Source organism: Indicator indicator, chromosome 1, assembly GCF_027791375.1.
Source record: "Indicator indicator isolate 239-I01 chromosome 1, UM_Iind_1.1, whole genome shotgun sequence".
NCBI lineage: Eukaryota > Metazoa > Chordata > Aves > Piciformes > Indicatoridae > Indicator > Indicator indicator.
In genome coordinates, this window is record NC_072010.1 from 81,978,415 (window position 1) to 82,122,593 (window position 144,179).

The window sequence follows — 144,179 nt, forward strand, 5'->3', positions numbered from 1 at the left end:
TGTCATATACATATAGGAGGGACACCTGGCCTGCAGAGGTGCACACTGCCCAACACAGGTGCTACTGAACTGTCAGGGAAATGCACCACTGAGAGCCAGACAGAAATAAAGCACTTCAGAGCACTCCATCAAAATATGGGGCAAACAACACACATTTGGTTGCCTTTCTTTTCAAACATTTAGAACAAACACCAAAGTGCTTAAATACACTGACAAAGGGTATGCTGTTTGGTACGTGCAAGTCAGTCTGAATTATACAATTTTAACTTTTTTTGGTAAAGCTTAATTTATGATAGAGAAAGGATCAGTGAGATCAGAGATACTCCAGATGGTTTTACACACAGAAGATACAAAAAAACCCAAAGAAACAAAAAAACACACCAAAAACCACCCCAATGCTACAATCCAAAACAGACTGGCAGACTTGAAACTTTTGGCCCTACTAAAGCATGCAGAGGAACATGATAGCTCGACTGTTACAGCTGTGCCATCAGCTTTTGGAAGATGGGCTGTGCTTGGCTCTTTGGAATGAAAGGGACTTTCTTCTATTTTTTTTTTTCCAAGAGAGCAGAAAGTCTCATTTCTGATGGCTTCTACTACCAAGTGCATTACCTCTGAAGGTCTGCTCTGATGGGAAGTTACTAAAATGCATATACTGCTTCTATGCCAGTGCCTCTCAGTGGCAAGATTTCAGACCTGCTTAGGCATGTGAAGAAAAGTGAGATTTGCTTCAAGGCTAGTGCTTTTCATTTTCTAATCTCCCTCGGCGTGGTTCGGTTATTTGATTGGCATGGTAAATTCCAAGATTGCTGCCACATGTATGAAGACAGGGTAAGTCTCCATGCTGTTCTCTTTGTAGCCGCCTCAACTGCAGCACACTGCAGTATCAACAATTAAGCACCAGGTGGCAGCACCGAGCAAGGACGGGCTGCACACACAGCCGCAGGGCTGCTGTACCAACAGTTAAACACCAGGTGGCAGCACTGAGCACAAACGGGGGGGCGGGCTTGATTCTGATTCCTGACAATGCTTGATTATGCCTCAGCGGGCTCTGATATAACGAAACAGTTTCTAACAGACAAAATCATCCTGGAAATTACAGGCAATTGAGTAGTCTTCAAATATCCAGACATGACACATAACTGCCGTTGACAGAGCATATAATATGAAATGAAGCAGCTGACCACCTTAGCATACCAGCTTCCCTGACTGTTAATAGAGCTATTTTGCCTTGCTTAGACAGACAGAACAGCTTTGTTATTTCTGTCCTCATCAATTTAAATTAAAATAAAAAGGCAAAGAGAGCACATCTTTTGGGCACATCATCCATTTATCAGTCTGTGGCATTTTAAGGACAGACAAGCCCTGCTATTCCATCAGCTAATGGTCTCAAACTACTCACTTCTTATTTGGGCCACTAGCTAATTTGACTCTCAATTCTATCTTATATGAAACTGGACAGCTATGTGTGGAAGGGAGAAAGACAAGTAATATTGGTAGAGCATACATCAATCATACTACTAGATTAAATACAGAATCATAGAATGGTTTCGGCTGGAAGGGAGTTCCAAAGGTCATCCAATCCAACCACCTCTGCAGGAATCAGAGGCATCCTCAACTAGATCAGGTTGCCCAGACCCCTGTTGAGCCTCATCTTGACTTGTTAAGAGAATCACAGTGCTAGGATACCTGGTGCATTTCAACAGGCTGTTATTATCATTATATAAAAAAATATGTTACAAAAGATAGTTTCTGCAATAATGAGGTTGACCCATATGAGCTAGCACTGAAGCCAATGGTAACTTTCCCTACAGAAGTCAAGTCATGCCAGCACTTCAGCCAAGCAAAAGCAGCGTCTGTAGCTTTTCAGGTGGTCAGATGTGCTGGTGTGCATACTGCCACCTCTCAGGGTGCGCAGTTGTGTGTGCCTGGATGGGTCAGGCCTAGGCAGAGTTTGAAAAGCCAAAACAAAGCACTTACTGCATTTACTTCCTCCCTGCAAATCACGCTTCACTTGGCCACTGGTCCTTAACTGGTGCCCTGCTGAAAGTGAACAAAGATGAAATTTCTAAGCTCCTTAAGTCTTCAGCCTTATAAGCAGCGCTGTCAAAAAGCATTAGTCCATGAGGCTGAGCCCCAGAAGCTGCTATGATTAATGGATACCCCATCCTCTATCATCAAACTCTGTGTGCCACATGGAAGGCAAAGAGGAAAAATTCTCTCTTACCACACTTTCATAATGGATGCCTAGTTGAGTCAAGGCTAAGTGCAAGTAAACCCAAAATATCTCACTTATGTACACAGGACTGCAGTGCCTCCCCAAGAAAACCCTGTGCCTGTGGCATCCACAAACTTCATGCCAGCCTAACCCTAGTCTTTAACACAAATAAATTTCCCTATAAAATGCTAATGTAATCTACTTGTCCTTTCCACAGCTGTTTTTTTTTCCTTGCAATTAAACACAGAGTATCTTTAATACCCTGGAAGAAAACCAGCACTGGAAGTTTAACTCCTCATCTTCCCTCTTGTCTTTCAAAAACCTGCCCATGCCTTTCCCATTCAGTCTTGACCTTTCATCTCATTTCTATTTCTCTGATAATTTCCTAAGTAGGAGGATGGAACAAAAATCCTAAAAAAAATCCAAAAAACCAAACCAACCCCCCAAACCTGGAGCTTTTTCTGCCTTCATTACTTCCACCTAAAATACTTCAGCAGGGCAATCAGGCCACTTTTGCCACTTGTATCCATGCTCTATCAGGTCACAGAGTCCTGTGATGCTTTCATCCAGACAGTGACAGACTACAGCAAGCACATTAAGTTGTTAAGGAGAAAATGAGGGTTTTTTAATTAAGTAACTTGAACTAACCTACTATTAAACAGATTAATTGCACTTCCAAGTGTTAAATAAACTGTTTCAGTCAGTGTGGTGAATTCAAGATTTCAGATTCTTCGTTCAGGAGTTATGAGGCATCTCCACATTCCACCACCAGAAGTGACTGACACTGCTGTTGCCATCTCTCACCCATCATTTTTTTTTTATGAGTACCTAAAAGACCTACAAAAGTCAGTTTAAGGACTGAAAAAATATACTTGATACGGAGGGACACCAGGAAGTTAGCTCAGTTAATCCAACAATGAAAAGTTTGAACAAAAGTATTTTTAGTGTTTGAATTACATAATTCTGATATTGGCAGGCTCTTCACCAAGAGAAAGAAAATTGTAAGTGCTACAGAGGCAGGGCAGATCAGGTATATAACTTGTGAAGACATTTTGGTATTCAGAATCAAAGCCATGCACAATCACAGGCAAATGAGTTACACTGAACCACTAGTTAGGGTATATACAACTAAGAATTGCACTGACTCTTGTTTACCTAATTGTGTGATCCTCTGCTCAAACTTCTTTCTAGAGATGTTCTTGATGTTCATACCAGGTCATCACAGTTCTCTCTGACCTTGACATTTCTGAGTGTTTCCAGACAACTGCTCTATCTCAGCTGCAGAACACTAATCTTCATTAGAGATTGGTCACCAGACTGAATATCTGCTTGTGTCCTTGGGCTGAGTGCAGTGAAACAGGCAAACGTTAAGAGGATCTGGACTGATGGAAACAATTGTGAACTTCATAAACTACATTTATTTCTCCTCCCTGCTTCTAGTGTCTGCATTACAGAGATTGCTGTCTGCATGTTGATTAGAGCAGCAGGACTTCAAAGGGCTGGGTGTGGTAATGATCTGCATGTGGCAATGTCCTTATGCAGTAACTACCACGTTATGAATTTGCAAGCATTGAAGAGCTATTAACAGGAGGGAGTTACAGCCCTATCCTCTCCATTTACAATGGCACCACAAAGACCTGACTGAAAAAAATAACAAAATGGTTACTGCAGTTGGAACTACAGCTGAGGGGGTTTTGATTTATTTTTACCTTTTGCATCTGCTGTGGAAATTCATCAGAAGGAATCACCCTTTCTAGTCCTTGGGTCTCCATACAGCCTCAACTCAAAGAGCTTGTGAACCATCTTCCAGCACCACCATGTTACCCATCTCCATCAGCTGACATCTCACACTGTTGGCACACTTGAGCCAGCTCTGTGGACAAAAGCTTTCCAGGAATTTAAATACTGTTTTTGTTGTTTGTTTATTTATTTTTTTCCCCACAAGCAGACCCTACTCCATATTCTTTCAGGCAGATTCAACTCTCCAAATGCTAGTGGCAATCACCTGATTAAAAAAAAAATCAAATGAAGATTAGTGGGGCAATGGAGCTGGCAAAGTGTTCTGAGAATAGCTCTTATGAGGAGTGGTTGAGGGAGCTGGGGTAGTTGGGTAGTTGTTTAGCCTGAAGAAAAGGAAACTGAGGAAGGACCATGTCTCTCTCTCTACAACTATCTGAAGGTAGGTTGTAGAGAGGTGAGTGTTGGTTTCCTCTCACAAGTCACAACTGATAGGAAATGGCATTAAGTTACATCAAGGGAGGTTTAGATTGGACATTCAGAAAAACTATACTGAAAGTGCTTTGACCTTCTGATACTTGGAGCTCCCTGCATCCACTTCCACATTGGCTGGTCATCTTTGTACCTTTTTCCTATCCAGACTTGTAGTGGATTTACTTTACCAGGTGAGATGGACTTCTTGTGATCTTTTACAAAGTCACAAGGCAGGGAGAGTTAATTTAGGATTATTTGATATGCTGGCAAAGCCACCCTCCTAATATTTTTACTGCCATGGCCACATAACAATATAAGCAAGAGAAGAATGCATACACTTTTACATGGGCAGCCTGGACATCTCCTCACATAGCTTAAGATCTTGTGCTGCCTTACGGTGTCTTGACTTTCAACCTGGCAAATGATATTCAGTGCTGTCTATATTTCCCTACCAGAACCATTACTGGGAGTCAGCTGTAAGGGCCCTGCTACCCTTACATGCTTATGCTTAACTCATTGATTTGACTCAACCTCATAATTTCTCAAAGTTTTCTCCTGAAACATTTCCATCTCTATTTTTAAGAACAGATTTAGGCTCCAGTTTCCCTGTGTCTCTTTGTGGGGTGTGGGAGAAGAGAACTGTAGGTACAAACATGATTCTTGTACTTTAAATTGGTTCTGGAAATTGTATTTTTCTGGCGATTTTATTTTTGTCTTCATAATACATTGCATTTTCAGTGCAGCCTTCCTCCTGAGGATTTTAAATGACTCCCAGACACCATGATAAGTCTCAGAAGTGCTTTGCATTTATAATGAATCCCAAGGGAGCAAATGTGATTAATTCTGTAAAACACCAAGCAAATGGCACTTGCCACAGCCTTTATCTTAAAGGACAAAGTGTAGTTACAGGTGCCCAGCTCATAAATAATGTTCTATAAAGAACTGTTTTTGGAGATAATTTTCATCACTCCAATGAGCACAACACTTTTAAAGTAAAAAGAAAACAAGGTCATGTTCTTTTGGTGATCTTGGTTTCCTTTGGATGGATAGGCACTCATCCATCTCAGAATAACAAGTCCTCAGTGGGAGCACCGTCTGTTGTTTCTTCAGATCGGTAACTCCCACCAGCCATGGGCAAATCTCATCCCAAGTGCAGCAGCTTTGCCCATGCAGAGGTGAGGTTTTGGGAAGAGCATGTATGTTTTGCTGTGCATTCAGTCTTATTTTTAGACATCCCAGGAAACAAGCAAATGCCACTTCTCTTGAAGCAAAGTACATTACTGGTCTCTGCTAGGATCAGCTTCCCACTAATGCAAAAAAGATGGCAAGGACTTTCACCTTTGCTTGTCATACATACATTTAAATTAGAAATATGAATGTTGAGCAAAGGGACAAACAAAATTCAAGACCCTTGGTGACCTGAGATGACAGAAGCAGTGGTATTGATGATATTGTCTGGTTTGTGTTTCCATTTGTAGAAGTCATTCATCTTCTCCTCTCAAATGAGAGGGATCCTCCTTTTTCTAATAGAGCAGCTGGTACTCACTTCTGTGATTCCTTACCTCTCTAGTTTTTTTTTTTTTTTTTTCCTGTAAATACCTTTTATTCTATCCATTCTTCCCTTTATTTCATGGGTTCTTTCAAGCTGTTCATCTTGTTATTATTGTAATTAGTTAATTTTCTAATGTGCATTTTTTCCTGAAGACCCACTACATGTATAAAACAGGCAAGTCAGTAGCAAGTAGGAAATGTTTGCTTTATTTTTTCTTTTCTGTCAAGATGTATTCATCCCTCCTTCCTCTTTTCAGTTTTAACGAGTCCAGGAATCAAAATACATCTTTGTTTTCTCTGTCCTTTACAGAGCATGCAGCATCCTCCACCTAATGCCTGTCATGACTGCTGTAGTTCAGTCCCTTGTAGATTTTGATGACCACAGGGTGCCCTTTTGGAGGCTCTCAACTCACCTCTGTGACACTGCAAGCAAACAAAGAAATACAGTTGCATCCAGCTTCTAAAATTATCACTGCAAGGAAAGGTATTGAAGTTTAAAGCACCCTAATGGTTCTCAGCTGGCCTTAATCATACATGTTATACCTACAGTACAAATTAAACTAACAGTATCATTTAAAGAAGATTATCCTAAACACAAAGCTAAATCACTCCCTTTTTTTCAAAATTACTATGAAGAGGGCAGCATTTTCTGAAATTCATTGTCTTGAAAGCTAAAGATTCATTCTAGATGAATACTGAGGTTTATGATTTATCCCATTATAGGCAGTACACACGTTCTTAAAAAAAATAAAGGCAGCAATGTTCAGATCTGAAGCCTCCTTCCTTCATACCTCCCACTTTTGTAAGAGACAGCATTTATACTTAGCTGAAGGGCATGAGCATCACTGCTTCTTTGGTTAAGTGCTCCCTGGCCCATTTATCTCCAGTTAATAATCCAATTTGCCTGGTTGTACTTGACTCCAGTGGGAGTGCAATTCACAGAGCAACTGCAGAAGGAAGTTCTTAAGGGACTCATCGTATTACATGGAGAAAGACATTTTAAATACAAAAGAGATTCTGCCAAAGTGAGGTTCACTCATGCAGCCTGCTTCAGTGACAAGGCAGTATTACCACTTGCTTTTACCTCCCAGCTCCCACTTAAAAATCAAATAGCACAAAAACTGTTTAATCATTCATGGATTCATTTTACACAGTACAGAGTCTGGGAAATGTGACTGTAAACAGTAATTTTGCTTTTGATCTTCATCCTGCACAAAGTATATAAAATGGAGAAAAACACAGAGGAGTAATAGAGAAAAAAAAAAAGAAAAATAGACGATTACTACAAATGCATTATTCCCCCCTTTTTTTTCCCTGCTTACTTTGACTCAGTTGATTACAAGAATTTCACATCCAGAAAACATGCTAAAGTAACACAACATTCACCTTCACATAATACTTCTCTTTGTATTCTTTCTTGAAAGGTTTTACTTATTAGCACACACACACGCATGAAAAAAACATCTCTGTCCCAGCCATTGTATTTGGCACCTAATAAACCAGCTCAAATTACAGTAAGTCTTCTGGGGGGAAGGATTCACATAATTAAATATTTCACAGCAGGAAAAGAAAGTAACTTCTGTTTTTAAGCAAGACCTCCAGGGATAAGTAAATCTTTTATAAAAACACACACTATGATTTCAGTGGCTAATTAAAAAGCAGAAATATTTTTTAATTAGCCTAAGAAATCCTAATGAGTAAACCTCTGATACAAATGATACAAACCTGATTGCACAGGAGTCTAAAAAAATCATTCCCAGGACTTACGAACTGCAGGTCTGTTTCTTTAAACTCACTACATTGACCTTCATGGTGGCAGCCAACACATCTTAGCTGTGAGCTTTTCCCAAACGGCCCAGCTGTCCTCTGCCCCCAGCAGCAAGGACCATGGACGGTTAGCAAACAGATGCCTTCATGCAGCCACACTCCTACACAGTCCACCTTCAGCTGTGGCCATGCTACGCCTGGTTAACAACAGCTCCATAAACATCCAACAATAAAATGTACTTGATAACAAACAGCCAAGAAGAATTAATAGCTGCTTTGCTACAGTCCCAGCAGCTCCAGACAGCACCGAGCCATTTTAGGGACACTGCCTCAGAGCAAAATTTCCCACAAGAGGAAAGCAAAGCACACTTCAGCTTATGCACATGTTTTATTTACCTTACCTTATCTTTCCTCAGGCAAGGCCTGAACCTTTCACTGCAATTCCTTCATGCAATTTACCAGCTAAATCCACCGGGCTGCAACTCTAATTCCTGCTTTTCAGCAGCAAAACCTTCTCCAGCTGCTACTTGTGTGGGGGCCTAGCTGTAGTCTGTCTTCACAGAATCATTAAGGTTGGAAAAGACTCTTAAGATTGAGTCCAACCATTAACCATATTCTGAAATACCCTCCTGTGGTAGGATGAATCCAAGAAATACTGCTTTGATCTACCACCACCACAACTGTGGAACAGTGGTTGATTCGTGTGAGGTGTTGTGACAGACAGGAGAAAAAGGCTTCTTTGCAAGATGTCAGGAGATGATGATCACCCCTGGCACATGCAGTTTCTCTTGATGTCCCACTTGACCCTTCCAAACTGCTACCAGAAGTATTTACTTTTCCTCCTTGCATCAAAATCTTTTTCTATTCATTTGGAAAACCAACACTGCCGTGGTATCCAAGCTCGTTAAAGCCAGACCTGCATTTTTTCCTGAGAAATGGGGGAAGCAAGTTTGAGCTCCTCTTACCAAGAGCCAAATCCCCAAAGACCAGGTTAGGCATTTGGTAGCTCTGGGGGTGATAATGCACACCCGTGGTGGGAGGCACTCCAGCATCTTTAGTAACTTGGTCAGAACAACATCTTTTAGGCTGTGTGTTGGTAGGAGCTGGAAGCTTGCAGAACTATACATCCATCTACATTATGTGTGGGAGCTAATATAAAAACACTTAGAACGAAGCGTTGACTCATAATGACACAAACCTGCTCTTGAAAACATTCCCTGCTCATTTTTTGCCCTTCTCTTTTTTTTATGCCTTAGCATGAAATGAGCAGTTAGCTGAATTTTGTGCAAACACAGAAGCTTTCATCCACCTCACATCTTAACTGACAAGATGATGATTCATATCCTTTCTTAAAATCCAGTTTGGAAATACCCAGCAGTCACTGGTCTGTCTCAGACATGTTGTGCTTCTTTGAGCTCCAGCAAGCCACGTGCCTGGGGGTGCTTGCTCCTTCCCTAAAGTGCTGCCTTTCCCTTTGCCAGGTGAACCTGGCCCTGCAGATCCTCAGAGCCTGCTCCTGTGTTTCTGGACATCACTTCTGAACCTAGACTTAAGCATTAAACCTGCTATGTGGCCTGCAGAGCGCTGACTCACCAGGGCAGCAGATTTACTCCTGACCAATAATGGATAACATTTCTACAGAGTGAGCCATTTAACAGAAATTTCATTAGAGTAAAAGGTCAGCTCTCTAATTTCCCCTATAAATCCAACAGGACTACAGACAAATGTATTTCTGCATCTGAGAAATGGCGTTATAACTTTATTTGAATATTAAAGCATTTGTGCACTGTGCTGTCACATGAAGACTACAGGATGAGAGCTGAAAAATTTCCTTCCATCCAAAGCTGTGATTTTCTCCCTGTACTAATAGTTAATATCGATTTTTCCCATTCCCCCTCTCCTATTTTCCCTCATGGTTTTCTATTGTTTGAGCTCAGTCACAGAATTTTGGAGATTCAGGTAGGAAGAACAACCTTAGTAAAGTTTAAATCTATTTGTCAGAGCAGGGACAGGTGTGCACATTTTCCTGGCTGTCGCTTGTGCTGTCTTCATGCCCATGTCACTTGTCTTTTGTGCAGGACAGTGAATGCCACAGAGAGGGAAAACACGTTTCCAGGCAAGAGCATACTGTGCACAAAATGTGCTGACAAAATTGCCTGTTCCCCCGTTTCTTTGGGGATTGCCTTAAACTTAGGCTGTTGCAGATTGTTTGCCTTAGTAGCTTATCTGTGCATTAAAACAGTCACATTTTTGTATTTCTTTTGAAGCTTATAGAAGGCAAAATATCAGGAAGGGAGTCTGAGTGCATGCATTCATCTGCAGCCTTGGTGCCTCCTTACTCCCTGGCTCAGGAACTACCCTGGCAGTGACAGATGGAGCACAGAGTCAGTGGCTGATCTTTTTTTCATCTAAAGGTGCTTGCTTGACTTCTCAAGGTATCTAAAGCTTACTTTTAGTTAGGAGACATGACTATATAACTGATCCTTAATGCCAAAGCTATCCAAACTAGCACTATTAAGTATTAGCCCTGCTCTTGTCCAAGAGAAACAGTAAAGCCAAACATTGCAGCCAGAGCCAACTGCAATTGATTGCAGACACAGAAATTAATCTGACATCCTGTGTCCTCGCCCTTTCTCCCTGGTGGCTCTGATTTGGCCTAAGCAGTCAGCAAAACAAGTCAGCTTGGTCTGAGGGCACTGTGGCTGGCATGCGAACAGCCTTATGCAGGCAGGAGGGAAAGGTTGGCTGGTGCCTGTTGCTGCAGGGTCTCACAGCCCTGCTGAGTGTAGGGGATGCTGCTCGGTGCAGGCATGGTGCAAAATGACACTAGAGACAAATTTACTGAGCCCTCTTTATGCCAATCCCCCTCATTAGTTTTTATTCCAAACGCATCATGGTGTGTTAACCTAAGAGTTCTCAAGTGACAGTGGCCTGTTCATTGTATTTTCTTTCTGCTCTCCTTAAAACTGGAAATAAACTTTGATTCCATGCTCCTGCATGTGGCTCTTCCTTGTCCCCACACCTTTACAGAATCCTTTCAGAAGGCAAAATTATATGCCACTTAATATTGAAAAGGAATTACTAAGCAATTGTTCATAATGAGGTTGTGGTCATAAAACCTTAATGAAGGCAGATAAACGTCATTCACATTTCTACAAGGATGGCAAACTGAAGCACCAGGGCAGCAAAGCTTAAGGAATTTCTGGTCCCAGCTGCTATGATGGGGCTTTCTCTGATACAGCTGTTGAGTTGGGGAAAGCAATATTTAAAGCATTTTCTCACAAAAGTATTTTATTTTGGTTTTATGCTGGGATAATTGACCAAGTTACAGACTTCAAGAAGAGTTTTAGGCACCACTCAAAGGGTCTTACCTTAGCTCATACTTGATGTCAAACTGAGACCACAGCCTTGATTATTGCTCTTCATCTGAGGAGGGAAGCCTCCCTTAAGCATTAGGGAGCGCAGAAATTAGAAGAGGAAACACATGTACAGCCCTCTTCTCAAGCACTCACACCATACACTTCAGTATGTGTTTAAAGCTCCTGTATGTCTCCATTTTAACATATATCAAGGCTTTTAGTAGTAACAATGCAGAAAAGTTGTCACAGAAATTTAACTTCTAGGATATCTGTATGGAGACTTGATGGAGTAGAAGCAAACTTACAATGGTTTATCATTAGCATAAAAAACTAATAATATTTCCTGCTAATTCGGTTACTAAACTAGCCTTGTCCTGTATTAATTTACTTCTTATCCTAAGATATGTGTAAACTTAGTAGTAAGGATGTGTTAGTAGGAGAACATCAAAAGGTCAGTGTGTGTTAATATTTAAATAATAACATTATTATTTCTCTGTCATATGGGAATATGGAGGGATGTGGCTAACTCACAGAATAAAGGGTACTCTGGGGAGAGCACATAAAAAGCTCCTGAGGAATCAGCCTTTTTTGCTGGAGTGTCCACATTAGCCAGGTCCTGTGTCTGCAGACAAGGGGTGTAGATGTTTTTTCCTGGAGCACTTAGCTGCTGTTGCTAATATAGTTTGGTAAAATCACCACGGATTTTGTTTGCTGTGCAAGTGCACAATGTTTTCTGTAACTTCAATGAGGCTGTTAGAATGCCAAACCTAATGAAAGCTCGTACCATTAGGGAATGCAGCTTTGATGGAAGAATATTTGAGCATAGTCTTTTTTCTGCCAGGATGTACTCTATTGTGATATAGTATGTTTTCAGGCCTTCCTGGAAGTCTCTCAGGAACTAAAAATAAAAAGCCCATCGAGTTCACTTATCGTGTTTTCCTTCCCAATGTCTTGTGAGAAAGAAGTGATTTGGCTTTGTGAGTGAAGCTGGCAGAGACAGCTAACAGCAAGCCAATCCTTCAGAGAAAACAGTGTGCACCCCCTAAGTGCATGTAACACAAGGCCACGAAGCAACCTGTGATGACTAGCAGGTCAGCTTGCTCTAGAAACTTCTGAGGTTGAATGACTGTATCAGCAAGTTCTAAGGACTTCATAGCAAACTTTTCCAAAATGAGCTAGCATGGGCATTTACAGCCCAGAGATGAACATAACAGATTATTTGAATTTAAGCTGATTTTTTCAGGTCAGAAGCAGTCCAGCACTTCTATTGCTTCCTTCACATTTAAAACACACCTTGCCATGTGTTTTGTTTGATATACTATCAACTATCACAAGGTAAAGCCTGTTCTCACTTCTGTCTGGCAGATTGTCCCTTCATGGTGAAGAACTCCCTGAATTTGGAAACTCCCCTGCTGCTGGGTTTACTGACTGTAGCTGGGATGGAGTTAATGCACTCCCCAGCAGCCTGTAGGGTGCTGTTCTTTGGATCTATGACTAAAGCAGTTGATAATACACCAATGTGGTGGCTGTTGCTAAACAGTGCCTTCACAGTGTCTTCACAGTACCATGGTCTCCTTTTCTCATTCTGCTCCCAGAGCAGAGGGGTGAGCAAGAGGATGGGAGGAGACACAGTTGGGACAGCTGACCCTGACTGACCAAAGGAATACCCCAAGCGTATGGTGTTGTGGTCAGCAACAAAAGCTCAGAGGAAAGGAGGAGGGAGGGGGTATGTCTGTCATAAGAAGTAACTACCATGCATACTGAGGTCCTGCCTTCCAGGAAGCGTCTATATGTCTGCCTGCCAATGGGAAGTAGTGAATTAATTCCTTTGTTTCCACAGTCAGCTTTTGCTTTCCCTATTAAACTGATTTTACCTCAATCCACAAGTTTGCCAGCTGCAGTCAACCCAGTACAGTAGGTCATGGGAAATCTGAGCTAAAGTGGGTGGGACTACGTCAATCAGACTGAAGGGCTAATACTTTTTTTCTTCTTTTTATAGAAGTACATAGAGTGTGCTTTTTAGAAAAATACTAAACTGAACATGCAACACTGACTGTAAACATTACAACAAGAAGTCACTCAGAGAAGGCTCTGGCTTAGAGTTGAGAAAAATCAACCATTTAACTCCTCAGCACCGTCTCAGGAGGTCATTGGTTTTAATTGCTTTACTTTCTTTAAATAACAAGTCTAAGAGGTATCTTTAATTTGTCTTTATTCTCAGGTCAAATAATATCATCACCGAATTGAAGAACGAGATTACTGGTTGAAATACAAGTACAGTGTGGACAAATATGGAAGATAACACTTTGCAAATAAATTAATACAGAATAATTGTCTTTGCATAGTTCAGAAGTGAAAAGTAGGAGGCAGCAGTGTGCACGTGCTGTGAACTGACACATACCACCATGAAAACCCAAGTTCCTAGGTGAACTCTTGCAGCTGCAAATAAAACAAACCCAACTAAAAGTACTCCAAACCTTAGAGAGAGCTATGCTATTAAAAACCAGGCAGAAAGGTAACTAATGAGCATTTTTTTTTTTTAACAGACCATGCTGCAGGAGGAGTGTTTTCTGTACAGACAGAGATGCTTTCAGATAATCTGCCTTGGCATCCCATAGCCTGTCATACCCGACTGTGATGCTCCCTTGTTGCTGCCCATCTGCAGGCCTATTACGTTCTGTCCCTGACGAAGCTGCTCTTCTGAAAATCCTCGTCGATTCTGCTGTGCTTTCCTGTCCAAGATGCACACAAAAAAAGCAACATAACACACAAACCATCATTCTGAGTATGCACAGAGGATCGTGAACAGCAATCTGAAATTGGCTCACGTTGACAGGTGTGTCCCCGGGGCTGGACGATACTCTGTGGCCTAATTGCTTTCCTGCAGTGAGAAGCAGTGCTGCAGTTAAGCCTACAACGCTTCAGACTTTCCCTGTACCACTTATTCCAGGACCCCAAGGGATTCTCCCAGCAGCTCTGACAGATAAAATATTTATGTAGTGCTGTATATAACACATGAGTGGGTTTATTTGTGTTAAGCTCTCTAGCTCTTACCAGCTATAGTCCATGGGATCTTATCACCATGAGACACTTACCTGTGCTGTGATACAAGCTGATACAGTACAAATCAATATAATTTAACTCCATGGAGTAAATAAGAGCTGAATGTAACCAGAGAAACAATGAGACAGAGAAGTGGCTTGCTCCGTTTAGAAGAGCAGATGATGCTTAGCTATGGGACAGAACAATTGCTCTTTTGCCATTTCCATACATCTTTCCTCTAAGCAATAGGCTTTGCCCTTTGCACCTCTGTCTTAACTGTATGGCAGTCCTTTCTCTTCTGTCAAGTCCCATTGACCACTTTTGTCCTGTGTCTCTGGTCTCAAAAGCCCTTTGGATCAATAAACATTTGTTGGAGTTTAGAAGGAGCCTCTTTTCCCTGAAAATAGCACTGAGGGGCAAAGTGGTGGTTAAAAAACACAAAAGCTTGTACTCTGCTGCCTTGAGAGAAACTGCTCATTTTGAATAAACCTTTCATTATACAAGGTAGAAAAAACAATTTACAAGGGACAAGGATCAGCCTATTGCTAGCAAATAAGCCTTATGAATCCGCAGAGCACCAGACAGAGGGAGGCTTTCAATCAATCAGATTATTCCCACCCAGGTACAATCTTTCTCCCTGCTGTCCTGAGATCAGGTTACTCAGCAGTATGGCTTCGAGTTTCAGCTCCCCTGTTCTCCCCACCCCACCACTAGATGAGAATGCTCGATTAACTTCCTGCTGTGACTGAAAACCATCAACGTGATCCTCTCTGTGAGGGTCTGGTCCTGTACCGTGCTGAGCACTCTGGCTAAAGTCCAAAAAAGCACTTAAACTCTGCTAGGCTCTGGGTGTTCAGAACATGACAGGAGAAACTCATGTCAGCATGAAAGCCCTGCAAAGCAGAAAGGTGAGAAAAATCCACAGGAAACCAGTACTGACCTGTCATTGTTCAGAATGGGGCTCCAGTGTTAATGTAGAGCCTAGTAAGAGGGCTTGGGGAAGCCCATGAGAGGCTTTCAGATGCCAAACTCTTGCCAGAAGGCATGTCGTTTGGCAAGGAGGCATGCGGAACTGCCGGCACCTCGGAAAGCAACGCCCTCTCACTGCCGCTTAATTTATTTTCCAGCATGCTTACAGAAGCACAGAACTACTGCCAGCATCTCCACAAGAGGATGTTTTTAGAACTACTGCTATTACCTAAGTGAATCTCAGGTTCACTCTGTCTGCCTTCATTTTAATTAAAATCCCAGGAATGGACACTACTACTTTTCTGTGTTCCTCCTAGGATCTTCAGCTGTGTTTGCAGAGTAATTCCACCGCAAGCTGAAAAGAAACCCTGAACAGGAAAAAAAACCTGAGGACTGCAAAGAGGAAATGGTACAAGATACTAAAACGAAGCCTGGATATGCTAATAAATGTTGATTTTGTATACATTCAGGATCATGGAGTGCTATTTTTACCAGCATAAGCACCAACATTGAATATTTGATGACCTTACAGATAATGACGTGTACTTAATGGTTTGCCTTAGGTTAGTGGAAACTGCCTTCACGGAGTCAATAGAACAAAGAGGTGAAGGCAGGCCCATTCCACTCAGTGCCTCACACTACATCAAGTTCTGTTTGGCCTGTCTGTCATCAGCTTATTGCAAACTGAGCCCACCAGACCTTTGTGCCAGCTTTCACTAGTGCTTGTGGTTGCCAAACCACCAGATAACAAACAGTCGTGGATCCATGAATCTTGCTAGGGTATGCAAGGAAAGGGAAATCAGATCTGGTGAGGCTGGATGTGTGAGACACTGGCAATGGAAAGTTAAATGGCTTAGCTCAAGAGTGGTAGTGTCTTAGTGACTGCAGAGCCCTGCATGGATACTCTAATTCCATTTACTCTTGACTTCTTTCAATTTAATTTAAGGTGATTAAGAATCAGCCTGAAAGCCCTGGCTCATGACTAACATTGGGCAGCAATGAGAGGGGTCTTGATCTGCCTGAAGGGGTGGGTAAGTCACTTATTTCTTACTAGGAACCAGGTTTGCTTAAGGCAGTAACTCTAAAATCATAGAATCATAGAATCACAGAATGGTCTGGGTTGGAAGGGACCTCCAAAGGTCATCTAAGTCCAGCCCTGCCCTGCAGTCAGCAAGGGCATCCTCAACTAGACCAGGTATTTGAGGGGCTGCCATAGATATGCATTGGCTATCCCGGCAGCATGGGCAGGATAGACAGCTAGGGGAGAATGATCACATCTTCATTTATGCCAGTGAAAAATGTTCCCACCCACAATTAAAAGAGTCCAGATGAAAATTAATTTTTGCTTGTAGGGCTTTGTTTTAGTTACGTAAAACAAATAAGCCTGTCTGGGTCATAGTGACTTCATGTCTGGTTTGTATTAAAGCATGTAACTAGATCTGAACCCAGTTTTAAACCTAATTATATTCCATAAATACAAATCTGTTTGTGCACTGTATTAAGTTAAACAAATTTAATATCAAGAACGTATAGGAGTTTGCACTTACTCACCTGAAATTCAACTCTCCTCAGTTAAACTAGCTCAAGGTTTAATACAAAGCAAGTGAAGCCTGGTTTACTTTTGCTAAGCCTCATCTAGACATCAGAAAATTCAAGGAAACCAAAGACAAGCAACCAGCACTCTTTTTGCTAACATCCCTCAGACATTTCAGTATAAGAAATATCCTTGGATGGCAGAATGTCCTGTCAATAATACACCTGTGGGTCAGGACAGCTAACTGTGAGAGGATTTCCATTTCTTCCTGTCCCTGCTTCTCAGCCTCCGTAGCAAAAAAAAAAAGTTTTTTAGCAAATAAACATCTTTGCCAAGACAGAGAATTATTCACAGCTAAGTGATACTCCCCAAGGGGATAAAAAAAATAAAAATACTTGGAAATGAAATAATTTTTGGTTTGATGAGAAATTTGATAAAAAAATGCCTTCTTGGTAAAGGGATCACTATATAAGGGTCTGCAGCCATCCATGACAGCCTTGGCTTTCTGTCTGTTATCAGATGTGAGGTAGAAGTACACTTTTCATGACAGCTGCTCTTAGGACACATATCTGCATGGCTGATGCCATTTTCATTCCCTTTTCTTCATAAATATAGGATTAGCTGAAACTGCTAAATAGAAAAATGACATCAAAACTGGTGGCTGAACTTCCCATGTATTGTTGCTTTCCTTCTAGGGAATAAGAGTCAGACATAAAGTCAGTGGACAAGAAAACTATGTCTCTTTCTCATGCAACAAGATGGATATGCTATTAAGGTACCTGGAGCAGGATTCTGCACTCTTCCCTGCCAAATTCCAGCTACTCAGCAGAGTTCCCACACACATGCACATGCATGTTCACACCAACACAACCTACAACACCCTTGTTCAAAAGGAGCATCTTCAGGAGGAAATCAGAGCTGGAGCCACAGGCAATGCACTCCTTGGTCTTGGTTACAACAGTGCTGTCCCAGCCCTGGTGCAGGAGGGACATACAAAATGGTGTGATGGGGCTACATGAGAAAAGGCTACATTACACAGCTCCCACAAGACTCCTTCCCAGCAGCCCTGGTGTAACTAGGTTGACAAGATATGGGAAAATGCTGGTAAAGCTGGGAACCAGTGAAGGGTAGAAGGTTGCCTGGTTGGATCTTTGCTTCCCTCCTCCCAACTCAAGAGAGAAGATCTCTCCATTATAAGGAAACTTTGGAAAGACACGTCCATTGTTTTCCCAATAAATTTCCATAAAGCCTAAAGGCAGATGATATTACCAACTTCCTAGGGAAGACAGCTCTGAGCAGCTGTGCTTTGGACTTTACCTGTGAAACCAGGATGGATCCCCTTTGTAGCAGCCATCATCCTTGGTGACTGCCAAACTGCCTAGAGCCATTAAGGTTCTCTGCACTGCTGCCATGTCCTTCCCTAGAAAGCCAGACAGTTAAATTAATATAAGAAATCCTTGCTTGGCACAACAAATAGCTTGGCACACTGATAAACAGTCTTATCCAATGTATTAACTATCTCCCTCAGCTCCCCTGAAGAAATGCATTAATTGCATTAAAAATGCTATTTTACAGTTGCTGAAATGGACATACTGACATGCAAGAGTCTATTAAAAGCTGTCAAAGGGACAGTGTTAATGCAAAACTTAACAATTCAGACATTTCCATATTTCTAGGCCTCTGGGGTATTTTAGTGCTTTCTCCCATATCATTTTAAGTCCTTCTAGATAATCTCTTTGGCAAATTTTTTTCCTAAGAGATCGCTTTGGAGTACAAAGACAATAATATACTCAGTAAAACAGGGGTGAGGGAGAACAGTGTGTTAGTTGACAGGGCAGAACCTCAATTTCTTCAACTGTAAACGAGTAAGATTGATCCTCCATTTAACCCTGGCAATTCCAGATAGTTCCTGTGCTAACAGAGCTGACAGCAGTCCTGGAGAACTTTGGCATGTAACTTGTAGCAGTCCTTCCCAATTTAATCATTGAATCCCATCCCAGATCCCTCCAACCGTTTTCCTTTCTCAGGCTGCCAAAAATCAATGCTCTGCAGTTTCATACCTTCAGTCCCTGCCATCTGGATCATTGTTCCACATGCCCTCTATGTTACCTGTATTCATTCCTCATTTCAAGTGGTCAGGGCTTGTATCTCATATTTAGCCAATTAAAAGTTACGTACCTGGTCATCACTTGGTCTTTAGGTTCCCTCCATAAAACAACAGGAGAGAAAAGCTTCTCAAGGGATAATTTATCCCATCTCTCTAGGAAAGGGTGAAATTGCCTATCATTTGCTTAGGAGCACACCTTCTACCTAACTGAAAATGCACCAGTTTCCAGCAGAGCACCTTGCACCATTGAAACATAAGGGTCATTTTCAAACAGGATTGCATTTAAAAAAATAGTATCCCCTCCTCCTGTATCTCCTTCCAAAACAAGGATAATAAATAAATTTTCCTTTTTGTTCAACATCATTTGCTTTATTCCTCCAGTGAGTTAATAAACAAATCAAAGGAGACATGTAGCATAAATACATTAGAGTCAGACAGACTTTTAACTCACTACCCAATACAGACATGTTAACTTTTGGACAACTTTCTAGCAATAGAGATTTGTAGCATATATCTCTAATTGTGTGAGGTGGTAAGCTGTTAGAAATCTGCCTTTTGCCTCTCTCATCTTCTGAAACCCTTCTGTGAGTCTATGACTCCCCCTCCCTTTCTGTTCCAGTTCTTCCTCTTTCCTAAAACATTTTATCTAGTTAACAGATCTGATTTTGATTCTAAGTTCTTCACATGGGAAAAGAAGTAATTAATTTAAAAAATGAGGCCCTGGAGACACGATGAAAAGAAGAGATTTCAGAAATAGCTCCAGTGGACCAATATTAATGAAAATCGCTGCAGACTAGCTGGAGTGTGGAGGGCAGAGAGTGCTGCATGTTCTGTTTATGCTATGCATTACCCTGATTGTAGGCAGATGCATTTCAGGGCTTTGGTTCATACAAGCCTAAATGCGTAACACAGTGGCTGAGGTGAGAAAGATACCCTAAAGCTGAAACCATCTAGCAGCTTCCAGCTGTGGCTGTCATACAGTCTGTAAAGTTTATAGCCATTCTATCTGCAGGGGACCATTTGCTCAGAAAATAAATTGTCAGCCGGCCAGAATCCTCGCTTTACTGTATTTGTTAATGAAAACTCTATCAGATGGGGTCCCAGCTCAAGAGGGCAGCTGAAGAGCTGACATCCCACATGCACCCAAGCGTGCAGGGAGAAGGGCAAGGCAGGCACTCAGAGCCCCCCAGAGCAGCAGATGTACCATATGCTGTGACAGATGCCACACACAACGTCCTTGGGATGCCTCCTGCACTAGCTGATTGGGATGTGAAGAAGGATTTAAAAGAGAATGAGCTGAATAATGACAGCAAGTCCAGGAAAACGAAACAAAAGAAGGGTAGCAAAATATGATGATGGGCCTGGCAGAGCCATCTGGCAGCCCCCCTACGCTCTCACCCGGCTCTGCTTGATTTGTCAGTGGTGAGTGGGAGACCTGCAGGGGAAAAACAGAGGAGTGGGGTGATGTGGGAGCCAAGTGTCGCATGACAAAACTGCTACGGCCATGGCCCTACTTTGCAGAGTCTTCTTGCTGCATGGGAGGGGTGTTGCAGATGAGGGGAGGCCCCAGATTTGGGTGGTCTTGTGATATCTGTTCTCTTCTAGTAAAGGATACAAGGGGCTGGGTGGTCAGCTTAAAAAGGGCTGTGAAAGTCACCTAACACTGAAGCCACCATACAGAAGGGATCATAGATATTTTCTGATGCCAGGCTTGATTCTGGCATGGCAGAAAAATGCAGTCAGAGCCTTCCCTCAGCTCCAGTACTTGTTCGATGGACAACCACGTAGACTGCCTACCCAGCCCCCAGCCTTGGCCTCCACGAGTCATGCTGAAGAGACCAACACTGACACATTTCTTCTGCAGCTTTGGTGTCCTCTGCAGCACGCTTCAAATAGCACAGCCTGGAAGAGGATCTTGGCACTGCCTGTACAAGGAAGAAGGGGCTTCTGCTCGCTTCTTATACTAAGCCTTTCTCTTTGGGGGAACCTGGCTGGAAGGCTGCCTTTTTCAGAGTCAGAATGGGGAAGGTTCAAATCTAAAGATGGAGAGCTGCTCTGCTTGGTGCTCCTCAAATGCTTTTTTGTAAAACTTAACAACTACTCAGAGGGACGGCTGCCTCCTGTGTAGTACGTGTCTTGGGTATGGATTATGGAAAGCTGCTCTGCACAGTAGTTAAAAATAAGAAAGGACCAAAAGAAAGGAGATACCTTTCCTGGAGCAAGAAGTCACAGAGAGGAAGAAAAACATACCAGATGGACTGAGTGAGTTTGAAACAGCCAACAGCAGATTGCATCCTAAAACATTTCCAGTAATTGTTACTAAGGATTTCAAAGCAAAAGCTCTTGGAAAACAATTAGTGCCAGAGAAAAGCTGTTTTTCAGTCACACATACTTTTCTTTCCCTGTAAACATACAGTGACATCTCCTCTCTTTCTAAAGGGGTTATGGCCTGAAGTGTAAGAGCACTATAATAATGAAACAGTGAAAGAGTTTGTCCTTTCTCTCCAGCTAATGCATCCAGGTTCAGACAATTCAGCCCTGAAGCAGCACAGATGCTAGAGGTCAAAGCTATGGTTAGACACAAAAAGCTTGCAGTGACTCATTGCTGGGGAGACATACTGTTTCATCTCAGCACTGAAATGAGCAGTAGGAGGAATGAAAAGGGAGTGCAAAGTGAAGAGACACAGATGAGTTTTGGGAAGTCTTAAAATAACAGTAAAATTCTTGCATGTCTCCCTCCTAGGTTGTGAGTTGTGTTTTGATTTCCTGTACTCTGGAAGTTACAAGGTTTTTTCCTTACATCTGCTGAAGAAAGATGAGGAGTGAAAGGAAGAGAAATGAGGAGAGTCACCCTCATTAGGAGCTTTCTGTCTTCAGAACAAGTCCTTTTCATTGTAAGGATCAATGTACCATACTTTCATTTGCATAGTGTGAAGTCATTATGCAAAAGACAGCAAAAAACAGCATCTGAAATGAGCCATTACCTACCCTTACAGTATAGATGGAGCTTCTCTTTCAGCAGCCTGCTAGGCTGAGAGTGGGGAGCTCTTTATACTGGGGAAGTGAAAATCTCTTCATTTAAAACATTAAACTAAAGACTGAACTGGAAAAAACAATCCTGCCCTTGTGCCCAAAGATAGGATATGTCAAGCAAATTTGGTACCCTGAGAACATTACAGATCCTGGTAACGCCAGTTGTCACTATCTTTCTAACCTACCCAAAAACAGCACCCTAGCATTTCATTCCTCGAGCTGTCCTTCAGAGGAGCAGTCTATTCCACATATCCTGACAGGCTGTGAAAGCAGACCACGTCTTTGCTGCACCTCGTGTATTCCTACAGAAACTATGCTGACCAGCTTTCTCAATGGGTTGTTTTCCTCTTTCCACCATTTCTTTCTCAAGACAGATTTTTGACCCTTTAATGCCTGCCTTTCACTATCCTGCAGTTGTCCTTGGCTCTAAGCCCTCTTAACAAAGTGTTCTCCATCACCCCGTCCAGAATGATATAGGATATACAATACATTTGGTTAGAGCACCAGGAAGAGATTCATCACCACAGAAGTGGGCAAAGCCAACCATACAAACTCACAAGTGACTCAGCTCTTCAGGAACTAGCAGATGCAGTTGCCATGTCAAGCACAGGATGGATACAGCCCTCACCTGGGTTACTGCAAGACCACAGGGGCACTCTGATTTTTTTTTTTTGCTGTTGCCACAGTGACCTCACTTAAAAGACTGTATCCTTAGAGAGGGATGCTCAGCTAACATGATATTAAGCAGTGAGTTTTGCTTCTTGCTAGTCACAACCGAGTCCTCATAAGCTTGGCAGAGGCATAAATGCTCCTGGGTATGCATTTTATAGCTCTAACTTAAGATTTGCTCATAGTTTGAAAATTGCAATAAATGTAGAAGGGATTTCCATATTTGTTATTAAAAGCTATTTACTTGGAAACAATTTGCAGAGAGAGCACTTGTTTTATTTGGTCTGTGGGTTTCTATCAGAATGATGGGGCTTTTGGATAACACATGAGCTTGGAAAAGTTCTGTTGTGCCCTCAGGGTAATGTAAATCCCTCAGAGGAGATAACGTGCTACCGGAAGGAGATGGTAATGAGGTAAGGCAAAGAGAAACAAAAGATAATTGCATTATAGAATATGCCTTAGACAAAATGCACCATTACAACACATCAAAGCAAAGTAAAATGAAGACTGCAAGCTTACTTCCAGTTTATTATTATTACCTTCCCATAAATCCACTGTCTGGAAAATATCTGTTGTTCTTACTCCGTAGATTTCAGCAGCTTTTAAGAACTGAGAAATTTGTTCCATCTGCTTGAAAGCCATTTTTGATTCAGAGATCTTTGCAATGGGCTCATTTCCCTTTGGATGTAAACTGTTTATTAACTTGCATAACAGCTGAGAATTAAATAGAGAAACAAAATTAGAAAGCAATCACCAAACTAGAAGGCAATTTCTGCAGATGAAATGATGCTGCACAATTCTTTGCACTTGGGAAGTTTCTGTCAGGGATATAATTTCTTCAATCAGAAAGAAAGTAGTGAATTGATCATGGTCAAAGTAGTAGTTAGAAATGCATTAAAGCTCTCATTCACTGATGGCAATAGCCTGATCATATAAATCCTAATCTGCTAGAAACAACAAAGCAATCACTGGTAAAGGTTATATAACAACTGACAGAGAAGAAACCACATGGGCAAGCCAAAAAAATAAGCAATGTCAATTGAAATATTGTTGAAGTCACTTTGGCAGAGATTCAATGATTAGCATAGTCTTACAGCCCACTGCAAACAGCAGCATCTGCTTGTTGTTCAATAAGCCAACAGAATGTGATGTTTTAGCTACAGAATTATTTCCAAGAAAACACTTATGATATAACCCAAATCCTTCAAATTTTGTACATCTCTTCACCTTTCACTATCAAGAGTGATTATTCCTTAAAAAGAAAAGCATACACCTGGTTTAAAACAGATCTTATTTAACTGTATGAGAAAAGGTGCTGAAGGAATGAGTCATTCTCATACATAACATGCATGAGTCATAAGAATCATAAGTGCTGCACTAATCCCGGTGCACTAGTAGAATAATTATCTTCTGAGATCAAGAGTCCTAGTCAAAAGGAAACAAATCGGATACTAAGGTACACATTTCTGCATTGGCCATGAGCTGTGACCACTCTAGCTAGATGAAGACAGAAAATAAAGACACTGTGCATATAAACACAATCAAGTATATAAACAGACAAAACACTCACCGTTCCATCCATCAGCCAGGTCTGAAAATGTTGCCTTCCAGGAGGAGGGTGCTCTATCTGTTCTCCACACTGCACAATAATCCAGTTCACCAGCCTAGACTCTAATTCTGGGTCGTATTTCTGTTCAATCTTTTCCTGAACTTCTCGGCTTAAGCCATAGCTTGGTCCTCTGTTAGCCATCTCTGGAACTAAAGCAGAGCTTAGTGGGCAGAGTCCTGATCTGCAGCTTTGAAGTACGCACCAGAAAATTAAAGCATAAAGAGTGAGCAGCCTGCCCTATATCTTAGACAGTTGAACAGATGTTCATCAACACCCAAAGTAACTGTATGGCACCGGTTATAACTGTTCTGCAGAACAGGGGAGGGATCAGTGAGGGAATATCCTTTTCCAAAAGCACAAATCAGCTACAGTATTATTTAAAAAAAAAAAAGGAAAGAAGAAAAAGAATAAAAATCAGTCTCCCCTGCCCAACCACAAAAACAGTAGAAGAAAAGCAAGATTTAAAATAGAGTAGGTTTTAAAGAGAGGCTTCTGCTGTTTACAGAGAATACAATAGAGTTCTCAGATCAACGTTAAAGCTGCCAAAAGCACTTTAAAATTGCCTACCTAATCCTTGCTAATATGAAGAAGGTTGTACATGGGAGCTTGATCAACCCGATTAAAGATGCAGTCAGGGTCTTCCTCAGCAGAGAAGCAGGGATGGCTGTCCAGAGATCGCTGAAAAAGCACTGGTGAATTTAAGAGACGAAGGCTGCCACAAAGCCCTGCTGCTGCTGCTGCTGCTGCTGCATCCTGGTTTGACAAACAGTGTATTGATTTGATTTTCCTCACATATGAGGAGGGTCAGAACAGGGGCGTTGCTAAGAGCCATTAAAGAGGCCTGCCTACTCAGTCACAGCCTGGGGATCCTGTTTATCTTGCCCATCTGCAGGCTGATTTCATGCATGTTTCCTCAGCCTTCTGCTGCTCACCCTGCAGCCTCAGTTTTACTCCACCTACTCTGCATCAACCCAAACTGCAGCAAGCATCCCAGCATCAAAGAGTTAGAAATATAAAGAGGGGGACTTGATCTGACTTTATTCTGGTAAAAGAAGGTAACAGAAATTACTACATACCATATATTTTTCATCACAAAACAGAAGCAGACCCTTTTTCTCTTTGTTCTGCATCACCATGCTGTATAGCATGAAAAATAATTTCTCCTCTTCCCTGTTCAAGTGCTAATAAAAACTTTCAACAAGGGGACAATCAGATGAAAGGTCAAGGAAGAGAAGGCAGGTAGTAGAATATTCTAATCATCTTATCCTTAGTAGATATTATATTATCAAATAGGGTAACAGTGTCCTGAGAGAACAACTTGAATCACTAAAACCAAAGGAAATCACCCAAGCCTAGCAAACCTACCAAAAAGCACAAGGACCATATTTTCTGCTGCTATGCGTCAGAATACCTCTGGTAATAACAAGGCAGCTATTCCCAAGTAGAGCAGTGTGAATTTTGATTATACCACTGCAATGGTGGGAGGAGAGAGAAGGAAAGTTAAGATAAGAGCCTCTTCTTCTGCTCTGCTTTGTATAAATTTAACCCCTATTAAATAGAATCATTTTGCTTCTCTCTGAGTTGCACCAGACTTTGTCAAATGTCTTTTATCCACGTTGTAGCATCCACCTTTCAAAAAATTGTTCCCTTTTGGCAAATGATTCACGTTCAGCTTGGCATGAAAGGAGGCTGATAAACCTGGGGTGGATTTGAAATCTGCTTGCCAAAAAAAGTCCTTCCTCTGAATTTAAAAAGAAAAGGGGGAAAGGAATATAGCTCCTAGTATGTCTATCTCATAATGGTCCCTTCATCCATTACTTTCTTATTTTAAGACCATGAATTCTCAGATTTATACTGTCTTGGATGCTGCTGGGCTTGAGCAGACTCAGGAGATGAAAAATTTAATAGATGACCTAATTCATTGTTGTCTTCCACAGGCATTTAATTTAGTGCTCTCTCCTCCCTGCACTTGTATTTTTAAAGCCCTTTGAAACATCTGATTACATAACACAAAAGCATGCTACGTGACAGGGCCACCACTTGAGGACTTTCCATCCCAGCGAGCACACTGCTGAAGGCACCATGTCTGCAAACCATGCCAGTGAACTGCAGCTGAAAAAGCCAGGACATGAATTTGACATCCTTTCCTATTTAAGTGATTGCTATTACACTCCTTGGCCAGTTCCACAGAGAAGCAGCAGCTTTATTTTGCACTTTCAGATATTTTTGCATTCTTTGTTTAGAAGGGAACTACCTAGGTTGCTTGGCTCTGCTCACACCGAGGTGCTCAGTGGCAGCGAGATTTGGTGAAAGTCATCTCCCTTTGTATCAACCTCCCATCCTAACCTAGGGGCAGGGATGGGTAATTTAGCTTTCCTGAGCTGCAGGCTCCCCCTTCACAGATGCTGACTATGCAACCTATTCTCAAGGGATCATTCTGTACTGTGGAAGCTGAAAAGCAAGCTTGTCCATCAATATCAATTTTTAATAAGGCTATGAAAAACAGGAATGCTGCAGTGGATTGGAGAAATCCCCCTCCCCCAATATGTCCAAAGTACAAGTTATCAAATCATAAGCCTGCTTCTGTGTCAACAGTCCTAGGGAAAACAATGGAATGATTTTTTTCTTTTTTTTTTATAAAGTGGTAGTGTTGATGCGATTTACTAAAAGCTCTGTTACACATTAGAGATAGCTACTGAACAACAGGTTGATAAGGGAACTGATTCTGAAACATAACGTGAAAGAGACTAGAGCTGGCTAACTAGTAGGTCCTACTCTATGACTGTAACTGAAAAATTGTTAATGATTCTATATGTTTTTACTAAGTTTGCACAAGAATATGCCCTCAGGTCTGAACTATTTAATATGTTATTAGAATCACAGAATCATTCAGGCTGGAAAAGACCCCTGGGATCATCAAGTCCAACCAACTGATCCTGCTCTTCAAAGTTCACTCCTTGTGGTGGGTTGAAAATTCCCCCCACCATTAAATTTGCCAGACCAGCTCAGTTGGAAGAAAATGGAAGCTGTATTTACAAGCAAAATTACAATCTACAGTGGAATGCAATGAATATGTACAAAATATATTTATAGGTATTTACAATTAATGAACAACACAAGAACCCCCTGGCCAAAGACCAGGGGAAGCTAATAGCTTCTCCCTCCCTGCCCCCCCCTTACCCACTTGTACACAAGAGGGACAAGAGAAAGGAGCAGAGATATATTTTGTTAGACTTAGCCAAAACAATGCAGCCAAGGTCAAGCAGAAGCCAGTTAGTATCTCCCAGCCAGCAGAAAGTAAGAAGAGAGAAATTATTTACCAAACTAATTCTTATGGTAGATAACCCTCCAGTGGGATTGTTTAGAACTATCATTATTTTTCTTTTTACACCCAGTAGTGATTTATTTACTTTTTACCACTTTATGTTCAAGATCTATGTAAATATTTTTAAAGGCATAGCCTAAAACCACCACACCCCTAAGCCCTTAGAAGTCACAAAAAAAGTCCAGACTCCAAGAAGATCCCAGCTCATGCAAGCTGTGATGATTAAACAACAAAGATTAAAAAACCCCACAACTGCTTGAACTGACTAGTCTACCTGGAAGCAAACAAAATGTGTCTCATTGCAGCCAGAGTCTGACCATTGACAGAAAAGTGCTTTTCAGGATACAGCAAACTGGTCTAGGAAGAAGCAGATGTTCAAACGAAACACAGAGGATAGAATTACAGAATTGTTTTGCTTGAAATAGACCTCTAAGATCATCAAGTCCAACCTTAAGTGAGTGAAAAGATGTATGAATAACATCCCTGCACCTCATGATGTTCCTCCCTGCAGCAAATCCTTCACTGCAGAGCAACACATTGGGATTTGCCATAGTTGTGCCCACAAACAGATTCCTCCCTGGAAGATAAGCAGGTGGGCACAGATGCTGGGAAAGACACTGTGACTGAAGGGCTTGGCTGAACAAAACATGGGAGATGCAACAGCAATGGGGATATCATATGCCAGTTCTGACAATCATTTTCCAGAAAAAGTGATGAAAGAACGAAGCAAATTTAGTTACTTCAGTAACCAGAATATTGGAAATTAATTTGAGCCTTTACAGTAATCATGTCAGAAGGATTATCTGCTTAGAAGTTAAGAAACAGCAAACACATGTGGCTACAAAGCAAAATGGGACTCAGGGATTTCCAGTCTTTTCTGTTGGATACAGGCATGTTCAAGTCTGATAGCTAGAATGGGAAGAAAGAGGCAGGTTTTCAGTAGCAAAGGTTCTACCATTAGAATGCTTCATCTACTGCTTCCAATGGATTTCATCCTCTTTTTTTGCTTGGTAACAGAAGATTGGCACCCATGACTAAAAACAGAGATGAATCTTGAATAGCTGAAGTAGAATTTCATGCCTGTACACACTATGGCTCATCTTATGCTTTCAGATAATCAGAGGTATTACCTTATACTCTTGCTCTGGTGAGACCTCACCTGGAGTACTGTGTCCAGGTTTGGAGCCCTCAATATAGAAAGGACATAGAGCTGATGGAGCAGGTCCAGAGGAGTGCCACCTCTGCTACGAAGACAGGCTGAGGGAGCTGGGGTTGTTCAGCCTGGAAAAGAGGAGGCTCCAGGAAGACCTAATAGCAGCCTTCCAGTACCTGAAGGGGGCCTACAAGAAGGATGCGGAGAGACTGTTTACAAAGGCTGCAGTGATAGAACAAGGGGCAATGGCTTCAACTAGAGAAGAGTAGATTTAGATTGGACATTAGGAACAGGTTCTTTACCATGAGGGTAGCAGAACACTGGAACAGGTTGCCCAGGGAGGTGGTTGGGGCCCCATCCCTGGAGATATTCAAGGTAAGGCTCAACAGGGCTCTGGGCAGCCTGATCTACTTGAGGATGTCCCTGCTTACTGCAGAGGGGGTTGGTCCCTTCCAACCCAGACCATTCTATGATTCTATACATTTAAAATCTTTGTAAATCTAAAGAAATGTTTCCATCAAGAACTGGCATTAATTAGCTCACAGCCCACATTTAGATCCAGGCATTTTGATTACTTCCAATGTCTTCCAACTGCAACATAAAGCTCATCCTGCTACAAAGTAACCACTTTACATTTGTTAGAATCACTGTTTGACAACTCACTCCTTAGAATGAGCCTGGTATTTCAGCTGTGCCAAAGCACTCTCTTGCAAAGTATGTTGGGTCAATTTTCATCTGACAAAGCTAGCCAGGAATTAGAGTAACTGGAAAGACCAGACTCTTTCTCTGGCCTAACACTGTGCAATAATGGACCTCTCACAACTAGATTTTAAAAACAAAATTTAAAAATCTGGAAATTTTCCAAAGCTGTGCAAGCATTTACGTCGCCTCTGTTCACAAGGAAAACTTCTGAAGGGCTGCTGAAAGATGACACCTATGCCACCATGTCAAGTTTTCTAGAGTTGGAGAGAGGATGCTGAGTTTCAATACAAGCTCAGAGCCCTTTCCCAGGAGCTGCAAAGCCAGGCAAGTGTGATGCAGACCCTTGGGTTTTTTCATGGCCTTACTTTGACATAAGATACCTGAAGATGTTCTACACAAGAGAACTAGTCGGACTGGGTGAAAAAAAAGCTATTGGAATCGCTCCACATTTTTAACTGCGCAAACCAGGCAGCAGAGATATCAGAACCAGAGGATAACATTAATTTTGGAAATTTAAACTTCCCCATTCACTTGAAATCTAAAATCTAGAGAGCCTCAAAGGTAAGAAGTGCTATCTTAAGCAAGTATCTTCCCATTCACCTGCAAAAAGGTATCTTTGCCAGTTGTAAAGATATTAAGCCCTAAGCAAGTGCATAGTTTGAACACCTCAAATCTGGGGTTAAAAACAAAAGTAATTCACTAAGGAAGGACCTTCCTATTTGTGGGACAAAGCAGAATTCAATGACGCTCCAGTCTGCAGAACAAGGCAATGTGTAAAACTGCCACAACCAGAAGTGTTTAGGAGGTCACTGACCACCATCCAAGCAGCTTGCCTGAAGAAACAGTTATCATCTACCCCCAGCAACCATCCAGATAAAACTGTCAGCAGTCCCAATATTGAAGATGACCTCAGAACTAAATTGTGCCCTTTAATTCTCAGCATCTTTTAAGTCTTGTGCTGGACTGACAGAGCCCTTGAAAGAAAACCAATACATTTCATCACACAAGTATTTTTCTGTCCCAAACAAAAAACATTACCTTCTAAGGACTGCCTTGGTTTGAAAACTACACATTGCAATAAACATTTAGCAGAAGGACAGAAAAGAAGCAACATCTTTATTTCAGTGAAACATGGATCGAAACAGACAGCAAGACCTACAAACAAACAAGATCAAATCCCCTGTCTCTTCTTATGATCAAGGATTTCTCTTTGCTGTCAGGGAATTCTACTGTCCCAAGGACTAGCACACCCTGGCACAGCTTCTGCCAGCAAACCACGTTCAGCACAGAAGCAACGGAGAGGATTCTGAGAAGAAGGCCCAAACCCGATCCCAGGCAGCATGCATCCTTCAGGTTCTGCCTTTCTAGGACCACAGTCTGGGCAGACCATTGGCATCACTCTTGAAGGGTGCTATTGTTCAGCATCCCTTTGTCACAGACAGGAGCACCTGCTCCCACCCTGGCAGGCAGCAGTGACCTTCTCATGTTGCCACGTGGGAGGCGAGTGAATAACATGGTGCAGGTCAGAAGGCCCAGAAAGAACACAGCCTTTCACGTGCTGGCCTAAAAACATTTTACATTTGTATTTTAGTCTCAGAATCAAGTGACTGCAAATTTTAGCAGCTATCATTTGCTTTTCTTTCCAAATATAAATGCACAGCTATCTGAAGCTCCTTGCCAAACAGAAGACTCCACACTGCAGCAGGCTGAGAATGTGTCTATTCCTCACCCATGAGGAGATCACAAGCTACAATTACTGCATCAGACGGAGGATGACAATTCATCTTTAATGAAGTGGAAGCACTGGACCATGTAACATACATATGCAGGACTTGAAAAGGAAATGCAAGGTCAAACCTACAACTTTTCTGTAATTCAGATTTATGCATAACATGGTCTAGGCTGTAACTAACATTCTTCTGTTCTAGACAAATACATATTGAAGAGAAATGAGGTCCTGCAGTTGAAATGTAAATCTGAGCTATATGAACTGATCTTTGAGCAGTAAATCCATGACCAGGGTATTTTTGTCCTTTGTCTCCGTGTCTTCTTCCTAACCATTACAGTCATCTCTTTCCCTAGGTAACACCTGCCAGGAAGAAAGCAGGCACAGTGGCATTAAAGCCGTGTACCTAGCAAGCTGCCTGCTGTTAAACAGAATAGCTGAGCTCCCAGTGCCTGTCCTGTTCCAGAGTAAGAGTGGAAGGACAAGAGTTGTTTGGTATTCCTGTACATGGTCCTTACACAGTTATTAAATTCACCAAGTTTTAGTGAAATTCTGCATTCTCATACATCTGACTGAATTTGTACATCAGTCCAAATCAGAAAATGCTGATTGTAAGAGACATGTGAAACAACTCTCTTCTATTTCCAGGGAAGCCTTGAACATATTTTTTTAGCACTTAAATGTGAAAGGGTAAGGTAGTCCTCTCTGTAACAGCACAACCAACTTAAAAATCAAGGAAGTTCAAATCTCACTATTCCCCAGGACAATTTTCCCTTCCACTTCCTTCCCTCTCCCCCTCATCCCCACACAGAGGGGACAGGGACCAAGGTGAAATTACAAGCACAGACCTCATGCAGCAACTCTGACCAAGGCACTGCTTCAGAAAATATTGTAACTCCTTATTGCAGTAGACTAGAGCATTGAAAACATCTGAGCAGCTGCAGACACATAGCTGGTTGAAAGTGTCTCTCTAGTCATGTTTTGATATGAAAAGTATGGCACCATAAATCTCTTAGCCCCATTGAATAGCATCATGTCCATGTGAGCACATCAAAATTAATATACAAACGAAAGAGCAGGAGGCAGTTCTCGTAAGGCCTGTCCAGCTAGGGGGCTTTGTGAATAGTGCTTTGTTTGTAGTTAGTGTTGATGCAAGAGAAAGCAAGTTATCTAAACCAAAACTACATGAAACAATACAATTCAACTCAACAAAAAAAAACCCAACCAACCAAACCCCAAAAAACCCAAACAAAAAAATCCCACAACAAAACACTGAGGTGTGTCACAGAAAGCCAAACAACAGAAATGACAGAACAGGTAGAATCCTTGACAAGATAAAAAACACATGCATACAAAACTCCATTAGTACAACTCAATACAGGCAGAAAAAGAGCATCTGTTCATTAGGAAGCAAGCTGAATAATCTTCAGAGACTCTTCAAGATATGCTGCTCTGCTCCAGAGTTTGACCCCAAGCACAAGAAAGCATGCCTCATCATTTTCTTCCTTTTGAGAATGCATAATTGTCTGTTTCATGAGTTAAGTCTCAAGCAGCTTCATTTGCACCAGTACCAAAATGAAAGTATTGGTAAGGACTAGGACAGTTGAGGTCAAGTGGTAATGCTTTCAGTTTCTTTTTAATGAAAACTGTTACCTGCTGCCTGGGCATTATACATGAATCAAGCTGCCTGCCTAGCTATAAAAGCTTTGTTATTTACTCATGAAACTTGAATGACTACAACTCCCCAGCAGCAGTTAACGTTGTGTAGTTTAGGCATTAAATATAAGAGAAATGCCTCGAGGTGCTTACTCAACCACTATGGTTTGATCAAGATCAACACCACGAGCAGATGTGTTGCTTGGTTAGCATTCAGAGCTTCCTTGCACCATGACAGCAGCGTCAGCCCTAAGGTGTCCATACTGCACTCGGTGACAGATGAGCCCAGAAGTAATTTACTGTCCTGCCAAAACTGAGAGACAATGAGAACTCTAACAATCAACTGAAAGGTAGATTAAGGTGTTCTGAGAAAACCATCCCCTCAGGCAGCACAGGACAGAGTTGGTAAATGTGAAAGAGTAAATCAGTGATTATTTCATGTGAGTCAAGATTATTGGTGAGGAAATGTTGCATATTTACAAAACACACTTTGTATCTGGCAGCAAATTAGAAGCCTGCATAAAAAGAAAACAAAAAAAATCCAGAAGATAAGAATTCATTACAAAGGGTTCAGAACTATACCATTCAGAGCTTTGCAAATATGTAACACCCCAATTTAATACAGTATTTCTACAGAGGAAATACATACTTGTTCATAAACATGACTAACACTGAAAATAATTCACTATGTAACCATCTATTAGCAAAGACACGCTACAGGCATTAACTCAGGGGACGAAATATAGTACCAAAGAAAATTGGACTGACACCATAATATGTGACTACTACATTACTCAGGATTGCCAAAACTTCCTAATAGGCCAAGAGCTAGTCACAGGCAGGAAGCAAATCTCCCTGGTTACCATCTATCCCTTCTTTCAGGCACTTGAACATGCCAAGTTGACAGTAATCGAAATGATGGCAATTTCCAGCATCAACACAAGGAAAATGTGTGCTTGCAAAGAGAAATACCAATGGAACTACTCTGGCAAAGACAGAGGGCAAAGTCTGTCTGAATAAAGTCCGCCTCAAAGCCACCTCTTCATATTTAGGGACTACAGACTGGCTTTAGGAAATGGGAAGCATGCACAGAGAGAAAAGCACGAGCATTCACTGCATCTCAAAACACTCTCTGGAATACTGTGCCTGTGGAGAAAGCATCATCTCTCATTTTGCACTTACATCAGAGCAAATCTGGGGTACACCTGTAATGTAATGCTCCTACTAATCTCCCTTTAGCAAGCAGGAAGAACTACAAAGAAAAGTGTCATGTGAAAAAAAAAAAAAACAAACAACCCTCCCCAGGACTATTTCAGTAAGGCTGTGGTTTGAATAAGTGAAGCTGTTTTGTATCCTCAAGCCTGTAATGCTGCCTTCTTCCACCTATCTTTACTGCAGTAGAATAATGGGGAAAACCCCAAACTAACAACATAAAAACCCACCACCAAACAAGAAAAAAACCACAGCAACTCCAAATCTGAAAGCTGCTTACACAACTGCTCCCCTTCACAGCTCTACACATTGTAACAAAAAGACAACACCCATAAAATATCAGTGATTTAATAAAGGCTAAGGAAAAGATTTGAATGAATACAATGCAAGAAAAAAAAATTAATTACAACTTCTTATTTTTTGCAATATTGAAGTCTAAATAAAACTGGACTTCATAGGAATTAATCTGAAATTGGGGGGGTGTGTGTGTGTTATGTTTTTAATAGATTGATTGTGCTTCTATTGGCATTGTCAACACCAAAAATGACAGGCTCTCTAGGAATACCTCACCACCAGGACATTAAATCTTTTAGGGCAGCAATATTAATGCTATCTACTATTTAAAGTAATAAAGACAGAAGCCGCAATATACTTCTGACTGATGTTTCATATTCAGACCAGCCTGATTTAATTTCATCTCTCACCCAAGTTCCTCTCTTTCTTTCAAGTCTATGAACAGCACCATGTATTTGGACAAATCCCAAGCATTAGTCACACCTCCAATTAAATCCATTTACTATTAAATTCTATGAATTTATATTGCAAAAACTATCCAGCTATGAAGTTTCATTTCCAAGTTTACAAATTCCTAACTCTGAAGACATTGTTGCTAGTAATCTACAGTTTTTCAAGTCACAGAAAGGAGGCAATGATGCTCTATGGTACTTTGCTCCCAACTTTACAGAAATTACTATAGAACTGATTCAGTTTCACTTTATACCAAGATTACAACTGGTTGCCTTAACAGCAGACCCTTGGTTAGCTTTTACAAAGACCACCTGGAAAAGAGGAAGTAAACCCTACTGGTAAGCACTGATAAAAAAGCTCTATCTGCACTTTTGAGGTCCTTCTTTTAGAACTTCTTCTCAACCATCAGGGTGTTCCTTCCACATCTAACAGTACTTAAGAAGAACTGAATAATTTTTCTGAAATGTTTATTACATTTCACATTATTCACTACTCCTAATAACAACAACTTTAGTAAATCCTTGAGTTGTATTTTGCTTTGCACAGATTGTTACAGAGGTAAGATACAAGAATGTTAAAGCAAGAGGATAATACTGAAAAGGTATCAAAGACATGGGAAATTAAAAGTTTTACTGTACAGGCCAATAGTAACAAAAATGAATCAACATTTCGATACAAAAGTGTAGGAAGCTTGCAGTAAAAGGCTTAAGTGGTGAAGGAAAGGTTCTGAACACTATAGCAGCACTCCTTCACATTTTGGACTGTCTGTGAAAATGCAGCATTAACAAACAATACCTGTATTTATGAAAGAGAGGTAAGGAAACAGCAGATAAAGCTCAGTATCTGCTGTGGGAGTCATAGGCCAGACATCATCTTGCTAAGAAGAGGGTTGAGGGTTTCTGCTACTGATGGAAAAAGAGTCAGGTGCAGAGTTGCTTCACGTAAGCTACTCTGCAGCTCACGCCAGAGTTGCCAGCTTGTCAATCAAATCATCAACAGTATTCACGAGCAGTTTCGTGTCCTCTTTCTCGCTCATCCGGTGCTGGCCGGTTTTGCGGAGGATGACATCCACATCTTGGCTCAGAACACGTTCAGCAACCTGCATGGAGACCTGCCAGGGGACCTCGCTGTCCCTCATGCCATGAATGAGTCGTATGGGGCACGTTACAGGAATGGGGCTGTTTAGCACACAGTGATTTTCCGCTTCTCTGACAAAGTCGTACGTCAAGGAGTAATATCCGTCCTTGTTATACTTTGTGGGATACTTCCACTCACCTTTTTCTTCTATTTCTTTTTGTGCCTATAAAAGAAAAGAAGAAGAAGAATAGCCATTAGAAGTTCTTTGCAGCGCCTCAACTTACTTCTGTTCCATATGCAATAAACCTCCCCAGGTGTAAAATTTCACTTTATTGGCAGGGAAAGTATGCTCCTGTTCACCATCCAGCATCTGAGAAGACAAAGCCCCTACCACATCACAGAAGCTCTGCACATCTCTTCTGCAAATTAATATAGTTAGGATTCATCAATGAAATGAAGTCTCTCAGCCAGAAACAAAGAGATGTATAACCACAATCAACATGAAGTCTCTCTGGCTGCAGTCAGTATACTGAATCTTAACAAAGAATCCTTGGAAAAAGGAATTTTCCAGTAATCAGTCTTCTCAGTCTTTGCCACAATAGCTATCTAAATGCTGTATTTCTAGAATCTTACCTTAGTCTTAAGAAAGAATATTGCCTTAGGAAAAATAATTAAAAAAAAAAATCAGTAACCCATGAAAATAATTTCATTATTCTAAAGTGCGAGTTATTTATCACCAAATTTATTTGACACATTACAAATTGTGATTTACTTTCCTGAAGAATGGACACTATCAACATCAGGGAAGCAACTCCGAAAGAGATCTCTCACCACCTATATCCTCCACACACTAATCTGAAAAATTCCCTTCCTACACACACAAACTGTGACAGACTCACCTCATCCAATGTTACCTCACTTAGCAGCTACTTGTCCATCCTTGAAAGCACAAGGATTCCATCTGAAGGCAAATACAACTTTCAACCATCAACATTTACCTCAATGGGAAGCTTCTTAAAAGTTGTTACAAGATGGTCTGCTGCTACAGCTACTCCAACCAGAGCAGCTACCTTATCTGGGCGTGCTATTGCAGCATGAAGCATCAACCACCCACCCAAACTGGAGCCCACCAGAATCTGAAAACGAGAGGAAAGAAGTTATTATTTGACAGGAACTGGAAAATGAGATTTTTCTTCTCTTACAAAGTATCAGCTTTCACTTGGTTTCACTACTTAAACTTTTGGCATAATCCTGCTGTCCTTACCCAGGCAGAAGCGCTGTCACCACCAGTGGAAATTTTGCCTGAGTAAGCACCACCAGGTGTTTTATTATTCTTTTTGTTTGGCATGGCTGGTTATTGCTGCCTGAGACTGAAACACTGTAAACAAAATGAGAGTTGAAACAACTCAGTATCACATGGTTACTTTATGTTTCCTTCTTAAAATAGACGCACATGGTAAAGGGCCAGTGCAGTTAAAGAGGTCAACAAAAGCAATCCATTATACAAAATTGTTTTAACCACAATACTAGGGATTTTCAGGTTGCAGGGGATTTCGCCTTTCTCACACCCATTTCTAAAGTAATTGAAGAAGTCATACGCTGCTTCTGCTGATCTTTATTTTAAGCTGTTTTATCATATACAGTACATAAACTTGTAACGTTCCCATGAGTCCTTTAACTAACACATCAGCATGGGATACTGACATACTTTTTCATTAAAAGGGCTGCACTACACTGGAACAGTTCCTTATCTCCTGTCAGGTAGAACCTCCACCAAGAAGCTTTCTCATGCTAACAGACAGGAAGCTCTAATAAACAACCTCCAGGAGGTCCTTCTAACCCATGTTTCATGATTTTGTAACTGATCTGCTTGCCAAAGAGGCCTTAATCTCAAATGATTCATCTTGAAAGTGAGCAGGTGTCAGTTGCTACACAGCAGACACTGCTGACCAGAGCTATGATGACACATTTTTGATTAATGTTCTACCTTGAGGACAAAGACCATTCTAAATTTAAAAGTAAGACAAAACCTGTGGTCCATCTGTAAGTTCATCCAGTATAGACAGAACATCTTTTTTCCACTTCCCAATTGTACACTCCTCAAGTTTGCCATCTGAACTTCCACATCCTGTATAATCAAATCTGAAAAAGTAACCATCAAAGTGAGTCAAATTACTGTCTACAGAGAAGCTGACTAAACAGCACAATTTAATCAAATTAAACAGAGGACAAGATACTGCACTGAATTTTTCACTTGGTCCTGACTATCACTAGCACCACAAATCACACAAAAAGAGATTTAAACACAACATATGCAACTAGGTGATGTGGTGTTTTCTTATCATTTGATATAACAATATCCAAATTTAATAATGAATTTTCTTTGCAGACCACAACGCCCAAATACTTTCTAAAGGTATTTTTAAAGGTATTTTTATAATGTACAAACTCTTTCAAATGCAATACCCAAATATGAAGGCTTATAGAACTTAGCACACAGCCTTGTCTATCAAAGGAGAGTATCACCAAGCATGTGAACGTGCTAAACCAACAGAAGACAGTGGGTAACCTAATCATGTTTGGCATTTAAGGATGCCTAAAAGCAGTAACTTAAAAAATTAGAACTCCAGGTCCTTTCTTTTTCATTGTTGTGCCTATAGCTTTAATGTAACACTGGCTAGACTATTTTATTTCAGAATTTTCTGGATTATTTTCAGAATACATTCTTCTGCCTTATCTCAGTCTTGCTACAGACAAGAAATCTCATGTCTGAAATGGAAGCACAGTATGCATTCCAATCTGCATGCCAAACTCAAATATTTTGGTTAAAAGCCCTTCCTCCAACCCATGACATAAGTTTCACTCTCTCAAGATGAATGCTCTGAATGTACCTGATGAAGGCATGACCTAAAGAGTTGCAGAAATCTTCAAGGGCAATTGCTTTCTGACCAGTCATATTTGAATTAAAGCCTGGAAGGAAAATAACTCCTGGATTTCTGCCTTTTAGTTTATGATAAGCAAGATTTGGTCGATCTGGTCGAGTGAGAAAGCTGACCGCTGACTTTGACCTGCAAACTAATAAGAAGAGCTATTTAGTGCAATCGTCATGACAACCTGAACAGAAATTCTAGTACTGTATAAAACAAGGATTTAGGAAACATGGGGATATTATGCAAAAATAATATACCTTGGCTCAAGACAAAAGGGAAACGTATCTCCCAGGGTGGTTGGACCAGATCTCCAGAGATCTCCAGATTTTCCAACCCCTACCATTCTATGATTCAATATTCTTTAAAGGCTAATCAACCCCAAGGGGAAAGCAAATTGTCATTAATTTTCAAATCACTAAATGTCAACCATGTAAAGAGTTCACTCATCAAAATGGTTGACTGAAGCCAAATGCTAAGATTTCCTTTACTTCATGTCTTCATCTTTTATACCACCTTGAATAAATTTACTCGGGTCACATGAAATGGTAAGATTTGGGGGATTAAAGTACTCTGTGCAATGTTATGTTTACAAGTACAGGAGGTGAAAATTTTGGATGAAAATTAAAACCAAAGGACAAAACTGCATTTGCATCAAAGTCCCAGTCCACAAGATCTTTGGAGGAGAGGTACAGTGGGGAAGTTAAAAAGTAAGAATTGGAAAAGGATCTTCTGACTAACTTTTTCAACATTACAAACATAAAACAACATTAGCATTGTTTAAAACCAAATAAAATAATTAATATCTAGCCTTTTTCATCATATCATTAATGCCTATTTCTGCTTACGTTAAAGAAAGATGATTGCCAGGAACCCTGGAAAAAGGCCCTTTTTAACACTATGTCATCTCAACATCAGTCCTTTTCTCAGATATGAAAGCACAAAAGGTAAAAAAAACAAAATAAAGCTACATTTTCTGTAAATACAGAGCAATATTTTAAACACATCCCATAAGAAGAAACGAGAGTTGAAGCTATGATTTTTTTGTGCTTCTCCAAAAAAGGCCCAGATATCCCATTACATGGTTTGGTGTATTCTTGGTGGAAAGGTGGCATTACTCCACTATTTAGATTACTCTATCCATCCAGAATAAAACAGCACTTTGCAAACTTAAATATTCTGAAAATACTTAAAAAAAATGAAAGATAATTTAGTGTAATTTCTGTCAAGTATGACATCAGGGCTTCCTGGTGGTACAACAACTGGATAAATAAAAACCAGGCAGTGACAGCATCACACCACTTAACTGCTCTGCATCTCTGAGGTTTGGTTTTTTTCATTATCAGACAGATAACATTCAAGACATTTGGGAGCTTTCATTTGTTTGTTTTCAAACTTGCATGTCCATGAGTAAATGTGCATGCGTGGTAGATGCAGGATACAGCTCATATTCATCTTTCCTGCAGTCTAACAGAAATGACACCATTTGAACAACAGATTAAAACCAATAAATCTGTCCTGAAACAACGGGACAGTCCTTTATCCTACTATTATAAAAGGGAATAAATGCCACACCAAAGATGAATTTACTCAGGTGCATCCATGCCATGGCTTTTGGTTTGCCTGTGCCTCTGTCAGTAAGAGAGTGACTTCTTCACCTTCCACTTAACAGAGGAGATATACAGGAAATGCTAAACTTGATAGAAAAAAATAATCAGAGGCATTTTTTTTTGCCCTTAAGCCCTGATCACCATCTGTGACTTCACTGTTTTTTCATCCTGCAGCACAGTGGGCAGACATTAAACTCAGCCACAAGACAGAGCTGCTATCTAAGCTATTCCACACACTAGCATTCCACGTTTAACAAGTTACTCTGATTGCACCAGCAGCAACCTTAACCTGAATAATGCAAAACTCTTGGAGTCACGCTCTCAAGTTCCCCTTTAGACAGACAAAAATACCAATAACTGGGCAGTAATTTCTCTTCCTGATTTCAGTGAAAGACCTTGGTAAGGGCAGGGAAGCACTTCTTAAGAGTGAAAGGTGATGCTTAGTATTGATAAAAGAAAACTACAGACTGACGGAGCTAGCTTCAGAAAGACTATAGGACCCTTGCCCGATGCTACTGGAATTCTTTTCATATCAGAATCACTGTGCAATTTTGTGTTATGAACAACAGAAACTGTGATTGAAACTAGTGCTACATGTCAAAACCCAAAGAACCTTGGGAACAATCCAGCATTGTGATTTTCCCACTGCCAAGAGCAACTGCAGATTAACACTGATGGGTTACGGAGTCAAAGCTCATTTCGCGACATCACCTGTGCTACAGGAGTTAAGAGGCCACCAGTTCCACCAGCAGGAGCTACTGCTTAGCCCCGTCCCACAGCACCTACCAGCACGGTCAGTAACCAGCTACTCCGATCACACTAGCACTCTAAACACACAATATAAAATCATCAAAACCTCACTGTATCCATATTTTTACACTGATACAAAAAGTTTTTACATTCACATCGAGCAACCTCTGGCCAGGCTCGTTACCTCACGAAAGTCGGCTCTGTCAAATTTAAAGCAATGAATAAATTCAGCAAGTCTGAACACCAAGTCCAGAGTAGCAAAAAAGGGGCCTATGTATTTGAGCAGAGACTCCTCTCCACGGTGGACGCCATGCCAGCAGAACCTTTCAGGGGCCCGGGAGGGCCCAGGGCTGCCTCACACGTGGGCAAGTTTCAGACCTGCAACTACTCTGCAGGCGCGGACCAAGCCACCTTCCGCGGACTCGGCAGGACAGGAGAAGCCCGTCAACAACGCCGTCCCTCGGAGCGGGGCTCAACATCCTCATCCCAGCCACGGGGCACGCGTCCCGGCCGCCCCCGCTGAAGGGGAGGAAGCGGTGTCACCTCCCGAGAGCAAGCACACCTCCTCGCCGCCACTATACGCGGTGTGTACACCTGCCACAGACACGTTTCCGCTCCCCTCTGATACCCCCTTAACCTCCTGGCTCACGGCCGGCGGCGAAGTAGCGCAGAGACGTCCCGGGGCCCTTCCCTTACCCGGAAGCCCCAAGGCCGCCCTCAGCGGCGATAATAACAGCACCGCGGCCGAGGCACGACGGCGACCACCGCCCCACACCAAGCCCCGCAGCGCGCCCGCCGCCGCCATCGCCGCCGCGGGAGTCGCCCGCGCCACGTGCCTCGCTTCCGCCCCCGAGCCGGAAGTTTGTCCCCCAAATCGGAAGGGGAGGGACGGAGCGCGCGGCAGGTGTCCTGTCCGGCTCCCGTCAGCGGGGTAGGTCCTGTGGGGCTGTCTCTGGGACGGAAAACCAAGTTGTGTCACTAAAATCACTTAATGAGCTTTTCATAGAACGGTAGTGGTTGGAACGGATTTACGAAGACCATCGAGTCGAACCCCCACCGCGGTTCACCAAAACAGCTTGCACAGGACTGTGTCCAGGCGGGTTTTGAGTATCTCCAGCAAAGGAGACTTCACAGCCTCTCTGGTCAGCCAGCTCCAGTGCTCTGTCATCCTCAGAATAAAGTAGTTTTCCATTATGGTCAGATGGAACTTTCTGTGTTCCTGTTTGTGCCTGTTGCAACTTGTCCTGTCTTTGGACACCACTGAAAAGAGCCTGGTTCCATCCTCTTGCCCTGTAGATGCTGCTCATCGCCGAGAAGATACCCTCTCAATCTGCTCTTCTCCAGGCTAAACAGACCCAGGTGTCTCAGCCTTTATTCATAAGAGAGATGATCTGATCCCCTAATCATCTTTGTAGCCCTTCCTTGGTGGCTCCAGTAGTTTGCAGTCTCACTTGAACTGGGTAGCTGAGAATTGGATCCAAGACTCCAACTGTGGTCTCCTTAAGACCAGAGTAGAGGGGCAGGAGAGCCCCCTTTGACTTGTTTGCCACACTCTTTCCCTAGGTATGTATTCTGAAGAGGGTACCCTCCCTGAAGGCCTGGTTGTACCAGGCAAGATAGAGTTTGGAAAGTGCATACTCCAAGTTGGCTGTATATATGGATGTGTATGTAATGCACATAATTCCTGGCCCTTAGAGATGGCCAGAAAGGATCTTCCAAAACCTATTGTCCCTTCCTCAGTTGCTTCTCCAGCAGTGTCAGGGCTTGGCCAGTTCTTGGCCTGCACTCAGAATCAGATCATCGAGTCCAACCATTAGCCTAGCACTGCCAAGTCCATCACTAAACCATGTCACTCAGCACCACACCCACACGTCTTTTAAATACCTCTACATGGATGGTGACTCAAACACTTACCTGGCACCAGGTCAGCCCCTGTCAGCAGCTGCAGGTCCAAGGACACAGCAGCTGCAGTTTTAAAGACACCTCTGTGGTTTGCAATTACCCAAGATTCTTCAGTGTGTAGAGGTACTTGAATCCCATGGGGTTAAGCTTGGAGAGCTTGCAGACTGATCATAAAAGACAGTGCCTGCTGCCATGCTTTGTTTACATTGTCTTGATGTCTGCCATTACAAAACTCACCAGACTTTGTGATTATGACAGTAAATAGTGAAAAAAACAAGCAAACCCAACACCTCATACAACTGCAGGGGCTTGTACGGTGAAATAATACTTGCTGCAATTCAAGTCATGCCTGAGTCAAATACTGGGAAAATGGAGAAACCCCTAAATTTCTGGTTTCCAGGTTAACAACAAAAAAGTCTATACCCAAGGCTAGAGATACATTTTTCAAACAGGGTCATAAAAAAATAAGGTATTATATGATGTACACACAGTAAACAGACTACACTCCCAATTTCACTGCCATCTCTAAGATTACTTTCCATAGATCTTTTATGAGGACACACATAGTAAAGAATAATCTGACCATTCTAAGAAATACAAAATTGCTTGCACAACTTGATAGGACTTTCAAAAGACAAGCAGTAATGGCTCAAGATGAAGCAGCAAGTGAATATTTCAAGTGTATTTTTAAAAATGTTTATTGAAATGCCTTCATTGTGTCATGCAGGATACAAAAATCATTATTAGAAAACCTTTATAACCATATTTAGGAGTAAGATCAAGATACATCAGGAAAAATAATAATTATATAAACCAAAGCAATTTATCTCTGATAGTGTTTTAAATCATTAGATTACAAGCTGTGATCAGCACAGATGATAACAATTATCTTGCAACAACAGTCCCTTCTTTCATGATTCAGGTCGAATCTGATGTTTGCTGTGCTAGAACAACTGTATCACCTGTATACACCACAAAAAAATTCAACTTGTTCAGTACAGATAAAGAGCTTAAAAAGCGTGACAAAAACATTCTGCCAGCACACTTCTGTTCTGCTTTCAGTTTTTGTCCATCAAAAGCCATTAACTTTTCATCAAGAAAAAGTCTAATGTGCTTTCATCTGTTACACATAGGACTTAGCACGTTAAAGTTTTGATTATTGAAATAGAACCACTTGAAAGCCGTATTATGAAAGGCTTTCTTGGAGTTCAGTTCAATTAAATAATTTATGTTTCTGCAATAGTACTCAAAGACTTGCAAGTGATTTTAAAATAGGTTATCACTGCACCTTCAGAATTTTTATAGTTTCAGGAATCTCACCCTCTCTGCTACTTAAAATTTTGTTTGTTTTTGGTTTTTTTTCATACCTCTTCGCATAAATTCTTAGAACTTGCCTTTCTCTTTTTAATCTAATTATTAGCATTATTCTGTGCAGATATGCATTTGGAAAAAAAAAAATCTCTGGGGCTGAAAACCTGGCTCCAAAGAATTTAAATAGGTAGAGATTTTGATACTGACTTCAAGAGGATCAATATTTGAGAGGTTTCAGTAGAGCGTTCACATGGCACAGAGTAAGGTTAGAACTATGCACAAATGAAGATTGCTGTAGGGTCTAGAATCAGCCAATTCTATTCAACAGGGAAGATTTTACCTCCCCTCTCCCCCCCATAAGGGAGTTAATACATGTGTTTCCATTTCATAGCCTTGTGGAAAAATGCATCTTTATAAAGCTATCCTTTTTTTTTTTTGCATTCCATAGATGCAGACAGTTGGTGCCACTAAGTGTTTGACCACCCGGAATATCATAACAAATTAATTACATTTAAAAGTCATGAAGAGTTTTGGCACTGTCCCCTCACAGAAAGTTAGGTACAACTACCTACATGAAGACGTCATGGTAAGGGGACTGGATAACTCTTTGGCTCTGTTGTAATAATTAACTGCTAAGGCAAGAGCTGTGTGCGCCTTAGGGTCACTTTTTTGTTTATGTTTTTATAAAATACTTGACTAAAAGTTTTAAAAAGTCACCTAATCATCTATAAATGATGCTGCATATTAAAATATATGCTTGCTATACCTTTTTGCTCCATTACTAGGATTCTTGCTTACTGATGAGAACACACATTTCCAGATTGTTTAGTAGGAGTTTACCAAGACATTCTCTGTACAAGACAATTGCCATTGAGTCAAGATGCTGTAATTGACATTGCCTGATGATCCATTTTGGAGCACTAGGATTCTCTCAACAGCTTTTGCTCTTTCATTGCTATAAACATCAACTAAAACAAGTAACGCCCCCCACCCCCCTTTTCAATGCATTTGTAAACCCCTCTCATCCTGAGGTTATGGGTGCACATCATGAGGAGGATACTTGAGAGTATTCACTGGCTTTTTGGATTTCACTACTACGTATGGCTAACTTTGTATGTGACATTATTGCAGGATGCCCTGTCACCCCTGTCTGTTATAACATGAAGTGGGTGTAGCCCTCTGCACCGGTGACAATCACATCCATCCATATTCTCATGGCTTCTGGTGAAGGAGCGACCATGTAGTATATCCGGTCATGGGTCTTCACACTGAAAGTGAGCAATGGGTTGGGACTCTGAAACAGGTCAGAAAGACAGGTGTCAGCAGAATGAAATCACAGGTTCACAGATTGTGTCGGGTTGGTAGGGACCCTCAAAGGTCATCTTGGTGATTTTGTCCAGCCCTGCTGCAGTCAGCAGGGACACCTCCAACTACATCAGGCTGCACAGGGCCCCATCAAGCCTGATCCTGAATGTCTTCAGGGACAGGACCTCAACTACATCCCTGGGCAACCTGTTCCAGTATTTCACCACCCTCATTTTGAAGAGCTTCCTCCTTAAATCCAACCTTAATCTACCCTGCTCCAGTTGCAAACCCTTCGTCCTATCACTACACAAGCCCTTCTAAGCAGTCCCTCCCCAGCCATTTATTGATACCAGAAGTCAAATTACAGGGAGAGTTACAATAGGGCTAAAGAGATTTGAATAAAAATGCAAGACACATTTAAAGTGTTTCTGTCCACCATAAATGCTTTTTAAAACATATTTGCACTAGACTTGTAAAGTAATACAGGGCTCTAAACTGTTATTTTTGTGCTCAAATAACTAACCCCCGACTCTGTCTAATGGTCCAACCCACCTTGGCTTTCACAAATCCATGTGCCAAGAACACATTTGCCTTGTTCACAGCTCATTGAAATGACAGATGAGGGGCAGGGGATGCCATGCGCTGTTGGTTAACTCTCTCTCCATGACAGACACATTTGGCCACCATGGGTGTGCCATACCCACTGGTATCGGTGGTCTTGCCACTGGACTAAGGAATTCTCCACAGCAGGCAGACACTCTTATTTCTGGTTTCATAACATCTCCACTTCCCTCAGTGCTAATCACTGATCTGGGTTCATCTTCTTTTTCCTCCACTTTTTTGTTTGTTTGGGGTTTGGGTTGGTTTTGGTCATGTCAGCTCTCCCCTTGGTTTTACAGCAGCTACTACACTTCAGGCACTGCTATATGATACTCAGTTAAAACAACAAAGTTTACCTTATATGCATTCTTTAGATGATCATAATAGACTTCTTCAATAGCTTGAAAATATATTATGCCTTTTAATTTAGTTTCATGTTTGTCTAAAATGGGAAAGAGAAAATGACTTGAGAACTGAAACGAACAGTACTTCAAGATGGAACAGCTCAGTTTCCATTTTCATAGATGTTCAGCTAAGAAGTACCTGGATTAACACTTCTGCTTGTGAAATCCTTCAGAAATCTTTCACCTTTCTTAGTAGTTGGTCAGTTTTACTAAGAAATGGTATTTGAATATGTTTTCCTTTTCACCTTGTTTCCAAGTAAATAAAGCTTTGCAATTTCCTCATATATTTGCAAGTCACTTCCTTCATTGAAGTGTCTAAACACTATAAGCCAACAGAAGGACAGATCTCTCCAAGATACATCCCATTTTACAGTTCCATGAAAGCCAGCCGGACTTCACACAGCCCACAGGCTAAGCTCTACAGTTTGCTTTCAAAGTCAAACTGTTATGATAAGCAAAGCTTTACGTTAGATCCTCATTTGTGCTTTCTACTTTCTCCCTCAGTCTCAAACTATTATTTATTATTTAAAGGTGAGGTTAGCAGATTGTAGGCAAGTTTCTATGAGCTCTGACACGTGCAAAAGTTTACAGGAGATATAAAATTTCATCATAACTGGATGTTTGCATTCTCCTACTTGGACATCCAAAGTAAAAGCCAAACTAGGTAGTGTGCTCTGCTGCCAAAGGGAAGTCCCCATTTGCCTCAGAATGCTTAAGGCAACAGAGAGTTACTGCAGGGAGTCTGCTTACAAGGAGTAGATTGTTACCTAGTGGTACAAATGTCCCACTGCAGCAAAGCCAGAATACACAGTGGAAGTCTTCTCACTTAAATTTTGATACCTACAATAGAGTTACAGCTGACTTAATCTCTCTTTAAAGGCAATGGAAAGAAGCAGACACTTGCAGAAGGTCAATTCTAAACTATTTTAGACATCTTCTGGTATTGCCTTCTGTCCCAGCATTAGCTTGTGAATCATTAGGGCAAGAATACAGACTAAACATAACATTGAAACCACCACAACTATAATGTTTCACAAGAAACAAGGTAGGATCTAGGGTACTCTCCATTTTCCTGCAATGTAAGGTACATTGTTAAATATCTTAAAGGGGGTTAAGTAGCATCACAACTGCCTGTGACACCAAAGGCCAAACTTCTTTCCACTCCCAGCACTTTTGTACTAGGGACATGATACCCTCTGATCCCAAGTTAGCGTCACTTTAACACCAAACAGTCACGCAGAACATCTTTATCAGTCCTGTGAGAGTTTCTGCTGTCATTTTGAACCCTCACCAAATTCAACTTACATCAGTAGCTGCAGGCAGTTTCAAAAGCTTCATAGGATGGCAAAAAGAAATCCCAGAGACTGGACAATAGTGTTGGGAATGTCCCTGCCACCCTCAGGGGACCAGTAGAATCACAGATTGCTTTAGGTTAGAAGGGACCTTTAAAGATCATCTAGTTCACCCCCCACCCCCTGCAAAGTACTGAAGTATAAGATCATGAAACTGTAGCTCACATTATAATGAGCTAAATGCAATACCATACAAAATATGCTGTCTATGCAGCACAAGCAAACACTGATCCACTCTCCTTTCAAACCCCACCTGGGTTCTTGGTTACAGGAGCATTTCATGAACTCCATCACAACAGTCTTCATAGAGTTCCCTGTATGCTTCAGGTCATAAAGTGCAGATGCTTCACGCTTCAGAGTAAGCTCTTCATTCAGTACACTTGCAAAACTAAATCAATATACCAGTATATTCACTTAGAATAAAATTACTCTGAGTTTACAGAGTCAATATTTATTTTGGAAGTCTACTATGGATTTAAAGATCTATATGGATCCTCACTCATACTAGCTGTATTTGTTGGCTGGAGTCCTTGAGACATCATGAAAAGCTTTCTTTGGTAACTGAAATTGCATGATGGCAACTATAACTGTGCTCAAAACCAAAACTGTTAACTAGTAAATGAAAACCAACCACAACAAAGAATCAGTACCAGATGGGAACACTACTGTGTTATAGCAGTGCCTTGCTAACTAGTGAGCCAGATGTTAAGAACAAAATGAAAAAATGTTTGTCACATTCTTCATGGTATTACTGCAAACTAGTAAGAATGTGTGGGTTTTGTACTTGATGTTTTCTTCTGCTTCTTCGCAATGCCCATCCTAGATGTGCCCCAGTCTGGCCTCTCCTAACAGTAAATATTCAGAACACAAAGTCATTTTTCTGGCTTTCTCCAAAATTTCAAAGTCAAACTGTATGTAGATTCGCACAGCAACTGGTGAGACATGTATGTGTTTTAATTTAAAATTTCTGGGTTTACTCAAGATTACTCCAAAATTAATATAATGCTTATAAGGACTCCAGATATCATATAACACAACTTAAGTATACAGAAACCTCTTTTAGGCTATTTCACATTTTTCATTTGAAATTCCTCAGACTCTCATAATATGGCAAACTCAAGAGTTCTATTCCTGTGTATTTAATTTCCTGAAAGACTTTTCAGTACATCAAATGGAATTGCAGAAGCATTCAGCTTGATTTTCATGGTAAGTGCAATGAATTATATTCTTGTATGAAGAGTACAAGAAATCATTCTGTCATTGGAGGAAGTATATAATACATAAATTATATGGAGCCATTATTCTGTGTACTGGGAATCTGACAATCTAGTTTTTCCCTCTTGTCTATCCACATTTCTGTCACATCTCTCCCTTTGGCATGTTCATTTCTGCTTTACCTGGCATTAGGATTGAAAAGGGACTGTATGAGCTCTAAGTGTACATGTAAAACAATTAAAGAAACGAAAATGAAAGGATTATTCAGAACTTCCTACACGTTCATAACTCAGCTGAGGTTGATAGGAAAAAGGAGGGACAGATGTATCCAAGTAGTGACTGTGCAACCTACCTGCATAGTAAGTAAATGTTCTCTTGTTTCTGTCAAAAACAAACCATCGCTTTTTCCATGTTTTAATTTTCCCTCCCATTTTAATCAGGAAGCCTCGGCAGGTCTTCTCTGTGAGGGAGACATGGTAGCAGGTCTCTATGTTGTGGCCAGCTGTCTCGATGTGACTTCGGAGGTCAAAGTCTTCCTTTCTAACGGGCAAATACCGAGTCAAGGGACGGGCCTACAGTAAAGAAAAGAAAGTAATAGTACTAACAGAAGTCTTAACTTCTCCTTCACTCTTCCTGCTGCAAGGACGTAACTGCAAACTGCCCATAGATTCCAAGGATGAACCTAAGGAAAACAAAGCTGCAATCCTGATTTTTCTTTAAAACTTGTAACTTTACAAAGTGTTGGAGAAAACAAACACCCCCCCAACAAAATAAAATAATAATGACAATAACAACAACAACAACAACAACAATAATAATAATAATAAAGTGTTTATAAAAGCCAGATTAGAGCACAGAAGTTTCTTGAAATTGTCAGATAAGGTGGTAAAATCAGGACCACAGCACAGAAAGATTGCTCTAGGGTCTAGGCACAAGCCCTCCCCTTATTTTAAGCACAGAAGAGTCTCTCCAGGCTCTGCAGCAATCAGAGCAGACAGAGGCTACATCACAGGGCACTTCAGCCAGAAGATGAGCTTAAGGGGTTGGAATGACCCAAGAAAGAAACATTTCCCTCTCTCTCTCTCTCTGCTCTGACAGCAGAGAAGTCAGTGACCTGGAGAATATAATGTGACCCTGCTCCATGACTGAAGTTAGTCTGTTAAATCCCACTGCAAGTCACAAGTTGAAGGGACTTTCCCTCACTGCATTCTCAAGAACCTCTTGGCACAAGGAGAGCTGTGTTGCCTACAATAACTCTCAGTATGCTGCTGAAATTATGCAGTCATGTTATGATAGAAGCCGGCATTGGCTTCAGCAAATGTGAAAGTGAAGGTCCTTCCCCTGGGTTATATTTCTAATTTCAGGAAGTGCTGAAAAAAAATTAAAAATTTGGTCTCACTGTACAAAGAAAAAAGTAATAAATATAAATATTTTTGACACACGTTCTGTCTCCTGCCAATTCAGTCTTCAGACATTCTACCAAGTGTGCCAATTAGCAAGCGAATGATAGGGCATTCTATTAGAACACGGGCACACTCCAGTTTGTGATAAAGATACAAGCATTGCATCATTGTTTACACCATATTTGAGTTGTTAAAATCTCTTAGATTAAAAAAAAGAAGGCATTCAAGTGCACATAAAATTGAACATTTGGTAATTATTTATATAAAAACAAAGGAATCAATCTATTTAATCATAAATAGCTTAAAGTTTGTCCTAGTGTTATGACTTAGTGCTAGAAGGGCAAAGTATGTAGGAATGTTCGTAAAACCATGTAATAGTAACTCACGAAGCAAAGATTTAGCACAGGTAAAAGCAAAAAGATATTAAAATATGATATGGAATCTTCTGCACTCAGATGCATATATTAAGATGGAGACATTGTCTTGCTGTACTTTATCATACCAATGATAAAGTGCCTAGTCTACTTGCTGTGTCGTGGGGATCTTGCTAGTTGTGGTGAGAAAACCAAATAGGTGAAACCTCTAAGTCTAAAGAGCTTAAGAGACAGAATCACAGAATGTATCTAGTTGGAAGACGCTTCAAAGATCGTCCAGTCCAACCTAAACCATGTCCCTAAGTGCCAGGTCCATTCACTGCTTAAACACCTCCAGGGATGGTGACTCCACCACAGCCCTGAGGCAGACCATTCCAATGTTTGACAACTGTTTCAGTGAAGGAGTATTTCCTAATATCCAGCCTAGACTTCCCCTGGCACAGCTTGAAACCATTTCCTCTAGTCCTGTCTTTTGCCATCAAGGAGAAGAAGCTGTCCCTCTCCTCACTCCGACCTTCCTTCAGGTAGTTGTAGAGAGCAACAAAGTCTCCTCTTCTCCAGACTGAACAACCCCAGCTCGCTCAGATGCTCCTCGGAGGCCACGTGTTCCACACCCTTCATGAGCCTCATTGCCCTTCTCTGGACATGCTCCAGCACCTCAATATCCTTCATGTAGTGAGGGGCCCAGGACTGAACATGATACTCAAGGTGTGGCCTCACCAGTGCTGAGTACGGAGACCTCCAATTCTTAAGAAGTATATGATGTTGTAGGTTACAGTGTTTTAATTAAATAATGTTTCTTATTTCATATGGTCCCAGTAACATTAGAAAAAAAAAAAAAATCACTTCCTCTCTACAGTAGATGTGGAGCTGGAAAAACTGTTGTTTTGTTTGGTTTGGTTGATTTTTTTCAGTTAAATATTTGGAAGTGACAATTCACATTCCAAGGTATTTTATATGTCTAAAGACAGGTAAAAAACTCCAGTAACTCCACCAATGGTTTATCAAAATAACACACACAAAAACTTCTGTTGTTCAGGACAAAAAAATTCCATTCTGCCAACACTCAGCAACAAACCTTTTAGGATTAATGTTTGTTCTTTAGATAAAAAACGCTAAGCAGATATTCATGCCATTATTTAACTTTAATACTTGGACATCTAAGGCTCCAAGAGCCCAAACATACTCCTGGCTGCACAGTTATACCTCAGAAATACCAAATCCATTTATTTGATGGAAATAGTCCCTTCTGTATATCAAGGGGAAGTCCCTCCCTTAAAAACCATTGCATGTCAATGTTATCTCACCTGTGCTCTTTGTTTCTCACGTATTTTGACTTCCTTTTCAATTAATTTTTGCCTCTGGCTAGTTTCTTCTTCCAGTCTTTTTTCTAGTTGCTCTCTGCGGCGCTTTTCTTCTTCCAGAGCTCGTTTCTTAGCTTCCATCTCCCGTTCCTAAACACCACAAGCACACACAGAGCTTTAATTATATGTGAAACTATAGTTGGTAATGTAATGTCTAAGATGGGACTAAATCCTTTTTTTGCCTCTTAACTAGGCAGAAACACATATCTCCAGTAAAGTGCACTGAGAATTGGAATCAGAATTGCAAATATTACAACTCTAGAAATAAAGGTTCTTAAGCATCTCTCTCTTATTGTAGGAGCAACGTTGACCTAGCTTCTGATGAGATTTTGCCAGAGACAGCAGCTATTGTAGATGGGCTTAGGGATGTAGTATGAGGGTGAAACCAGACCAGTGTAAGGGGAAGAGGTAACTTTTAAAGTGTCTATTAGGGGTAAACCATTTATGGTCCAATGTTGCACTTAGGAGGCTATTATCTAATTAAGATGCCCACTCTTGGGTTTACTCATACAAGGATGCTTACCCTGGTCTCCAGCAGCCTGGTCTTTTCAGCGTGTGCTTGTTTCAGAAGTCTCTCCATCTCTTCTATTCTTGCAACGTTTGAAGTGCTAGCACTGCACAAAAATCCAGAGTTATTTTAAATAACACTTGGCATTTAAAGCTTTATCTTACTGTCCAACACTGGCCAGTTTAAGAATGGAGCTGATCCTGTTCTGGTACCATTCAGTGCAGTAGGCACTAAAAAAGAGGTGATGTATAAAGTACATGGTATGCTGTCAACATATACATTTGCCATGCAGAGCTGTGAAAAAATGCAGACTCAAGTACGTCTGCTCATCCCCCTGGGATTTGTCATCTTCTCCCAGATAACAGAATGGATGGAAGTGGCTACCATGTCCTAACAGAACACACTAGTGATCCTCAGAGCTCGAATTAGCAGCCATCTGAATATTCCAGTCCTCCTGGCTGTAAACTGTGTTTTGCGTCTCAAAAAACGCTCAATAAAATGAAGCAGGATTAGGTGGTATTCACAAAGGCCATTCAAGTGACAGAGCAGTGTCAGGAAGGATCTCTTAGTTAAAGAAACCAGGAAAGCCAAAGAAACAAGGGCAATCACAACGAGTGCTAGATCCTGGCCCAGCAAGACATAGCTACCACTGCTGCCTATCCTTTTTTTCTATCGTTTCTTTTCTCCAGTACAATCCTTTTGTTTCATCTCAATTTAACAGCGACTTCAACTGTACTATTTCCACGGCATGCTAATTTATTTTTCATCTTATGCTGCTCAAGAAAAAGAGTTCAAGTTAAATACTATTGCGTTACCATTAATAATGCCATTAGACTAAAGCATAATGAGAGGAAATAAAATGGATTCAAATGTTTAGGGCAAAGAGAAACTTGACTTGGGATTATGTTGAAGATGTTCTCTGACCACTCAAGGGGAAACGGGTGTCAGGTGGCAGGTTTGTTCATGGTACTTAACAGCATACTGAACAACTCTGAAGGGACACGGGTAGAATGGAAATAGTCCATTAGTCCAATAGTCCAAATGGAAAAGCAAAACGTAAACCCAGTATCCTTCTCTTTTCTGAAGTGATGCTAGTGTTTGTTAGACTAGGACGTTTGTCAGAAGGGTGACAGTCTTCAGAAGATATTTCTCTGGCTGATACTGGGAATACATTCCATGAGAGGATACAATACAATACAAAAATAATAGATTTCATTTAACTTAAGCTTGCAGAAAAGATATAATCATCTGAAATCTATCGGAATGCTAAAAGCTTATTGTCTCTGGACAAAAAAAAAAAACAAAACCAAACACAAAAAACCCCACTGGCTTATTAAATGTCTAACCTTGGTTTTGCCCAAAATATGTTTAGCTGATGGGAAAGAGAACATGGGTCAAATAACTTTAGTAAAAGCAATGAAGCCATAAATTAGAAGTCATCTGAGAAAAATGGAAGATTAATTGCAGTAGGTTTTCCCATATTAAACTGGTTAACATTTCAGCTTAGTTAAACTCTTTCATCCTTGCTTATCCTGCTCACAGACATTAATGCAAAGCTGATAATCACAATCTCTGAAACTTCAGCCACAGAAGATAAGTTGCTCATGAACCCTGCAGCAACTACTATTGGCAAGTTGATGAATGACAACAGCAGTTTTGTTTCTTCTGTACTTTGAGCACAGACAGATTTTATGCATTTACAGGAAAAAAAGTGTCTCACCTTATACAAGGTAAAATATAACATATTTTTATGTTGGAACAAAACCATCATAAATTGTTCTCCTCTAAAGCCAGATATGGCTAGAGAAGATTTTCAAATAGTATCTAAACCAATCCAATTTAATTTTGCTTACGGGAAGTTTTGTCAAGGAAAATTAACTACCTATCTTCCAAGTTTTATCAACAAAATTAGCCCACATTTTTTCTTCTCTCACCAAAGTCTGCCTTGTAAGAATCTGAAAGATGTTAGAATCTTAGATGTTTTTTCCTGGTTTTTGGCTTTGTTTGGGTGGCAGTTTTGTTTGTTTTGAGGTCTTTGTTTTGTTTTGGTGGTGGTGGTGTTTGTTTTTTCTTGCATTGGCTGGAAGCTGCAAAAAATACAGAGGGAAGCAGAAGGGCAAACAGCACCAGTGAAATTCAACTGGGGCTCCTCCATCCTGGGTTGGAGATTCCACTTGCTGGTCAGAGCAGCAAGGTAAAGAGAGAGAGGTTTCATACCACTGCAACGTTAGATCACTGCAGAAACAGTGAATTCCCAGCTTGTCTCCAGCTACCAGAAACTTGCTGTGTACCTGTTTAAAACAGAATTCTTAAAACCCAAGTCCTAATGATTTTACTTAAAAAAAAAAAAAAAAAAATCAAAGCCAAGCAAAAAAACCTCACAACCCCCAAAACCAGCCAGAAGAATGACTGCCACTGATGTTTTCTGAAACCCTTAACACTGTACTGATAAGCACTACAGAAGGAAATCAGTAGGATGATACCCTGCTAAAGGAAACAGATGCTGTATAAAACACAACATGCTATTCAAACAAGCTGTCCTTGTGTTCAACAAAGGATTCTTAATCCTGTGACAACCCAATACTTAATTAATCATCCTCCACTTACGCTGATGAGACAGCCAGGCCAGGGGTATTAGTAGAAACGAAAGCACTATCATTGAAACCAGACTGTCAGAAGAAAATGGCACACAATTTTGAAGCTCAGGCAGATTTTAACACAGATTACTGATGTTCCTTTTACCTGAGGAGTAGTGTTTAAGTTGACAGTGTCTGAGGATGAGAAAAGCAGCTGAAGGCTCTAACCCTTTAAGTGCCGTCTTTTCATTTTTACTGACCCAGAAGAGGGAGAGGGCTAAGAAGAATGCCAGGTGAGCCCCAAGTGCTTCAGCATAAGGGCCAGTGAGGGAACACACTGAACTTGAAGGATGAATGTGCTTCACTGCCAGCAGATGTCTTTGAGAAATGTCCTATCACAGGAAATTCCTTCCCTGTAGTGAACAGGGAAGGAAGCTCCAGCTATTACCCACTGGCACTGTCATCATTTCAGTTTGGAACTGACACTGAGTTCTCTGTGGTCTTCAACATTACCACTTAGCCTCTCCATATTTTTATTTTCCATCTCTAAATAAACAGCGCGATAATAGTTAAACCTGATTATTAAGTGCTATACAAATACCAAATGGTATTCCTGCCTAACAATCTTGTTTCTGAACCAGTTAGCAGCAGTACCATAGCATCATCATGTACACATACTCTTTTTCATTATAATCCTGTGAGCATTAAAACATCAGAAAGAAAAATGATTTACCTGGAAATGTTATCAGGTGAGCAAGCTGATATGCTTGTCTCCATGCTGTCAGAACTATCCAAGCTTAACGTATCAAAGGCATGGTCCTTGTAGCTGCGATCTGGGTAATGGAAGCTGTTCAAATACACGTTTGACTCAGATGCTGTTCTGCTGTAGAACTCAGGAGACTTCTGCCTTTGGTTTTCACAGACACGCTGATGGTTGTACCCTAAAGAGTCAGAGGAAACACTGACCTTACACAATGTGTTAGCAGCACAAGCATTCTGAACGTCACCTCAGACGTAACTGCGCTGTGAGCCAGGTACTACAAAATTAGGGTTAATTTCACAAGTTAATCATAACTGAAATAAAAGCTGTAAATATCTGGTTTAACTATGATAGACACAAATACATGCAGATTAGTATGGCTGACTATACAATATACATTCATAGATGTGTATTATCAACATCTAATTTGAATGAACATAATGTTAATTTTCAGATTAAATTAGACCTAATCTGGAAAGTAATGCAGTTAAAGTCAGGGATCTAGAAAGTTCTGACCATTGTCTTGAATACTTGTTTGGTTGATTTAACTGAATGTTGATTGTTTTTTGTCTGTTTGGGGAACTTTACCTTCTGGTAACTGCAAACTGCGCTTTTAGATTGAGCTGAAACAATACAGTCTGCTTGTCATCACAGTAAGTAGTGCAGAGGTACTTTCCTGGAGTTTTGAAACTACAGTTCACCCTACACGATTAAAACAGATCCCTATAGCTCAGTGACTGCAAAGAAAAACAAGGTTTATGCAACATTTATGTTCTTTGTGCTGTTATTTTTCCACAAAATCATCCTTTCTTAAAAGCCATCCTTTTTTAACACAGGAAACTTTGTTTGGCTACATCTCCCTTAAAACAAATATTTCTTCAGAATTATTTCCATCTCATGTCTCTGTTCCTCTTTGTAAACAATGCAGAAGTTTTTAAACAGACTTGCAGAGTGTTTGTTGAGCTTGCCTGATGAAGAGGAGAACATAAGGACAGCTGTTGTTTCATGTGCTGGAGTTATTTTACCATGCCCTTCCATCTATGGGGTTTACAAATGCAGCTTTTCCTTTAATCAGTGCAAGAATTCTTGATCACAGTTTTATCACAGGAGGCTTGGTCACAGTTCTGACACTCAGTCAAGTTTATAATACTCTCTGCATGCTCCTGACACAAAATTTGTGCTGGAGATCAGGAAAGACTGTTGGACTTTATGAAAATCTCCCAGGTACAGGAAGGTAGTCACTGACATTCCACATATTTAAGATAAATAGACACAGAAAGAAAGCAGACAAATGTACAAATGCTGCAAGGTCCAGATAAAGATTTTTACTAGACACCATGAAGACACTGATGTTAGGAAAACATGCTAAGAGCTGGAATATTTTCCTGCCTTGTTCTCATTCCCTATCTGCACATACAAGGTTATTCTCTGGTATTTGTTACCATCCCAGAGTGAGGAGAGTTCCAGTTCAGGGAGCCAACAGCTCCAGCTCTACCTTGGAAAGGCTGTAATATTCTCCAAAAGGTATTTGAGAAGCATGACTAAAGCTGAATAATTAAAGCATATTATTAAGAAAATAACGGCCTACAAGCATTTCCAAGGCAGATAGTTTCCTCTTTCCTCTTTCCCTGTCACTTCCCTCTGTACCATACAAAAGTTTTTCACAGACAATTAGTTTCTAAGAAACTAATAGGACTTTACTTGACATTTGAAGGAACAGTAAATTTCAATAAAAGTTCAATTGCACCAGTTACTAAAAGAGACAAAAGGGACACAAGTACACCTCAGCAGTCATAGATAATAGCATCACACGACACGTGCAGTTTGGTTTTTTCCCCCATTATTACTGTGGCAAATGCTGCTGTTATTGCAGATAAGCAATTACCTTTGGAATGACTAATTGCTCCTGTGAAACGGTTAAAAATGATTCATTATGGAAAGAAAGAAAGGGAAAAAAATTACTGAAATACCTTTATTCAAATGCATGTTTTTCTATTGAGACGTTTGCAAAAGCCTGCCAGCTCAGAAATCGTAATTTCATGCCCTATATCTCACTGAAAAGTAAACCCTTCTCAAAGGCCTAGTAAAACAGAGCAGCTTTACAAATGCTTTCCTAAAGGAAAGCCAACTTTCCATGAAGATACAGAATCTGTTTTTAAGTAAAATATTTATCAAAGTTATGTAATCATGCAAACATAACTAAACACTGCAAGAAATACACCCTTGTTAGGTTGCAAAACGAGACACATTTACAGAGGCACAACATAAGCTGATGTTCTCATGTTCTTCTCATGTCATCAGCCACACAGAGAGCAAAGCTCCAGATCAGAGAAGCCTCACAACCAACCCACCTCCATTAAAGCCCCACTTGCACATCAGGCAGGCACAATCTGCTGCTTAAGGAATTTTTAACTGCTCAAGCACCTATCCACAGAATGTGCATTATAAAACATTAGACTCCTTGTAAGATCCAGCACTTCATTAAGCTTCCCACTAGCCAAACTCATCCAACTCTAAGCTTTAGCTCTGGTACAAGAGATAAAATGTTTTATGTTTCTTGGATTCTCTGTAGCAAAACAGTAAACTTAACACTACTTAAGGCTTTTAACAGCCATACTGCTAAGCACAATACTGCAAACACCCATAAAGCCATAGCATTTCAATTTTCGTGTATATATATATGTGTATATATATTCCAAAGTTATCATAGAATCACAAAAACCCCCACAACATTATGGTAAGGTCAGAACCATAGGCGAGAGCTGTTATTGAAAGTGGCACTGTCAAGTATGTTAGTATTTCCTAAAAAAGATCACAGTACCTCTTCCTTTATTCCTGTTCTTTTTTCTTTTGTAAGATTGATATTAACATGTCAAGATACATTTTTTGTATCGAAACATGCCAAAGGAGGAAGCCCAAGTCTGCCTACATTGTCACCCACAGATCTGCAAAGACTTCAAGATTTTCTGCTCTACTTGTGTGGCTATGAACAAAGAAGCAAAAAATTAAGCCTGCAGAAAGCTGTAGCTCTGCAGATGTTATCATTAATCAGAAGTTTTGTTGTGGCAGGTTCTTTGACAGCAGGGAAAAAAAGGAATTTTGGAATTGCTGTCATTACTTAACTACTATAGAAAAGTTTTTCAGGATTTTGAGAACTACTTGACAGTGCTGAAGCAATCAGTACTTTTGCCAAAACACAACGATAGATACAGCCACGTAAAGGGATGTTTTCATACCTTTTTTTGCTTTTCCTGTGTTCAATAAGAGAGAAGAAAAAAAAAAAGAAAATCTTGTAATTTGTACATATACACAAGCAGCATACTGCTCTCCTGTTGAGCTAAGAAAGAATACAGGTAATCATCTTGCTGGTACCTAATTCTCTGTCCAGTTTTCTTCCCTGTGCTGTCTGGTCTTCCATCTTAACTCCCAGCTAACCATTTTCTCTTCCATTCTGAAGTCCATCCTACAGTCAGTGGGACTGAATTGGCCCACCCTTCCTCCTTGCTACTGCCTGTCCTGTCCACCCACCACCCCATGGGAGCTTCCTGGGACCATGTTTCGACCTGGGCAGAGCGAAGTCTCTAGATTACACCAAACTGCAGCTTCTTTATTCTTTGCAAATGTAGTTTGCTCACAAAGGCACATAGACAGAAGGTGAATTTACAAACACAATCCTTCAAGAATAATTAATGAATGGCTGCTAAGAAACAGCTTTCTCCACTAAGGATTTGCATCAAAGATGTGTCCTCTTCAATATTTTATAAGTGGCTCTTAACTTGGGCTGTTTCTTTCAAGAGTAATTCATGAACTAATATGACTGACTAAGCATAGTTTGGGTAATCATGGAATAAAGCCTATTTAGTAATTAAAAATCTATGGAAATACCTCCTACTGAATCTAGACTAAGATTTATTCAGTAACATTGGTGTTTCTGCACAAAGAAAATGAGATTGAAACTAATTTTCAAACTCAAGTGACTGTTCTTCATTTCCTGACTTAATTTTTAGCTGAATTTTTCATCTCAGACTTTTATGCTTACCTTTGTGAACTAAAATAAGAAAAAGAAGAGAACGCTTACTAGAGAAAAAATTATTTTAGACCATGAGTGAATTACTGAAACGCATCAAGATATTAGACACAACATGGTAGGTTTGTGAAACTCCTGCTGCATACCTAAAGCTCAGACTCAACAAAATCACAAATGGATCAGCTCTGTCAAGTGAATGCCACAAGTCATGATCCTTTTTCAGCAAGCTTGGTCTGTCCCTGTATTGAATCATATGGCTGACCTCTGTCATCCTCTTTGACCCTAAACAGCTGCTAGCTCTGACAAGTGGATGGATCCTATCTCAGCTTCGGTTTAATACAATTCTACAAAAAGACCTCTTGCACTTCTATTGATAACAGTGATGCAGGTGCCAGAAAGAAAAGAAAGTGACAGATGGTACTGAGGAACAACTCCGTTTGAAGATGGGGCACTCAGGAATAATGCATGTCATTAAAGCAGAAATTAAGCGTATTAAGCCACTAAACAACAGACACAGAATCTCATAGCCTACAAGATTGTGTTTGAAAGACGTAACTTTCTTCTGGATCCAGAATTGCCATGTGTCTGTTAAAAAAATGCAGCTATCTATCCACAGCAGAACAACTCCTTTCTTGCTTTGTAGGTGAAATATTTAAGACCACTTATAACACTGCAAATTCTCAAAGGTACCTCTGTCTGGGGAATTTGTCCAGGCAAAAATATATATCTGTGAAAAACAATTTTTAAGATCACAACACAAAAAGAATTATTAAAAAAAAAAGCAACATGTGATATAGTCTCAAACTCACTCACAAAAATTACCCAGTTAACCCTATGAGTGCTTTTCAATTTACTTCTCAATTTGCCAACCACATGCTTCGAAACTACATGTGCCACACATGTCATATTCTTAACATCTTACTTTGCTGATACCTGAGAATTACATTTAGAGCTTGCTTTTTTTTTCACCAAGAAGTAAACTTTTTTGCAGTCCTGTTGATTATAGTAACACCACTTTCAGACTCATTTCCTGAAAAACTGAACGCTGACTTTAAGTATCGCAGTACATTAGAAGTTGGAAGGTACCTCCAGAGATCATCAGGTCTGACCCCCCTGCCAAAACAGGATCACTTAGGGTAGTCCACACAGGAATGCATCCAGATGAGTTTTGAATGTGTCCAGAGAAGGAGACCCCAGAACCTGCCTAGGCAGCCTGTTCCAGTGCTCCATCACCCTCACTGTAAAGAAGTTTCTCCTCATGTTAAGGTGAAATCTTCTATGTTCAAGCTTGTACCTGTTCTTTCTTGTCTTATTAGTGCACACCACCGAAAAGAGATTGGCCCCTCCCACTTGACACCCATTCCTCAGATATTTCATTCATTTCTATAAGTAAAAGTGAATGAAATAAAAATGTCTTACCTTTGTGCATCCTTCTGGACTCTGACTCTTTGGCCATGGTTGCCAGGCAGTGAGGAAGCACACTGCCACAGCTGTTGCTCTGTCCTAATGGTAAATGTCCCTGCAGGAAATTGTGCAAATATGAGATGAAAACTACCCTTCAAGAGTTTTGTGTATCAGCAACTAATGGTAAAATAACTTGCTATCAATGTCATGTCATATTAATCAGCCATGGGTATTTCAGTCATGTACAGTCTCTATTAGGCAAAAATATTTTCAGAGTAGTATATCCACCTTCCTGCTGTTGTTATTTACCACATCACAAATAAAGAGTATTTTCACTTCATATATAACCTTATCTTTACCATTAGAGGCCTTAGGTAGGGAGGAAAACAGCCTGCTGTGAGTCTAGAATCATTTTACACCAGCTTGAAAATACAATTCTTGAGATAGCAATCATGCATTAAGGTACCACAGCAGGGCATTTCCAGAGGTCAGGATAAAAGGCTGGAAGCATGGAAGGCTCCATATATTCCTGTATGTTAATCAACTTGAAATTCTTTCAAAGGCAATTTCAGATGAGAATTTGGGGGGTTTATATAATACTGACAGTGCTCCCAACTTGACCTCTAATAGAGACACTGGAAAGCTGCTAACAGCATGCAGCCACCTACTTTAGATGCAACACTGCGTCCCAGCGTAGCGCTGTTGAAGTGCGGTGACACGGACGGCGTTGTCTTCTTGCGAGGTAAAGTGTCACTCATGTACATGCACTCCCTTTGCTGCTTCTTCCGCTCTTCCAGGTTTCTGAAATGCTTCAAATGTCGTTTGTTACAGCTTTGACAAAAGGAAATGACCTACTTGCTCAGTCATGCTCTATATGGAATATACTGAGGGTGATAGTCTGGGAACTTCACTGGAAAGAAAGACATGTATACCACAGAGCACCTCCTGCTTCACAGCAATTCTACACATGTATGATTAAAATCATGCTGACTAAGAAAATGCATTAACTTCCTGTGTACATTTTGTGCATGTGCCTGTACCTATTTTTTCCCATTACCCCTCAAGTCTGAGGGGTGGAATCCAGTTACAAGTGGAATCCAATTACAAAGAAAACCTTTACACGTTATCCTAATGAACTGGTGGCTCAAAACCAATACAGCTTTTGTGAGGAATTGTGCAACTGTATATGGAAAATTAATCTAGGATTTCAAGCATACCCAACATGTACTTCATTGTTGCATGTCTTCTGAAAGTTACAATGGTTCCTAAATATTAGTATTTGTCTCTGAGTTGTTTATATAAAGGAGAAATTTTGTTCAGTAACAATTCTATAATGCACTACGCTGATTTTTAAATGAGCAGTGCTTTTTAAAAGCAAAACCATGCATGTGTTATCAACCTATGATCTATCATATTACTATGAAAACTTTACAGGTAAATCAACTTCATGGCCACCATAACAAAACCAAACAAAATAATCCCAAGTTATCAGCTTTGAATCTGTTACCTGTTGTTGCCTGCGGTGTTTCTTAGCTGGCAGAGGTGGAGGTGTATCAGATAAAGGAATAGGATCTACATGAGTTGCCATGACCTCAGGCCAATGGACTGATGGAAGTTGAGCAATAGAGCGAGGAGAAAGAGAGTGAGGAAACACAAATCCAGAACAGAGAGGTGATCTTAGCTTTATAGAAAAAAGAGAAATTACACACAGGGTTTTCTTTTTGGAATTGCTCAAAGATATGGCACATACAAGCTGCAGTTTTAGCACTGTGTTTGTGGTAGTGTTTAGCAGGAAAGGAGATGTGTTGTATCTCTCCAGGCATACTAAGCCACCAGAAGCAGCACAGAAATACCAAATTCTAAACCTCTTGCTGCCTTATTGCAGCACCAAGGTTGTTGGCTTTACATTTTTAAGGTTATTCCCTTCCTTTAAAAAGGAGCTTACTAAAAATTTGCTTCTGGTCATTACAAAAGCAGAAACATCACAAGGAATGAAGAAAGGAGAGAATAAGCTAGAAGACAGAGACTGGACAGACTCTGTGGAATAGCTAAAATAAAGAGAAGCTATACATCTCCCACAAATATTCAAAACATGCTTCTACCACCTCACAGGGAAAAAACTCTAAAACCCAAATAACAACAAAACCCCCAAACAAACAAAACGAAAAAAATCACATACCGAATGAACTCCTAAGCACCACTGTTTGAGTAATCATTAAGCTAATCACTAAGCTTGTCCACAGACCATTTACCAAAGGTGCATTACATTACAGTGTTTGACAAACTGTCACTTACTGCTGTTTGAGTCATAAGCATCCAGGGTTTTTTTGACTTCAAAGTCCTATCTACATCATCAAAGACACTTTAGAACTGGAGCAGTCCTTCAGCTTTACTATGAAAGTATTACCTGACTTGGTAACTGCCAGATGGCAGTTTGCCTTAGGGTCAATTTGTTACAACTTGCATGACCAAAAAAAAAAAAAAAAAAAAAAAAAAAAAAAGGGAAAAGAAAAAAAAGGAAAATAGAAAGGCAGCTATGAAAGAACAATGCAAACAAAGGGAAATGTCTCTGCAACAAACCTCTTTATTTTGTGGCTGGCTCGTCAGCACAGCCGTGGAAGGCTCAGTGGCAACTGCTTCAGCATCTGTGGGGGGCTGAGTGGAAGGGGATATACTCGTGGAATTGCCATACAGCTCACTAATTTCACTTACACTGACATAGCCCTAAAAGGAGGAATTGAGAAGTTAAAAGAAGCAAAAGCCAAAAGGCGTGCAAGAGTATTAATGTCTCCAGCATGATGAAAGTTAGTTTAGAGCGATACAGCCAAATATTTATCATTGAAATACTTCATAAATAAAATTATCGAGCTTTTCCAATTTTGAATACTTGGATTCTGAAAATTGTTCTTCATTTAATGCCAAAAAACACCCATTTGTGTAATCAAAAAGCAAATGTACATTAAGTGACCAAAAGACTTTACTGAAACGTAAAAACCCTTTAGAAATTACGTAGCTCTTTCTTGTGAAAGCAGACTGGGAGGGAAAAGAAGAGCAAATCTTATTCATCCATCTTTTAATTCCCTTTTTTTTTTAATAAATAAACCTTTGTTTAAATAATTTAAAAAACCCAACAACTTTACCCTAATTTATTTTTTGCCTAGCTATTTTGAGTAAACCAAATCATTTACAGAACTGGGAAGAATTCACATAAGGACAAAGCCATTGCTACTCTATAAATTATGCTGACACAACACCTTCCATCTACATCGTCTGGAAGTTGCCTCTAACTTTTAGATGTTACTAGGAGACTCACATAGGACGCTGTTAGTGTGAGCCCCATAGCCATTCCTATTACTTTTTTTTTTTTTTTTAAATTCCAAATAAACAAACCTGAGGTAGCAGGCTGAGGAAAGACACAGACATCAGTGTACTTTTGCCTGCAGAGAAGTCCCATACAGGTAGCTTTGAGATATAACATCAGAATACAGAATACAATTACTGCATGTGTTTTGGTATTAACTGAGCAAATGTTATTTAAAAAATAACACGTGGATTCTAATCCGTGCTGTGTAGGATGCCAGGCTACAAAGACAAATGCCCTTACTTCTTTATCCATAGAAAACAAGGCTGTACAGAAGGAAGAATAAATCACTGTTGAAGCAATGTTATAAAAATGACTTAGAAGTATTCTTATTTTTTAATATCAAGATGATAATCTGTTTGCAAAGTGAGAAGGTGTTCAAGGGGCTGTATTTCAATTACTCTATCAGCGCACTGACATGCCGGTTTGTATACTTCAGCTATTCAGTAAGAGAAGCCACAGACTTCTTTTTAAAAATGCATAAATTTAGCAGTGATCACAGAAGGCAAGTTGAAAAAACCCACTAACTTCCTATCTGTTAGCATATTTTTCACTGTAGTTATTACAGTTATTTCAAGCGGATGCACAATTCTTGAAAATTAAGATTTATGCTGTATAACCACAGCACTCTAGAAAAAAGAGGTAAATCTTAACTCTGGTATTATCTGATTAACTATTAAATGAGAAGGAGATTAGATTATATACTGAAGTTGCCCTTTCAAAACTTGTGGCCATATTAGTGTAACATATAGTTGAGCGTGAATAAACATGATATGTAACCATCTTGCAGTAGCAGTATACTGGTAACCAAAACTTGGCAAGTCTATGAATGCAATATTATATTCATATTTTTGTAGAGGATAAGAGCACTTTCACCATTCTATGAATCATTCAGAATCAAAACTCCAATGAAGATTCACTATGCGCTTAAGAAAAAATAAACAACAAATGCCTGTGCTGTGCATTAGCTCAGACCCCTGTTACATTAGATTAAAAAAAATGAGTTGAAGTCAGATCAGGCATCCAACTTATTTTCCTTTGGTCAAGGCTGGACTTTCAAACAGCATTGATTTTCCTCACTTATTTAGGTGCTTGGATAAGCATCCTGCATCTTTACAGGAGGGCATGTTACTCACTATTGCTGTGCATGCAGGGCATAAGCTGCAGGATGGATGGCAGAGAGTTACAAGTGTGTGCTTTGCTGAGGAGGGGCTGGGAAAGTTTGGACCGTGTGGTGAAATTAATTTCTGCGTGCAGGCAACTTGCTTAAGCCTGTGTGCCATTTGGTGCCTGATTTTTAAAGGCATCGAAACAGAGAAAAATTAAACTGGACAAATATAACATCTGGAAAGGAATACCATTTCTTTTACAGGACAGAGCCTATGGGGACACTGAGTATGAAATGGAAACCCCATACTGTTTCCTCTCTCATTTGCCTTGGAGTAAGTTCTAGTTGACTTCACTGAAGTGAACAGAACAGCACTGCCGGATAATCCATTTCAATAAAAAGAGGTCAGGCACACTTAATGTTCTTGCATTGTGGTTAGACAAACTATTATGTGGATTGGAAGGTAAAAATCAGAGATAGAACCCACTGTCTGGTTAAAGAATAAACAGACATCTCCAAATTAAAAAAACGAAGCTTACACTTGCCAGATGTCCTTGTGGGAGGTCAGATGTCCAGGTCAGAACGCAACCTAGGACACTGAAAGTCTAAGCATCTGCAACATGGCTTGCACTGAGGAGAAATGCTCAACCCCCAGTGGCATGTGCTGGAGTCCACCAGGTTCTTGAAGGCCAAATAAGTAAGATCACATCTCCCAGGTACTGAAAGGACACGTGGTTGATTTAGACTTCAAGAGCCCAACTTCCCACAGTGACACCTGCATCATTAGATGTGGCAGACCTTGATACAAGTAGATCTGACAATTCCAGTCAGACCTCTTAAGCAGAAGTTAATGAAGCAGCCATAGATCCCTGTCAGCGTGTTCTAAGTGCTAGAATTTCCACTTCTCCATTTATAACTTTGTGTTTATCTGCAATTTGCAGATTTATTGAGTCAAATCAAGAAAACAAATCTTTGTTAATGCTAATATCATATGTGCTGAATGAATGTTTGCAAGGGGCTGTGGCTTACGTGACACTGACCTTGCTCATAGACCTTGCGGCTTAAAGCGCTACTCTCAAAGCTATGAAGTCTTGGCAGTTGCACGTAAACTCTGGGTCTATTTGTGCGTTACCCAAATTCACCCAGCTTTTGTCAGCACAGAAATATTTGATGTCTTTACTCTAACTATTCAAAGCAGTTAGATAAATAGATGAATAGGCATCTTACAACCACAACAGTGCTTTTTAAAAAGATCAAAATGTGCACTTGTCATGCTTTACTGAAGAGCCTTGGCACAGAGGCAGAGGAGGCAATGGTGAAATCCACAGTGCAAAAATATGACTGAACTCTCTTTGTAGTTGAATAGAGTTATTCTTGGACCTTATTCTTTTTCCCTTCAATGAGGTTTAATTGTCTGTTTTGAGAAAAGTAGACACACACACACACACACATAAGCCCCACCATTTTTCCAGAGCAAGAGATTAAGGCGATACCAGTCACACCATGGAAAATGTCAAGAGAAGCTATTTTTGCTCATCCATGCATTTGGACAAGTCCATGGAATAGCTTTGCAAAGTAATTTCACCACAACTCAAAAAAAAAAAAAATAATAGAACTTCACTAAACACTGAAGTGCTTTTGTATGAAGAGTTATTAAAAATTACTTAAAGTCAAAAGCCATGAATCTCTTTACCTCTTTCAGACTGTTGGGACTGACAGGAAATCCCTTTCCTCCAGAAAGCATGGAATATTTCTTTTCCAGATTACAAAGATTCTCTTTTTCCTGTTAAAACCAGATATTTTATGTGAAATACCAACTATGTAGTGAAAACAAAGGCTAGCCATTTTCTTAACCATATAAAAAACCACACTGGGATAAGGAGGCTAGAAACTGCACAGCAGAGCTTCAACTTCATCCATTTACTGCCAAACTGAACAAAAAATATGAGGTACTGAATGAAAAGACAGTGAAAGACTTTATTTAATAATCACAGTCAAACCAAAGAGGTCTTGTTTCAGCATTTTGAAAATACTGATTCTGCTTAATAACCTACTCATGATTTCTCTTAATATTAAAAGTAGAGCCTAAAATGGACATAAGGGTTTCATGCCAGCTTCCTATTAACCAGGTATTAACTGATGTTCAGTAGCTTATCTGGCAGCCTGGTATGGGCTATTACAAGCCCAAAACTTGAGCTCTGCTCACAGTTCCAGCATCAACACAAGACTGCACAGGCTTCTAGCTTTGGCACCTGGGTAGGTGCCTGTGGTTGAGTCCTCTGAAGGGGGGCACCTCTAAAACCCTCTCCATTATCATATGACTCTCAAGAAATCTGCTGATTAATTTAAAAAAAAAATAAAGGTTAATGGATACAACTAATGTTTGACACATTATCACCTATTTGCCACCTTCTGCAGAAAGGATGTTTTTCTTGTCCTCTAAGTTCTTTTATTCTATGAATGCTGTTCTGTGACAAGATAAAAATATTTGAAAGGCAATAGATACTTACTCTTTGCAGCATCATTATTAAGTTGTTTTTCTCTTTCACAAAATGATCTTGTTCTCTTTGTGCTTGTTGGACAATATGATTGGCTTGCTTTTTGAGAGCAGAAATCTTTTCCTAGTATAAGAAGAAAATAATCACTGTTTACATCTATTATTTTTCAAAGCACAGCCTGCAGCAAAGATCCTGTTCATGAGAGTTCACTCGTTTATATGAGTGAAGCAGTGGGAAAAGAAGTTTTTATAAGACAGCTCTACTGAAAGAGATAATTAAGTAAGATTTGGACAGTAAAGAGACAATTTATTCAAGAGATGAAACAAAAGAACAATTGCATATTCTTTGAGAATATGGTGACTAGCATCCACATACTGGACAGAACTGGTTTACAGATGCAACTCCCAATCTCTAAAAAAGTGGCAGGTAATTGGCTTGAAATAGGACATAAGCAACTGATTTTAAAAATTATTATATTTTCTTAGTTTGTTGTTCTGTTACTATTTTAATAAAATAATTTAACATCAGCATTAATCATGAGCAGAAAAATAACTGTAGTTTTGTCCAAAGTGTACAAATCTGTTTTCTTAAAGGAGAAAAGACAATGTTTTGGTACTTTTCGTAGCAAATAAAAGGGGTTAATTTCATACACAAGTATACAAACAGAGCATAGAACTTTATTGATTCAGTTCCTTTGGAGACGTGTCTGATTTGATCTGTGTGGAGTATTACTAGGCCATCGTCTTTGCTCTGCTTCAAAAGCTTTTTCAAGGAGGAAAGCTTTGCAGGTTTGTACTGGGTTTGGGCTGAGCTGGAGTTAATTCTCTTTGGAGCATCTTTCTAGTGCTGTGTTTTGCAGTGCTGTAGCTGGGTGTTGATAACACATCAGTGTTTTGGCTACTGCTGAACAGAGCACCCAGGCTGTGCTTTTCCAGCATTTCCTCGCCCCAAGAGTACACTGAGGGGTGGGCAAGGTCTTGGGAGGGGACACAGCCGGGCCAGCTGACCCAAACTGGCCAAAGAGGTATTCCATGCCATATGATGTCAGCTCAGATATATGAACTAAGTGAAAGAAGGAAGTGTGGGGATATTCGTCCGTGATGTCTGTCCTCCAGAGAAACTGCTACACATAGAGCCCTGCTTCCCGGGTGTGACCGAACACCGCCTGATGATGGGAAGTAGAGAACAACATCTCTCTTTGCCTTTGCTTCCACACGTGGTCTTTTGCTTGTGCTTATCATTATTATTAAATTGCTTCTATCTTATAACTGGGTTTTATTATGTTTTCCCCCACTCTCCTGTCCATCTAAGACGGGGAGTGGTAGAGCACCTTTGGTGGGCATGTGGCCCCCACCCAGGGCCAAACCACTGCAAGGCTGGGGATCCATTTCATCTCCTTTTTGCTCAGCAATGAAGAACATATGAATGGATCATGAGTGCTTTTACCTTTCTACTGACAATGCTACGCTGGTACTCAGCTACTTCACGCAGGAGCTGCTGTGTCAGATTTTCTTTCTCTTCGTCTAATCTGCTTTCATGTTCAAGTTGCTGAAATTCCAAATCTTCAAAGTGTTTGCTTTCTATATCCAAAATATCAGCATCCTAAGAAAAAAAAAAAGGTAATCATACTGTCACTGAGACCATAGTACACATACTTCCAAACACACACAAAAATCAGTCTAAAATGGTATTTATGTTTCTCATACAACAAGAGCTCAACACTTTTAATGACTTACTGACACATTAAGAGTAAATAGGACTAATCATGATTTTGATGCTGATTTCTCCATCACTCCTACTGTGCACCCCCTGTGCTGAGAAAGGTGGAGCACCCACATGGAGAAAGAGCTGTTTTGCAGCACTTTGAGCAAACTGAAGCCTCCTAAGCAGTGAGCACACCCTGGCTAGGCAGATAACTCTGCTGTAACCAAGCCGTGACACCACCAAAGCCTGAGCCCATTTGGTGAGGTTGTCACACGCCAAACTAGGAGAGCATCTGCTTACCAACTGCTGTGACCCAAGCTTTGAGGAAGGGCTTGCAGGAGGTTCTTTAGAGATAGCTAAGGAGTTAGGTGAGACAAACTGACACCAAAATGGCTGAAAAATCAGACTGATTAATAACACAGTCGTGCCAATCACTTCGATTATACAGTGGCTCTTAAGGCAGGTGAGGCCAGAGAGAGAGGGGAAGAGAGAGCGCGGTGAGATAAGGCCAGAGGTAAGAGGAGGAAAAAAAGTGTCAGCACTCTGCTGGAACTTGGAGTTAGTGCTCCCAAGTATTCCCAGTGACTGCTGCTCCACCTTTGTTTGTGCAAGCTCAGCTGGAAAAGGTGTGGGCACTCATTGATGTCTGAGCCACAGCATCCTGCCCCAGCAGCAGGCTGTCACAACTGCTTGAATGCAAAGAAAGGGGAGCAGAGAAATAGTCTGAGACAAACTTGCATGGCAATGCAGCTTCCACACCAACCAGAAAGGACAGAAACTACCATCCCGGTCACACTGGAGAGCTGCACACTGAATTAACTAATATGGCAATACACACTCAAATGAAGGAGTCTGAATTGCCATTAGAATTTCTTCAGGTCTAGCCCAAGTATCAGCACTGTTTTTATTAACAGCCATACAGTAAGATAAGACAAAAGATAATGTGGAGCTGTGTGCCATCAGCACACTGCCATCCACTCAGCAGTGGTGGCCAACATCAGATGCACACTACTCAGCCAGAGGCTGATCGCAGACCACTGAACTGGAGCTGGCATTGCTTCCTGTGCAAAGACACAACTAAGGACCTAGTCTTCCACCCCAGCCAGTAAGTGCATTACTGCAGAAAAAGTATCAGTCTACTTTTCCGGATTGCCCTGGGCCAAGGCCAGGCCAGGTTTTGTCAGGAAAAAGTGTCAGAATGAATGCTGCAGGAAAGACCTAAGAAATGAAAACACACCTGCCTTCTGCTGAGGGATGATGAGATAAAACTTAGGGTGCTTTTCTGCATAAGAACTGAACACTCATCTTTCTCCTGGTGCTTTTAATATTAAATACTAGAGCTCACTAAAATAGGCACCTTGTACATAACTCGTAACACAAGAAAAATCTATATCCTGTAAGCAATTTCTCATTTCACAGTAACAGAATCTTACTCCTTTTTCTTTTTTCACCCCAAGGCAAAGGTTAGTGACCAAGGTAAGCAGAGGGATCTCTATAAAGGCACTCAAACCCAGCCTTCCATGTACCAGGGAAAGACACAGGATTTAGAAACTGAAGAATCCAAGTTACTATATGAAGTAGCAACATCTTTCCATTATTCTCCAAAGACGTGCTTTTCACTTGTAGGAATTAGTGAAGAGATCAAAAGCAAAGGCTTGGGCTAAAAATTACAAGTGGTTACCTACAACACAGAAATGCTTCAATCAAACCAGCCACATTCATCATTCAATACAAAGACAAGGGCTTCATTTGGGCCATGAAAGTCAACAAATTCAGGCTATTTTGTACCAAATCAATTGCTAACGAGGCAGAAGAACAGACTTCAGAGAAGGCAATTTATAGCCAGAAAGGCAACTGGTAGCCAGCTGAGCTCACAAAACACTATATTCTTTGTGAGATGCATTACGGAACCCTCATAACTTTCACAAGGACCCTACTCATCAGTGTAGCATTTGTAGGCAGGTAATTGTCCATGCTGTAGGTGATGGCTTCCTGAACCTAGTACTCCTTCCTTTTTACTAAAAGAAAGTGTACTTTATTACACCAAGTATACTCCCTCCCTTTTACTAAAAACTATAATCTGTTAATAAACAACAGACACAGTCTTCCCATGGGGCTGTCTCATCTGTAAAAAACATGGAGAATTTTATTTGAAGAGAATGGTAAATTCCTAGCACGGAACAGGTCTTTTCAGATCTCTGCAGGAATCCAGGCACCTATTCATTTACTCTTACCTCTATAAACCCAGGCACATGAGACCAAACAAGCTTTGGTGCTTTCATACTAACACTGAAGGATGGAGTGTGCTCATTAACTTTAAATAAGCCATCAGCAAGACCAATACTTTCTCTCAGTGCCTTCTGCAAGCCCTCAGGTTCCAGCAGTCTCCAGTGAAATGTCCCGCTTGCCCAAAGGGAGAGAGTATTTTCTCTGCAGACACAGGAAGCATTGTGTCAGCTGTTCACTGCCATGTCCAACCCAAACCCCAGAGCCACCCTGCAGCAGCTGGTGGTGAAACTGGCTGCCTGCGCCCCTGGGCACAAATTAAGAAGTTACTGAAGTACTGGAGATGAAGCATAAGGGAATTCATCAGCTTCAAACCATCTGTGTTGTCAGTAGAGTAGCACCACATCACCTGCTGCAGACGCAGGTATTTAATCCTGTACCAGGCTTATTTTGGGGGAAGAAGATATTTCCTCTGTTTTGGGTAGGACGCTTACAGTAGTTTCATAGGTGCTGCTATACTCCATAACCATGTGAGATCTACTGCACATTGACTCAGTGACAGCTTCTGCTGTGTGGACCACAGCAGCTGCAGCTCACAGCCAATGCAGCTGGCCTGGAATAATATGCAATGGGACTAACCTGACACTTCACTGCACCTCCACTTTTCAAGTTTGGTGCTACTTTGACATCCAAAAATCACTGTTCAGACAATTCAGAAGAAATGAAAAGAATTTAAAAACCAGAACCAAACAGATTTCTAGGAGCCTCTTAGTGGTCAACAGTGAAAAGGGATTTAATAGCATCCCACAGTAACAGGACTGCAACTTCTCATGAGTTAATACCTTAAAGTTTGTGACTGCAGAGAAAAGGCTCCCCTTCCTTTTAATATGTATTATATATTAAAAAAAAAGTAACTTACAAAAAATACTTAAGTGTCTCAAAACCAGCAAACTTCTTAGCACAGAAGAAGCTAATGTTATCATTTATGAAGTCAGACTTCTTTTTCTCTTTGAAAAAAACAAAATTCTGCAAATAACTCAAAATCAAAAGTACATTTCCTATAAAGCAGAAAAGCCTTTTTTTTTTTGGCATTGCTATTAGAGCCCTTATGCCTGATATAAGCACTCAAGCCAGGAAAAAAAAAAAATCAAGTTTGACTTTCAGATGGCTTCTGTGATACTGATGCTTTGAAAAATTATTTCCCCCCCACCTTAAGTCAAACATATAAGCTGTAAAAACCACTGTCATGGGTTAAGTTAAATATTTGCTGCTGTTATTCATACCATGCTGCCCTCATGCCAGCTTCAAAATGAAAAGTGCTGGCTGGAGCAAAGTATCACAGGGCTTGAAGTTCAGATTGTAGTATGGAAGGATGCCTGTTCCGGTTGCTGCTTTTGGGTTCTGGGTTTTGGCTGTTGGCTCTCTTCCATGGATATGACAGCAGGACAGGGAGGGATGGGGGAGTAGCTCCCTGGCTTGGGTTTTTAGCTCGCTGCTTTCCACTTGCTCTTGCTTTTTGCTGTGCTTTTTCTGCAATAGGCTAAAGTAATTGTGTGTTGTATTTTTATTATCTGATTTGCTCAGTTAACTCTTATCTCAAATCTTTATCTCGACCTGGAGTTTTTGTGTGTGTTACTTTTCCCTCGTTTCTGTTTTGGGGGGAAGACAGGTGAGTTAACCCATTTACCATGTGTTAACCTGTTACACTCTCTTAACCTTAATGAATACTAAAATCTTTCCAGAGAAAATTACTGTACCTACATGACAATATTGTAGCATTTTTGGTTACAGGAAATACAAAATAAAATCAAGTTGCACTTAGACTGTAGGCAAAGGTTATTATAGCAATGTGCAATTGCTGAAAACATAAAAATACAAGAAAATAAAGCTATTTTAATAAGTAGCATAATCTTCAAAATTAATTTTTAGAAGCACAGTTCAGGCTAACAGCTCAGTTACGTACTGAAGAAGAAGTCATCCACATTTCACTGAGACAGCCACTTACAAAGGAGAAGTGCACAGCAGGATGGAACACCAGTGGCTGTGAAGTGCTGCTGAAACGGCTGATCCCCTGACCAAAGCTCAATCCCTATCCCTACTGTTGCTCACACAGCTAACAAGCTATGCTCCATCATCCAGCTAAATATCACAACAGCTTCCACACTACCCAGCAGGCCTAAGATGCTAACTTCAGGCAGATGGCCCAAAGCTTTGAAAACATTCAACACAAAATGATTTCTAATCTGCCCATTTGCCACTGTGCACATTATCTGTTACAAGCATTCCACAGAAATACCATAACCCTTGTGACTATTCACAATTACAAGTTGCAAATATGGATACTTGAAACAGAGTATGTTAAAAATAAATAAAAAGAAGAAAATCAACAGGAAAAAAAAAAAGTGAGTGCAATCTCAAAACTTGCTACTGACCCTCTTCAGCTGCTGCTGTAATTGTTCCCTCATGGACTCAGGGCAATTATCAAGCTGCGTCTTCTGCTCGGAGTAAAGCTCCTGAAGCCTCTCTAGTTTTTCCCTCTCAGCATCAAGTTTTAATTTTTCCTGAAGCATGAACCAGAAAATAAACACAATTACCTTCAAACCCAAGCAGTTGTTAGTGATTATGATAGTCTGTGGCAAAGCTTTAACAAACAGTTGGAGCATGTACGTCAGAGACAGAAATCTGTTAGTTGAAATGCAGTGGTGGGATGTGAAATGATTAAACCAAAACATTCATCATTTTAGTGCAGTGATTCATTCTCTCCCTCCTCACTGTTCTGCACCCATGCCTGGATGATGCTGTTAAAGCCCACTGCCCAAACACTCATCGCACTTACAGACACACATACAGAACCGTTAGGGGTTGGAAGGGACCTTGAAAGAGCATCTAGTCCAACCCCCTGCCAGGGCAGGATCACCTAGAGCAGGTCACACAGGAATGCATCCAGGCGGGTTTTGAATGTCTCCAGTAAAGGAGACTCCACCTAGTGAAAAAAAGTAAATAAATGAAATGGAGGAAATTGTAGCCATGCTAGTGAAGTGATTGATGAAGGAGAGAAAAGAGAAAATGCAAAATGGATGGAAAATTACTGTAGTCTGTCAGTGAGGGGAAAATGGATCTTCCCAGGAGAATAAGTCACACACCTTTATGCCCTTGTACAGACAAGTACTTTTTGCAAGCAGCGAAAAAAATAAAGAACAAAACAGAGATTTATAAAGAACGAACTCTGGGCCAGGAATTCCTGTTGCAGCAGAAACACCAAGCGATTTAGCAAATTTGCTGCATTTCCTGTGTGACCTACTCTATATGATCCTGCTCTGGCATGGGGGTTGGACTAGATGAACTTTCGAGGTCCCTTCCAACCCCTAACATACTGTGATTCTGTGAACAGCAACCTCTTCTCATTGACCTAAGGGGACTGCTCAACCTCCCTGGTCTTCTCCAACTAGTTCAGCTTTCCTGTGGCTTCAAACTGCTTCTAGGCTAGGATTAGGGGTAGTCACATTAGGGTCATTAGTGTGAGGGGCTAGGGGTTAGGCTTAGCCTTAGGCTCAGGCTTAGGTTTAGAGTGCAGCCATGAGGGCTAGGGGTCTAACTACCTCTAACTCAGTAGTTTACTTTCCCCCCTCAAAAACTTTTAAATCTTTGTAATAAAATACTACATGATTTACTGTACTGTGATACTGGCTGCAGATCACTTAGATCTACCTTCTAGACTATTAATTTTTCTATGAAACAATATTTGAGAACCAATAGATCAGAGTGCAAAGAATTTTTCCAATGCCTTTTACTTTCATCTACATTGGCCAACATAACAGATGCATTTTCTTCAGCTGAGCAATTAATAACTGGAAAAAACAAAATGCTTGAGATGCCAGGCATAAATAACTAGCAATGTCCCTGAAGCCCAGCTCTCTGCTACCTTCTAGAGTCATATTAGTATAGTTTTCTTCTCCTGCTTCTTGTTCTGCAGTTACTCACCTCCTCTCAGATGGTCTCTAACTCTCCTTAATACTAACCAAATTAATACTATCAGCCCCAAAATTTCAGCTTATTCTTTTGGATGCTCCAAGAACAGTTGAATTCTGTCACAGCATCCACTTTTTATCCTCTTTCTGATCCCAGCTATTAATTAATACTAAAAACAAACACGTGGCTCAACAGGTGCTGTGTGATCAGGCACTTTGTAGCACACATGGCACATGCCATAGAGAAGGAACTTCTTTTAGCATTCAGTCCTTGGCATTTCAAACTGTGGGACAGTCCTTCCCTAAAACCTTCTGTGTGTTGATCTTGACAAGGTTCTCAAACCTTCATACACAGTGGAGGCACATTTATCAGTTGCCTGCTTCCTCTGTGGTTTCACCTCCAAATCTAGTAAGATAAGGGGCTGGAATTTCTTTTTTCCCAGTATTTAAAAACAACAGCAGGAAGTATTCTCATTCAAGCCCAATGACAACCAAATTCCCAGCTCTGTTACTTTCACTGACACATGCAGCTTTCCAGCTCATACAATCAGATGTTGAAAATGGTGAACGCAAAAGCTTTTATTTTTTTAAAAGCTTGTAAAAATGAGTAATTGAGCCAGCGTTACCTGAACTTCCTGTACTAGCTTCTGTCTGACAATAACAGCAATAGGGCTCGGAAATATGGAGGAGGTAGCGTGTGCAAGCTGCACAATGAGGGAGTAGCATGCAGCTCTTGAGAGGTCACCTCTAGACCTTTGTCCCTAAGGAATCCCATTTGCTGAATCATCCTTTCTTCCAACACAAAAGGTAATCTATGAATAGACTGGGAGTAACCCTCCTTGTAAACCTTACTGTCTATTTAACATCCAACCTATGGTCTGCCACCTTGCTTTTCACTTTCCTTTTCTGCTAATCTAGCAATCTAAAGCAGCAAGGACTTCTCTGACCGTAGCTGCAGTATCATGCCTTTGAAGCTATTAATAGCTCTCTAAATGTCTATGTGCTGCAACAGCCATGCTTGTTCATTAATGAGCAAGTCAAACCTCCAGTGTGAGGAGCATAAAGCTCCCTGAGAATCCTGCCAGAGATATTGTTACTTCCCTCAAGAAATTAGAAATCTGTTCCTCTGAGACTGAAAGTGATACTCATCTGGTCTATTTATAGCACAGGAAGAGCTAACATCCCCCCAGACTGGCTCCCTTCAAGACATGCACTCTTCACAGGAAATATCCCTTTCAGCAATGAGAAGCATTATGTGTTTTGCAGCTGTGGAGGTTGAGTTCTGACATCTCTGGCTGTGCAGTGGTAAAGTCCATTTAATTCACAGTAATTTGACAAATAAATGGATGCTCAGATACTTTTCATACAGTCTCTTCTACAAATGGATCAAGGCAAGTTCTTTTAGGAGGGAAAAGGCTAATAACTCTTCCAGCAAAGTACAAGATGCAGCTGAGGTAGGCCTACAACTGACTGCAGGCTGTTTGCTTAGGAGCAGGCAGTGGCAGAAATGTCACAGAACCTGTGTGCTCCAGCTGTTCATCCTCATTTAACCACATCATCTTGTACTTGCTAACTTGTCCTCTGCAGACACCTGCTTCCCAGCCCCAGTGCTGACTCTGAAGTTGCATTAACTGCAGTCTGCCTGAAATCTCAACAACCTGTTTCCAGATAAAAGAAGTAGAGCTCAGTAACGTGTAACATCTGGCCTTAGCCTACCGCCCAACTTGCCCTGTGGTCTGCCTCTATACATATGTTAAATGAATTTGTGGTCAGCAGAATACAGAGCAGGACTGCCTTGGTGTTTGGTGTTGCTGGGACACAGCCTGGATCAGTTTTGAGGGAATATGTGAGTATTGTGAAGGATGGCAGTAGAAAGAATTGGCTTGTGACACTGTCCACAAGGAGCTCAGACACAGGCTATCAGCAGAGCACCCATGGTATGAACACAAACCATAAGTGATCCACATGGGGCACAAAAGGAAATCTAATTTTAGATCTGGTAAAACTGATTTGAAGGTGAAGAGAATAAGAAAAAAAAGAACATATATATCCAACACATCTCATAGAGGATGAGGACACAGAGGAGACAAAAGGACAGTTTTAAAGACAATTGTAGTTCCTAGAAGAATGGGAATGACAGAAAGAAATGAGACCAATCACTTCAGTGTTGTCTCCTGTGGTTAAGGATACCTTATGCAAGATTGATACTACTGCTTAAAACCCTAGCAAGTCCCTATGCTCCTTCTGCAGGAGTTCTGCTTTTCAGTTTGTCATTCATCACAGTCTGCTACTGCAGGCAGGCTAAAACTGTGGAGCAGCATGTGTCTGCATGTAAATGTGCATCATAAACTGTCAGAACTCTGCAGAAGTAAGTGTAAGTAAATGTGGATGAAACTGAAAAAAGCTTCTCAAAAATCCAGTCAAAAATGCAGGGGGAAAGACAGGGGACATACGACACCAAAACCCACAAAAGCAAGAAACTTACTATTTTTACCAGGTCACTGTGAAATGGGTTGTACGGATAGGTGAATTGGGCTCACTCTACAACATTCCAAACCACCCCCCTAACCCCACCAAAACACAGCCAACCAAAATATCCCCACCAACCCAAAGTACACATTATTTTCAAAAACTGCAAAGAAATCCACAAGCCATAAATGAAGAAAACCTCTCAAAACCAGTAAATGCCTTGTCTTCTAGCAGCCTCCTCTACCTCAAATGTTCCACTCTGAAGTACTCAAGAACCTTCTCAATCCAACTCCCCTGCAAATTATGTTTAAAGTAGCCACACCTCATTACCCACATGTGATGGTTTTAAGACTATGTTTTTAATTTTTCTTCACAAAGTTCAAGCAGAAAGGTGAAAGAATGTAAATAAATCACAATTGGGTGTAAGAAAGCAAAATAATGAATATTCTAAACATTTCCATTGGAGAGAGAGAAATATTTAAGAGTCAGTACTCAAAACAAGGTACGGGCAGTCTCAGTCTGTCTGTTCTGCATTTCTCTTCTGGCTGGAGGTAAGACACACACCCACATACTGACCTTGACAAGCTGAGTTTAACAAACCTCTCTGCTTCTTGGCTTTCTTCCCCTTTGCATGCTTGCTCTGGGAAGGAGGGGGGAAGAAGCATGGCCCCTCTGGGAGAAGGGGGCTTTGTTGTGCTTTTCTGTTGATTGTACCTATTTGTAAATGTTATGAATAGTGTATATTTGTACATAGCCATTGCATTTCATTATAGATTGCAGTTTTGCCTGTAAATACAGCTTCATTTGCTTCCAAACTGAGTTAGCCTGGTCATTGTTAATGTGGGAGGGGGATTCCAGCCCACCACACTGTAACACCACACCAAGCTTCAGGCTTGCACACCCTTGTTTCTCAGTATGGAATCAGCCAGTTTCACAGCTCACACAGGACTCTGAGAAATAAGAAGTACATGCAGTTCTTTGTTCTGTTCAACATCTGATCTTCATGATTTCACCTCTAGCCAAACTTTTTTCTTTTACACTCCAAAAGAAAATCCCCCTTCCTCTCCAAAGTAGCCTGCTGCCAAAGCCAGAAGTGGAGGAGAAAGAGCAGACTACAAAAATGATTGCTTTCTACTTGGAAACAGTGTGATGCTACAGAATTTGCCACTCCATAAAACATTTTGGAGAGTAAGTGGAAGAGCAAGAAAAATTACTTGAACAACTTGCTGACAAAATTGGGCTAACGCTCACCATGGATTTGTTAGAAAATAGTCTGCCCCCTAACAGAAAGCAGGCTAGGAAGAGTTATCAGCTCTTCAGTGGTTACTGGCTGAAAGGGGCAAATAGTATCAAAGTGTCAGACCTCAGGCCTATCAACTCTCCCAGCACTCCCACAAACAAGCATTTCCAGTGCCATGGCCAATACAAACCAGACTGCATACAACTCTAACCAAAAAAGCACTGTTGAGATGAAACAGATCCTCCTGTGCATAAACTATGTATGCTTTTCATATACAGATTATTCTTCCCTGCATTCCTTGACCACTTGCAGGGCAGAAGCATAAAACTTGTCATAATTTAGTGGTCTGTCACTAAGTCCCTGTGGGTTTCATGAAAGAAGCCATTAAGAGGAAAAAACCCAAATAGAATGAGAGAAGTTCTTTTCACTATATGAGTGGTAACTAATTTATTATGATTCTATGATAATAGACTCCATACAGTGAAGGCATCTGTATAAGAGATCTCAATGGTTTTGTTTCACATGCATGCATAAAGCTAATGTCAAAAAGCACTTAAAGTCAGAGTAAGCAATTCCACTGCTGTAATTAAAAAAAAAAATAAATCACAATAGGAACAAGTGAATGTGTGCACCTAAGACAACTAAAAATTTTTTTAACGTTCTAAGCTCATTCCTCAAACACTGCCATGTATTGTCTTAGTGAACAGAGGGGAGGCAAAAGATTCTAGAGCACTGATACTTCATGAATATAGAAGAGGAAATAATAATCCAATGCAAAATAGTTCAAGTGATAAAATTAAAGTCCTGCACAGCTTTCAACATCCAGATGACAGGGTTTCTCTTAGCAGTACAGCCCATTCTGCTATTTCCCTCATAACTATTTCAAAAGAAAGCTTGTGAATTCAGATTTTCTTCCTTCAGTCTTCATAATGATCTTTTTCCTCATTTATGCTCTCTCTATAATATATTTGTATAGGGATATATCCAGTGGATGCATATATTCCTCAGAATATTTCATCTTGTGAATTTTGTCTCAAGGAAATTACTGGTGTTATAGACAAAACTCCTCCATTTAAAACACTTGCTTGCACCTTGCTAAACTGGAATCTAACCAGGAAGGATTTAAAAGGCTATCAGGCATAAAAAAAAATTCCTGAATTCGTATTTTGAATCCAGAAGAGAAAGAATTGGAGAGCAGTAGTATATTTAGCTTTCATTGCTAGTGTTCCCCTTCATGTGGCTCATCAGACAGCTCCTCTTTCCTTGACTCAATTCTTGCAAGTCTTTTCTGTACTAATTCAGCAAAGAGGTCAAGCTTCAAATATTTTAGCATGTCTGAGATATTCTGTTAATGACTGAAAAATATTTCCACAAAAGCTTGCAGACAAAATAAACGTATTAAAAACCAGCAACAATAAAAAAGAGTTATTTGCTGCCAGCTGCTCCTGATTTCTGCTCTTGAAGAGGGACAGGAAACCTGGGTTAATAAAAGAGTCCTAGAGTACACACTTCCCCCACAACACAAGGCAAAAGTCCTCTAGAAGAAAAGGAATAACTTCTCTGTCTTACAATGCAGTCTAAACTTTTGCATAAAAAATTGTCATAATAATTTGAATAATAAATAGTCATAAATAATTTGCATAAATAACTGCCAAATCTGCCATTTAGCTATGATTATCTCCCACAGCACTTCTGTCACTCATCACTCATTTTCAGGTGGTCCTGTTTGTTCATGCTCTCTGATCTGATCTTTCACTCACTGTGGTGTTACTTTCAGTCTCACGCTTTAACTTGGAAACATTAGGCCTGGCAAATAATTAGGCATCCTTCTCCACATGCTGGACTGTATCTTTGAAAGCTACACAGACTAAGGAAGTATGAAAAGAAAGTACTTCACCAATCTGGATGACGTCCAGTTTCTTTATAGATGAAAGTCAAACCTGAACCAAGTCTTGTGGGCAGAGGGTCACTGGGAGAAAGTCACAATTGTGGTCGGACTCGATGATCTTTGAAGTCTTTTCAAACCAAAACAGTTCTGTGGTTCTATAAACAGCACCAGGGACCTGAGGTGCTGTTCCACTGGAAACAGCAGCGTCATTACTGCACACCTACAGACACAAGTCACTACTGTGGTAATGACAGGGAGCCAGGCCTGGATGGCAGGGAGATGGTTTGCCTGCTTGCTTGCTTGCTTGCCTCTGGGTACTGCCCAGCTTGGCTCTCTCCAGAGCAGGCTGCACTCACTCTAATTTTGTCAATATCTGTAGCAAAGCTCTTTCCTGGGGAGCTTCAAATTTTATCTATCAAAATTTATTACTAAACCATCCCTGCCTAACTGGAGCTTACAGTTAATAGCTTAAGTGCTGCTATTCAGGTATGAAGTTGGTCATCTTTTTCTGTGCATAAAACCAAATACATAAACATGGTAGTTAAAAAAAGGGGAAAAAAAGTTAAATAAACAGGACAATTATAAGTTGCTCTCAAGAAGGATGGCCACGGAGGTAAAGTCAGATGTTCCTCTATACATTAGCATGATTTCCAGCACAGCTGAAGGCATGGGCTATGTCAAACAGCTCTGGAAGCAGCTACCCCAGCCAGGTCAACTGAATTCTGCCAGGACTTGTACCTGACAGAGATGCACCACAGCCAGAATTATACCAAGTCCTACAATGGAGCTGAAAGGCTTTGTAATTTTTTCCAAAGAGCAATGTGATAGTTTTAGGCTATGCCTTTAAAAATTTTTCACAGATCTTGAACAGAAAGAGGTAGAATGAAAATAAATCACTATTGGGTGTAAAAAGGAAAAAAATGTTAACTCTAAACAATCCCATTGGAGAGATAACGGACTTCAACTAGTTGTACAAAACAATCTCTCTCTCTTTTGTCTTCTTAGCTCTGGGAGGTACTAACTTTGTGCTGTGCTGGCTTCTGCTTGACCTTGGCTGCATTGTTTTGGCTAAATCTAACATCATAACCCTCTGCTCTTTCATCTTGTCCCTTTGCATCCAAGAGGGTAAGGAGGGGTGCAAGGACGGGGCAAGGAGGGAGAAGCTATTAGCTCCCGTGGTGTTTGGTCAGGGGGGGCTCTTGCGCTGTTTATAAATTGTAAATACTGTGTATTTTGTAACTATTCATTGCATTCCATTGCAGATTGTAGTTTTGCTTGTAAATACAGCTTCATTTGCTTCCAACTCACAAGCAACTGCTAATAGCTCTTATTTCCAAATCCTAATCGCTTCATTCCTCCCATTGTGTGTGGTGGCACACTCACAAAAGCAAGAGAAACACTTTCAACTCACCACACCGGTGTGGGCTGCATTTTGTCCCCCCACCAATTCATCCATTCTTCCTCACCATGAGACCTGCCAAGCGTTTAGGCAGGGCTGAGCACAGGCCTCAAAGGAGATCAGAACACAGCATACCATTGTAACATGCAAACCCTCCTGCTAAACCCAGTCCTAATTTACAAGCAAGGTGCTGGGACACAGAGACATTGTGCCACGGCAAAAGCACACTGGCACAGCCCAAAACTGAACTCACAACTCTCCTTTCTGCCTTCAAATATGTTTTCCTGTCAATTCTTTTGCCTTGCAAAGGCTAGAAACAGGAGCTTTAAAGCTTTGCAATAGTTGGCAAAAGATTGATGAATCATTAATTCATCTTAATGAATTGTGCACAGGGTATTAAAAAAATAATTAGAAATAATATATAAAATGACTGAGTAGAAGTAGTACAAGAGATTCCACCTACACTCTATTCAAAGTGCATATCAAGGTCCAATAACTAGGTTGTAGTTTGTGATCTCTCTTTTAAAGAATTTCACAAGTTTTTCAAACAGGTGCCTGGGTAAGGATGAAACACAACCAGGCAGTGGTTCCTGTGAAACAGGTGCTGAGGTCAGTGGCAAATTCCAGGAGACACTTAAGTCAGTCCAGAGACAAGTGCCATCATGTACAACACTACCACCCCACCATCATTTGTGAGTTAAATTAACTCTCCTTCTCACCTCAAAACAACACTATGAGGTGTAATCAGATATCATTCCATTACCCTGACAGAAATGTAATCACTGTCCAAGAGACAGGGAGGCCAAACAGCTTCTTGCCAGGGAGCTCCTCCAAAACCAGGACCACTGGTATTATTAAAGCTAAAATATACACGCAACCAGAAGAAACTCTTGGCAGTGTGTGGACACTGGGGCGGTTCTTGCAAGAAACAACATAAAAAGTACCATCAGCAGGTTGGGAACAACTGGCCAAAACCTGAGCCTTAATTCTGTTGAGTAGGCCATAAGTTTCAAATCATTTCAGTAAAACGGACCACCTACCACCTTCAACTGAGCACCCCTTTTCTGGGAAGTTTGATTCTGCACTACTACAGAGCCAGAGCTTGCCTGTAGGGCTGTAGGACCTGTAGGGCTGCAATCTTAAACATACAGACACACAGATTGAGCTTCAGAAAATGCAGTTTAGAAAATCCAGTCAGCCAGAACCTTTATTTTTGGACATGGTCTGTGCCATCTCTTTTGCTGACTGACACTACTTCCTCTAGAACTCTTCATCCATCACTTCATATTTTGCCTATTCACAGAAGCTTGTCTCACAGTTCTTTTTTTAAACTTTCATTTTATAAAATGCTTTCAAACATCTTCTACAACACAATCTCTGGGCTCTCTTGAAGTTTATTTCCACAAAGATAATTTCAGTATTAACCAAGTTATGGCTTTAAGTCTAGGGCATGCACTCATGCAGGGTATTTGTTTGGTTCTTAACACGAAGGAGAAGGCAACTAAAAATACTGTAACTGATCTGATTAGTGGTGTGCTTCATACTGAAAAAAATATTTTGAGTGAACCTGCCTTTTAAAATAACAGAAGTGCTTACTCTGTGATGCTTTCCAGGCTTTAGTTGAACTGAAAATTTAAACTAGATCTCACATTTTAATTTTCTGACTGCTACATGTAATATTCCATCATATCATTGCAAGCAAAGTTAAACAACCTACAGGTTTTAGAATGATTTCCATTAGTATCATTGAACTTTGAGGCTATTAGAGAACAAATACAAAAGGTAAAAGATTTTTTGAATTTCCAAAGACATCATTTGTTATCATCTACTAAACAAAGCTTCTAGCAGCATCCTTTTGGAGAGTATCTGCTTGTACTTTATCTGCTGTTACTAACTTTAAACTCATCTTTATACTACAAAGCAGGCATGAAACACATTTCATGGAAAAATTAGAAAGTGACCACAGGCAACACTGAAAGCTGAAGGATCACTGAGAGGTACACAAGAGCAAGGAAAAGTGCAGGCAGGAAATTCCACTAAAGTTCAAGCTTCAGCTGAATGCGCTCTGTCACTTCACAGGGTAGAGAGGTGGGAGCACTGATCTCCTTCCCAGACACAGGCTTGATGAGTACAGCCACAAAAGAGCATTCAGGCTCATTATAGGGCAAGAAGAAACTGAAATCAAAAAGCTCAGAATAAAACAATGCAAGCTGCAAGGTGTGAATTTGAGGGAAACTATGGAAGAGCAAAAAATGCTCGTCTAAGCAAAAGCAAACAATGCTGAAGACTTCCAGATATATTTTGGGGAGAGAATAGCCAGAGTATTTCCATGAGTGACAGGTTTAAATTATGAAGTAGAGGATGAAACTTAAAGAGGAAACATTACTGGCTGGAAGCTCTGGAAAAACTTCCTGACCTTGAGATATTATTGTCCATGGAACATCCTCTGGAGAAGGTGAGCAGAGAGCCTGAGGGAGGGAACCAGTGCTTCCTGATTTGAGTGGGCACAGCTTTGTCTTGCAGACCTTTTGCATTTCTGTACCTAAATTTTTTTTTATGGTGCTATCCTACTTTGCAAATACATGCTGATATATATTTGCTGCATATTTGAGAGGAATTAAATATCTGGCTGCACAGGAGAACTATTTAATTCTTTGAACTTAATCACTGAATTTTCTACAGTACTATAAATGTCAGTCAGTAAACAAAATCAATGTAATTGCTTTAAAATTACATACTTGACAGATGTCTTATATGTCATTGTACATAAAAGATAAAGCCATCTTCTGAAACTGCAGCCCTCTTTCATTCTAGTCCTTTGCTGAGAAATTATTTGTAAATTAAAAAAAAATTCAAAATATATAACTTACAATGGAAGGTAGTAGAACATTACAATTAATGCAGCTCTTTTTAAGCTACAGATAACCCAGGTCCAAGCCCTATATGTATTTCTTACTAATCAAAAATATTGTCACTAATATTTGCACTGTATTTTTTTGTCAAGCATACTTTGGTAAACAACATTGTTACAGGGAGATGATAGTGAGACCACTATTCTTTTCTACCATACTTATCAAGTAAATTTACCTATAGACAGTACTTCATAAAATAACTTCCATCAATATATTAATCACATACATATATTTTGAAGATCCAGGGGAACAGAGCACACAGCTATCTAAGACAGCTCAATTACCTTTGTTTTTTCACCAATAACATTTCTCTCCAGCTCAGCTATTTTTCTGTTTAGATGATCCAGTATTTCCTTCTCTTTCAGCAGCTCTGTTGTTTCAGATTTCTGTTCCCCATCCAAAAGGGCACATTCCATATCCAACTAGGAATACAAAACATTTTTCAGAAGCAGTCCAGATTAAGAAGATATCTTGATACACATTATTTTCTGGGGGGAGGGGGACTGAGTTGGTGATTATTCACAAGAGAATTTTTATTAAAAAAAAAAAAAAGAGAAAAAACAGAAGAAAAAAAGAGAAAGTGTTACTGCCACAAAAAGTAAGTTTAAAAGAGATGAATCTGAGAAAAAGTAAAACTGCAATACAAAATACTAAAAAGTAAAGTCCAAACCAACTTTAGTTTGAAGATTCTTTTTTCCAACACTCTTTTCTATCTCTGCTCTGTGCCTCCTCCTGTTATGACACCACACCAAATCCCTGTGCCCAGGCTCCGTAGGAAACCTTCTGGAGCAGCTGTTTCTCTCCTGTTGCTAATAATTGGAGCAAGCTCAACCCAAATTCCTGGCCAGCTTAGTCTGCAACTGTGAGATTCCAGAAGTCCAGAGGGTGCCAACAGACCCTTGCCACTGTAAAGCCAAGGAGGTTTGAAAGGAAGTTGTCTCACTTCCTTTCTCTTTAAACAGTCACAGGAGATACCACCATAAAACTCCCAAGTGACATAAGGTATTTAGATCAATTGAATGACCATTAAACAAGCAAGATTGTTCTAATTCCACTTAGAAGTATAATGGTTACAGCGGGGAAAGGCTAATTAGAGCATCACACCCATCTTCCAATCAAGGAAAAATAACTTTCAAAGTAGAAGACTGCCAGGTCCTTGATTCTGTGCTTAATCCTGGTGACAAAAAACAGAATATGAAGGCTAGATACATCCATGAATTCCCTATGTCCTCGCTGAACCCGTAAGTAGACATACCCAACAAGCAAGACATTTAAAACCAAAACATATTTCATACCTCTCTTGAGGATTCATCCATCTGATCATTCAAATCTTTGATCTTCTGCTCAAGTTCTTCCAAGTTATTTAGTATTGCTATGCGCTCCTCTTCCAGTCGACCAAGTTCCCGCCCTCTTTGCTCATCACTTGTACATTCTGGTATCTGCAGTTGCATGTTACAAGAAGTTCATTAGAAAAAGAGTTATGTTCTGTCTTTTCTTCCCCTTTTCATATTATGTTAATTTTAGACAAGTACTGCATGCTGGTTTTCAATCTGTTACATATTTCATATCTACTATATTGCTATTTCTATATTTAGAAGGTATATAAGAGAAATGAACATGATAATTCCAGGCACTGGAAGCAAATACTACACTTAACAATAAATACTATTAATTCTACGTAAATTTATTAAAACCTAACTTTGAGACTTCTTTGCATGATAAGCTATTTAGGTTGTAAAAATCCAATTTTTGCTTTACAAAAATAACACAGAGACATGAAGATACTCTTAATGCAAATTTCAGATGCTCATATAATAAAAGCCAGGAGGTAGGTTAGGACAATTCTGTAACAAGTCAGTAAAATGGGCAGTGTGTACAAAATAAGGACAAAAGTTGGTTCTGTCTCCCCAGTTAGCTCTGAGGAAATAATGCTTAATGATACTCTTTTTGTTGCCATTTATTTACTGGATAACCATGCCAAGAATCAAACATTATTAAGAAAATATCTGTAATCTTGTGTCAGCAAAGATCAAAGAGCATTGAGTTTCAAATGTATTCTTCATGTTATCTGACCCCAGGGGCCTGCAATCCAATTACTTTGCTAAGGCTGCTCACTCGTTGTCCCCGAACAGAAGGAAAAATGGGCGGCACGTGCAGCTTCCTGTTAACCCCTGGGCCACACAGTCTTGCTCAGCAGAGGGTCAGCTTGGCTAGGGAAGGGCTACTCTGAGAGCAGGCATTTTATCCTGAACAGGTCTGATCCTGGGAGTTTGAAACAATGAACTGTGCTTCACTGACACAGCTGCTTGTTACTGCTCTTCTCAAGGTTTAGCAGAATACCCTGTACAATGAATGAACAGTATTCCTCGATTAGCAGTAGTAATCCTAGCAGGAAAGCCTCTTTTTATCAGGTGTCTTGCTTGAATAATGCTAAAACCACATTTTGAATTTCAAGTTTCTAATAAGCATTTAAAATAGGATCTCTGACTTGAACAAAGAAAGCCACAAATGGGAAAGAAACGCAAGACCAAACCAACTTTTAAGGGAAATGTCTTACTACCTTTTCAACACAGAAAGGCCAAGTAAAGCTGTAGTAGCACACTTGGCCCAAAGTACTTTCACACCAAAAGACTCAGCAAATTTCCAGAGCGATACCCCTTTATAAGACAAAATGTTTTCCTATCAAACTGCTCTCTTCTGTATACACACACACATTTCTAGTGATTATAAAGATAAGTTCAGCAGAGATTAAATACAATTCATGTTAGGCATATACTCATGCCGAAGCTCATACATAGTGTAAATAACAGTAAAAAGGAGAAATACACAAAAGTATTTCAAAGGTGCGAATTTGCTATACAGAAACCTGCTTTCATGGCTTTTCTTGGTCTTACTGTGCTCCTGATTCTAACTCTTGAGCACAGTTATTTACCAGGCTGCCTGTCAGCAGGATTTGCAGCACTGCTGCTCTGGCACACCAGAGCCTAGGCACTGACCCATGAGGATGAAAGGCCTCTGCACCAGAGTGGAGGAGGCTGCTGCTGCCCTAGCTGAAGGAAGTTGTTACGAAGGCTGTTGCTCATTTTTTTCGAAGGACAGTTTCCCTTCAGGAATGAAAAGAGTGGTGTGAAGTACAGAGGAAAGAAGCTGCAGCTCAGAGCTGGGTTAGAGACAGGAGGCTGGCTGCCACTGCATGCCCCATGAGAGGCAACAGCTGATCTGTCAAGTGGCACATGTCCAGCTCTGAGAGACAAGACAGGACAGTGTCTTTGGCTCAGGCAACTCCTTTTCAGCTCCTGTGCAACTGTTTCAGTTTGCCTATGAGAAAAGCTCCTCTTACAGAAGACAGGAGTCTCAGGTTGGGACCAAGACAGCAGAGCATCCCTTCATGGTGCTAAACCAAGTGCCTGAAACCCTTCTTATTTAAGGAGCTATAGCTGTTCAAGCAAATCTTTCTCCCCCAGAAAATCTTAGAATTCCTGAATTGTACAACCCTCTGAAGAAAACACATTCCAGTAACCAATAGCTTCCACAGAAAATTAATTCATTACTCACTGGCTGCTAAGATGAGGCCTGAGATTAATCCTCACACCAAAACCACACCAACTGTGGCCCCTGCCAGGACAACCAACTCACAGTGGAGGGCTTCGAGCAATCAGTCCTGGATTGCACTTGTTCCTCCTACCTTTGGTGTGATGCTCAGGTAGGAGGACTCAGGGGCATCCTTCAGGAAGCTGGACACAGCAAAGGGTGGAGGCCTGGCGCTCTCGTCTAAGTGGTCATCGGCCCTCGGCCCTCGCGAGGAGAAGATGGTGGCAGTGCCACGGCTGTGGCTGCTCAACTCTGAGAAATCCGAGTCGCTGGCTGACGACTTCAGGTGGCCTCTGAACCTCGGCTCCAGATTCATCTGGGAGTCCTCAAACACTGAATCCTCGTCAGACAGCTGAAGTTTTTCGAGTTCTTTGTTAATTTTCTGAACATCAGCAACTGTTGTAGCTGCAGAGGGGTCACTGTCAGGTTTGGAGTATTCTGCACACAGATTGAGGATTGTCTCCAGTCGCTGCCGCTCCTGGTTTAAGAAAGAGAATACTGCCCTAAGCGTCTCATGTCAGCTAAAGTAAAGATGAAGTTTAATTAAGTTTGCTTTTTTCTTTTTTTTTTTTTTTTTTTGGAGTGTATCACTAAAGTCCTCCAGTTCCATAGATGCCTTCAGTACTTAGAAATAACAAACAGATATTCATAAATAAATTACAGCACAAAATGAAGAATCACTGTTGATGTGGAAGAACTGATTAAAAAATTAAAAGTACATTTCACAGACATGAATAGATACTTAAATAAGACATCCTCTTATTTATCTTTCAGATGTAGAAAATTTCAGTTTTGTTTATTCAGGCTGCTGTCACCATACTCCATTTCTAAGTACACATGTCCAGTGAGTTCACTGTATAATTCACTGATTGTCCCACTTCACACTTACGCTATACTCGTGCTAAGCTGCAAAATATCACACACAGTTTCCATGAACTCACTCATTCCTGACTTTCTTGGATTTTCTGTTTTATTGACTTTGATTCTCTGGTTTAGGAGAGAATTAGTCCACATTTTGAGATAGTTTTGGGAGAATAAACAGAAAAACAAAGCATCACATCTAAAATAGAACACATGTCAAAAGCACAGCGACAGAAAAGTGAAGGAAGTCTTTATTTACCGGTTAACTCAATTTCATACTAACATTTCAGACTTAAGAATCTGCTAATTTGACCTAACATTTAATTTCCAAAGGATTTCTAGATCTCTGTAACCATTTACAAAAAATATCAGAAAGTTACATTTAATTTTAGTGTATGCATCACTTCCTTACAGGAACGTAAGATTAAATTATTTTACCTTTTCATTTTTAAGAGATAATGCTTTTACATAATTTTGTGTTTCTTTTGCTAAGTAGGAAAACAATGTAAATGCAGAATAGCTTACCATAAGCCTATTGAAAATGCTGCTGGAAAAAAAGATCACTGTGAAAGTTCCATGCTTGGCATTAATACCTGCATTAATGACCTCATTCCTGATTTCTAAGAAATCCTTCTTGGTTTTTAGTAGTATTTAAAAAGAAAACCAAAAAGCCCTAGCAACCACTGCAGACATTTTCACTTTCCAAGCTCTACATGCCATTATATTTGCAAACAGGATTGGCAAAATAGCTATTTCTGACAGCTCTGACATTCCCATATGCCCTGTAGTTAAGTGAAAACAAGGATCAAGCAAAGCATTCAGACAACACATTGCTTGCCCTTTCCCTGCAGCAAGCCACTGAAGTTTTATCAAAATTCAACACTGGTTTACAAGCACCCAGCTTTATATGCAGCTACCAAGAAACTACCCAGCTGTAGGCACTACACGTTCACATCACCCCGCATCACCCATGGTTAAGAGCTGCGTTTCTGAGCTGGAGAACCCATCTGAACCCATCCATCTCCAAGAACTACCCAACCCAGAGAGCATCATGAGGCAGAAATTTTGCCTTTAGGTAACTTATCCCAGGTTCCCACTGCAGCTTTGCTCTGAAGCCTCCTGCCACAGCACTGGCAGAGATGAGCCACTGAGATGACAAAGCCTGTGGCAGCTGCGGTGCAGCAATTGCAAGGTTCTGTTTTCCATGAAATGGGTCCAGCATATTCTGCAAACATCCTTCGACCCCATGATCAACATAATTATAACTCCCCAAAGCCTCATTCCTTCCACTGCCAAACCCTAAGCCTCTCCCCTTACCCCTCTGACGCCGCTGTCCTCCCCCTTGCTAAGCCTTTTGGCCACGCAACCCAGTTCTGAGCAGTGGCTCTGATGTGACAGCTATGCTCAGCTCTTTCCACCCCTAATGGTTACAGATGGCAAACATGGCATTGGGACATGCAGTCTCATCCTTCCCTGCAACAACAGGGCATATCAGGTTACTCCAGGCCAAGTCGCCATCCCTTCAATAATAATAGTAGGAAATGACACATTTCAAAGCACAGCTGTTCTTGTCCCTAGCCAGGTAAGGGGCTCTTAGGGCAAACCTGCTCTTTGCCAAGCAGTCAAAAAAGAGGGAGGGGAAAAAAAAAAAAGGGGGGGGGGGGAGACTGTTTTCTTTTTTCTCCAAGTCTTAGATACTCAGGAAAGCTTAAAAATTGCAGGGAAACTTCTGCCAGCCTCTGAAACATTCCTAATGAGCTTTCGGACACATTACATAAATACTGATATCTCTCACTTCTATTTTGACCTGCTCGGGGCTTATGGACAGGAAGCTCTGTGGTTATTTTATACGCTCTGTTCCCATCCTTTCATTTCAGCCAACTCATCCAAGCTCCAGCACACCTGCATTTAACTGTTTCCAGAGTGCATTTCTGAGTCAAGGCTAGGAAACCTTGCAATACAAAGCGCAAAAGCAGTAGCATGTGGAAAATCCACTCAATTTTACAAGAAATGCCGCAGAAGTGACTTGTGATTGTGAATGCAGCAGATGGGGGGAAAAAAAAGGTACGTCAAAAGAACAAAATTGCTTTAAAATTCACTCTAGTTGGGAAGAAGAGGTGTTGAATCAAATCCTGTAAGCCTTTCAGTGTATTTCCTCATAAAATGTCCTTTCTAACAGAGTAAAACATCTCCATATTTTCCATGGATTTCTTAACCTGCCAGAAAAAGAGGTGCAGAGGTCTTGTGCACTGTGTTTGAGCAGCTTCACTGCTCCCATCTTTGACAAAGCTATACATGGATGGCTGCACGTGCTGAAGGAGAAGGGTGGGATAAGGGGATAATAACTCTCCTCTGTTATTAGTAACAACATTAAGTGACACCCCTGGCACACTATAAAGAAAAATATTCCAAAATAGCAGAGATGAAAACCTACTTTTTTTAAAACAGCAATCATTTCAGTGATTCCTGGATTTTTTTTCAACTGCTGCATTTCACCTGTATGAATTTTACAAACCTGTAGAGGTAAAGCTATATCTAGATAATCAAGGCAAAAGTTTGTAAATGAGCTGCAGCAAGTAGGAAGCTTTTTAGGTAAATGACCTTAGCAACTGGACAAGCCCAGATTTCATTAAAAATACATGTGCAGTCTACCCTTTGTGACCAGTGCTAATGAGAATTATGGCTAGTCCCTGCAGCCAGTCCCACTGCCGGCTGAAGAGGCACTCTTCTTTTCAGCTACAAAAGAACAGTATGTTTTCACCGTTGCTCTTCAAAAACTGCATGGACAAACTAACAACCAGCTTTACAGCAAAACCCTGGAGCAGCTACTCAAAAAGGATGGTGGGGAGGGAGGGAGGAAGAGGCAAAGAAACCAGGTAAGAGAGCAGTAGAAATTCCCGTAACTACTTTCTCACAAACACATCCAGTACCATGCAGCCAAGAGGCATTTCTAAGGAGCTGCTGATTTTGTATCAGCCAGGTACTGAGCGGCTTATTTCAAAGCTAGACTTTAGCTAGATCTGAGAACAGCCCACTGTTTTCTCCCTTTGCCTCCGTCTGCACCAGATTCTCACTCCAGCCCAATTTATGTTCTCGTTTTCAGTCTTTGTTTTACTACAGTCTGTGGGACAGTACGGAACTCCATGAACGTGCTCGTGTTTCATGTCTGCCAGAGGCAATGTGCAGGCAGCCTTTCAGAGCAGAGGAACCTGCATGGAGAAGCTCTGCAGAGAGAAGGGTGCAGAGACCAGGCTGGCCCACCTCCTTCTTACCTTCTCAGCACAGGCACAGATGAAACAGACTGGTAAAAGCAGAGAGATGAACAGCACAGAGCAGATCCAGCCTCCAGAGAGAAGCTGAACAGACAACTTTCTGCAGAATTAGCTCCTGCATCTGCAGGCACATATCCAGGAAATGCAGTTGACTTCCAAAATAAGAACGTTATTCAGATTAGTGCCCTTTGACCCTGCAGTACCCACACAGGTGCTCCTTTGCAAATCACACTGAGGGCAGGAGCCTGAAGCCTAGAGCTCCAGTGCAGCACTTAGATTCTGTAAATGAGAATAGGTCTCCTAAAATGTGTTTTTTCCTGGCCCATTCTGTTGATTTGTGTAAAACATATAGCTGCAAATGTTAAGTATACGTAGTCTACACTTTGCGGTATTGAAGATCCCAGAGAAACGTCTTGGAACACAATGAAAATGGAATGTTCCTGTAAGTTTACTGAGTTGTCAGTATTAGTTATATAGTATGGGGTTTTCTTTATCCTGTTATATGGCACTTGTTCATTTACCAAACTAAACTAAGTAGCCATTCTGTAACACTGTACTGTCAGATCCTAGCAGTAGGAAAAATTATCTTGATCTAGCCTTTGCCTACTTGGCTAGGCTTCCTCTAAGGGCTACCTCTTACTTTCACATACAGGTTGGCTACCTTGTGTTTAAAGGGTCTATAAAAAGACACAGTGCCAACATAAATTTATAAACATATGCAAGAGGTTTTTCCAAGCTGTATGGGAGATTTACGTAAGCTCTGTTAACCACAATTTTATAGCAGCACCACCTGGAAAATTTCCAAAATATTATTATCTCATTTTCCCATCACATGAGCGCATTTTACTCCATTGCAATGCAGCAATACAAACCAGGCACAGGGATATTCTATATTATTTCCTACTTGCTGACTAAACTTAAAGAAATTCAGCGTTTTTCTGATTGCAAAAAAGTGGACTTTGGAATAAGCTTCTTAAATTTTATTACTGCTTGTTTGGGCTTTGATAACAAGTAAACTGAAACCTCTCCCAGCACAACTCCTGCATGGAGTAAACCTTCCTTAACAAGTGTATGTTTACAGATCTGCTGGGGCAGCTGGACCATGGAAGGTATCATTGCAGTTCTGCAGGTGTCATTTTTAGACACTTACCACCATCTAGAGGAAATGCATTGTACTGCCTCACATCCCGCAGCAGAATACTCGAGTGCTATTCAAAGGAACAAGTCTCAAACAAAACAGATGGCCTTAATACCTATCTGACTATGCTATCTGCCTGCACTGTTCCACCCCACCCCCACCTCCCCATGGGCTGAAGAGAAAGACTGCCTTTCAGTTCCAGCAAACACCACAGTTGGGCTTTTACCTCAGGAAGCAAAGAGTGAGATTTTCCCTTAAAAATGTAATTTTACAAAGACAGTAGATAACTGAATATCCTTGAATATTCTTAGATGATAATGATACTTTTTCCCTTGTTTAAAGGGCTCCTGGGCTTAGCTTCAGCAATGGCTAAGTCTGATTTCCACTCTTGCAAAGCTTGTACAAACACTCCAGTGCTAAGAGGCAGTGTCCGGTCAGCTGGGCTGCAGAGGAAGCAGAAGCAGATTCAGACCCACCAGCAGAACAGAAGCAGCACCAGGATTCAGCTAGCTGGGGTGAATCCAGCCATAAAAAGCAAGTCAAAAGAGAGGTAGAAACACCAAATCCTACAGAAGTGCATATATGTCTTTTCTGTTTGATGCATGGGAACAAATTAAAATTCAGACATTTAAATCATTTAGAAACACACACACACACACATCCCAAAAACCAACCAAGCAAACAAAAACCAATGAAACAAAAAACCCCACAAAACCAAACAAACATTCCTACAATATGTATTTTCACTATTTGGAATTTTTTTTTTTGTGGGAGGTTTTTTTGTTTGTTTGTTTGTTTTTAAATTCTCTTATTATTTCATTGGGCAACACCAGCAGGTTATTTGTTTTCAGATGTAGGCCATAGTAGGAGCTCCAATTGCAAACTTCCAGAGGAGCCTGAAAAGCAAACTAAGCACAAGTAAAACTCAGAACAATTTATATGAAAAAGAAAAGAAAAAAGTAAATAGAATCAGCCAAGGGCAGATACCAGGTCAAATTACAATGTGTGCATAGGTTTTACTGCTAAGAGAAAAATCCGTAAGTGAGTATCAGCTACCAAAGACAAGACCCCAAAAGCACCTTGTGCCAGCAGGATAGCTCCAGGGGCAGTGCTGGTGCTAACAAACACACTCACCACTTCCTATCTGGACGAGAGAGCAGCCTAATCCTCTAAAGTGGAGGATTACGTTTCTGATGAAGTTCTCCAAGTAGTACTGCAGTTTTTTCTTCTGCCTGCCTTGCTTCAAACACACAGCATGGAAGAGTCTGACCCTTGTGCATATGGCACTTTACTACACATAAAATTAATATCTCAGATTTGAGACTCAGCAAATACAACCTGGCCCATCTAATGACCCTGGCTCCCATATTGACAGTAAAATCAGTGCAATATGAATGCACCTTAATAGGGACTCTTGTAGCCATTGGGAAAACATTTTTAAGAAACACTATGCATCCTTTCAGAGACAGTTTGAGCAAGCAGCTGTTTCAACCATCTGTGTGTGTTCTGAAGCCCTTTTTGTTTCCTACTCAAAGGTTGCTTCAGTAACACGTAAACTACGTTTTACTACCAAGTTTAATCTACACTGCTGGATCCCTGCAGTGCAATTTGTGGGTTTTACATACACAGACATTTAAACCAAGCCCACAGCATGACTGAACACAACTGACATGGTTTCCAACGTTTCTTTGAGCTGGCTGAGTGGTACTGTCTCTCCAAGCTGTTACTGCCTCTCTGAGCTGTTACAGCAGCAAGCTATTTCAGCATTAGCTTCAGGGACTGAGATAATAAACCAGGCACCTGGAGAAGGCAACACCTGAGCTGAAAAACATGGCAGCTTATGCTTTGCTGTACCCTCCTGATGGGATGGACATTTTGTAAGCCCTCACTGCCATGAAAAACTAAAGAGGAAAATTACCAGCCGTTCCATCTCCTGCTCCCGAAGCCGCTCCTCCCTCTGCCTCCTGTGATAGTCCATGAGGTCTTCTCTTCCTGAAATGGAGCTAATGCTGCTCTTCCGCTCCCGCATGGATGTCTGCATGGAGTTTGGCGTCTGCCTGTAACTTTCCAGATCTGGGTCATCAAGTTCCACAGAACTGGTGGAAAGGTTTCTTCGGACAGAGAACGACCTGTCAAAATCCACTGGGGAGAAAGAACTACTGGGACTTGTTCCTGAGAGTCCAAGTCTATCAAAATCATCAGAAAGATATGGGGGAGAAGGTGCTAAAAGCATTTTTTTAGCTATCCGAGGACTTGCAGGAACACTAAGGGTCGAGCTAACATAGGGATTATTCCCAGAGACAGAGTTTGTGTGTGGTGAAACCCCTGAGCTGCAAGAAGAAAAATTCAGGTAATTATCAGCATCTAAAGCATTCTGAGGTAGATCTTTTTCTCCAAGTTTTTTTCTTTTAGTATTACTCAGAGAGCTTCTGGGGGGTAAACTTAATGGCACCAGCTGGCTTTCTGTTGGTCTATAAAGTCTGGGTAGGGAGCGACTGTACATTCCCATATGGCTTAGAGATCCACCAGAGTACTTCCGAGGCCGGGAATTCAGAGTCTCCATCATCACATCCTTCTGCTTAACTGGCTTTATGTGAGGGGCCAGACTGTCTTCAACATTCATCCTCCTGCCTTGCTTTGGGCTGGAAGGCATGCTGGCCGCTCCTGAATTGCTAGCAGGTGAACGCATCAGCTCATTTCCTGAGCTTCCATTCCACATGGTCAGAAGAGAGCCCGAGATTTTCTTTGTCTCCAGCATTCCTGGGAAGTAAACATTGTCATATGACTTGTTTTTCTGACTGTACTTTGAGTAGTGGAACTTATCCATGTGTCCAAGGGATTTTTCATTTTCTCTGCTGGCATGAATATCAAAGTCTGTCCTTCCTAAATTGTACCCACTGAGGGATGGAGATGTGCCTGACAGAGAACCCAAATGCTTCACAGAGATGCTTTTGTCTGGAAGATAAGGGCTTTCACAGGGAAACTGCTTGCCTCCTTGAATTTTGCTAATAGAATGTATATTTTTAACACTCGAGGAAGAATTAGGTTTAACCGGGATAGGTTGTGAAAGGGTTAAATATGAGCCAGCATAGTCCCCATTTGTTTTAAATTTGAGACTTGATGAATATTTCTTCGTGCTGAGGTTTTCCATAATATCCTGAAGACCGTTTTCAAGGGAATTCGCCACAGAACCCTTTCCCAGACCAGCATTTTGTAATTCCATCTGGTTTTGTGTGTGGCTATATTCTGCCATAATCTTACCGGAATCTGTAAGGATGAGAAAACAAGAAAAAAACCCAAAACTTTTAGCAAGTAGCCTCTTGTATGTGCATGCCTATATATTACCTTAAAAAGCCCATTTTGGTAATAATTAGTGTGCTTATAATGTCCTAGATCATTAAGCCAAGGAAGGAACACAATTTGCCATCTGTTTTTGCAAAAGATGGGAGACTAAGAAAGCAAAAGTTGAGGGACATCACCAAACTCATAGTTGTTGCTACAAATCAGCAACACAGTTGGAAAGAGGCTACCCCTTTTCTTAGGTGTCTTATCCACTGCAGTAGCCTGGAGCTCAGCCTTCACAATCCTGAGTCTCTTGAGATGGCCACGAAGGAAGCATCACTGTCCTGATGCTTCACAGCTGAGGCTGTGAGGTACAGACAGAAGACGCAAAGCAGACTGCAGAGGAAAGAACTGAACACAGGTTTCACAGAGCTCAGGATACGGAACAAGAAGAAATGGCCTCAACTTCTGTCAGAGAAGGTTTAGGTTTGGATATCAGGAAATTTTCCTTGCAGAAAGTGTGGTCAGGCACTGGAACAGGCTGCCCAGGGAGGTGGTGGAGTCACTGTCCCTGGAGGTGTTCAAGAAACGTGTGGACATGGCACTTTGGGATATGGCTTAATGGCTAACGTGATGTTAGGTGGATGGTTGGACTCAATGATCTTAGAGGGCTTTTCCAAGCAAAATTATTCTGTATTTCTAAGATACTCCTCTGCACCACCTCCTCTTTTAACCTGTGCTGCTAGTGCATCTGAACCCAAATGAGCTCAGTTTCAAAGCTGAGTAGGAGTTTGTCACTTTTCTTCTAACTTGGTGGATCGTTCTGCAAAGCTTCACTGAAAAGTACAAAATTGAGGCCCATTTCTCAAGTTGTTTGAGCTCTGTGCTCTTAAAATACAAAGCTGTAACTACATCTGCAAAGGACACTTCAGTTAAATGATAGCCTTAACGAAGTATAGTGTTGGGCTCCATGTCTTCATTCAAAAGAGCAACAAAGACACATGGCCATGAAAAATACTGACAGGGATTTAAGGTTCCAGGTTCTAATCCTTGCTCAGAATTATTATTTGTCTTCTGGAAGAGGACACTGACCAAAAAAGCCATTGCTGTGGTGGATGTATCACACTCCAGCCTAGACTTTTGAGCACCACTTTGCCAAAAGCAAAGAGAAGAATTCAGCTCAGCTCCTGACAGCATCAATCACTGCAGGAAATAAACAGGACCCCCAGCTGGCTTGCACTTGCAGACCTCAGCTGATGTAGAAATGGCACCGTTAACGTTTACAGCACCTCCCCGGGTGTGCTAGGCTGTGCTTTGAACTGATAAAGCACTGTCGGTGTCAGTTCCTGCAGCGCCAGCCAGTGCTCCTTCTGAAAACAGGGTCAAATCCGGGATTTACACGTGGCTCAGTAACATTTCACCTGTAACTCCAGTCATCTTGTGAGAAACCCAACCTCAGCTTCTCCGGCAGCCTCAACAGGAAAACCTAACATCCAAATGTGTCGAGCGCCTTTAAAATCCTGAGAGGCAATACTCTAATCCTCTTCCAAGTACCACTTCAGATAATTATATGAACCTAGACACAACATTTGGATTTCCAACCCCCACCAGAGCTCATATGACCCAGTTTCATTGAGCATCACTATGTTCAGATAGCTAGTGAAAGGTGGCAATGATTCTTTGAGTGGGTACTTGCTTCTGGGACTCTCTTTGCTAAGAAGGCAAAAAAAAAGCCTGGAATTCATTACTACCCAGGGCATTGTTCAATAAACCTGTGCTGCACAGGCTGCTTCTGCACAAACTGTGGTAAGCATTTCACAACACATTCTCCTCAATTCCTAAGGCACAAACTGGTAACTTTAATGATGGTTGCCTTTCTTCCCAATCATGTAACTGAAGAGGCAAAAGATAAAAGGGAGTCAGTGGTCCTGGGGACAGAGAGGGAACAGGATACATGACAGATGACAAAACCAGGAGGAAACCTTCCTGAGCACACTGGCCATGGCTAAGCAAGTGTTAATTACAAGCTCTGGCAGTGGCCAAAAATATTAACTTACAGCTTCAAAACTATTCCTCATATTTACTTCTATATAGAATTTACTATTTTTATGCCGATCGTGAATTACATTTTAACGTTTATGATGACACAACTATTTAAGTTGCCTTTGAACCAGTAAGTTCACAGAGCTCTCCCCATCAGTACTGTGAGCAGTGAATCTACTGCTTCTTACGTTTTGACATTTTACTTTACATTTTTTAGCTATTTTTCACAATTTTTGTTTGACAGCTATGGTGCAGTTCAAATGAACAGCAGGAGGCCACAAAATTCAACAGAACTCTTGTTGGGACAAGGCAAAACCATCTGGAAAGGAGCAGGCATTCATCATAGTAATGGTCTTATAAGGAAGAAGAGGATGTAACAGTTATTTAAGAGTGTAGACATAAAGCACAATCTATATGCCTTGTATACTTAGCTTGTGGAACAGATCCTAATTTATGGCCTTATCTCTTTCTCCTTCCCTCTTCCAATTCTTTCTTGAAAGCTTATCTCATATCAAAATTGTACTGTCCAACTCATAACTTCAATACAGCTGCATAAAATCCACTGTTTCCTATATAAATAGCTTAGCAGACACATTAATAGGACATTAATAATTGTTTATGACTCCCTCGCAACACCAGTGGGGCACATTTAGTCCTATGAAGACTGGATGCTTTTGTCAAAGAACAAGTTAAGTCATGGAAACTTTCAGGCCTGTTCACCACAGCAATGAAGGGTTCCTTGTACTTGAATTCCAAACAAGCACAGCAAGAAAACGTCATGGTACCTTCATGTAGTCACAGAATCACAGAACTGCTTCTGTTGTAAAAACCTTTAAGATCATCCAGTCCAACCATTATCGAACTCTACTAAGTCTGATGCTAAACCACATGCCTCAGAGTACCACATCTGTAAATCTTTAAATCTTGCCTAGGTGCAAATGACTTCACCACTTCCAGATTTGATGCCACCAAGGTATAAACACCTCCATGGACAATGTTATTGGCTTGATGTCAACTGTATGTCAGACATATGAGGAAAGGCTGAGGGAGCTGGGGCTGTTCAGCCTGGAGAACAGGAGACTTAGAGGGGACCTTATCACTCTCTATGACTACCTAAAAGGCAGTTGTACTCAGGTGGCTGTCAGGCTGTTCTCCCAGGCAATTAAGTGACAGGACAAGAAGGCATGGTATGAAGCTGTGCCAGGGGAGGTTTAGGTTAGATATTAGAAAGCAATTCCTCACAGAAAGGCTGATTAGGCACTGGAATGGACTGCCCAGGAGGTGGTGGAATCACCATCATTGGAGGTCTTTTCTAAAAAAAGACTGCATGTGACACTTGGTGGCATGGTTTAGCTGATGTTGTGGTGGTAGGTCATACGCTGGACTTGATGATCTCAGAGGTCTTTTCCAGACTCAATAACTCTGTGATTCTGTGTATGGATTTAAGCAACAGCAAACAGATCTTCTGCAGGCAACAGTTACATCTTAGTTCATTTTCCTGAGCTATTTGCTTTGATTGTCAAAGAATCATGGAATTGTTTTGGTTGGAAAATACGTCCAAGATCATCAAGTCCAACCATCAACATAAGACCACCACAGCCAATAAACCATGTCCCTAAGTGCCATGTCCACAAATCTCTGTTTAGGGAGATATAAGAGAGACTTTAATGATTTAAACTGTTTTTTTTTTTCGTTTGTGTGTTTGCTTATTTCAGTCATACCAAAGGAATTGTTCATGTTTGATCAATCCCAGACTAAAACTTGAGTCCAGTTTGTGTGTAAAATCACAAGATGCATGGATTCAATTTCCTTCTGCTACACTTTGTGTCAGTTCTTCTGCAGTTTTGGTCCTGGCACCACCATGCCTGCAGTCACATGGTTAAATCCCAACTGGACAGTAGCACATCTTTAGCAGGACTGTAAGTGCTTCCCACGGAGCAGATTTTGTTCATTTTTAGGGTCATGTTTGGGAAGAAAGATTCATTACACATCCCCACTGAGGCCTGCCTTGGGTGCAGCCATAAGGACTGAGGTTGGGACTGAAGGTGGTGTGCCCTGATCCATCCTGCGTGCGTCTCAGCCCCACTGCACTGCACACAGCTCATCTGCTTAGCAAAGCATCTGCTGCTTGCAGCTAGACAGAAGGAAATGCTTCAATTTTTCTATTCTTTTCTTCTCCCCCCCCTCCACTTCATTCCTTTTTCTCCTTTTCCACATTGTTTAGCTGGGGGGTCACTGATATCTATTCCATCAAGGCATAGAGCTGATGGGGGAGGGCTGGATGTCTGCAGAGTATCCAGCTGTGGCCTTATTTTGGCTGGTAAATGGAGCTAGACATGGAATAAGAATAAAGCACTGATCTTATCCATGTGTCAGGAAGCCAAAAGGACCAAAATCAGGAACAAATTCTGAAAGATCTCAGTGCATTAAAAAAACACAAAAAACAAACAAAACCAACCAACCAGCCAAACAAAAAAACCCAAACAAACAAAAAATTATTGATTACCTGATCCAACATTCTGAAAGGAGAGGTTAGTTCTGTTTGGCATCATATTCATCTTCTACAGGATGGTTAAAACAACACTAAGTTTGAATGAATCACATAAATTTTGACCTGCAAATCAAGTAACAAAAGAAAATTATGTTAAGAAGTGTACTCGGAGAACATTCTTCAAACACATAATATAGACCAAAATTGGCTTTTCTTAATGTAAAATTTGCAAAACCAACCCAAAAATAAACGTTAAAAGACATTTGAAAAGGGCACTGTATGTTTAATATGAAAACTGAAAAAATAAAAATCTGCAGTTGGTTTTTATCAGTTTAAAAGTTCATATGATTTGATAATCAGGTATTATCTACAGTCCTGGCTGTGTACAGGCAGTTACTAGTCATGGATCCTGAGTTTTGTCTGAGATTCTGTGGCTTCCTTAAGAGATCATTAGCAAGATTGGTCTTTTCTGTTGAAAACAGTATTTTTGAAAGCCCATAGGCAAGTTTCAGCCCACACAACACCAGCATCCTGCAATCCCAAAGAAACATATGAAAAAACAGGTATGTGACCCAAAACACAGAAAATGCTTTGGCACACAGTGATTTCTGAGGTTCCAAATAAGTCAGACTAGTAATGCAAAGAGATTCTATAAATTTATTTTAAAAAATAATTTTTTAAAAAATTATATGCTACAGGAGAGACTTGGCTCAAAAGAAATTCCAAAATTCAATCCCAGCCACTAAAAACTAAAATTAAATCTATATCCAAGTAGAAGATCCCTAGTGAGTTGCTCTATTAAAAGACTCACTTATTCCTTTTATACACACATCTGCTTTTAAAAGGTCGACAAAAAAGCTTTTAAACAAAATTTGCATCAAGTGACAAAATTAATGGTGACCATCTGCAGGTCCTCTGGGCTTTAACTGGGAATAAGCAAATAGAAATGCAGCAGAAAAACAAGTGAAGAATGGAGACAGATGTCTGGGGCTGTCTAGAGACCAGCCACCTATTTAATTAACTGCAGTCATCGTGACCACAGCGCTTCAGGACTCATACCATGCTTTTGCACATCATTCTCCAGGGGGGCCAGCCCTAGGACAAGGGAGCTGGCTTGCTAATCTCTGCAGAGGGAGGCTCCTTCACCATCATGCCAGGCTTCTACCTCACCTGCTTCCCTGGGGTGTTCTCCCATGGGAGTCCAGACCCTGCTCCTCCTCTCTTCTTGCCCTGTAAATCCCCTGCACTGATTTCACCTGGCAGTGCTTTCTCTTCCTCTGCAGTGGTCTTTCCTCACCCCTAAAAAGAGAGTTTACAACCCATTGGGCACCTTCTCCCCTCCTCACAATGGGAGGTGGGCTTCACCCTGACAGCGTCCTCCAACAGCATGCAAGCTACTGTTCCCTGGTAATAGCACTGCTCTCCAAGGAGCCAGGGTAAGGAAGGAGACCTCCAGAGCACTGTACCTCCTGTGGGTGCCTCTCCAGCACCACAGGACACAGGACTGAAGTTCTCCAGAACAAGTGGTGGGAAACAGCTTGGATAGAAGATAACCTGTTGAACATGAAACCTGGGTTGAAAAGCTATTTTGCTGACATAAAACATTTATCATCGCCTCACTGGGTCTTCCACCCCATGGAGATACTCCTTGCCTAATTCTTTACAGCTTGCCTTGCATCCTCCAGACCCAAGATCTGTATAGCGTCCAGGCACCTCCCCCGCTAGGAGTAGGGCTGGGGACTGCAGGCCGCTAGGCAGGGCTACAGCCAGCAGGCTGCTGAACCCAGCAAGAGTTAACAGTGGCTTTCTCATCTGTCCAGCTGCCTCTCTGCCTCCTGCCTGCCTACGAAATGTGAAGGACTCAGACAGAAATCCTGCTAAAACTGCTGCTACATTACCACCTTGGCATATTGCTTGTGTGATCTCCATTAAAAATACTGCACTTCAAGCCCAGAGCTCCCCAGAAGTGAAACAAAAATTTCTGTTTGCAGGACGTGTTCAACCTGTTACAGAAAACTAGTGACGCTCAATATTTCACACTGTTCTGTAACAGAAGTATAATAACTTCATTGAACAGAAAACTAAAATGCAGACAACTTGGAATTAGAAGAAAGGAAAAAGCGTAATTGGATTTCCTGTGTCTCTGACATTGCTGCTTTATGGTTAAAATCATGGTAAAATCACCCAAAAAATGCCATCCTTTCTATCTCATAAGATGATGGCTACCACTTAATCATTGTAACAAACATTAAGGAGGGAAATTCTGGGGAGTAAGGGTTTCTATGTAATTGAAAATTCAGTCAAATTAATTTTTAAATATCTGGATTTGCTACTAGCTGAAAGTGTCTTTTTTTAAGGTTAAGCATTTATACGTTTTCAGTTCAGGATTGAGAACTCATTACACATCTCTTGTCTTACAGGATGGAAGATGAGAGAACTTGTCACCTAGCAATAACTGGATTTTATAGGGGGAAAAGCTTTCTAAGACTCTTCCTCTGTAAGCATAAACAAGAAACAATTAACGAATTGAGCTAAGCAAATAGACAGCTCAAAATCCACAGTTTATCTGGTCTCATCAAATGATATTCTTTCAGATGAGGGTTATGCAGGGCCTCAGAGGCAGTCAGGTCGACTCTTGTTACAGAGCAGACGTGCACTATGTTGGCTGGAAGAAAGCAAAATGATTTCATCTGGGATTTATAAAGTCATCTCAAGTGAATGTATACAGCATTACCAATCATGCTTCATCTCCACAGTGCCCAGGCCAAATTAAGTTTTGTTTCACTAACGACCAGAAGAAAGAGTGATTCACAGCTTAAGCAGGCAGTGAGTCAAACAAAGGATTCCAAAAGTAAGATATTGTAACATGGGGTGGCTTTACAGTAAAAACTCCTGTCCCTTGGTGTAGGAGCCTAGAGCTGCAGGTTATCCAAGACACAAGGTATAGCTCTATCCAACATTATCTATGGATTTAGCATGGTCTCAGCATGTAGTTACTTGCCCCTTCCATTACTTCTGCCAGGGCAGGTACCCATCTCCCTTTAACACTGCTTTGCTCTGACACTGCCTGCACAGTGGGTTGCAATGCCCCTGACACTGCTAAAGTACTTCTCTGACTGAAAATAAAGTCAGTGTTAAACAGAGGTCTCACATCTGGCCATTTCTCCTTTAAGGCTTTTCTGCTTTTCATTGGTTCTTTATTTTCAGTTTCTTGCAAAACATGACCAGTGCTTCCTGGAAGCTCCCATCCCATCTCTCCTGTCCCTGACACTGCTCTCCAGAAACTCCTACAGCAGTGTACAGCCAGACAACAGATGAAACCCCACATGGTGAAGAGTGGACAAAACCCTATCACTGCCACCATCATTAGAGTTTAATTTGTTCTGAAACAGGAATGTTTTCAAATTATTAGGGTCTCTTTCCACTGTTTCAATAAAACACCCACTGTTTTGGAAACAAGAGAGCCTTAGATTTTTACATCTCCAACAAAATTTGGTGAATGAGTGCTGATAACTTCTGTGCCTGGAGACTGAACTTTCCCACGGCACTGCACAAACGGGCTGCTCCGTTACCAAACTGATTTACCTTTTCCTGCATCATCTGAGGACAATGCACTTGCTCCTGATTAAATCAGGTCCATTATTTCCACCTGAGTTACTCTGCTTATTTACAAACAAAGTCTTGGTAGGCTTAAACTGATGGGAAAGTAAAACTCCCTGGGATCTATAGTTTACGTCCAAAACCACTTAAGTGCAAAACCATCTTTCCCCAAACGCGTAAAGCCTACTGTCTAACTGGAGCAATGTATTCACAGAAAGGCATCTGCATAATTTAGTGGAGATTCTGTACCCACAAACTAGCATCCTTAAACGAAAACACAGACATCTCTGCCAAAATCTTGGCAACTTGGCAAGGCTGTTATCTAAAGGTCACCTTAAACATCCTTCATTTCCTCCTCCTCTTCCCCAGCAACACAACATATCAGACCCTAAGCTGCAGCTCATTTCCTGCCAGCTTAGCCCTAAAGTCTGCCCAGTCCTTGGCTTTTCACCACATAGGTGCTGCAACACACTGATCCCTGTGGCGCAAGTGAAGAGAGGGTTTGACTAGGGGCACAGGGTGTTTTAGTTCCCAAAGCTCACAGCTTGGCACTTTCACCAACACACAATCAATCAAAAATCAAATATCAGTGCACCAGATTTGACTCAGTTGCTCCCTTGTAACCCTGCAGGTTTCCGATGTGGAAAAGGGAGCGGCAGAGGAAGTCGCTCTTAGGGCTTTTCCTCTGAGAAATCACTGTGTTAGATATTAAGAGAAGAGGCAGAAAAGGGGCAGTGCAACCACAGGAACAGAAAACACCCTGAATAGCTTTATCCCCCCTCGTAAGCCACATTCATTTTACTGGAATAACTACCCCAGCCACTCAAAAAATTGCACCAAAAGCTGACGTTTTAAATTATTCTGTCCAACTGCATAAGCACAGTTCTCTCCTTGATAAGCACTGAGGCTGTAGGTATTGTCAAATAAATTTCCAGTAGATGGAAACCATGTAATCGTTTTAATCAGGTCATGACAACTGACAATTTTAAATGCACATCAGAAATGAAATCATTCATTGTCATGTAAATACCACTGTTTGGTCACTACATATGGAGCTTTAAACCACTGACATAAGACACATCAACCACTGAGTGTGCCTAAATAAAAATAGCAGTGAAAAGGTTGAAGCTTTTTAACTTTTGTGCCATAGCTGCTACTCTTATCTGGAGCTGAAACTGTTAAAGGACACTTTGCAATGAATCTAATCTCAGTCCTGTGCATTTGGTAGAACGAGCGATTAGACCACCTATTCAAATTGCATATTTTCATAGACATCACTTCGACTGTTTTAGATGCAGTCACACAAACCACATCACACAAACCACTGTTTCATCTGGACTGCTTCACTGAGATCAGCTGAGGTGAGGAGAGTTAATTCCTTTTTGCCAGAATGAAAGCCATCAACAGAAGAGATTTCTGCTAAAACAATGAACTCCTTTCTTCAGGCAGAAAAACAGGGCTAGCTGAGAACAAACCAACCTCAAGTCATGCTCCTCTCTCCTGTCTTGGTGTCTTTATGGTAGTTAAGCTTTTAAGAGTCAGTTACCTGACCCAGTGACTGATTCATTCCACACTAGTAATGACCAGCTGCCTGGTGTTATTCTGACGTTATTTACTCCCTTCCTACTGAAAATCTCAGTGCGCTCAAAAGATCTGCAAATCAAGACTTTAAAAGTTCACACAGACACAGCAAACATAAAGCTCTACTGGGGACTGGGAGACTATGGTTGCTTACATCTCATTTTGCACACTAACAAACCCCAAAACAAACCACGTAGCTAGTGTAGGAATAGATGTACATAAATATTCTAAGACAAACACAATTCTTACTCCCTAAGCCCAAAAAATACAAACTTTCTTAATTTAAAGTTTCAGGAAGGGAGCTGAGAAAAAACAATTATGAATACACAGTAGGTAGGTAATCTAAGCAGCTAGGAAAACTCATCGGAACAGTTTAAAAAATCATCTACTAATTTCTTTTTCTGGCCTTCTTGGCTGTCCTTACCTTCCCCCCCCCCCCCGTCTACTGCTTTTCCCCACTCTCTCAGGCAACCTTTGCCCATGATCTGCTTTCCTGTGCACTGATTTCTTTCACTACCACTTTGTGTCTGTCACTTCCTTTTGTTAATCAGTTCTCTCCAGTGCCCACCTAACCTGACAGTTTCTGCCTCTTTCATTTAATTTGTCCATTTCTCCTCAATTTATCTCCTTCTCAAGATGCTTGCCCCATATTTCCAAATGTCCCCTCTAGCTCTTTCAGGCTTCGTCATTCCCTAGCACTCAAGGCAGAAGCAAGCCCCCAGACTAAACACTTCTGTCACATTTGCTGGGCAAACTACATCATGACAGTGACAGCTCAAATGGCATCCGCTGTGGCTCTTGTGCTACTAAGTTGTTGTCCTGCCCACACAAACCCAGGCCAGCACTGATCAGCAAGTCCCAGGGCTGAGTTCCCTCAATCAAGGGACCATATCTGCAGTTACACCATCTAATGTAATTAAGGAAGTCAAATAAAATAGTTCACTTCAAACTGATCCCACCTGCAGGAGATCTGAGTAAGAAAAATTACGCCTGGCCACCTTTACTGAGTTTACTTCTACACTGCAGTCTCTGGAGAACCTTCTAAAGGGGGAAACTCCCCTTGGACTTCCATGGCATCTTAGATGTGCCCCACCAGTCTAAACCAAAACCTAAATGAACAGCATCTGCTCTAGACACCCAAAAGAGGGCATTGTCTTAGAGCTGTTAATTCAGAGGGAAGCACTGATTGCCATAGTGCCAGCTACTCACATCAGAATGAACCATTTAACAAACGGAAATGGAGAGAACACTCCACAGGCAATGAACATTAATTCCTTCACAAAAAGTCACCAGCAGTTCCCCTCGTTCACTTTCACTATTTCAGCTTTTCTCTGGGATTCCAAATGGAATAGACAAGACCTTCCCATCCAAATCCCTTTAGCACTTCTGATCCAACTCCAGCCTCAAGGTGGACCTGTAATCTTTACCTCACCCATCCTGCTTCCTATCTAAAAATCAAAATATTTCAAATTTTTCACAATAGACTTTGTTCCTTCCCGACAACAGTCAGACGGTGTCTTTGAATATTTTCAAGGAGCTGGTTGCTAATTGCATCTGATAAGCATAGACAGTAACTAATATAGAAAAAGAACCGGAAAAAATTACTACTCTTCCTGTCCTGATTGCTGCCAAAGATTTCCATTTGCTGAATAAAAACCACAGACACCACACAAGAGTCAATTGAACATTTGTCAAAATGGAAGAAAAATAAATTTATTGTGTGGAAAAGGTACTGCTTAAAGTGAACAAAAAAAATGGCACTGCTGGCTCTGTAAATTACACAGTTATTGGACTGCCCTGAAAGCATCTCTTTCTGTGTTACTCTCTTAGCTCAGCCTACCCCTTCTCTTGACAGCAAAGCTAGGCACTATTCCATTTTCTGCTTATTTCATCTTTCTCTCCCACATTGCTTCCTTCTGCGGTGGGGAAGCAAGTTCATCCTTGCCCTTTCTGATTCCATTCAGCACTACCATGGCTTAACCTTGTCCTATCTCCCTTACTTCCCCACATTAACACCTTATCTTTGGGGACCTTATTTAGGAGAATGTAGAGCAAGAAAAAATTGAGAAGTTCACCAAACGTGGGAACTCACAAAATTGTCTTTCTCCTCGTCCTCTTTTCCCATAAGAGAGGGGACGTGGAGCACAAAGACTCGATATTCACCATGTTCTGACTGGCACCATGTCCCCTCAGCTGCCCTGGAGGACTCGGGCACACGCAGAGCCAAGGCGTGCAGAGGAGATGACACATTGGCAGGATAAGCATTTGTAAGAAAAGAAACTGACAACAGCCGTGTAAGTTCACACAAGCAGCGACGGGAGCAGCAAGCCCATCTCTACAAGCCTTTATATAAGCATAGCCAGTTTGTTTGCACTGCAGCACATGGAGACATTCCTCAGGCAGAGCCGGGGCCAGAGGAGAAGGCGCGGGGGCTGTTTCCAGTCCGTTCCTCTGGCTGGAGGCAGCAGGTAGCTGTGCAGGCTGACCCCACGACCGAGTGCGCAACTCGGGGCGGCAGCGAAGCGCACCCCGACCCGGCCGCTAACAGGGCTACGCGATGGGGGGGACCCAGAGCTCCAAACGTATCAGGGGAGACGGAGCCAAGCCCCTGGTTTCCGCAAGCCGTGGGACACGATGCCGGGTGCCCGCTGCTCAACTTCAGCGCTGCCGAGGCGCACCCACACCCATCGCCGACCCAGCCCCGAGCACCCAGCTCCGCCGGGTATGGAGCTTCGCACCGCCGCAAGCGGCTTTAAAAGCCACCGGTTAACAAAGAGGCGCGGACAAAGAGCCCCGTCCTGCGTCTCCCCCGCACCAGGTAGCTGACCGACGGCGGCAAAGCCAGCCAAGCCCCGCTGCTCTTTCCGTGCCTCCGGCACACCGAGCCCCTGCTGCTGGCCAGGGTAGAGGCTTTGCTAGCTGGCAGGGTCGCGGCAGCTCCAGCCAGCACCGGGGGGAACCACCCGGACAAAGAGGAAGAGGCGACTGGCGCCGAAAGGGACACGGGGGCAGCCCCGTTCCTTTTAGCTTCAGGGTCTCCGACAAGCCAGGCGGCAAGGAGAGGGCCCGCCGTCTCTACCCGTCAGAAAAGCGAAGGGCTGGGAAGGCGATGGACACAAACTCTCCGCAAAGTAGCCCAAACCCGAGGGCAGCTGCGAAGAGCTGAGCTGGCGGCAGCCCACACTCTGCGCGCCCAGCAACGACCCTCTCCCCCTCCCCGCGAGCAGCTCTACAGAGCTCCGCCGCCTCCAGCGGGGCCGCTCCGGCCAGGGAGAGCTACAGCCACCCCCGGAACCAGCGCTCCCAGGCCTCGCACTCACCGCCACCGCTGCCCCGCGCATCCCGCCGCCAGCGCCACCGCCCGCCGCCGGGAGCCGCCCCCCGCGGCAGCCAGCACCGCCCCGCGCGGGGGCGCGGCCACCCCCGGCGGGGCTGGGGCGTGGGGCACCCCCGTGGGCCGAATGGTTCGGTCCCCTCAGGCCAGGGTCGCGGCAACGGGGCGGCCCAAGAGGAGTTGGGATGAGGCGGAGTAGAGGGGAACGGTGGAAGGTGGATCGGGGAAACGGGGAACGTGCGCGGAGACGCCCGCGGAGCGAGGCTCAGCCGGCGGGGCCGCGCAGCGGGGCGGCCGCTAGCGCTTCACGAAACGCCGGGTAATTTGCTGCCCGCGGGATGAGCTGAGCAAATAGGGCGGCTCCGGGAGGGCGCGGTTTTCCTTGCCTGAGGCTGGGGGTGCGCTTACCTGCGCCTTCCCTGCTCGTTCTCCTTAGCGCCGGGGAGCCGTGTTAGAGAGGGGGCTTGACCCGCACCCTCTTAGTTCCGGGGGGAAGGCGGGCTGCTCTGTGCCCCGCTCAAGTGTCCCTGTTGCTTGCCCCTGTTCGGCGTCACACCCTGCTGCCGCCTGCCAAAAGCCTTCCTGCGCTTTAACCGTCTCTGAAAAGCACACAGATGTGCACGGGTGTGTGAGTGCATACAAAAATATATACATCTTTGTACGTACATACACGCGGGCCACCCAGGCCCGTGTTCCAGCAAAGAATGCATTCAGGGAGGAGCTGCCACCACCAGCAGTTTGCTGTCCTAAAGTGGGAAAAGGGCTAGTGATTCTGGACAGGTTGTGCTGACAGAACTTTCAAACCAAAGTGAGCATGCAAACCAGCACCGCCTGGCAAAGTGTGTTTGCCACAGGAGCATGGCTGCCCTGCCCTGGTTTGGCGAGGGGCTGGAGTGTCGAGCCAGGCCCCTAAGAGGTGCCCGCAGAGGAGGCGCTCAGTGACAGAGGTAGTGATGTTAACAAAAAGTCTCTGGGGTGCTGTCTTCCTACCCTGGGACTAGGGGGTGTTGGTCCCAGGGTGGGGTGTACAACAAACCTTCACTCCTGGAGTGCATGTAGAGTGTCTGCTTGGTAATGGAAGCTGCAGCAAGGAGAGCTGCGAGCCAGCCACAAGGACCACTCAGGGCAGTGAGCCAGGGTGTCTGCACAGCAAACTTGTTCCATGCTGTGTGGCCTTACCACCCTACCTGTCCCTGCGCCTTTCCAAACAAGGGAAAGGGCTCCTGCAGCTTGAAGTTCACACAGCACTTGGCAGATGTCACCTGCCACCATGCTCTGTTCCCACCCACCATGGGGAAATGGAGGTTCATGGTGATCAGGTTCCTGCCCTGCATGTTCCAGAGGATGTTTTACTTGGCTAAAACGGTTATTTTATTGCAATATAAACTTTGTAATAACTCATTACAATCTGGAATCTGCACAGTAACACCCACAGTATAAGAGAATATTAAAAAAGAAATGGCCTTAGCTGTCTGGTGTCTACTGTAATTTATGAATAAGAAGACAAGCTTTTGAGACTGATTAATAGCCAGAATCTAGATGAGTTCTTCTGTAATGCCTCCACAAAAGACTGTTTCATTTACTACCAGTGCTGAACATGGGTCTTCCATTTTATTCACTAAACAAGCAAAGAGGAGTATACACAGTTGAAAAATAGAGGCATATATTTTAACAAGTTAGAATTAAGGACAGGATATGCTCAAAGCTAACTTTTAACCCTGCAGGACCCAAAAGCAGCCAGCCATCCTTTTGTCTCACATGATCTTCCTTTTTCTTTTAAGTGGGAAAACTGTAAGTTGTAGCCTGCAAAAGTCTTCCCAGGGAAAATGTTGCCTAGTAGTATGGAAGGGAGTAACTTTGCACTTAAAATTAAACTGGAAGTCTAAAGAATTTTTGATAAAATGACCAAAACATTTCTTTAGTGGCTTCCTACACAGCAGGTGTGGTGGCAGCAAGGCTGGGTCAGGCAGAGCATGTGTTTACCCTTACACTTGTACACCAGGAAAATTTTATCTGAGTTAGTGTCACATCTTTCTTGGCAGCAAAGGACAGAAAAGGAATAAAGCTTATTTCTAAACTAACAAACTCAAAAACAGCCATAGTTGAGGCCCTAAAACTTGAGGAGTTGGAATGTCTAAGAGAAAAGAGTCTGGCAATTTAAAAACAAACAAAAAATATTATCCTGGACATTTTATGAGTAGGAAATACTTAAAAATTAACAAACAAGTGAAACTCCAAAAACTAAAGAGCTGAAAACGTTTGTTGGAAAAAATGCTACTATTAAAAGAAAGTCAGGAAAATGGGTATGGAAACTTGCACAAGAACTATGGGTCATAGGTGGGTTCAACAGTCCACCTAGCTAGCTTTAGCTGTTTTCATGGCAGTTGCATGGCTGCATCAGCTATAGCTTTTAAATTCCTCCACCCTGAGTATGCGAGCATGCCCAATAAAAGTTCAGTTTCCATGGTAATTCATACAAGTAGAAATCAAATGTTGGAATGCTTGCAAAAAAGTGGGCTCTACTCAGGAGCATTGAGAATGGTGATAAATAAAACACTTCAATGCCATTCTGTAACACAGAAGGAAAGATCATTTCACTCACCAGAACTGAAGTCACTTCTGAGCAGGCACCTGCACTCACAACCTGTACATTACCTTGCCACTTACCTTTACAGATTTTATCCACATCAGGTGTGGACATGACTGCATTGCTGTGACATGAGCCAGAGCCCACAGCTGGGAGTTGGTTCAGGCTTTATGCTGCCTGCAGGAGACAATACCCAGGCTGGCAAACTCAGCTGAGATAAAGCTACCCACTGATGACTCGGTGTAGTTACACCCAGTCTTTTCTTTGGTGGCAAAACTTGTCTGGTTTCCTCCCTTTCCTGCCTTAACTATTCTTTTGGGTTCCCAGTCTATAGTTTGTGACCTTCTTTGGTGGACTCATGCAATTATTTTTGAAAACCAGATAAAGAAAATTATCCATGGTGAAACCTCTTCCTTCCCTACACCTCTACCCCTTCTGTAAAGGGTCCAACAAGTACTTTGCATTATCGTGATTGATGAGAAGAGTAATCCTCTATATCTGAGCAGCTGTGCTTGAGAATGAGCCTCTGTTTCTTGAACTGGTGTCACTAATACACCAATGGATTAGTAAATTACACTATTTTTGAATAAAAATGTCACAAAACATGAAGGTATAAAGATTCAGTGCTTTCCAGCATGTATCAAGGGCATTTTGAATAATTTCCTGAGTGAAGAAACCCAGTTGTTGCAGAATAAAACTACACAACTGTTTATAGCTTGAAAATAACAGTGGTCACAAGGATAACTTCTGGTGAAACATTGAAGCAAGCAGGGATTCTTCTGTTCTAACTCAAAGGCATTTTGAGAGAGTGTAGCAGGCTAGATTCCAGGTACTGAAAGAGACTTGATTTTTAAGGCTTCTTGGGAATCTCTGCAAAATAAGAAGGCAACCTGGTGCATGCCTGCATTCATCAGTACCATTCCAGTGAAAAAATCATGCCCAATAGGTACACTGCTCATCCAAGTTAAATATCCAAAAGTCCCTGAATGCAGCACACACCAGAGGTATAGCAAATAACAATAAAAAGCAAGCTGAAGTTCAGCCGGTGACCTGTTCTTGTGATTTGGCCTGAAACTTTCTGAAATTGTCACAGAAGACCTATCAAGAGGAAACTGCCTGGGCAAAATTAGTTACATGAGTAATCAAATCTCATGCTCCAGGGCACAAGTCAATTGCTGGAAGGGTCAAGAAAGGAATTTCCTCATTCTCTTCCTTTGCACAGTTGTACACAGTTAACTGGGTTGTAATTTAAAGGCAAGAAAGCAGTTAGGTTTTGCATTCCTCTGAATCAAGTGCTGGCTGCTTTTGCAGCTGAATTGGGAGTTCAAGGTCCGGTAGGGTGGGTTTTGCTGCACTGCTGTGGGGCTTTGCCTAGATGTGCAGTGCAGTTGTGAGGTCTGTTCTTCCTTCAATGCTGGCTGTCTAGCTCAGAGTATTGCTGCACTAGAGAACTACCATTAAAGTGAGGGCTTGACTCATTTAGGTGGTTAGTTTTCTGTTGATGATATATAGTTACCTTAAAAATGTCTGTATAGATAAATTGCACAACTCAAAATGATTCATTTAAATAGTAGCAATGTTGCAGCCATAATGGCCTGAAGATACAAACAAGACAAGATTTGTTGTAAAGGTAACCATTTTTGTTAAAGCAACTAGACTTTTTAGTGCCATAAAAGGTCATGCTATTTCTTCTTTCAATAGAATATTTTAGTAATCAATAGGATTTTTCTAACCCAGGCCAGACATTGCTCTGCTTCAAATCACAAGAGCACTGCCCTGTTAGCTTTTGTATGGCTCTCTGTCTTGGCAGCTGATTAATTGCTTCCCTTTGCTAGTATCAGCCTGCTTCTCTCAATGGGAGGGGTTTAGGCCTTAATTAGCCAACTGTGATACTGCAGCTAAGCTCACAACAGTATTACTAAAGGTTTTCTGTACACAAGTACCTTTTGGATATGTGATCTGTGGGCAAACATGTTAAAAACTGCAAGCACTAGGTGTACAGACTAAATCTTGGTCCTCACTCCTCATAGATGTTAAGGCAGCAGGCAATGGTTGGCAGAAGACTTGGTGCAAATGCCATAGCTACACAGGTTTGCAATTATAGTCACAGATTAGGGCAGCTAACAGTTTTGTACTCAGTGGCTGGATAGCAAGGGTATCTTCATCCTACAGTTGCCCCCTTCTAGACTTAGTTTTTCCCAGAAAGCAATAAGGTGATCCATGAATTCTCACATGCACTTGAGTTTAGGGCCTTATGGTTTGTCTCTGATGCCAAACCAGTAAAGTTTTCTGTTCTCCTTTGGTCTCTATTCTTATTTATCAAATCTGGGTGCAGAAGTCTTTATATATCTAACAACATGGTGGGTTGTGCAAGTGAGAGTACTTTCTGTAGTAGGAAATTAGAAGAAATCTAAATGCATTTAAGCCACTTTTCTAGGATTACACAAGAAAGCTCAGCGGGAGCAGGGTGTGGAACACAAGGACCCAAGATACCACTTTAATTTCACAGTTAATCTGTGTAAAGAAAGATCTCTGTATTAAAATAAATACATATTTTCTTCCTCCTGCAGAAAGATATTCAGGTGAAACTCAATTAATTAGTACAGAGTCAAAAGAGGTAAAACAACACATTTCTACCAAAAGGAAACTTATTTTATTCTGTTCAGTCATTTGGGCTGGAAATGACATAGTGACTTTCATAAAGGAACAAGCTCCACCTATCAAAGTTTAGATAAAATATACCCTCAAAACTGATTCATGAGGCTGCCTTTGCTCGCAAGTTATTCTATGTGCTTTGAGAAGGGCTGTAAAGGATTTTTTTCTCAATGGATGACTTCCAAATGTGAATTTAAGTCCTGTGAGCAGCACAAAGGATGACACAATATAGCTACTGTCCTGCACTAATAGGGGCAGAATAAGATGCTGAGATATATTTTATCCACATATATTTTATCCAGATATATTTTATATATAGCCACAGCTATTTGGGATTTTTTTTCTCCAAATGGAGGTAGGATTAAAAGCAACTGAAAAATACAAATTTTAACCATTTTCTCCCCATGTAAGCCTTAATCAAAACTGCCTTAGGTACTTAGACAAAATAAGCAAAACCCAAAGGTAAAACACTCTGAAAATGCACTAATACCCAGTGCAAAATCAACCTAACCCAAAATACTAGGCAAGTGACAACCACCATCTAACATCCCTACTGCACTTGCACCCATTCAACAAAATTGCTAAATCCAGTTCCACTTCTGTTGGAATGTTCAGGGAAGGGGGAAGATGGACCAGCATCTCCCTGTGGTCTTTTTAACTGTATGCTGGAGGATTCTGACTTCTGAGGCAGGACAACTTCTGTACCAGACAGCTTGTTGGTGTGCAAGGCATGACACAGCACATACGCCTTGCACTATGCCCACTGCCAGATTAATCCATGGCCTGTTCTTCCCTTTCCCCCTATATCAGGTCCATTTTGGGTTGTCCTGGAGAACAATGGAGTATCCCTCTGGTAATGCTGTTTCCCTGTGCCCACTGTTGTATCTGCCACCTTTCTCAGAGGGACTGCCAGTGCATGAGTAACAGTGTAGGTCTCTGGCAGCCAGGGCAGGGGTGGAAGATCTCCAGATGACCTCCTCTGCAGGGAGGTTGCAAACTGCTAGAAGAGGTGTTGGCACCATGAGTTTACTATGTAGAAAGTAAAGCTCTTTTGTACTCGAGATCCAAAGCTCTGCATCTCTTCTCCAGCTCAGGCTGCAGCGGCCAGAGCCTCTGTGTTTTAACCTGAAGATGAAGCATTCTGGGGCAGCACTTCAGCTAACAGTACTGTGACAAACTGAAGAGCTAACTCACTCAGCTGTTCAGGGAATATGAGAAGCTTGAAAATTATATTTTACAGGAGCTGGATGATGTAATCCTGCTGATTTGTGCACATATTTCTGTCTGTGCTGCTCACCTGAGAGAACTCAGTCCCATTCTGCTGCCTGGGCAGTCTGGCTGTGCCTCCTTGTAGATTCATAGAACGGCTTGGGTTGGAAAGGACCTTAAAGATCATCTAGTTCCAAACCCCCTGCCATGGGCAGGGACACCATCCACTAGACCAGCTTGCTCATGGCCTCATTCAACCTGGCCTTGAGCACTTCCAGGGAGGGGGCATCCACAACCTCCCTGGGCAACCTGTTCCAGTATCTCACCATCCTCACTGTAAAGAATTTCTTCCTAATATCCAGTCTGAATCTACCCATCTCAGTCTGGGCTTGCAATCTGTGCCCACAACACCCTGTGAAATCCCCACTGACTGTTGTAGGATTAGGCCCAAAGGAAGCAATAAAACATGCTTGCTGATCCTAGACAATCACAGGAAATTAACATATGATAATATTTAACACATTGTTTTTATAGTTTTTATAAAATATAATTTTGTACTGTAATTTAAAGACCACTATGAAATCTGAGATAGGAAGCTGGGGGTGGTCTTGTTTCTTTTTCATAGTGTTTTGTTTGCACATTGCATTTTCCCCCCTACCTTTTTGTACTGCTGAAACCTTAAAAGAGTCAGGGTGGCATCCATGCATTCATGAACAACAACCTTTGTTTTGGTTGCAAATTCATTGGACTGTCCTGTAAACTAGAAACCCATTCTAACCAAGAAGAGAAAGGCACTATCTTGGTGACATGCTTTGCTGGCAGGATATAAATTAGACAGCAATATGAAATGGGGACATAAAAGTAGCCTGCATAAGCCAGGCAATTAGTATATCAAGACAAGAAAGGGCTGGCAGCAGATCTTCATTAGACTTAGGAACAGTTTGTCATTAGCATGCTTTGTTAAACCTCAGAAGTTTAACAGCAGAAAAATGTTTCTTTATGGCTCAGAACTCCTCTTTAGTTAAGGGAGGTTTCAGGTTCCCCCTCCCCCTTCATTTCTGGCGAGGCTGCCAAGTTTTCCCAGAGCTAAAAGCAACAACTTTCTGTGAAACGTTACTTCATGCTTCTGGTATTAATCTAATAGGAGGCTGGATGAGGAGGAGGGGGAAGCAGCAATGAGAGCTGATTTCCTGCCGTGCAGTGGGAAGTGCATAGAAAATTCAGATCTAACACTGATTTTAACAGCTGGATGACTGTTTTGGCTTTTACTTGCCATAGGAACATGCAACTCTATATATTTCTTTTTTTGTTATAAAAAGAAAACAGACATCAAGCAAGAGGCAGAATAAAAAGGCTCACAACTGTAAATTCCCTGATTAAACCCCCCCTATTCAACTACACTCGAAATATCAACACATTTTGCAAATTGCATCTCATTTCTGTTAGCATTTCTAATAAGAATGTTCATGGAAACAGAAAATATACAAGGAAATCATCTTGCTAATAAGCACTTCAACAAATATTTACTTGGGAAGTGCTCCAGCAACCACTTTGAAAAGAGTCTTAGTGGGTTTGAGAATCATGCAGTCGGAACATTGAAATAAAACTCCCTGACAGAGATGAAAAAATAGAGCAAAAAGAGCCAAGTGCAAACACACATCATATAAGTCAAAGGCAACAGCCCTGTAGAAGCTCATAGTCATATACAATACACACCAAAGAGGTGTGAGCAGCACCTCTCCCAAGCGTGTTTGACTGGGTAACGTATATTCAGCCTCCATCCTCTGGATAAGTTCTTTATTAGGAAGGGCTTGACTATTCTAATAATAATTGTTGGGAGGGTAATGGCCATAAGTGCAAACTTTTATCTTGACTATTACAAAAAAATATTTTCTTTTTCTCCTTTCATGCTGAGCCTTTACTCCACCTGTTTCTTACACGCCATATGGCTCAAATCACGACATATTGCAGAAGATTTTTTTACACTGATGGTAAGAAAGCTTAATACAGTACACAAGAAGAAAATGAATCCTGTTTTGTAGATAAAGCAGGGCTAGAGCTTGTTTGTGAGTGCTTTGTATGCTGGGAAGGACCCTTAACACATTGCCTTGGTTGTAGAGCTTTACCTACCCACTGATGCATGCAACCAACAGAATGTAGCAGCTGGCTTTTATGTCACTAGCTGCAGCCAGCTGTTAGATTGAAAGTGTTAACCATTTTCACTGGTCCCAGGCTTGCATTAAGCAAACTGGAAGACTCAGAGTTTCTCAGGCTTAGTGATAGCAGAAAAAAGCCCAGAAGCTAACACCTAAAACATGAAGTAGAATCTATGCTGTGTGAGCTGGAAGGCTTCTCATGGGGCAGATAAACACAAGGCTAGAACATTTGATAGCCTAAAGTACTGATGGGCAGAAGAGACGAAAAACAAACCCTTGAAAACAAGTGAGAGAGTGAGAAAAGCTGCCGTGGATATCACATTAAGAAGGAGTTTAAAGAGATAGAGCTCCTTAGGAGTGCGGTACTGCTGAAAAGGCTGAAATATCTTAAAACTGTTTCCAATTTCTTTTTTTTTTCCCTGTGTTTGTAAAAAATAGGACGTTATGCAGTTTTTTAAGTCAGCAGGACCATAGCTGTTGCTCCCTCGGTACTCCAAAAATTCCAGCTAGTATCAGGTTTTCCTTGTAATGGAAACAAGCTGGCAGAACTTCAGAGACTATTTGATAACAGCTTATAGAGGGAAAGGACAGCGATGGTTAGTTATACTTCACTATTAATTTTTTTCTTTTTGTTAAGTGTAGTTGGATGGAATTTGACAGTGCTTGAAACAGTGCCACTTGTATCTGGTCACAGCTCAGGAATAGAGTGTGAAAATGTAGCTGTAGGGAATTTATTAGGGAAGGCTCCCTAACAGCTCAACTTCCATCAAATATGCCATGGCCAGGGTCTACAAGCACCATCAAATCACTGAGGTTGGTCAGACAGCTGAAAGTGACTGAAAAATTACTGAAATGAATGAAAAACTGAAATGGGAGTTTGATAAATAGGGATACATGAATACCCTATTTATTTCTTTTTCTGAAGGCACAGAAATCACCCATCCCTGATGAACATTGTTTTAAGAGCACAAATGCCCCAAGAACCTAGGAACTGTGTGAAAAAGTGTTGAACAAGTGGAAATAAACCTTTAACTTACAATTTTGTGTATCAAATTATGAAATTTGCCTTTGATGGACAAATCCATTTCAAACAGTTCACTCTCTTAAAGTTGCATCTTTTCCTCTCTCTTCTAATTTTTGACCACAGTAGGGCTGTGGGTTCTGTTTCAAGGCTGTCCTAACTTTCCGTGTACTGCCAAATGACATCTGTTCTATGTTAAAGTGATCTCTGCCACTTTGCAGAGATTTAAAAATTATGCTGGAGCTCACAGCAACAGAGGCTGAATATCTATATAAATAAGACATTTTTACTCCTCTGGAAAAAAATGGTTCTCTTTTAAAAATATTACAATATGTCATTTATTTTCTTCCTCCTCTCCTTCATCCCTGATCATATGCAACTGAAAGAAATGGCCTTTGTTTTTGTTTTTTTTCCTGGGCTGGCAAAAAGCCCAAAGATCCAGCTGACAAAAACCCCAAGTCAGCAAATCCAATGGGAGGACAGAGCCCCTGTTTCACAGTCTCCCTGTCATGGAGCATCTCAATAGCACCACACAGAAGAGCCTTGTATGGCCCTTCCTTACAAGGTGAGTCATCCTTACTTTGTTCCTTGTGCTCAAGGAATTGGCTCTCCCTACCTACCTGCTGCTGCCCAGCATGCTGAGGCTGGTGTGACAGCATCAGTTCAAAATGAAGCTCCTGTCAGTGGGTTCAAGGAGTAATTGCAAGGCTCAGTGGGCAATATCCTGTCTCTCCTACCCTCGTTATGCCTGTGGTGTGGCATCCTGTACTCATAGGGAAGCATCTTGAGAGGGCTATGTAGGCCTAGACAATGCGTGGCCAGCAAAAGGTCCATGAGTTAAACATGCACGTGCTGCTCTGAGCCCTCACCTACTACCAGATCTTGCACTCAGATTTCAAAGATGAAAGAGTACAGAAGCTGCTGGTCCGCAGTGGTCAGTAAAGTGGTCAGAAAAGTGGTCAAAAAAGTGGTCAGAAAAGTGGTCAAAAAAGTGGTCAGAAAAGTGGTCAAAAAAGTGGTCAAGGTGCTGCAAACCAACTTAAGGGTCTGTCTCATGCAGTAGTTGGATAAGATGATTTTTAACTTTTTTCCCCAAAGCAATTCAGTGCTTTCTGAGAATATAAAGAACACAGTAACAAAGAATTCACCAGGTGGCTTGGCAATCTGCACTAGGGCTTCCCAGCAGAGAGGTGGTTCATCCTGCAACCAGAGCACTTTATATAATGTAAAAGCAAACACTTGTTTCTCAGGCAGTTTTCCTTTCTGAGCCTTTCCTTAGCCACCATGACAAGCAAACACTGTTCCTTCTCCCTCCCCTTTCCTCAGTAGTCCTTTGGTATTTACCTCCCCTCATGCTGGATTTCCTGCCTGCACCCTAGGGAAAGGATTTTCCTGTGAGAAACGAAAATGTCACACTGCTGATCTGTTTGGATGCCAGAACAACAAATCTATCCTCCATGTTTAGCAAAGCTTTCAGCTACCTGCTTTTCAGCTACCCTCAGATAATGTTTTTTTTTCCTGGCTCATTTAATTTGGAAATAGCTTTAAAGAATTAGCTTTCTGGCTAATTAAGATGGATGCAACTGGCTTGGGTAAATGAAGATCTAAACTGGACTACACCTCAAAAGTAAAACCAAACATCAAACATTTAAAAAAAACATACCTACTTTCGATAGGATCCTGCATAGCACATACATTTTGGTTACTGTATTGGACATTCTGGTCTGGGAGGAGAGAGAAGCACCTGAGACCAGTCTGTATCTCTTCCGCACGCAGAGATCAGGCTACAGCAACTCTACTAAAAGCACCCAGGTATATTAAACATACACAGCTGTTTCTGAAATTACAGAAAGTGGATTTTCATTAGGAGGGAAATCTTCCTGGCAATTCACACCTACTTTTTCATGGAAGTGAAAGCCATCAGCAGGACATAGGAGAAAAAAAAACTCTGCATCTGAGCATCAGAAGTCCCAGGAGATGCATCTGATCAGATGGTTGGGATCCAAGACTTGCTTCACCTCAAACACAGATTAAATCTTTTGTCTTTCCCCAACAGCCAAGAGACCAATAAACCTTTAGTTTCTGAGCTGGATCCTGGCCAAGGCTGTTGAGTCCCCAGGCAGCTTGCTGACAGACTTTGTAAGTGTTTGGGAAGGACAGAGGTGCCACATCTCTTCTCTGGCTCTGCAGAGGCCAGAAGACATGATACAATTGTGTCAAAGGCAGAAAAGTAATTTCTGGCAGATCACTGGGGACTGTATTTATGCTTTAGTCCAAGGTGCGCCTGCTGTCTTCAGCAGAGTGTCAAAATCTGGCTGGAGAACATGCTAGGTTATATTGCTTAGTGTCCTTTTGGTTAGAGGCCTTCAGGGTGTTTGGTGTTTAGGATGCTGAAAGTGCCTTCGATTTCTTTGCTATATTCTTGTAAGTTACAGGAGATGTTAGATCATTGTGACTGCAACAGCCCAACTGTGGCCAACAACAGTTTGTGGCTCTGAATGGGTTGTACTAGATGTCTTCAAGATGTTACAAAGCTTTGGGGAGTGTTTTGTGGCTTGTGGTATATTCAGAATGGGGGATTTACTGACCTTTTGGGTCTAACCAGCTATTACCCCTGTACTTGTGAGGCACTGGTCTGGCTGATCCTGGTGGCTTATACCATGTATGGTGTGTAGCCTCTCACACTGCTCATGGCTTTGTGAGGAAAAAATAATTACCTTCATCGTATTCTCACTTTGAAAGTTGACAAAAACTTTTTTATTACACATAAAAGGATTTTCTTATGTGAAAGTCTTGAGGTTGAACTCTAGGTAATGCATTTTGGGAAGCTCATAGAAGCCAGCACTCTGGGCAGTGCATCACCAGAATGCTCTCCGGGGTTCAGAATAATGCAGCAGATCTGTCTACAGCCTTGCTTCAGTTTTACCTTAGCTCATTTTCTTTGCATCTTCTGTAATGTAAGCATAAGAAGAATCTAAATCCAGTGATCATTCTGGGACTAAAGTAAGCTGGGTTCAGACAGTGCTTTAATAAAAGCCAGACTCAGTTGTATGGGGAATTATGTGGGGCCTGCAGACACTTTAAAACAAGAAGAACTATTCTGTGGAAGGCACTGTTTAGATAGTCTTGATCTTTGTCTCAGTTGCAGCCCAAACTCATAATGTTAGAAATCTCTTAAGGTCATGCTTATAAACAGACTGTCAAAAGTCTTTTTCAAATAAAGACATGAGGGGCAACCTTTCTGTCACAGTCAGACAACCTATTCACATGCTAAATCTACTCAACAAAGCAAACATTGTGCAAAAAAACCTGGTTTCTTCTAAGTGGTGAGATAGATGAACAATGAAGTAAAGCTCATTCAAGAAAGCGAGCATGTGGGACACTGTTGTAATCATAAAGATGAGTAAAGGTTAACCATGATCAAGCTGATCATACAATAAAGAGAAAAAACAAACCTCCATACCCAAGTGCAAGTCTCACTCTGCCAAATTCAGCTGTGTAGCAAGTAAATATTCCCACATGTAAAGCTCCAGTATCACCTACTCAGGCTAGGTTAGCTTGGTTTGTGTTTTATTCTGACCAGCCTTTCCCTTCTAATTAATATTCATTTCTATTTCACACACTGAAATCTGAAGGTACCTTCCCTATGAAAGATTCACTTGCCTGACTACAGTTAGAAGCAGACACCCACCTCTTTGCCACTGGAATAATGAATAGATCCACCAGAGCATTACCACCTCCTGAGCTGGTCAATGCTTCTGCACCATTTCTCTTTGGTAGATATTAGGACCTGGTACTGCATTTTTCTGATACAAAATGTCTTGATTTCAGAGCAGTTCCTTAAACACAAGTTCTCACTTAACAGTGAGCACTTCAGAGCAGGTAACACCTTACTTGCTTGGAGCTCCAGGTGCCTGACTTCTGAAAACTCAGCTTTTATTCAGTCAGGAAGCAAGTATTTATTTAGCTGGGACTTTCTTGTTTCCTACTCTGCTTGATGCTCTGATGTCTTTCTGGTTTCTCTTCCACATGAACAATACTCAGCCACCTGCATGTTAACTTAGCCTGTTATCAAACCTCCACCTACACAACATTTTTACACAGCTTTGTACCTAACCCTCACTTTTGGGTTGTTGGCTCCTATTGTTTCAGCTATCCATTCCATAAAGCTTAATTGCACTTTGCAACCGACTCAAATGAAGGGTGGTTGTTACACCCACTACCTTCAGCAAGACTTCATGCAACTGCCAACATCACCAGAAGTGCATTTTTAGTACCCAAGCAAGCTACTGCATTTATGTCCCTCAGAACTACTCAGGAGGATGCTAAACACTGACAACAAGTTTTCTCAGACAAGCAGATGTCTTCCCATAAAACTTCTAGATCTGCAGACCACCTTCTTCTTTCTACAGTAAGGAAGCCTTGAGCTTAAATGCAGTAGCTCCCTTTTCCTTGACAAAGGTAGAATCTGAGCACTGGAGGAAAACAGGCTGTTCTACTCTTCTTCCTGCCCATCATTCTCCTCTCCGTAGTTAATTCCCTTTTCCAGTTAAATCTGCCAACTGGCTTTTTTGTTTTGTTTTACTGTAAGAGATGGATTGTCCCTTTGTAAAACATAACTCTACATATTTTGAAATTAAATTGCCTTGTCAGCTAGCCTCAGTGTGATAAAGTACAGCATTGCCAGAATATCTTGGGGCATAAAAAATAAAAATAAAACATTTTTAACCTTTCAGTCAAAGGTGGCATTTTTGGGAATGAGTAGAAGCTGCTTTCATACTCTGGAGAGCTCCTGATAATGGGACAACCACATTCAAGTCCCTGCTGTGCTCATCTGAGGAGGTCTGGAGTTAAAAAATCTCTGCTCCAAGTTAGACAGAGCTGTCACTTCAAAGTAGGATGCATCCTGGTTCAGGTCAGCATCTCTTGCCACAAAACAAATGCTCACAAATTAAATCATCCAGTTAGGATTCAAAAGCAGATGTTGACACAACTGAGCTAACAAGAAAAATATATATGTAAAAAAAGAGGAGCATTTCAAACAGTTCTCCTTTCACTCCAGCACAGCATAAACAGTTCCAACCTCCAGTGTTGTGGAAGAGGAAGCACCCTGCTCCAGCAGGACTGGTAGCAACTGAGTGCAGGCAGAAGCCTTTAGGTTTCCACTGCTCATACAGTATTTCCAGACTTCTGTATGGTACTTCAGATACGAGTCTCCTAGGAACTGACCTGTGCCAACTTGGTACCCCCCAGATTGTTCAGGATTTTATCTTCTTTGTTACCTGGGCAGGGGTTGATGGTTGGTGGAAGGAGGATTGATGCCCCTTGCAGAGGTTTGACAAGTCCAGGATGGTGCTCGGAGCATAGCAGTCGCCTCTCCTCCCTGGGCTATACCACCTTGTAGAGCAGCTGATCCCCCAGTATGATCCTGCCCTTTACAGTCATCTCCTTTAGCATCACTTCCAAATGCTCATGTCTGGGTTAGGTGAGGCCCCAGGAACAATCCTCATCCACCTAACCATACCATCCTGGCTGAGAATAGGAATGTCCTTTTCCTGACCCATTTGACATGGGAAATTTATCATCATTGGAGCTTCTTCATGTAAAACAGAAACTTGCCTGAACAACACTTGCTAAAACCTGCTCCATGGAAATAAATGAGCCACTTCCTTGCACAAGAGTTACGGTATTCTTCAGCCTGTCAGTTGTGCCCTGGCAGGAACCTCACCTGGCACCTACTTTTGTCAACCACAGGTCATAGCCCAGAGGCAACACACTGTTGAGAACAGACACAAGTTGTTCACAGGAAAAAAGACAATTGAATGCTTGGGCAGGCTTGGGAAATCCCATGGAAGTTTTACCCAATGAGTGATGAGCAGATTGCAAAGCTGCTGAAGTACTTCTGGGAAGTACCAGATCCTGTAACTGCTTTATCCCAGGAAATTACCTCATCAGTAGGCAAAACAGTCATGCTACCTCTTGCTTTGTACTCTGTGGCTTGATGAGTCTCCTCTTCTTTCCTGGCCAGATCATGACTCTACATCCACAGGTGAGGTGGAGAGTTTCTCTGTGCCAACTTGTTCACTTGATAAGCCACTTACCCTGTACTCAGAGTCCAAATTCAAGCTGACTCAGGCAGGGGAAGAAGCTCATGCTGAACTGATACCCAGAAGGACACTGCCACAACTCAAAGTCCCTCATGTATAAAGAGATTACAGGTGCATGAGCCCAAGCCATGAGTCGTACTCACAAATAATACCTTATTTCCAAGGTGTGAGCCTACAGTCAGCCTTAGAGAGCACAGGAATTTTTGACACGTCTTTTCTTGTCGGCAGTCTTCCCTGTAAAGCTGTTTGCTCTCTCCAATTAGGCTATGAAGACTCTTTTTTGAGCACCTAGACCACAACTAGGAATTGCAGTACAAGCCCTGAGTTTTTAAAAGTTAGGCATGTTGCAACTTAGTGCTCCCATGCCTGGGCTGCTTGTGGCTTGAACTGCAGTACAGACCTGCGAAGGACTGGCATGGGTGACCCCCAGCTGGGAATCTTCTAATTTCCAAGCATTCAGGTCTCTTTCCACAAGATTTTGAAAACACATCTTGATGTTTTTCCAAAAAGGAAAAGTTTTGAAAAGGTTGGAAATGATGTCCCATAGCAAGTTTAGAAATTAGTACAGCCCTCTCAGATGCACTTATGAGCCAATGCCACATCGCTGCGTTACAGCTTGAAGTACCAATGCTGGCTGGTGCAGACTAGTTGAACCACAAGCATGTGCATTTCCCAGCCTAAGTTCAGTAGCCTTCAGTGAAACATCCCATAACATTCAGTGTGAGGCATGCATCCATTTACTGAATAGTTCATACTTGGCTTTTGAAATTCATAGCACCTCAACAATCAAATGGAGCTCTTCATGTATATATTTTACAGTATGCTTGAATGTGTGTATCTGTATCTGCTCTTTTTAAAACAATGCAGTGCTCCTCAAGGAATGGCTGATGAAGCATGGACCCTTACTCCACTTCAGAGATGGGCAGTCTGAAGAAGATTGAGCTTTTACCATTCATTAACACACAAGCTGGCAGAGAAGATAACAAACGTGGCTGTTCTAGCTAGCTGGCTCATCAGCACCTCATCCTCATAACTAGTTGTGCTCTCTGCAACCTTTTAGGTCAGCTGCCCCTAGAAGTATCAGCACCTCCTCAGAGCTGAACCGTGGAGAGTGTCAGTCAAGAAAGGGCATGAGTTCATCTTCTCATCCACGTGGCACCCCTTGGTGCCAGTGACCTACGCTCATCCAGTTTAACTGTCACCTTCTGGAAGCTGGGGTCAGGAGACAGGACCTCACTGATGAAGACATACTAGGCCCTGCCTAGCTCAGAACACACATACTGGGGCTGTTAGAAGGCAGAAGAACCATACAGAGGGAGCCAAGTCACACTGATGCTGGATGGAGCCTGTTTGGAGGCTTGGCCTCCGTTAGCATGTAAATGAAGTGAGACAGGCAGTCGCAGCTTGCCAGCAAAGGGACACAATCATCTCCCCAATTTGGCAGCTCTCTGGAGCATTCAGTTTGTGAATGAAGAGCCAGGCAGGCTTTGAAGCCAACCTGGGTCCACAGCTTACAGCCAATTGACCTTACATGGCAAAAACGGGTCTGGAGGAGTAACGCAGACAAGCATTTATTCTGCTCTTAAAGTATGTTTCTATTATAGGAAAGTGACTTGAAAGATACTCACTACCACTCGAGCAGACTGACAGCCTTTCACTTACTGCATCCACAGACCAAGATGAGCTGTGGTACAGCTCTCCTGCTGCAATCTTCTGGCCATTAACAGAGTGCTTGGTTTTATGCCAAATAAAAGAGAAGGAACTGAAAGTTCACAGGAAAAATGATACTGAGGAGATGTGACCATGTAGCTGCCAAGCCTAGACACAAACAGAAATTTTACTTACAGGTCTTTATTAGGGTAAAGAATAAGGAGACAAAAACAGAATCAAAAACCTTCCAAGCTGAGCACAAGAACACACAGAGAATGAGTAGTTGCATTTGTTTGTATAATCTCTGTAAGCCTTTTAAGGTATTTCAATTAAGACAGAAGGAAAACGGCTTGTGTTTTTTGCAGATGCCTTTCACATTCATCAGGGTTTAGTTTTCCTTCTTTAAATATTTTCAATTGTCAGGGGTTCAGCTCAGACACAAAACCAAGGCAATGTAAGCACAAAGGCATCTGGATTTTTCCAGGAGCAGTGCAGTCTTGCTCCTATAGCTACATAGTCTACTTCGGGGAGTATCAAATTTCTAGGGAAGAAAGTAAAACTACTTTAAATGTAGGTGACATGTAAAAGGAAAAAAATCAGTGCTAGGCAAGAATGGCCTTTTCTCTTCAGATACTTTAACACTCTTCTAAATACAATGCCTTGAAAAACAATCCATTCTTCACTGACATTAGCAACCGCAGTCAAGCCAACTTGTATCTTTTCCATCCTGGGACAAATTCTTCTCTTCATTAAAGGGTTGGAGCTACAAGAAAATCCAACAGGTCTCTCTTAAAATCCCCTCAGCATCCTTTAGCTAGCTTCTGGTTTCTCTCCACACTGATTTTGTCCTTTTTCCTGATTTTTAAGCTCCAGTTTAGTGCTATCCTCTGATGCTGTAGCAGCTGCAATCTGGAACTGCAGAAGTGACTCATTCTTTGCAGATGCTCTGAGCCTCCCTCTGGCTGAGCTGAGGTAGGTGCTGCACTCCTGCCTGTTTCACCTTGTAGGCATCTGAGCACGTGGGCTCCTGCAAAACTCCACAAGGCCACTACCTGCTTTAGCAATCAGGTAGATACAAACCCCTCTGCTGTTCACAACTACAAAAGCTATGATCTTAGCTGCTTTTTTGATGGCATGAAGTAGTCAAACAGCTTTAATGAAAAGCAGGAGTAACAGTCTGCTTGAGCAAGAGCTGGGAATTTTAACAACTTGGATCAAAGAACTGTGTGACATCCAACTTGATTTGGTGCAAAAAAAATTTAGTGTCACAAGACAAGAAACATCAAAATATACACACTCCTTGCCAAGTATCCCTTACCTATGTTTGTTAGTGTTCCCCACCCCCTCATCAGTCTTCTCTCCTGCTAAGCCATTTCTGGCACAGCTGTTACACTGGGTGATTTCAGCTCTTGAACTCTGGAAAATATCCCATTCAACTTTCTACAAAGGAGAAGTATTTCATTGAAGAATTAGCACTTGTTTAACCCACTCTCACACACATGAGGGGAAAAAAAGGGAGCAAAGTGGTTAACAGAAATTAATATAGCAGAACTAAATAGTTCCATGACTCAGGGTTGAACCAGAGTTATGATGCAAGTCTACTAGTTACTCCAGTTTGCATCTGTTCAAATTAAAAGGCAAAACTGCTCCAATCTTGTTAGGTCTTGCATATTCCAGCACCACCACCTGAACTGGAACAGCAACATAGTTTTCTAGTTGTCTCCAGACTTTGCTTTCTTGTGGTCAGAACTTAAGAGTAGTTACTTCCCAAATTTTTGCTTTGTAAATACATTTCTTATTCATGCTTCTAGGCACATAACATCACCTCCAGCACCATGAACCTTTTATGACCAGGACCTATAGCTTGGAAATTACATTTTGTTATGAAGATCCTAGCTCTGTCCTGAGCTCACCCACAAAAGGTCCTGCACAGTTTACTTCATTAATTCTTGTTTCTGTCTCATTTTTCCCACCTCAAAAATGCAAAAATCAAAACAACACAGCTTAGCTGAGCAGAAGTAATAATTGTGGACCTTTTCTTGGTTGGTTTGCCAGTTGAGAAGCATTGAGGGGACCAGCTCTGTTTGGCTGAACCCTTCTCCATGCTCCAGATCAAAATGAAACCATGCAACACAAGCCTGTGGTATGGACTTATGCTACTTGTCTCAAAAGAGTGAGGTAATAAGCTGCTATGGAAGTCTGCTGCTGAGCTACTGATACTCTTTCCTGGGTTCCACATGGTGACCTTCACCTCATGAGACACAGCCTGGGGACATGTGCTCCTCCTTGGTTTAATGCCATGGACAGGTGCCACACACATCTATCACCAGATGTAATTTCTAACCTCTGGCTCACTCTGACTTGCATCCTTTGCTGTCTAAAAGCAGAGAGGCAGCAGAGATATGCCAGGGCTGGCACCTTCCTGGGGACCACCACAGGGGCATTCTTTCATGGAGTCATGTTGGTCATCACCACCTTTCTCTGCTCCCCTCAAAGGCTGCCAGAGCTACATCCAGCCATGACACCAGCTCCTGACTCTGGTGCAGTTTCCAGTTAGGGAACCTTTCAGAAGCTTTTCCAGTTAAGGAAGCTTTTGCAAGCCCCAACTGTACGTATTGAGCCTTCATGCACTGACTGCTTATAGAAATGGGCATTAGAAGAAGCCAGCAACAAGATTTCTCATTCAAAAGGAACTAATGTGCAAAACAAAAGATCTGGGAAAAGTTAGCATCTTTCTGTGAGTTTCGGCATGAGCTACAGAGACCAGCTGCAAAATAATGTTTGGATTTCAGCTATAAACAGACTGAGTTTTACAGGGGGTTCATACATCTATTTTGGTGAAGTTATTTATTCTGCAGGAAAAATGTCCTTTGTACGGCCCCAGGAAGGCAGGGGGATGAGAGGTGAAAAGGAAGTCCTGCTTGTGTTGTTAGAAGAAGCTTCACTTCTAGACTTAGAAAGAGGCTCTAAAATAAACATTTCACAAAGCCACATATTTGGATAGTCTTCAAGAAAATCATGTTTTGTTGTGTTTTTTCTTTTTTTTTTTTTTCCCTCACAGCTCTTCCATCAGAGTATTTAAAGCTACCTTCCTGCCTTTAAAAGCACACCCTTTTTTGTTTCCTGGCTGGGGGTGGGGAAAGAAACCCACAGAGATAGAGAATTGCAGCCAAAGGTAAATAAGAACAGTATGTATTTTAGTGTCTGCATGAGGCAGTGAGGTAGAGGGCAAGAAAACCAGGCTGAATATAAAGAAGAGGAGAAGAAAGAGATAAACTGCCCAGGTCAAAGACTTTTAGAAGATTTGGATTCAAAACTGAGAACACAGGAAAATGTACTGAAGCTGTAAATGCTGTGCTGTCTTAGCATAACTGTACATTTCAAATGAACTCATTGTACACAGTTGCTGTGGGAGGGTAAAGTCCTCTGAAACAAGAGCAGCTTTAACTGAAGGAGGCTCCTAGATGAAAACCAGTAATACCTATCACCTTCATCTAGTATGGAACAATACTGAATCATGCCATTTCTCAGGCCATCCTATTTTGTCCCTCAGAGAAGTCCTACCTCTTCTGGAGATAAAAATTAAAAGCAAGATCTTTGGGTTTCTGTATAAGCATTTCAAGTGGAAAAATGGAAGATGAGGTATTTTGTTTTCATTCTCAGATTTCTTCAAAACATGAATGATGGCACAGTGCTCTGGAAACCTAATCATGAGGCGCACAAACAGCACCGGGACAGGAAACATTTCCAGAAGCTCTCAAGCCTGTAGGACCCAGGGAACCAGCACAAGTTCACTGAAAGACCTTACTTGATCCTTTCAAAGATTAGTTTTGGGGCTTCAGGAGCTATAGGCTGTAAGTCTTATGGCTATGCCAGCTACTGGTTTGTCAATTACTTGGTTTCCTCTCTCACTATGATCTTACTCTGCAGAAAAAAAGATTTGCTTTTTTTAATTTTTAAATGGATTCCACAGTGGCACAGCAACAGTGAAAAATAATAATGAAAAAAGAAAGCATCCTTTGGTCAATGTGTTTTAAGAAAGTGCTGTCACCTCGATCATCCAAAGCAGCCATTCATCTATGCTCAGTGCTGGATGGACATGCCAGTAAATGTTCATTCCTCCCTCTGACAATTGTTATGAATCATATTAACATATTATAACGAGTTGCCCACAGGTGAAATTATACCAAACCTATCGGCATGTCACCCTACAAGATACCAGACATTCTACTCATCCAGCTGCAAATAGTTACTTGACCCTTAATGGAGAAGACTGAGGTAGATTTCTTCCTCATATCAGAGTTTTGCATCACACTCAATAAATTTCATTTACAATGTGTACCTTTTCAATCTTAAGTAGCAGAGGAGGCTCAGGGGTGACCTCATTGCTGTCTACAGCTACCTGAGGGGAGGTTGTAGAAAGGTGGGAGTTGGTCTTTTCTCCCAGGCAACCAGCAGCAGAACAAGAGGACACAGTCTCAAGCTGTGCCAGGGGAGGTATAGGCTGGATGTTAGGAGGAAGTTCTTCACAGAGAGAGTGATTGCCCATTGGAATGGGCTGCCCAGGGAGGTGGTGGAGTCCCCATCCCTGGAGACGTTCAAGAGGAGACTGGATGAGGCACTTAGTGCCATGGTCTAGTTGATTGCTTTAGGGCTGGGTGATCGGTTGGACTGGGTGATCTTGGAGGTCTCTTCCAACCTGGCTGATTCTATGATTCTGTATTTTGGCTCCTCAAGATCCATTAACAGCCCGTGACTAGTACTTTTAGACTCCAGCTTTAACAAACACTCTGTTATTTTTGCTGTAGAAAACAGCAAGCTAAAGAGTCTCTGGCAGAGGTAGGAATGAGTATAGCAAACCAGGCTCACAGAAATTCTCCATTTTGCACTTTCCCAGACTCAGTGCCACAAGAAAAGATCAAAACACAAAACCCACAGAAGTACTGTGATTTTGGAATGAAGGTGTAGCGAACTTCACTGGCCAATAAAAACATTTCTCTATCTTTTTCTGTACTCAGCAGTGGCATTTCTTCTGCACAACTGGATTATTTTTTCAGAAGCTGAAGTAGTCTGTGGTGCATTTTCTGGCTTTGAAGAAACCATGCAAAGGCAGGCAGATAACTATGTTATTGGAGGAACATAACTCAGGGCCTGGTGAAAAGAGCTTGAAATCTTCTGACTTGCAAGAGATTTTATTGTGGAATGCATGCCTTTGATTTGGGGTGGAGAGTAGGGAGAGTGGGGTGTGCTTTCAGAGATAGGATCTGAATTTAAAGAATTTAAATGTTAATTTGACATGAACTTAACAATAGATTTTTAGATATTCATTTGCATCCTTTTTACTTCTGATTCTTGATTATATCTCCTGTATTAATCATGACTGAAGTCTTTCTTACTTAATATGCAATAAATACCATACAAAAATTGCTTTACTCTACTATTTCCGATATTTGTGTTACACACCATACTTAATAATTTAACCCCAGAGCATGCTCTGCACACCTGCTTCATGAAATTTAATGCACCAAGAAAAACCTTTTGTTACTCAGTGCTAGCAATAGAAATCAGTGCAATATATATAGTAATATAGTGTACTATAATGACAAATTTATTCACAGAAATACCCTTCAAACATTATCTTCTAGCTCAACACATGAGCTCAAGGTGAAGTCTGATGGCTGTGGGAAAGTTGGTGAGGTGATAAAATACCCAACTTGAAGCAAATAGCTCCCATTTTCTGGGAACCATTATAAGGGTTGCAGTGGAAAAAATCAGTTGTTTTGTTTTGCTGGAGTTTTGTTGTTGTTTGTTTGTTTGGGGGTTTTGTTTGTGTTGTTTTTGTAAAATAAAAACGTTTTTTAAAAATTGCTATTAACTCACAGGTTGTCCTTCTAGAGGTTTATTAAAATGAGACTTTGCTATTACCATTTTAAAGTCTTCCTTCTCATTGGTTACTGCTTCTAATGCTCTATGCCTGCAACCAGGCTTGTTAACACAAATTTAATTAATGGCATATCCATGTATCTCCAAATAAACAGCTTTTCTTTTTTTCCTTTTTCTTAAATGTAAGTTTCCACTTGTTATTTTAGCAGGATGCAACAAGCATCAATTAAAACATGGCTATATTTCCCACAGTCAGACAGCTCTGTACTTCCATGAGCCAATAAACACATATTAAAGCCAACGTAAACCTTTTAAAAGCTTCATCTGAGGTGGTTCATCTGAAAGAACTGGAATCTTTTATCAAAAGTTGCAGAAAGTATCTGAGCAATATTCAGCTCACTTGCCAGAACAGCAGTGCAAGCATGGGTTAGGTATTGATTTCAGAAGAATTATTATTATTTGAGGGTTGGACTAGATGACCTTCACAGGTCCTTTCCAACCCAGAGCATTCTATGATTATGGATCTGCATCTGCCCAAGGAGGGAACTTAGACCTTCTGGTAATGCCTAACAGAAAGGAATTTGAATAATTTTTCAGTCAAAGCATAAAATGTTTTCTTTTTCCCCATTTAGTCTTTGGCAATTAAAAAAAAAATAATTAATCCTGAATGACATCTTGGTTGAAAGCCAAAAGCCTTTTCTTTGAAAATTTTGTCCGAGTGCCACATCTGGAAAAGCCAGTATTTTAAAGTCTTAGCCTTTGATTTGTGATATACAAGAAACAATACAGATCTGCAGAAAAAGACCATTTAACCAAGCTTCTAATTATGACAACCAAAGTAAACAAAAGCAAAGGCTAGGATTTGCTCTGAATTCAGCCAAACCAGTCTTTCAGAAAAGGCTGGGATTTTCTTTGCATTCGAAGGACTGGAAATGTAATGCTCCTATTGCTGTGGTACCCACTGCAGGGGTAATGAAATTGAGACTGACGTTGTCTATGTCAGTAGTGATATCAACAGAATTATTCCTGGAAATTAAACGAGAAGGAATGAATTTTAAAATATTCCAGTCCATATTTTCTAAAATGGCTGTAATTTGTATCTCTCCAATTCTACACTTGGAACACAGCAGCTCAGAAGGCTTTGATTTTCAGATAGCATTGAAAATGCATTTCAGACCCCAACTTCTGCAATCCTCTGGAGATGCAGAGAAGGAAAGGAAGTAGCATTAGAAGACCCAAATTAGGAAGACAAATATATTAGAAGTTTCAGTGTTTAAAGTTAGCTAAAATGTAGGATGGAAAATCGAAAATGTGTCTTATCTAAGAACTGTTCCTATGCAAAAATCCTGTCAGCAGAAATAGCCTAAGGAACTTTCCTGTTGGCTCAGACCAAGTTGGCTGCAGGCCTTGTACAGGCATAGCTTAAATTCTTATAGAAATTGGAAAGACTGCTTTTCTAACTGACTCTTTGATTACGATTATGTTTTTTTAACTGATCAGAAGCAGCCACCCCTAGAGGCTGTGCGGCTCTGGGCAGAGGTTCTACTCACATCTGCTAGGGACCTCATCTTTAGATGGGTACCAGAGAAGCCCAAGCTAGACAGCATGAGCAGGCAGAGCAGGCAGTATCTCACAGTCCTGAACAAATTCAATGACAGAGTCCATCCTCTCTCTTACCATTCCCCATTACTAAAGCAAAATTTAAAGATGAAACATCCTCCTCAGTCTGTTTACTCCCTGTGTCAGCCACAGGGCTGTTGGAGCTCACACACCAAAGTTCTCAGAAAACCATCTTCAGACACTATCTAACAAAGCAAAACAATCAGGTATTTATGCCAAATGAATCAGTAAATACACATAGTCCTCTCCAAGCAGGAGTCATGGCTCCCTGACAAGACATACTCCATTTTAGATACTGCTTCTTACAAACAGGCACAGATTAGCCAAAACTGATGACACTTGGAAGACTGATCCAGTGGTATAATTATTTCTGGATACCAGTCAACATGTGAGGGATGGAAGATTACTTTTTCCTTGCTGTGATAGTAATTTTTGCCTCAACTACACCATACACAACCTCATGGAAAGCATGCTGTGCATCCTTTTGCCTTATGTTCCACCTGTGGCTGCAGCAACATTCATTGAGATTGCAGTCCTGTCACCCATGTGCTCAAAGGATCATCAGAGTTTGTTTGCAAAATGATACATTAAGACAAAACATCATTTCACAAGATGAAGAATCACATGCTTAATTGCCATCTCTGAACAAGCAGAGATAATTACAAAGTATCTTCTATTGATGACTCTTCTCAATGGAGGCCCAAAAGGAGCAATGAGTCTGGGATGTGTTCAGGATGGGACCACAGAAAGCAGTGACTCTGCAATCAGAGCTGCTTTTCTTGGATTTAAAAAAAAAAGAAAAAAAAAAGAAAAGAGAAAAAGATTACTCACCCAGCGCTGCCTGTTTAAAAAGCAATAAAGAACTTCAAGGAACAAGAGAGCAATAGATTCAGCTGAATATTGTTACACTTCAACAGGGAAGAGCAAAGTTTTTACTATTAATTGCCTAATCATACAATTTGCCCCTCAAGTACAGCAAACCATTTGCATGGACCCTTCAGAGATGGAGCCATTTGCCTGCAGCTGAGACGCAGCAGGAAATTTATTATGCTGGTCTACATCTGATGCTTCCAAAGCATCATGCAAAGTTGTATAAACACCCAAAGAGGTCTCAGCTAGGATGAAGTTTCATTACATTATCCTACCCAGATAAGCAGGACCAACAGTAAAATTATTTTGATTTCCAAAGGCTACTAAGGGACTTATATATATAAAATTATATATCCTGCTCAGCTGGTATTCCAGATAATTAACCCTAAATTTTAAAAGCCACATAAATGAAACAAACATCCCAAGAAGCTACACAGTTGGAAATCTTGCAAACTATTGAGCCTGTCCCTCTCTGTTGCCTGTTACAGGCTTTAAATCTCCTTTGGTTGTCATTAGATCTGTTACTCACGTGCCAGGAAGGGAGGTGCAATACCGATGTCACTTCTCTCTTAACTTCTTTCAAGAATTCAAGAAAAGTAAATAATATTTGGAGCTCTGGCACCAAGAGTGAGAGCTCACAGCGAAGGGGTAAGACTGTGACATCTCCTCGGCTCTCTACAACCACCTAATACAATGCTGCAGGACAGGAACAGTCTTAATTAGGATTTCTCAGACAAGCTGCGTGCCAGCTAGTTACCGGTGGCTGAACGGACAGCCATCTCTGCTCATGCACAGAACACAGAGCTGCTGTTGTTCCCAGTGGCAATGCTGGTGTAAACTAATTTGGGGCATTCTGCTTTTAAGTGAAGACGTGAACAATTAGCAGGTGGTGGAGGCCAGAGGGAGCTTAAGCAGGAAGATAAAAGATTTATGTGGGATGGTGGTGCTCATTGATACTAGGCTGAGAACTGCCTGAAGGCACTGAGCAGGAGCTTCCTGGGTGTTGTGCACCAGCCAGTAAGCACAAGGACTGTAACAGCAGCTGCCAATGCCAAAAAATGTGGGATTACAGCCTCCTTCACACATCCATCTGCTCCAGCATGGAATTCTCCATGAGCTGCAGGTGGATATTTGCTCCATCATTAGCCTCCATGGGTTGCAGAGGCACAACCTGCCTCACCGTGGTTTTCTTCATGAGACCTTGATGTTTGCAGAGTTGTTTTTCCCTCATCCTCTCTTATCCAGCTGCTGATGAGCAGCATTTCTTCCCCCCCCCCCCCCCCCCCCCATCTTCTTAAATATGTTATCACAGAGGAGCGACCACCATCACTGATGGGCTCAGCCTTCACCAGCAGCAGATCCATCTGAGCCAGCTGGCATTTGCTCTCTTTGACACAAGGGAAGGTTCTAGAAGCTTCTGACAGAAGCCACACATGTAGACCTCCTTGGTACCAAAATGTTGCCACAAAAGCCCAATACAGTTGAGTTAATTTAATAGCAAGAAAAGAAGCCAGCAAAGCAGTTGTGAGCATGGCCTCGCTGATGGCAGAGCCCACCAAAGCCAAGGGCTGCACAGCAATGCAGAATGGGAGCTCCCTGGCTCCTGAGCCCAGAGGCTTTTAGCTTCCTCTGGAAAATGACACCTGTGACAAACACAAACCCCTGTGGCTGGCAGCAATTTCAGCAAATACAGCAGCATGAGAGCAAAAAAAAAAAAAAAAATCTAAAAATAAAACACATCTTAAAGAAAAATTAACCCCCTAGATTAGTATTAATTTACCAGACTGCTTTGAAATATTTGGAGATTGTCAAGTTTTTGTGGCTCCTAAAACATTGTTCAGGACTAACAATTATGAAATCTAGAATCCTCTCTTACCCTAATGCTCTCTCCAGTGTGTTCCAGCCATGATGCTGTTTCTGTTTCCCCACTCCATCAGGATTACTAAACCAAGCCCAGGGTAAGAATAGCAAGTAATCCCAAAAATATTAAGCTAACTATATATACTATACAAAAATGACTAATGCCACATACATCTGGAGGAAATGAGAGTTAATTTGAAATAATGAACTAACCAAGCAAGGCCAGCTTCACAGTCACTATTATTTGTGGTGGCCAGCACTAGCACCAGTCAAAGTATACATCCATGTTTGTATGCTCCAGTTTCTGGCTGTCACTGAAGCTCTGCATAATTAATTCTAACACATCCCCCATCACCCAGACACATTGCCTAATATATAAATATAAATTACTGCATTTCCCCTCCTCTCTCTCCCCCATCCAAACCACAAATATCTTCTGCATGCAGTCTGTTATTAAAACTTTGAGGAAGGCAAAAGTTAATAACTGGTTTCTCCAAAGGAAAATGTTTTCTGCTGCAAAGGGACTGATTATCTGAAGTAGGGCAGGCTGATGAGAAACAGCCCCTGCACCACGTTCAGCTGTTTGACAATTGTTAAACAGAAGTGATGGCACACCTGAAACACCTAGTCTGAAACAAGATAAGATGAATCTTTGATATGAAAACCTTTCTCGTACTCACGCCCATTTCTGCATGTATGAACACCAGCAGCAGAACAGCACCGGGGACAGAAGAAAGTAGAATTGGACTTGTAACCTTTTATGTGAGTCAGATGTGATTCACAACTCAAGCTATGTCATTCCTATCTGCACTTGTTTATTTTATAATAAATAATGGACCTTTCAAATACTGCCTAACTGGCACGGGATCCACAGCCTTGCAGTTACATGCTGTTAGGTCAAGTTCAGGACACAGCACGAATGGAAAAAGCTGTTGCTGCTGAATAGGGGCGTTCCCCAAAGGCACCTCAGAACTCCAGCTGAATCCACCACGGGTCAAACACAGGGATCTCTCCACCTCTCCTGGCTTCCAGCCTGAGGCCATCCCACTTCCTCCACTGCCTTTTCTTTTTGAGCAGCAAAGCCACAGAACTGGGTCGAGGAAGCAGATCTGAGACTTCAGCTGAGGAGTGAAAATGCCTGCACTCAGCAGTGAAACTTGCCCAGCATGGTGACAGCTCCCCAGCACCTCTCCAGAATTTCCACAAAGACACAGCAGACAGGAAAAAAAAAAACAAACAAATCTGAAATACAGACTTATGCTTGAAAAGATACTAATTTTTTGGTAATGTTATACAGAAGGGTGACATGCAACCAGAATGGAATCTCTTTATAGGCAGCTTGCCAATAGACTACACAATAGCTTTCCTGAAACGGACATTGAAAAGATAAAAATAAGATTGTTTTCAAAGGCTGGAGGAAAGTTTCTGAGAAAGAGGAAGAGTAAAGACTATTGCTCCTTACTTGTCTAGCATATTTGTTTGCTAGAGTTTCAGAGGCAGTTGGAGAACACCATTCTGTCCTCAGGTAAATCAACTACACATAGATAAGCAGCCCACCAGACTAAAGATGAGGTTTATTGTTTTGTACTGTGTGGATTTCTGTAAGTCTGTCTTCCAGGCTTGGCTAGCAAAATGGATTTTTAAAAATTTGATATGGACCAACAATATCTCATGAATATTGTAACATGTCCAAACCCAAGCAACTGCAAGCAGAGTCAAGTGGTAGCAAGCAGTCAGTTACAGCAGAGCTACGAATGCTGGCATTTATGGGATCTATCTCTCCAAAGGACATCACAGGATGCCAGTGCACTAAGATGAAACCATACTTAAAATCAGAACATTTCACATAGCTTCTTCCAGAGCAAGGTAGCAAGTCTTCTGGCTCCAGAAAGTTTCCACAAATGGCTAGTTAACTGTGGAAATTCAGTCTAGAAAAGCAAAACGAGTGAAAAAGCAAAAGGAAATGCCACTTGGTATTTCAGCAACAAGCACCAGTGGTTTTCAGTCCTTCTCATTTACACATTCCAGCCTGACAAGCACAGTTTAGTGAATACCACAGCTTCTCCATGAAGCTAACAGCTCCAATGGCAGCATAGACTCAAAGTGTTATCCAACCTCAAAGTGAATTTCCCAGCCTTGTTCTCAGCATAGCACACCAGGTTTTCTGTTAATTAACACTAGAAACCTTTTGGGGCACGCTAGAGAAGACTCTCAAAGACAGCGCCTTTCAAGTGGAAGGCCACTATCAGTACTATTTCCTGTACTTCTGTGGACACATCTGTATCTGTTTCATTTCAACGTGCCATAAAATGCTTTTTTTGGGCCAAACTGACACCTATTTGTCAGTGTAACACAATACTACAAGGCGTCCTCAGCTCTGTGGTACAGCAGGCAGAAGCAGCGGTGATCTTTCCACATCACAGCTCCTACTGGGATGCAGCAGCACCACAACTGTGCCTAAGCAGACATAGCATCTTGCCAGCTGTTGAAAAAATGAAGCAAAGGTTCCTGTCACCTTCTCCCCTAATAGAACCAGAAGGGCCCTCAAAATGGGTGAGGCTATCGGAGGGACAAAGTAATCTGTAAATGCACGTTAATTTACAGGTAGCTGAGCTCAGACTTTAGTGCCAACTACCAGATGTTCAGGTAAAGCCAAGATAAGACTGTGAGCCTATCTATGGCATAAGTGCCATATGATCTGCACAAAGCCTGGCACTAGCTAAGTGCTCGTTTCCAAGTGCCTTGTTTTCACCAGGAATTGATTTCCAGTTGATGGCAACATATCATCCATTTGTCCTCCACAGCAGCTGCTGTCTGTGTCAAAGGTTTGTATCAGAGCCCTCCTGAGAGAACTGTAATGCTCTGTTCCATCATACTTATGTCTCAGTGAGCAAATGGGGGAGGATCATTTCTTCCCTGCCTCACACAGCAGACAGAAGTGACCCTTGGTCTTTATGCTTACTCTCCCCTCACTCATGCAAGCTGGAGCAATGAGCCTTTAGTTACAGCCCTCCAATTCAAATACTGGATGAGGGTAATCACATTTCACACTTCATGGTTTAAAATGATCACCATATGGATTAGGAAAGAAGCTGTGTCTCCCTACATAAACTATCACACAAGTCCATAGCTCTGTTAATGGTTTCTTTGCTGTGTTCTCAAGGATTAGGTATTTGCCACAACTGGAGATGTGGATGCTGGACACACACCTTCTCCTTTTCACATTATTTCACTATCTCCCTGTTTTTGAAACTTGTAAAGAGCAGAAAACAAGATGTCAGTTCTCTTGCTGTGAGCTAAGCATACTTTGTAGATACTTAACATGCTGTGCTTTCACATACTGCTGACGACTTGCTAGGAAATCCCCTGGCTGTTGGCTGTCCTTAACAGCTCTGAGACACCCACTAGGGTCTCCCATTGGGGAGCCTTCTCAGCACCACCCATTGGGGTCCTTCTCAACAATTCCCACAGTTTTGCTGGGGAACGTAACCATGGTTTCCAGAGTTGGAATCTGCATTCAGGAGATTCTCTACCTCCAGCTGTGCCATGCTGAGCAGTAACAAGAGCAGAGCTGCCTGAAACAGGGCAGGTGACACAAGTAATCATGCCTGGGGTCTCCCCACCAGCCAAGAAGAAAGCAGGATTTGACAGGAATGTTCGGAGGCATGCAGCAGCAGAGCAATGGAAAAAGGCTTTTGGCCTAGTTGGAACAGCTCTGTGTGTCATCTAATCAGTGCTCAAGCGGCAGAGCTGCTTCCCTTTGGAGACAATGGCTGACACTGGCTTCACACTCTGCATCTCTGCCCCTACATCTCACCCTCTCCCCAGCAGTTATTGCTCTTGCCATCTCGCTTTAGAAGGTCTGGATTCTCTCCAGCCTGATTGCCCCTGTTCCTGACAAACAGGCTCCTTCAGCTCTGGTTCCCAGGGCTGGAGCTGGTGCTCGCTTTAGGAAGGCTGCACACAGATGTCACGCAAGAGGCACCATCTCCTGGACACCCTGTGCTGCCTGCACAAGGAAGACTTTGCCACATAAATCCAACCATGTAATCGATTTTCATGCCAACATTTCTAGGTCACAGCAAGCACTCATGCTCTGGGGAGCCTTTCATAATCAAATGACTTCAGATTGCTCTGCTCTGAATAATCTCCTCTGACAATGGTTGTTGTTTATGCTTGAAGCTCCAGTCAAAACTGGAGCCCCACTGATGCCAGATAAATGGACAGGTAAACATAGCCCCAGCTTGAAAGGACTTGCTGCATAATTTATGTCAACAAGCAGGCAGAGCAACAAAGAGGAGTCCAAGTTCAGGAACTGGAAGCATGGGGTTGAAGAACAGCAAAAGCAAGCACTGGCCAAAACGTTGTATCACCACACTGAAGGGTCCCCCGTCCCCCCCTCCCTGCACCACCATTTGATCACAGGAGCACAAGACTGGGCAGACCTCATGAATTCGCATCAGACAGCCACACCCCCAGGCAGGGTCAGCTGCACCCACCTCATCCCTGACAGAGGTGAGCCACAAGGCTTCAGAAGAGATTCTGATAGTTCCCAACTACTGTTACATTTAGCAAGATCTCAAAGCCTGTTCTGGTCACCACATACAAGAAAAGCAGATTATTGCTTTTGTCTTTGCAAACAAGTCCTTTATTTAAAAACTGATTTCTTTCAGCTTTACCTTCCCTAAATTACACAACCCCATGCCTTTTTCCTCATGGTGTTGGGCCCTGGTCTGTCTTCTTATTTCTTTCCAGCCTCTCTAGTTGGTCTTGCCAAACAATTACCACTATTATCTTCATATGGAGTAGGAGATGCTTTTCATGTCCTTTCAACTGTGTCTAACCCTGAGGAATATCTGACTTTTTTTTTTTTACTATATTCTCAGTCACTGTAACTGTTGGACCTTTTTCTGCAGAACTGGTTACATTTATACATTTTTATGTATATTACATATTTATACATGGATACATTTGCTTCCCACTTTCTAACCAACTGACCAAGTAATGATTTTTACAGCACAGAAATTCACATATGTCTTCCCTAGACTACAATCTACTTTGAAGTAATTTTCCCCCTTTCAGTTATTGTGAATCAGAATCGTGTTGCCTAGACCTCCTGAGCCTCACCCCCTAGCT

The 144,179-nt window shown here is 41.5% G+C and overlaps 3 protein-coding genes across 3 annotated transcripts; all 3 read right to left on the reverse strand.

Moving 5' to 3' along the window:
• Positions 1–13,696: 13,696 nt before the first annotated feature.
• Positions 13,697–24,210, reverse strand: TAGLN3 (transgelin 3). Its single transcript, XM_054386326.1, has 4 exons — positions 24,031–24,210; positions 23,000–23,174; positions 17,969–18,071; positions 13,697–13,838 (listed from the first exon to the last, which is right to left on the reverse strand). The coding sequence occupies exons 1-4, from the start codon at positions 24,208–24,210 to the stop codon at positions 13,697–13,699; spliced, it is 600 nt and encodes a 199-aa protein (XP_054242301.1).
• Positions 24,211–35,548: 11,338 nt separating this feature from the next.
• ABHD10 (abhydrolase domain containing 10, depalmitoylase) lies at positions 35,549–38,638 on the reverse strand. Its single transcript, XM_054388094.1, has 4 exons — positions 38,559–38,638; positions 37,698–37,809; positions 36,666–36,803; positions 35,549–35,890 (listed from the first exon to the last, which is right to left on the reverse strand). The coding sequence occupies exons 1-4, from the start codon at positions 38,621–38,623 to the stop codon at positions 35,549–35,551; spliced, it is 657 nt and encodes a 218-aa protein (XP_054244069.1). The 5' UTR covers positions 38,624–38,638.
• A 5,025-nt stretch (positions 38,639–43,663) lies between these two features.
• On the reverse strand, positions 43,664–102,945 carry PHLDB2 (pleckstrin homology like domain family B member 2). Its single transcript, XM_054391424.1, has 18 exons — positions 102,926–102,945; positions 97,013–98,361; positions 89,918–90,301; positions 87,528–87,671; positions 86,517–86,654; positions 74,789–74,917; positions 69,873–70,028; positions 68,439–68,549; positions 67,622–67,711; positions 64,040–64,183; positions 62,128–62,268; positions 61,475–61,574; positions 56,002–56,209; positions 52,708–52,798; positions 52,128–52,274; positions 49,396–49,615; positions 46,429–46,514; positions 43,664–45,461 (listed from the first exon to the last, which is right to left on the reverse strand). Exons 2-18 carry the CDS (start codon positions 98,345–98,347, stop codon positions 45,321–45,323), a joined length of 3,765 nt encoding a protein of 1,254 aa, XP_054247399.1. The 5' UTR covers positions 98,348–98,361; positions 102,926–102,945; the 3' UTR covers positions 43,664–45,320.
• Positions 102,946–144,179: the final 41,234 nt, after the last annotated feature.

Coding starts and splice junctions, on each gene's coding strand:
- TAGLN3 (XM_054386326.1), bottom strand. CDS start 24,210: ATGGCTAACAGAGGACCAAGCTATGGCTTAAGCCGAGAAGTTCAGGAA. Junction 23,175..24,030: donor CCTGGCTGATGGATGGAACG/GTGAGTGTTTTG, acceptor TTTAATTCTCAG/CTGTTATGCAAGTTAATAAA. Junction 13,839..17,968: donor GATCCATCCTGGTTTCACAG/GTAAAGTCCAAA, acceptor CATCTTGGACAG/GAAAGCACAGCAGAATCGAC.
- ABHD10 (XM_054388094.1), bottom strand. CDS start 38,623: ATGACTGGTCAGAAAGCAATTGCCCTTGAAGATTTCTGCAACTCTTTA. Junction 37,810..38,558: donor TTAGGTCATGCCTTCATCAG/GTACATTCAGAG, acceptor TTACTTTTTCAG/ATTTGATTATACAGGATGTG. Junction 36,804..37,697: donor AACTTACAGATGGACCACAG/GTTTTGTCTTAC, acceptor TCTCGTTTTCAG/ATTCTGGTGGGCTCCAGTTT.
- PHLDB2 (XM_054391424.1), bottom strand. CDS start 98,347: ATGGCAGAATATAGCCACACACAAAACCAGATGGAATTACAAAATGCT. Junction 62,269..64,039: donor GCCAGCCACAAAATAAAGAG/GTTTGTTGCAGA, acceptor CGACATTTGAAG/CATTTCAGAAACCTGGAAGA. Junction 49,616..52,127: donor GTGAGAAACAAAGAGCACAG/GTGAGATAACAT, acceptor TCTTTACTGTAG/GCCCGTCCCTTGACTCGGTA.